Source organism: Miniopterus schreibersii, assembly GCF_964146895.1.
Source record: "Miniopterus schreibersii genome assembly, chromosome: 16".
Classification (NCBI taxonomy): domain Eukaryota; kingdom Metazoa; phylum Chordata; class Mammalia; order Chiroptera; family Miniopteridae; genus Miniopterus; species Miniopterus schreibersii.
This window is the reverse complement of record NC_138116.1, coordinates 35,194,380-35,332,620: the sequence shown is the minus strand read 5'-3', so window position 1 is coordinate 35,332,620 and position 138,241 is coordinate 35,194,380. Positions and strand designations below refer to the sequence as shown.

General features: G+C 47.3%; 11 protein-coding genes, 1 long non-coding RNA gene and 1 pseudogene across 24 annotated transcripts in view; 8 read left to right on the top strand and 5 right to left on the bottom strand.

Annotated features, from left to right (window-relative positions):
• Window positions 1–3,447: 3,447 nt before the first annotated feature.
• On the top strand, window positions 3,448–4,361 carry LOC308569081 (aminoacyl tRNA synthase complex-interacting multifunctional protein 1 pseudogene; annotated as a pseudogene). The gene has a single exon. The product of its transcript is annotated as an aminoacyl tRNA synthase complex-interacting multifunctional protein 1 pseudogene (transcript).
• Window positions 4,362–22,415: 18,054 nt separating this feature from the next.
• On the bottom strand, window positions 22,416–71,560 carry PELP1 (proline, glutamate and leucine rich protein 1). 2 transcript variants are annotated; one of them, XM_081115982.1, is made up of 17 exons: window positions 71,328–71,560; window positions 42,329–42,393; window positions 41,871–41,976; window positions 38,042–38,191; window positions 37,740–37,811; window positions 27,694–27,753; window positions 27,239–27,389; window positions 26,925–27,054; window positions 26,692–26,779; window positions 26,141–26,229; window positions 25,946–26,062; window positions 25,649–25,796; window positions 25,351–25,507; window positions 24,635–24,690; window positions 24,279–24,485; window positions 22,710–24,143; window positions 22,416–22,552 (listed from the first exon to the last, which is right to left on the bottom strand). In XM_081115982.1, the coding sequence occupies exons 3-17, from the start codon at window positions 41,922–41,924 to the stop codon at window positions 22,460–22,462; spliced, it is 3,006 nt and encodes a 1,001-aa protein (XP_080972108.1). In that variant the 5' UTR covers window positions 41,925–41,976; window positions 42,329–42,393; window positions 71,328–71,560; the 3' UTR covers window positions 22,416–22,459. The 2 variants fall into 2 exon arrangements, with proteins under 2 accessions (XP_080972108.1, XP_080972109.1); XM_081115983.1 differs by lacking the exon at window positions 71,328–71,560 and adding an exon at window positions 52,412–52,799.
• On the top strand, window positions 55,862–67,765 carry ARRB2 (arrestin beta 2). Of its 5 annotated transcripts, none has more exons than XM_081115984.1 (16): window positions 55,862–56,113; window positions 58,946–58,976; window positions 59,563–59,623; window positions 59,730–59,774; window positions 59,990–60,186; window positions 60,472–60,531; window positions 60,971–61,038; window positions 61,158–61,293; window positions 61,531–61,615; window positions 61,896–61,968; window positions 62,252–62,389; window positions 63,267–63,350; window positions 63,447–63,526; window positions 63,639–63,693; window positions 63,955–64,085; window positions 64,205–64,496. In XM_081115984.1, the coding sequence occupies exons 1-15, from the start codon at window positions 56,091–56,093 to the stop codon at window positions 64,046–64,048; spliced, it is 1,230 nt and encodes a 409-aa protein (XP_080972110.1). In that variant the 5' UTR covers window positions 55,862–56,090; the 3' UTR covers window positions 64,049–64,085; window positions 64,205–64,496. The 5 variants fall into 5 exon arrangements, with proteins under 5 accessions (XP_080972110.1, XP_080972112.1, XP_080972111.1 ...); XM_081115985.1 differs by lacking the exon at window positions 64,205–64,496 and adding an exon at window positions 65,006–67,765 and having other exon boundaries at window positions 55,870–56,113; XM_081115987.1 differs by having other exon boundaries at window positions 56,005–56,113; window positions 58,920–58,976.
• Window positions 71,561–71,729: 169 nt separating the features above from the next.
• On the top strand, window positions 71,730–75,749 carry MED11 (mediator complex subunit 11). The gene is made up of 3 exons (XM_081115810.1): window positions 71,730–71,872; window positions 72,050–72,180; window positions 72,848–75,749. The coding sequence occupies exons 1-3, from the start codon at window positions 71,788–71,790 to the stop codon at window positions 72,983–72,985; spliced, it is 354 nt and encodes a 117-aa protein (XP_080971936.1). The 5' UTR covers window positions 71,730–71,787; the 3' UTR covers window positions 72,986–75,749.
• Window positions 73,330–78,333, bottom strand: CXCL16 (C-X-C motif chemokine ligand 16; the record flags this gene model as incomplete). 3 transcript variants are annotated; one of them, XM_081115808.1, is made up of 6 exons in its annotated part: window positions 78,240–78,333; window positions 77,513–77,886; window positions 77,003–77,141; window positions 76,627–76,709; window positions 74,387–74,797; window positions 73,330–73,947 (listed from the first exon to the last, which is right to left on the bottom strand). In XM_081115808.1, exons 2-6 carry the CDS (start codon window positions 77,577–77,579, stop codon window positions 73,934–73,936), a joined length of 714 nt encoding a protein of 237 aa, XP_080971934.1. In that variant the 5' UTR covers window positions 77,580–77,886; window positions 78,240–78,333. The 3 variants fall into 3 exon arrangements, with proteins under 3 accessions (XP_080971934.1, XP_080971933.1, XP_080971932.1); XM_081115807.1 differs by lacking the exon at window positions 78,240–78,333 and adding an exon at window positions 78,003–78,206; XM_081115806.1 differs by lacking the exons at window positions 73,330–73,947; window positions 78,240–78,333 and adding an exon at window positions 78,003–78,182 and having other exon boundaries at window positions 74,370–74,797.
• A 391-nt stretch (window positions 78,334–78,724) lies between these two features.
• ZMYND15 (zinc finger MYND-type containing 15) lies at window positions 78,725–83,979 on the top strand (the record flags this gene model as incomplete). Its single annotated transcript, XM_081115805.1, has 13 exons — window positions 78,725–79,322; window positions 79,775–80,009; window positions 80,100–80,255; window positions 80,500–80,660; window positions 81,194–81,346; window positions 81,679–81,759; window positions 81,897–82,013; window positions 82,128–82,216; window positions 82,303–82,401; window positions 82,569–82,722; window positions 82,808–82,866; window positions 83,132–83,292; window positions 83,808–83,979. The coding sequence occupies exons 1-13, from the start codon at window positions 78,740–78,742 to the stop codon at window positions 83,977–83,979; spliced, it is 2,220 nt and encodes a 739-aa protein (XP_080971931.1). The 5' UTR covers window positions 78,725–78,739.
• A 21,942-nt stretch (window positions 83,980–105,921) lies between these two features.
• TM4SF5 (transmembrane 4 L six family member 5) lies at window positions 105,922–111,956 on the top strand (the record flags this gene model as incomplete). 2 transcript variants are annotated; one of them, XM_081162682.1, is made up of 5 exons in its annotated part: window positions 105,954–106,189; window positions 110,650–110,730; window positions 111,117–111,253; window positions 111,607–111,787; window positions 111,865–111,956. In XM_081162682.1, exons 1-5 carry the CDS (start codon window positions 106,019–106,021, stop codon window positions 111,877–111,879), a joined length of 585 nt encoding a protein of 194 aa, XP_081018808.1. In that variant the 5' UTR covers window positions 105,954–106,018. The 2 variants fall into 2 exon arrangements, with proteins under 2 accessions (XP_081018809.1, XP_081018808.1); XM_081162683.1 differs by lacking the exon at window positions 111,865–111,956 and having other exon boundaries at window positions 105,922–106,189; window positions 111,607–111,814.
• Window positions 111,957–113,245: 1,289 nt separating this feature from the next.
• On the bottom strand, window positions 113,246–114,719 carry VMO1 (vitelline membrane outer layer 1 homolog). The gene is made up of 3 exons (XM_081162681.1): window positions 114,524–114,719; window positions 113,848–113,963; window positions 113,246–113,615 (listed from the first exon to the last, which is right to left on the bottom strand). Exons 1-3 carry the CDS (start codon window positions 114,704–114,706, stop codon window positions 113,318–113,320), a joined length of 597 nt encoding a protein of 198 aa, XP_081018807.1. The 5' UTR covers window positions 114,707–114,719; the 3' UTR covers window positions 113,246–113,317.
• Window positions 114,720–115,341: 622 nt separating this feature from the next.
• LOC308569170 lies at window positions 115,342–117,876 on the bottom strand. Its single transcript, XR_014000569.1, has 2 exons — window positions 117,259–117,876; window positions 115,342–117,109 (listed from the first exon to the last, which is right to left on the bottom strand). It is a non-coding gene; the product is annotated as an uncharacterized lncRNA (long non-coding RNA).
• GLTPD2 (glycolipid transfer protein domain containing 2) lies at window positions 116,431–118,010 on the top strand (the record flags this gene model as incomplete). The annotated part of the gene is given in 4 exon segments (XM_081162680.1): window positions 116,431–116,560; window positions 116,563–116,708; window positions 116,969–117,135; window positions 117,229–118,010. Coding segments are annotated over 4 exon segments (969 nt in total). The 3' UTR covers window positions 117,755–118,010.
• A 4,049-nt stretch (window positions 118,011–122,059) lies between these two features.
• Window positions 122,060–124,075, top strand: PSMB6 (proteasome 20S subunit beta 6). Of its 2 annotated transcripts, none has more exons than XM_081162678.1 (6): window positions 122,060–122,224; window positions 122,626–122,693; window positions 123,018–123,149; window positions 123,265–123,394; window positions 123,586–123,730; window positions 123,858–124,075. In XM_081162678.1, exons 1-6 carry the CDS (start codon window positions 122,123–122,125, stop codon window positions 123,998–124,000), a joined length of 720 nt encoding a protein of 239 aa, XP_081018804.1. In that variant the 5' UTR covers window positions 122,060–122,122; the 3' UTR covers window positions 124,001–124,075. The 2 variants fall into 2 exon arrangements, with proteins under 2 accessions (XP_081018804.1, XP_081018805.1); XM_081162679.1 differs by having other exon boundaries at window positions 122,067–122,224; window positions 123,838–123,990.
• Window positions 124,076–126,481: 2,406 nt separating this feature from the next.
• LOC308568977 (uncharacterized protein C17orf114) lies at window positions 126,482–127,253 on the bottom strand (the record flags this gene model as incomplete). Its single annotated transcript, XM_081162313.1, has 2 exons — window positions 126,482–126,701; window positions 127,181–127,253. The coding sequence occupies 2 exons, from the start codon at window positions 127,251–127,253 to the stop codon at window positions 126,529–126,531; spliced, it is 246 nt and encodes an 81-aa protein (XP_081018439.1). The 3' UTR covers window positions 126,482–126,528.
• A 4,026-nt stretch (window positions 127,254–131,279) lies between these two features.
• The window catches only part of PLD2 (phospholipase D2), an 11,094-nt gene continuing 4,132 nt past the window's right edge, over window positions 131,280–138,241 (top strand). The window contains exons 1-14 of one of the 3 annotated variants that reach the window (XM_081162300.1): window positions 131,280–131,434; window positions 132,120–132,229; window positions 132,315–132,445; window positions 132,559–132,701; window positions 133,134–133,239; window positions 133,327–133,392; window positions 133,535–133,593; window positions 133,730–133,822; window positions 133,915–134,067; window positions 134,534–134,683; window positions 136,721–136,804; window positions 136,942–137,020; window positions 137,742–137,852; window positions 137,973–138,143. In XM_081162300.1, the coding sequence (XP_081018426.1) occupies window positions 132,121–132,229; window positions 132,315–132,445; window positions 132,559–132,701; window positions 133,134–133,239; window positions 133,327–133,392; window positions 133,535–133,593; window positions 133,730–133,822; window positions 133,915–134,067; window positions 134,534–134,683; window positions 136,721–136,804; window positions 136,942–137,020; window positions 137,742–137,852; window positions 137,973–138,143 (1,455 nt within the window). In that variant the 5' untranslated portion in view covers window positions 131,280–131,434; window position 132,120. The other 2 variants (XM_081162301.1, XM_081162299.1) reach the window with 2 other exon arrangements.

Genomic DNA, 138,241 nt, shown 5'->3' with positions numbered 1-138,241 from the left:
GAGGAAAGCCTGGGGCTCCCGCAGCCTCCGCGACCCTCAGCGACAGTCCCCGCTGGTTTCACAGCCTGGAGTTGTGGGAATTTCTCTTCCTGGCCCCGGAGCCCTGGGCTGGGGGCCTGCTGTGTGGCTGGGATCCCTGGCTCCTCCAGGAAACCCCCACCACCGAGATGCCCTCCCAGGTTTACCCCATGGCAGCGGGTGTGGGCCCTCCGCCGTGTCTCTGGGATTCAGCCCCAATCCGCCCGCGTCCCCGCCCCTCCTACCGGTCTCAGTGCTGCTTCAGTTCCCTGGTTGTAGGGCTTCTGTGCAGCCAGATTTCAGGAGACTCTGAGTGATGGTGGTTCTGTATTTTAGTTGTAATTTTGATGCGGGTGCAGCTGTTACCTACGCCACCATCTTGTTTCTCCTTCACTGCTGTGAATTTTTAAGTGCAATTCATCAGACACAAACTACTTGCAAACAGCTGTAATCAGCCTTAAACAATACACAGCGAAGCACCGAGCTTTAAATTGTTGCTTGAAGCCCGGCCGGGCGTGGCTCAGCGGTGGAGCGTTGACCTAGGATCCAGGCGATCAGGGTTCAATTCCCGGTCAGGGTACATGCCAGGCTTGCAGGCTGCAGCCGATCAATGACCCTCCCGTCATTGATGTTTCTACCTCTCTCTCTCCCCCTCCTTTCCTCTCTCTGAAATCAATAAAGATATATTTAAAAATAAATAAATAAATAAATTGTTGCTTGAAGATTGAGCACAGAAAATGTGGAGAAGGCCATTAACTATGCAACAACAAAATATAAGAAAATAAGCATTTACATTGAAAAAATAATCATTTCAAAAAAGAAATGAATAAAAAATTTTTAAAACAAAGTATGAATCCATAACTTTTTTATTGTAATTTTTTAAAAAATATATCTTTATTGATTTTAGAGAGAGGAAAGGAGAGGGGGAGAGAGAGAGATAGAAACATCAATGATGAGAGAGTCACTGATCAAGCCCTCAACCCGGGCATCCTGGGCATGTGCCCTGACCGGGAATCGAACCCCAGTCGCCGGGATCCTAGGTCGACGCTCAACCGCTGAGCCACACCCGGCTGGGCTATTGTAATTTTTTAACTTTTAATTTTTAAAAATTGTCCTGGCATGATTATGTAGACAAAATTCAATAAAAGAAAATTCTCACTGTCTCATTATTTTCTAGCCATGATTATTATAATTATTCTTTTTGATTCATGATTACTAAAATTAATTTAAGGGTGTTAAAAATTATCTGTTTTGAGTATCAAATAAGCCAAGTATGCAGCTGCCCTTTGGTTTTGATTGTAGCAAGGATGGCACCTGTGATTAAGACTTTCCCTTGGACATTGTGACACACTGTTTCAGACACTGACCCAGGACCCGTCTAAGACCATAGGTCTTCTACTTAACCCACAGTAAATTTCCACTACTCACCCCACCCAACTCTAAGTCTATTCTAGATATGGTCACACCCTACCCAAGGAATAGAACATGTACATCTGGACCCCACTGATGCCAGCTCCTCCCCAGAGCCCCCATCTTACCTAAGTTTATCATGCTACCAGACACAGCTGCTGGCTCCATCTCAGAGCCCCACCTTAACCTTTAAACAGCCTTAAAAACCTCAGTCCCTCACGGAGATAGGGCTTGCTCTCTATAGCTCTCAGCCCCTTTCCTCCCTTGGAAAGTGAATAAACCTTTTTGCTCAGTTACTCCTCTCTGTAAATTCTTTCACACCCTGCAGCTTAAATCAAGAAAGCCATCAGAGCCCACCTAACACTGTATTTTCCAAACATAGCTGCTTCATTGACTTTCCTCCCATTGAGAGATGCACTGTATGTTCAGTCTCCTCACTCTTAACTGGGCCCTTGTGACTGCCTCAACCAATAGAGTATAACAGAAATGACATCTGTGACTTGCAATGCTAGGTCATAAACATTTCATACACTCCCTTCCACCTGCTCTCTTGGAACTCAGCCACCATGCTGTGAGGAAGCCCAAGCCACAGGCGAGGCCACATGTAGGTGTTTCAGCTGATAACCATTGGATGTGTAAGGAAGCTTTCAAGATGACTCCAGTTCCAGTCACAACCTGAATATAATGAGAGATCCCAAGTGAGAAATCCCAAGTGAGAAACCACCTCGCCCAGGTAACTCCCAGAACCATTAGAGATAATAATAAAATATTGTCAATATTTTAAGCCTCCAAGTGCTGGTGATTTATTAGGTACCCAGAGAAGATTTTGGCACCAAGAGTGGGGTGCTGCTGAAACCAAAAGCATGTGGCATTGGCTTTAGGACCAGGTGTTGGGGAGAAGCCTAAAGGGCCTTAAGGAGAATGTTAGTAAAGGCCTCAAGTGCTTCTAGAAGGTTGTTGGTGAGGGCTTAAAGGAAAGTAAGAGAAGTGTTCTTGGAAACTGGAGGAAAAGAATTATGTGCCCAAGGGAAATTTTGTTATGTATCTAACATTGTTAGGTGATAGTGGAAACTTTGTCTCTTGCAGTAACATGAAAAGTAGGAAATGTAGCTAATAAACTCAGTAATCTAAGGAGATTTCTAGGCAAAATCTTAATAGTACCACTTGATTTCTCACTGCTTATGGTAAACTGCAAGAGGAAAGAGATTAGTTAAAGATGAAATGTTACACATGAATGATCTAGGACTTGCAGAGTTCAAAATAAAACTGTTTTTTTGCTCAGTCACTCCAAATGACTAACAATGCCAAAACTAAGAAATGGTTTCTGAGCAGAGGTCAAATCCAGGGCATTTTCAGGAAAACATGTTCTGAAAATCAAGCCAGAGGCATAACTATAAAACTGTTTTTTAAAACCTCAGGAAGATTTAAGGTGGTGCTTCAAACAGACAAAGGCCTTTTAAAGATCTCAAAGGTATATCTAACAAAATTTCTCTAGTAAAACAATAGGGCTTTTAAGAATCTTCAGGACAAGGAGTCCAAGCTAGAAAAGGGGTTATTGCAAAGAAATTTATATACAGATTTTTGTCTAATAGGTTGTATTATAACTAATACATACAACACCCACAAGGTTTCAAAATATATATATAAGCTTGGCCCTGGCTGGGTAGTTCAGTTGGTTAGAGCATCGTCCTGATATGCAAAGGTTGTGGGTTCAATTTCTGTTCAAAGTACATACAAGAATCAACCAATGAATGCATAACTAAATGGGAATGCAAATCAATGTTTCTCTCTCTCTCTCTCCCCCTTCCGTTCTCTCTAAAATCAGTTTTTAAAAATTTTTTAATATCTATATAAGCTTGAATTGAAAGGAACAGAAACAGTACAAATAGAAAAGAGAACTTTGCACCTGCAAACTTCTATGGGCAAGAATCAGCCTAGCTCACTGCTGCCGTGTGCGGGAGGCTGTGCCTACCTGCTCCCACCGGCTGAGGCTGCTCAGGTGCCCCGGGCTGCTGATTCATGACTTTCTGCCATTTCTTGGCAAAAATGCCAACCAATGATGCTGTTATGAAGAGACTGGAACAGAAAGGTGCAGAGGCAGACAAATCATTGACCATCTTAAGCAGCAAGTTGCTCTTCTTAAGGAAAAAAGCAATTTTGTAGGCCACTTTGAGAGAAGAGAAGAAACTTTGAGTTGAAAATGCTAAAGTGAAGAAAGAAATTGTAGAATTAAAGCAAGAGCTAATTCAGGCAGAAATTTTAAATGGAGTGAAACAAATACCGTTTCCAGCTGGTACTCCATTGAAGCTAATTCCAGTTCCTGAAACTGTGATACAGTCTATACCGCTCACAACCGTATCTTCCGGTGCCAAAGAACAGACGGGAGAAGAAAAGAAGGTGAAAGAGAGACTTGACACGGAAGGAGAGAAAAGAGAAAAAGCAGCCATCAGTAGCAGGAAGTGCTGACTCTGAGCCAGGGGATGCCCCCCGTCTGCGTCATGGAAGCGGTTGTCCCGTCAGTGACGCAGTCCCTGCCTGTAGCAGACGTGGGTGCTGGCGAAGTGGCCCAGGAGTAGCCTGGGGAGTAAGTTCCTCGAACCAGGTGCGAAATCAGACAGCGATTTTTCTTTGTAACCTAAAACCTGCGAAGATGGGGGGAGCGCTGTCTCTGGCAATGGTGGCCTGCGCCAGCTCACCACAGGAAGCCGAAGTCTTGGCACCTCCTCTGGGCCTGTTCTTGAGACAGAATCACTTTGATGCTTTTCCTGGAGACCCTGACCAGGAGTTGAATCCTAAGGAGAAGATTTGGGAGCAGCCCCAGCCTGGTCTTGACACTAATGATGAGCGTGTGGCTATTTACAAAGCAGCTCCCTATGAGGTGAAAGGGAAGAGTGTGCATGGCTCAAGCCATGACCAACAGTGAAATAAAATAAGGTTTAGCCCCAGCCGGTTTGGCTCAGTGGTTAAAGCATCGGCCTGGGGACTGAAGGGTCCCAGGCTTGATTCTGGCCCAGGGCATGTACCTCTGTTGCAGGCTTGATCACCAGCCCTGGTCTGGGCTCGCGCAGGAGGCGACCAATTGATGTGTCTCTGTCACATTTAGGTTTCTCTCTCTCTCTCTCTCCCCCCACCTTCCACTTTTTCTGAAAAGCAATGGAAAAAAATATCCTCAGGTGAGGATTTAAAAAAAATAAAAAGTTAAAAAAAAAAAAGAATCAGGCTAAGAAAACTAGTCACCTACAAACATAGGCTACTGTTTAAAAAAAAAAAAATGGTTTAGAAGAGTAAGAGTCTAGAGGATAAAACCAAGAGCCACAGTAACTTCACAGCAATAGACCTAAACTAAATCAGGTAGCTGCGCCTGAGAAACCACACCCAAGAAGCCTCATCCACATCTAGATGAGATCCTAGACTTTAAACTGATGCCATAGTGGAATTCAACTTGGAGAAGGGGTTGAATATACTTTGCATGTGGGAGGGATGTGACTTGTGATCAAAAGATGGACTGTGGCCCAGCTGGCATGGCTCAGTGGTTGAGTGTCTACTTATGTATGAACCAGGAGGTCGTGATTCGATTCCCAGTCAGGGCACATACCCAGTCCAGGTGCGTATGAGAGGCAACCAATCAGTGTTTCACTCTCCCATTGATGTTTCTCCCCCCTCTTTTCTCTCTCTCTCAAAAAAAAAAAAATCAATAAAAACATATTTTATGCCCGGCCAGTGTGGCTCAGTGGTTGAGTGCCAACCCATGAACCACAAGATCACGGTTCAATTCCTGGTCAGGGCACCTGCCTGGGTTGCGGGCTCAATCCCCAGTAGGGGGCGTGCAGGAGGCAGATCAATGACTCTCTCGTCATTGATGTTTCTATCTCTCTCTCCCTCTCCCTTACTCTCTCTGAAATCAATAAAAACATACATTTTTTTAAAAAAACATGAACTGTGACAGATTGTTTTCCAAATATTTCCACAATAATATATAACATCCCACATGCTCTTTTATAATACTGACACTCCTCTCATCGAATGGTGAATCTAGATTCCCCCTTCTTGTGTCTTGTCTGGACTTCTGTGACCACCTAAACCGATGGAATACAATGGAAGCGATGCAGTGGACTTCCAAACGAGGTTAAATGTTATGCTCTGCCTTGCACCTTGTTATCATGGGCTTGTGGCTCTGACAACCTAGCCACCATGCAGTGAGAAGCCCAGGCCACATGAAGAGGCTACATATAGATGTTCTGGCCAACAGCCCAAACTTGAGATAGCAGCCAACAGGCAATATTGACCACCATGCCTGTGAATGGCGAAGCCTTTGAGATGACTCCTGCCTCAGCCACGTCTGACTGCAGCTACAGGAGACCCCCTAAGTGAGAATAACCTCTGAGTCACCAGAACTGTGAAAGATAACAATAAATGATGGTTAATGTTAAGTCACTAAGATCATGTTTTAAGTCACTAAGTTAATGTTTTAGGACACTAGGTTCATGTTTAAGTCACTAATGTTTTAAGTCACTGCACTGATGTTTTAAGTCACTAAAATAATTATTAATGTTTTAAGTCACTAAGTTTTGAGATGATTCATTATCATAATTGATAAGCAGAGAAAACATGCAGAAGCCAAGGAGAGGAAGGAGAAGCCTGGAGAGAAGAGCCAACCCAGTCCCTGTAGCAAAAAGGGTTGACAGAGATAACAGGCCACTTGCCTTATGAGACAGAACTATATAGGCACAGGCATATGAGGGACAAACTGCATATGTCCAACCAATAGCATTCTACTTTGTGGATGTCAAGATACAGGTGGCACCCCTAAGCAAATCCAATATGGTAATAAAGAAAAAGAAAATTATTAGTTCTCTGTTCTCCGAGTCACCCTTCACTGAGTTTTCTTTCAGCCTCCATCCAACATGGACAAATATATACCATCAGAGATATATGTTGACAGGTAGTATAGATTTTGCAGAGGAGATATCATGGAGAAGAGTTGAAATTTTTTAACCCATTTCTAAACAACCACGAAGAACCAGGAAATAATACCTGAAAGTGGGCCTTAGGGAAGGGTTCTGTCCAACTCTTTGACAGGGAAGGGAAGTAGTGGACTGAGTTGGATGAGGTCCAGGGGTCATAAGTAAATACTGTGTTCTGTCTTCTCACCTACACTTCAGGGAAAGAATCTGTTTTTTTAATATATCTTTATTGATTTCAGAGAGAGGAAGGGAGAGGGAGAGAGAGAGAGAAACATCAATGACGAGAGTCATTGATTGGCTGCCTCCTGCATGCCCCTGACTGGGGGTAGAGCCTGCAACCCAGGCATGTGCCCTGACCGGGAATCAAACCCCGATCGCCTGGATCCTAGGTCGACACTCAACCGCTGAGCCACACCCAGCCAGGCCAGGGAAAGAATTTGTGTAGTAATCTTATAATGCTCAAAAATATTTTTTCAGGAGGAGATGTAACAGGGTAAAGGGATGAAGATTTTATTCTTTTCACAGCTGTATGAATTCCTCAGAGGGAATTACTTAAGATGATATATTCAGACTATAAGTCCATGGGTTTTTAAAGAAACTTTGAGGCCTGGCCGGGCGTGGCTCAGCAGTTGAGCATCTGCCTAGGATCCAGGAGATCTCAGTTCAATTCCCGGTCAGGGCACATGCCCAGGTTGCTCAATCCCCAGTCAGGGGTGTGCAGGAGGCAGCCAATCAATGACTCTCTCATCATTGATGTTTTTCTCCCTCTCTGAAATCAATAAAGATATAGATATATTTTTTAATTTTACAAAAAAAAAGAAAGAAGGAAATCTTGAGAACTTTGAACATATCCAAACCTTGGAATTTAGGGGGTGGTTCATGGAATTACAACCTAAAATAAAAGAGGCGAGGAGGTTTCAGCAGACTTCCAGGCTACATATAGACCACAAAATAAACAAATGAATAAACAGATGAATTAATAAATAATTACAGCACAGTTATTGACAACTTCCTTCTCTTTTTAAAAAGAAAAATTTTTAAATGTTTTTGATTTTAGAGAGAGAGGAAGGGAGAGAAAGAGACATTGATGAGAAACATTGATCAGCTGCCTCTCACACACCCCCTACTGGGAACTGAGCCATAACCCAGGCATGTGCCCTGACCAGCAATCGAACCAGTGACCTCTTGGTCAACTGAACCACACTGGCCAGGGCAACACCTTCCCACTCTTGATTTTTATGGTTAGAAAATACATTTATTGTTTGAAAGTCGGGCTATTTTTAGCTCAAAATCTTTCAAAATAAAAAGAAAGTTAACTATTCCACTATAGGGTGTTAAGCTGAGACTTAAAGCTGATACCTAATTATTGAGTCTCTTGACCAAAAAAGAAAAGTACAGAGATTGTGAAAAGAAAATGATTTGATCCTGTATTTTATTACAGAAGGCAGTCTAATTTTATTTTTTTATTTTTTTAATATATCTTTATTGATTTCAGAGAGAGGAGAGGGGGAGAGAGAGAGAAACATCAATGATGAGAGAGTCATTGATCGAGCCCGCAACCCGGGCATGTGCCCTGACCGGGAATTGAACCCTGATCGCCTGGATCCTAGGTCGACGCTCAACTGCTGAGCCACGCCCAGCCAGGCGGCAGTCTAATTTTAAAATCATCATACATTTAAAGAAAAATAATCAGATGCCAATCAAAGATGCATAGTTTTTTTTTAACTAATGGTAAAATTTCAAATTAACAACATTAAACTTTTAGAACTATGTGAGTATTGCTTGGCCAACTTTGAAACAAAATAAAATTATTCATTCAGAATCCAAAAATGTAGGAAACCTCAAACTAGAGCAGGAACCTGGCTTCCATAGTCTGATGTGTATAGAAATGTGCACAGCAGATTCAGAGAGCACTCCTCAGAGGGGCAGGAGTGACAATTTGACATTTGATCAACCCTTGAACCTCCTGCAGCTCTTCAATAGGCTTCCATGGTCAGCTGATTATGAAGAGCTTTTGGGGCTCACTAGGATCTACAGCTCCCCAAGGCTCTTGATTCTTTTTCAGTCAATATCACATCAGATTTTCAAGGAAACATTGGAAAGCCTGAGGCTCTGTGGGCTGCAGACAACCATGACTCCACCTGGGTGAAACTAGCTGGGTAGGGCTGAGGACGACGCTGTTGTCAATTTCAAAACTCCAGAATTCTTTTTAAATCCCAAGTATTTTATGTAAGAGTAAAGTCTAGGAAATGTTTATAAAAGAAAAATGCCTTGTAGAAAACTCTTGAATGATTCTAAATTAAAAGCAATAATAGGTGGATTAGGTAAATCCATAAGCATTGGTACCTTTATGTTTACAGAAGTAGATCGACTAAACTATTAAGTATCTCAAAGAAAGAATGCAACAAGTGGGGTAGATTTATTTTATTTTGGTTTTGTCTTCCTAATTTTGTCTTTAAATGGAATGGTTAAATATAGAGAATTCAATAAATTAGATTTCTGCCCTAGCCGGTTTTGTTCAGTGGTTAGAGCATCAGCTGGTCAACTGAAGGGTCCCGGGATCTATTCCGGTCAAGGGCATGTACCTTGGTTGCAGGTTTGATCCCTGCCCTGGTCAGGGCACATGTGCGAGGCAACCAATTGATGTGTCTCTCTCACATTGATGTTTCTCTTTCTCTCTCCCTTCTACTCTCTCTGAAAAGAAATGGAAAAAATTTCCTTGGGTGATGATTAAAAAAGAAAAAATTAAATAAATTTCTTTTCTTTCTGGCTCTATCTAATGGATAAAATCCATGTGTCTCTGTGTGTGAGAGAGATATAACTGAATAATTCTTCCTTCTAAGAGTTTGGATTATGCCTGAATATAATCCAAACTCTTAGGAGCAAGAATTATTTGTAATATTGGCTAAAATTGTGCATGTGCTGAGAATAAAGTTATTGGAATTTTGGTCATTTGGAAGTGACTATATAAGCTTAAACTTAGCTATAATGTATTATAAAAACAAAGTTTCTGAGAAACTTGAATTAGAGACTTAGAAAGGGACATATAGGTTTTTGGAAACTCCAGAACCTGAGAAAAGAGTTGGTAGCTAGAAAACTTCCTAATGAAATTCCAAGTGATATGGTGTCACTCAAATAATGATATTTAATCATGCAAACAGTTTACAAGGAAATAGTTTTCGGTTCAGTTCATTTAGTTTGGATTTAATACAGGGTGTGAATTTAAAAGTGAAGGATTGCCCATCCGGGTGTGGCTCAGCAGTTGAGCGTCGACCTAGGATCCAGGTGATCGGGGTTCAATTCCAGGTCAGGGCACATGCCTGGGTTATGGGCTCGATCAATGACTCTCTCATCATTGATGTTTCTCTCTCTCTCTCTCCCTCTCCTTTCCTCTCTCTGAAATCAATAAAGATATATTTTTAAAAAATAAAAATAAAAATAAATAAAAGTGAAGGATTAAGTAAGAAGCTTGTCCCATCTATGACATTATGAATCTGTGACTGGAATACTGGAAATACCTTGGGTTCTATATAATGTAACCTGAGCAAGAAAACTCTGAGACAAGATTAAGAAAAGCAAATGTAATGTAAATGTTATAAATGTTCTAACTGAAGACAGAGTATGTTAACAAGAAGAGGAGCCTGAAGAACCAGAGTATGTCAGGTCAAACATTCATCAGGATAACTGACAAATGTCATTATCTGAAATGCCTGTGAGGAGAGAGATGGGCAAAGGCCTTTGTGCCAGGAATATTTCTAACACATTCACAACTTTAGGATTTTCTATTGAGGGATTGGACAGAAAAAGCTTAATTGACTGGAATATCTCTGCCACTGATTTGTGATGTGCCTTTGGGTTTAATGCACAGAAGATCGCATCCCATCCCATAGGGTCTGGACTTCTACTGCAGAATGACTGCTTCTAAAGGGAGCTGCTTACCAAGCCCATTGCTAACCTGGAGGGAGGCTTCCAGTGGCCTGCCACAGAGCTCTCTCCTTTAATCCTGTCCTCGGTCTTGTAGACACCACACTTCAAATGATAAGGAAGTTTTACCTTGGTGCTAATAACAATCTTGTTTCCCAAGTCCCAGATAGTTCCCACTTTAGTTCTCACAAGACTCAGACTGAGCCAAAGCACACCCCAGTGTGATCTCTCTAATCTGTGGTCCATGAGCACAGAAGGGAAGGATCTCAAGAAGAATTGGAGCCTTCTTGACCAGTGGACCTCACTCCTCATAGTGAAGAGCGGAGCGTCGCTCAAGGACAGGAGGAGGAATAGCGCTGTATAGACGTCCCTACAGTCTGCCTCAAACACAGACCACACAATACACAAAATAAACACACAAAAGTTTGGCATCTGCCATTTTTACTCCCAAAATGATACATACATCCACTCTTTACTGTTCCTGAGAAAGCTGGCCTTTATAACCAGGATGAGGGCACTACTGCTCAGTCCAAGGAGATACTGCAGAGTCTTCAAAAAAATGGAGGATCAAGCACACCTTTATCTCCATCCCCTTCTAATGACACTATAACAGTAGTGGATTTTTTTAAACATATAAACCCAAAAGAATAAAGACAGCGGGAAACATGACAACTGCAGATGAGAGAGGTCAACAAATGTTGTCGCCTGGAAGCAATAAGGTGATAACAGCCTTAATAGATTAGACAAAGATGAAAAACTAGCCCTGGCCAGTGTGGCTCAGTTGGTTAGAGCATTGTCCCGTATACCAAAAGGTGGCGGGTTCCATCCCCAGTCAGGGCACATACCCAGGTTGCTGGTTCAATACCTGGTCCTGGTGTGTGCGGGAGGCAACCAACTAATGTTTTTCTCCCTCTCTCTCTCTCTCTCTCCCCCCCCCTTCCTCTCTCTAAAATCAATTAAAAAAAGAAAAAGATGAAAAAGTGGGTGCATGGAGCAGGGCAGAGCTGGAGTTATAAAACTCAACAAGCAAGCCAATCCCTGACACAGAATCCTGGAAAGGCTCAGAAAGTGAAGGCCCCAGTAGTTGCCTGGGAAGGCACAAGCACAGAGCAGGACTGGACACTGGAGAATTTGCTGATAATCCTTAAAGGCAGCAGATCTTTCCCCCCAGTCTGCACAGCCAGGCAACTACCTCTGCCGTAGTTCACTTCCTGGGAACACCAGGCAAGACTGAGCACCAGAGTGCAATTTTATGCTGAAAACAATATACTGGGCAGGGGAATTCCTACCCCCATCCATCCAAGCTTCAAATTTTCACCTTTCCAAGCTTCAAACAACAATATTTGTTGATATCTCATCTCCTGCTGTCTTTATTCTTGTGGGTTTATATGCAGGGTGGGGCAAAAGCAGATTTACAGTTTTCCGTATGGAAAATAATACAATTAATAAACAAGAATACAAGAATAAACTCTGTGTTTCACATACTCACAACTGTAAGCCCACTTTTGCCTCACCCCGTATGAAACACCAGCAGCCAGGCTGAAATAGACAAGAGATAAGAAGATTCCTGTTGAGGAAACTGAGCATGACCAAGTGAGATGATCTACAGACACTGGCATTTAAGGTCCTCCCAACGAAGCAGTCAGGTCCCCACCTGATCACCCTCAGCAAAGCCCGCCAGTAGAAGAGTCCCACTGATGCACACAAACTCCCCAGTGAGCATTTCCTAATGAAAGATAGTCAAGTATCACTAGATGTCTGAGGAAAGCTAATGTGAGATACAGAGACCAAACAGAAAAGGAACTTGTAGAGAAGACAAGTAAGAGGAAACTGAAGAAAATATCTTTTGAAATTACTGATAACATTAAAAAAGAGATAAGAGATGATATTGCAGCCAAGAAACAAAACAAGGAAACTTTTTAAAAAATGAATATTGAGAGATTAAGGATGAGGCCTTGATAATAAAAATGCGATAACAGAAATTAAAATTTCAAAAGAAAGGTTGGAGGAGTTAATGAAATCTCCCAGAAAAAGACAAAGAATAATAGGATTTCCTGAAGAGGAACAAAAAGGTAAGACAAACTTATAAAATAAATAAGAAAATTTTCTAGAACTGAGAGTATTCATTCCAGATTGATACAACCCACCAAGTGCCAACAAAATGAACATAAACACATAGACCAAGGCATCCCACTGTGAAACTTCAGAATGCTGGGACAAAGAAAAAACATCCTAAACACCTCCAGAGAGAATAAATAAGTAATAAAAGGTGACACACAGAACCCAAATGGCATCAAACTTCTCAATGGCGACACTGGAACCCAGAAGAAATGGGACAATGCCTACAAGAATTTGAGGGAAATTCTGACCCAAACACCTGGCCAAATTGTCAACTAAATGTGAGGACAAAGTTATTTTAAATGTGCAAGAAGTAAACCATCTTACCTCCTATATACCCTTTCTCAAGGAGCTGCCCGGGGATGTCCGCCCCTGTGCTAAGGAAATAGCGGAGAAAGAGGAAGGCATGGGATCCAGGGAACAGAGGAGAGGCGCAGAGGATTCCCAAGGGCGGTGGTGAGGGGAAGGCCCAGAACCCATCAGAGAGCAGGTGTACAGAACAAGCTAGAGTAAAGCAGAAAGTGCGGCCCGAAGGTGAGTGAGTGAATGACAAAGTTTACTTTGATTAAAATGCAAATTAGCCCTGGCCGGGTGGCTCAGCTGCCTGGTGTGTCACCCCTACACCAAAAGGCTGTGGATTTGATTCCAGGCCAGGGCACATACCTAGGCTGCGGATTTCATTCCCAGTTGGGGCGCACATGGGAGACAGCCGATTGATGTTTTTCTCTCACATCGATGATCCTCTCTCTCTAAAATCAATAAAAACATATCCTCAGGCAAGGATTTAAAAATATATACAAATTAGCCTGGCCAACGTGGCTCAGCGGTTGAGCATCAACCTAGGATCCAGGAGATCAGGGTTGGATTCCCGGTCGGGGCACATGCCCGGGTTGCGGGCTCGACCCCCAGTCGGGGACGTGCATGACTCTCTCATCATTGATGTTTCTATCTCTCTTTCTCTTTCTCCCTTCCTCTCTCTGAAATCAATATAGACATATTAAATATATATATATACATATATATATACAAATTAAAATTTTAAGATGTAGAAATATTTTTAAAGTTACTATAGAGATGTCACAAAGAAAGATAAGGGATAAGATGAATTTCCCCATCACAACCCTCTCTGCTCAGTATTAGTGTACCTGCTTTCTCCTACTCCCACTGCAACACAAATTAGTAAAGACATAGCTGTAACAAATCCCAGTTTCTTTTCCTGCTGCCTGCTGTCCAGTCAATGCCTGGCTTCCCCAACCATTTGTGTTTCATTCATTGCACAAAACTGAGTGCTGACTGTGTCGTTAAGAGCAACTGTATCACCTATTCAGCCTGACCGGTAAATTCAGAGGACTTTTAGGGCGGCAGCCTCAGTGTTCTGCGGAAACTGATCTGACACAAGCAGTAAGACTAGGTCAAGTGTGTGTGCGTGTGTGTGTGTCTGCATTCCAGTGGTCACGGGTTCCTCCCTTGATGACTATGTTCCCAGATGAGAGGGGAGGGAGATGCTTGGTGGGAGCCTGATAGTCTATCAATCATGCCACAACCTGGATCTTACGGCACTCATGTTTAACAGGCATCTTTTTAGTTGAAAGTTATAAATATCTGGTTAGTTGGGATTATTCATGCTTTTGACTGCAGAGAAAGGAAGAGGTAAATACGAAATCTAGAATCTCATGTTTTAACAACTAAGCAGGAGTTAGCAGAGGTGGCTCATGCCATAGAGATCAATCTGAGGACCATGAATGGACATCGGTGGGGTTTGGGAAAGAGATGAGGCTCAGGAATGGGACAAGGGACAGAGTTCAGATCAGAGATGGGACAAGGGTACCCAGAACTTGATGGCATTAAAAAGCTGAAACTCACAAATAGCTATCATGGGCATTAGTGAGACTATTGAGGAAATCCGAATATGGGCAACATATTAGTTAACTGTATTCTCTCAATTGTTAAATATCTTGATTGACAAAGCATACCATAATTGTGTAAGGGAATGTCATTAATCAAGAAATACTGTACAACTATTTAAGGGTGTGGAACTGTGTAAGGTAATACTGTATACTTAGGGGTGTAAGGGTATAGAAGTACGTAAGGGCAATGCTGTATAAGTATTTAGAGGTGTGGAAGTACGTAAGGGTAAAGTATGGTGATAATGCAACTGACTCAAATGGTTCAAGAAAAAAAATGGTTCATAGAAAACAAATGTGGCAAAATATCAACATTTAATTGATCTAAGTGAAAGGTATGTGGGTGTCTATTGTATTGCTACTCTATTAACTTCCCTACAGACTTGGTGGGGAGGGAATGTTTAAGTTACGAAGCTTAAAAACTTAAATACTTTGTTTGCCACAGCATGAGTGTCCAGATGTCCTACCTCTTGGTTCCAGTCACTTAGGATTGGTGGAGTTCCCTAACCTTCTTCTATCCAAAATGCCTGCCCCCCACCCCCCGACTGCCCAGACAACAGGCACTGCTCTCTCCAAAGCCCTTCTGATACCATTATGTTTCCCCACTATCCCCCCCTTCATGGACCCAGTAGTTCTCTTTGGGGGCTCCTATTGTATTCTACAATAACATAACAATTTCACTGCATTATATTCATCTACTTACCTTTCTCTTTCCCAGGAAACTGAGGTATCCATGGAGACAGTCACTGCTGTTTTCATTTTTGTTACCTCCAGCACCCAGCACAACGTGCGACCTCCAGGACCTCTGTATACACGCTGCAGAAGCAATGAGTGGGGGCCACCGAGTGGACAGGCAGATGGTAGGTGGAACTTGACAAATGAAAGCAAGTAAGCTCCAGGCTAGCTGACAAGGACTGAAATGATCAAAGTGTTCATGGGTTTAGATTCTTGCTGAGACCCAAAACTGTGGCTTAAGCACTGCGCCACCATATGGAAGCGGGAGAAACAAAGGATATGGGAGACTGGACAGAGTCAGAAAGGTGAAGAAATAGAGCAAAACTGACTTAAAGTCGTGGGAAACATTAGGACAGCATGAGAGCAGGAAGGCCAAGTGTAAAAGTAACTGAAAACAGGCAGCTTCCTCTCAACTCTGCATCACACACAGGAACATCTCATGTACTTACCATTTACTAACAACTCCTCTTGGCCAAGCATTTTTCTAGGAACCACAGTGAGAAAGAAATGCCTAACAATCTCTGTCCAGAGGGTGCTGCTGATGAGTAACTACTGAAGGAAACCCACCAGGCAGGTTGTAGGAAGGTCACTCATCCAGCTTTGAAACAGATTTCCACCGGGACCCAGGCAGGTTGAGACTAAATGGGAGTGAAGCAGACACACAGGCTGGAGATCATGTGACCCAGGACAGTGGCAGCCTGTGAGCTCCACAGGATCTGTGCTCTGAGAGGTGACCCTCAGACGGTCTCCTTGGCTTACAGGGAGTTCCAGGAGCACCTGACAGCCCCAGCCTATTTTGCTCTTTGCATTCGGTCTTTTAGGAGAAAGAGGCCTGGACCAGACACGCGTGAGATGAATGCTAGGTAACCCTTCAGATGGTTAAGGTAAAAACAGCTTGATGACTTCAGGCTGACAAGCTAAACTCCGTTGACCTCGGTTTCTCCTTCTCCTCCCGAGATATACTCCCTAGTAGGAGTAAGAGCCTCCCATCTCTTGCAGAGCTCATTGAGTTGTAAATAAGGTTTTTTATCTCCTACTTTTGGCTCCTCAAGGGACTGAGATGGGAACACAGTGGTCCATGTTTATGACCTCCCAGGGCCCAGCAGGGATTCCCCTTCAGTTATCTATTCAGCCAGTCATGTGTTCATTCATTCAATAGCAACTGAGTTCCCACTATCAACCAGGAATTTGGGACTGGAGATTCAGCAGTGGGCAACCCAAAAATAAAGTCTCCACTCTCATGGTGCTTACGTTCTTTTGGGAAGAGACAAACACTAAACAAACTCGTATCAAATAATATATACCAGGTGGTGATAAGTGCTAAAAGTTGGGGGGCAGAGTAAGGGCTTAATAATGGGAGATGGGGGGCAGGAGGAATGGTTTTCAACAGTATGGCCAAGCCAAGCCATCTGAAAACATCAAGGCTCTGCCTCCCTTAGGGATGGCCTGGGCCCAGAGCCTGACATCAGTTTAGGGAGCTCAGCCTCTCCCTAGAGGTTGTGACAGGCTGAGGAGAAGCTGAAGAGCGACCCCTACCTGACAGACAGAAACCATTCGGAGAACACACCAGGAACTGAGCAGGAAGGGCATGTGGGTGGCTGCAGTCAGCAGGGTGGTCACAGTCCCTGGGCAGAGGTGGCAGTGGTGCAGAGCCTGAGCCCGTGCCCTTCTCTCCTCTCTTCGCAGGCAGAATCCTTGACTCACCTCCCAATCCTCCCACTGGGTTGTGCCCCCTTTTGCCCCCCGCCCTTCTGAGACTGCTCTTCTTGAGGCCACTGATTGCTGACAAACCCAAGCCATTTCTCAACAGCACTGAGGTTCCCCCTCCTGCTAGAAGCTCTTCTCTCATTTTCTGGGACACCACCCTCTCCATGTTCTCTTCACGCTCCTTTAAAGGGACCTCTTGACCCTAAAATGTTGGTGTTACCTGGGTTCCATCCTCAGCCCACTTTTCATTCCAATCATATTCCCTGGGTGCCTCGCCCCCTCCCAAATTTCTCTGCAGCCCTGAATCCCCCTCCTGAGCACCAAGGCCCACATATCTAGTTGCTTATATGTTCTAAATCACTGCCAGGCTGTGAGTTCCTTTAGAGAAAGATCTTGATTAATGTATTATTCCCCCAATGCCTGGTACAGTGCTTGTACACCATAAACACGCAATAAACCCTAAAACTACTCCTGTCTGGGCTACAGACCCTGCCATTTGGGGGATTATCTACAGTTTCCAGCTATCTACTCTCCCAAGGGCCCATGTCTGGGAGAGTAGAAGCAATAAGGACACTGACACATCGTACTGAATGACAACAGAAGACTAAAGGCCTAGGCCAGGCAGCCAGCTCTTCCTGCAGAAAAGTAGGAAGACTTAGAGACTGATCCCAGCCAGCCTTTGACAAGGGTCCCCAAAACTAAAGCATTCAGGACTACGTGGCAGCCCTGCTCCAGACAGCAGACTAAGGGCCCCCCTAGGTGCCAGGCTGGCCAGACCTCCCATCCCCACCGCGGCTGCTGCCTAGACCAGTGCACATTGCCTCTCTGGTCTCTTGGACTCCAATTGTCCTCCACAGGTTTCCAAAGCTGATAGAAAACAGAACTAGTCGTTTCCCTCAAAGTTACACTTAAAAGGAATCCCTGCTACCTAGAGGACAAAGCCCAAACTCCTGAGCGCATCTTCCGAGGCTCCCATACCTCCTTTGATCGCCACCTGCCCCATCTCCAGCTCCAGCCCCAGCTCATGACTGAAGCGACCTGGAGGAGGCAGGCTCCACCCCACCTCTGTTCCCCTCGCTAAGACACGTTCTCTTCCTGCATCATGCAACCGTTTGCAGAGCCCAAGGCAAGAACCACATTCGACCCCTATGAAATTCCACCACGCAACTTTCCTAAATCCCTTGTCAAACAAATCGAAATATATGCTAGCATTCCAACTTTGTGTCCCATAAAAATTTAATAAACAGATCACCAAGTCAGAGTGACTGTGAGCTAGGTCTGGAGCACACCCCCAGAAATCTCCAGAATAACCCTGACCTATTAACCTTTGAGTATGGTTATTAACTGCTTGAAAAATTTATTCAGTATCCTAATATAGGACGGAGCAAAAGTAGGTTTAGTTATCCATATAGAAAATACAATAATAACAACACAAGAATAAACTCTGTGTTTGGAATACTCACAAGTGTAAACCTACTTTGCCCCACCCGTATTCAGCAACACTTTCATATTGTGAGTGTGGAGAGCTTGTGAAGGCAAGTGCTCTCCCATCTCCACGATTATCAACCCAAAAACCCAGAAGGGCTAGTCTGACAGGCCCTGTTCTGAACTGTGAACCCATTCTGGCTCCTACCAATTCTTTTTGCCCAAGGTCAAGCCAAAATTCCTACCAGACACTGGAATATACCATAAAGCCATAATAAGTAAGTACACACAGGCAGGTCAATGGATTAGAATAGAACACAAGGTCAAGAAATAGATCCAAATACATACAGGAATTTAGGATTTAACAAAGGTGGTATTTCAAAGGAAGAAATGATGGATTGCTTAATAAATGACATTTAGACAAAACAGTAGGGTCGGATCTGTACCTCATGCTTTACATTAGGGTAAGTTCCAAATGGATGGAAAATTTAAATGTAAAAACTAAAACCATAAAAGAATTAGTATTGTGAAAGTATGGCATCGTAAAAATACTAGAAAAAAATGTTAGCTCCTTGTAACAATCTCAGAATGGTGAAGACTTTTTAAAAATATTACTCTAGCCTGGCCTGCGTGGCTCAGTGGTTGAGCGTCGACCCACGAACCAGGACATCAGTTTGATTCCCGGTTAGGGCATATGCCCGGGTTGCGGGCTCGATCCCTAGTAGGGGACGTGCAGGAGGCAGCCGATCAATGATTCTCTCATCATTGATTTTTCTCTCTCTCCCCCCCTCTCTGAAATCAATAAAAACATATTTTAAAATAAATAAATAAAAATATTTCTCAAAACCTAGATGTTTTAAGACTGATAAATTCAATTAACAAAAATAAAAATTCTCATATGGCAAAAACTACTCTAAGAGTCAAAAGACAAAAGCAAACTGTGAAAAAGAATGTAACTCATATATAGACAAAGGGCAAATTTTCCTAATATCTAAAAAGCTATGAAACAAGGAAATAAATCAACTGAATAGGCAAAGCATATGGGTATTTCACAGAAAGGAAATTCAGAGAGATCTGTTTGTTTGTTCCTGTTGGTTTTTCATCCTGAGCCGAGGATGTTTTTTCCATTGCTTTTCAGAGAGTGGAAGAGAGAGAAACATCGATATGAGAGAGACACGACAATGGGTTGCCTCCTGAATGCGCCTGACCACAGCCAGGGATCGAGCCTGCAACCGACGTACGTGCCTTTGGCCAGAATCGAACCAGGGACCCTTCAGTCCAAGGGCTGACGTCCCAACCACAGAGTCAAACATGAAAATAGTTCGAACTCTCTTAAGAGAGAAATATAAATTAAAATACACTGATGTGCCATTTTCCATCTAACATATTGGCAAAGCTGACAAAGTTTATTAACATACATTGGTACTAGTTTGGGGAAATGCTCATATTCCTGGTGGGGCAAAAATTGGTACAATATCTAAGGAAGGACTCAGCAGTTCTACTTCCAGGGCTTATCCTACAGATAAATACTTATGTACAAAATGACATGTGCTCGTGTTGTTTGTAGACATGTTCACTTGTCTTTTGGCAGCAAAAGATAGGGAAATGATCTAAATTGGTCAGGGACTGCTCAAAAAAACTATGGTATAATACAAATCTAGGCGGCTATATACAAAAACAATGAGGAAGCCCTGTATGAACTGAAATGGAATGATCTTCAAGTTGTGTCATCTATCTTCAAAAATTATCTAGAAAAAATTTTTATCTAAAATCCAACCACTTCCCCACCACTTGGCCCAAAATATCATCCTTACTGGCTGACTTAGCCTAACTGGTGTCTCTGCTACCACCCTTACTCCCTTTCATCTAGTTCCCAAGAGCAGTCACGCCCTGTTAAGATATAAACCACATTATGCCAAGTCTGTGCTCAAAACCCTCCAGTGGTTTCCTACCTCACTCAGGGTAGAAGCCACAAGCCCTACATCACTGTCTCCCCCTCTTGTAACCTCTCTCTGACCTCTTCTCCTTTTTCAACCCCACTGGCCTCCCTACTTTCCTCTAACACCCAAGAATGTTCCTGCTTCAGAAGCATTCCTTTGCTGTGCCCTCTGCCTGGAAAACCCTTCCCCCAGGGGTCTGCACTGCTCTTCCTCAACTAATTCAGGTCTCTATTCACTGTCACCTCAGCCAGACCTTCCTTGACCATCCTACTTAAAATTGCAGACACAGGGCGCACACACACACAAATGTAGTAACATGGTGGATATATGGGTGTTCTCTGTATAATTCTTTCAACTTTCCTATTTGAAATTCTTCATAATAAAATGTTTTTTAAAAATACACCTACACAAACCAATTCCCCTTTCCTTGGTTTCCCACTGCACCAACATCTAACATCCACTGTACTTATTGTCTACCCCACACACAGCAGAGAATTTAAACCCCATTGGGGCAGAACAGGAATTTTTGTGTTTCAGTCACTGCTCTACGTCTTGTAAAACAAGTGCCTATCGCTGTACCAACATCAAATTCCTGGTTTTAACATTGTACTATAATCACGTAAGATGTAATCATTGGGGGAAACGGGAAAGGGTGCCTTGCCACTCTCTCCCTCTCTGTACTATCTTTGCAACCTTCTGTGGGCCAATCATTACTTAAAAGTACATATATTACAGAGAAAACAGTGCTGAGTACCTGACTGATACTCAGGATTTGTTCACTGGATAAATCCAACTTGGTGAAATTAAGTGATTTATATTAAGTGATAATATACTACCGTACTTGTGAAAAATAAAGGGAAGGATTTTTATACACAATTGCTTATGTATGCTACATTATCTCTGGGAGAAGAGATAAAAACTGATCATACTGCCTGCTCTAGGAGACAGAATAGGGTGAAACTTCAACAAACGTTTTGTACCTCTTGGTTTCTGAACTATGTGAATGTTATCTATTCGCAATACAATGTAAATTTTAAAACTTTCTGTTCTAGCCTCTTCCTCAGGGTCAATGTCAACTTTATCTACAGTTTCCAGAATTCAGATTCTTTACATTTTTTAAAAATCACTATTGCAGGCGTTTTCACACCTCTGCACCCATCCTTGCAATGATCCTTACACCTTAAATGGCCCTCTCCACCTAAGAAAAAACTCTTGAACTTAAATGGGGGGGGGGGGGGGGGGACGACAAAACAGCTACCAAAAATATTTTAGAGATAAATAGGAAACTTGAATGTCACAATTTAGTACATACAATATTACTTTGTTACTGTGACTTTCCTTAGATCTGAGAGTGGCACTCTGATTGTGAAGAATAATGTCCCTAACCCCAGGTGTTAATGTTGAAGAATTGAGGTGAAGGGCCATGAGGTCTGCAAGTTACTTTTTATGTGGTCCCAAAAAACACACAGCGTGTGCACCTATAAATGTGTATTGATTAGAAAGACTTAAGTACATGTATAAATACATGTCTGTATGCAGATACAGATATTATAGAGACAAAAGCTAACATGAGAAAATATTAACAACTGATTAACCTATGCAAAGGTATTATACTATTCTTCCAACTTTTCTGCAGGTTTAAAATTTTTGAAAATAAGTTGGGGGAAATTTTCAAACCCTTAAGTTTCCCAAAATTGGTTCAAATGTCACTCAGAGAGGCTCTTCAGGATACACGCAGCTGGGAAGTCACTCCCTTCTCTCCATTTCCAAGGTCCTTTACTCTTGTGTTCATCCTTGAGTGAGTGAAAGAATCTTGGGGCATCAACCTCAAGCCTATAAATTTCAATACCCTCAAGTACAAACCTCTGGGTTTATGCATCCCAGCAAGGCCTAGAATACACAGGACTGCTTAAAGGGAGACACTGGCTGGGAAATGTCTAAAACTCAAGAATGGGTAGGAAGGCCTGGGGTGAGCTTATCGAATTCCTGACAGGTAGGAGTGGGGGGACAGGGAGCTGGAATACTGTCACTAGAAGGACCAGCCCCAGAACAGAGCCCATCCCCCATCCCCAGTATGGATGCCCCCAAGGTTCAAATTTCATAGAATTCAATAACTAAACTCCCTTTATGTCAATGGCTCCTCCTCTGGACAACGGAAGAGCTATGGAGACACTTGAGGAATACTCTGGATACCTTGAAAAGCCCCCACACAAAGTGGGGCTTCTGGCTGGGGGCACAGCTGTGGCCAAAGGGAGAAGCAGCAGTCGATATCCAAGTACATAACTTTATTGGAAACGGGGTGTGTAGGAGAGGGCTAAGAATCGGGCTCTGTGACAGGTGGTTGCTTCTCGTCATCAGGGGGACAATCAATGAAGTCAGCCAGCATGGCAGCTGTGTCGTCCTGCTCCTTTTAGGGACAAAGACATAAGATTCAAACAGTCTCACATGCATACATGGAAGAGATGGATGGGACAAAGCTCCTCCCTAACACAAACAGCTGCGCCCCTCCTGCCTCCCGCCGCCAGCCTTGCCCCCACAGTGCCCTCCCTGCCGGGCCCACTCACCTTTTCCTGGGGAGCAGCGGTCTCAGGCTCAGGCTCCATTTCTGCTGCTGCAGATGCGTCTGGTGGGGGTGGGACCTCGTCACCCCCACCCTCAGTCCCCTCTTCCAGCAGGGCTGGGGGAGCACAGGGCTCCTCTTCAACAAGCTCCTGAGGGAGCCCTGCTGGGGGGCTCCCCCCTTCCTTCTCCAGCTCCTCCTGGGAGGGGAGCACCTCAGGGGCCAGTGTGGGTGCTGTCTCAGCCCCCGGCTCCTCCTCGGCCCCCGGCTCCTCCACTTCTAAGAGCAGCCCGGGCTCGGGCTCGGGCTCGGGCTCGGGCTCCGGCTCTGGCTCCGGCTGCCCCTTGGGGGACTCGGCGGCGGGCAGAGCTGGGGGCAGGCTGGTGGGCGGGGGCCCTCCTTCCACCTCCGCACCCGCTGAGCCGAACCCCAGCTCCTCCACCTCTTCCAGCTCCTCCTCCTCCTCGTCCTCCTCCTCCTCCTCCAACTCGCCTTCCTCCTCCTCAAACTCCTCCTCAAACTCCTCCTCCTCCTCCTCAAAATACTCCTCCTCTTCCTCCTCCTCCTCCTCAAAGTCCTCCTCCTCCTCCTCCTCCTCCTCTTCCTCCTCCTCCTCCTCCTCCTCCTCGTCACTGCTATTGATATTAATAACTGTCAGGTCTTCCTCCAGGCCTGGGGGTGCTCCCCCACCAGGAGCTCCTTCAGGGACCAGCTGGGGCGGCTGGAGAGTCACAGGGCCGGGGACAGGAGGGGGTGGGGGGGGAGGGAGAGGCCCTGGGACTGCAGGGAGCTCTTCAGGCTCCTCCTTGGCTGGGAGGGGAGGGGAGGCTGCGGGTGGCCCAGCTGGGGCAACAGGGGGTGGGGTGGTGCCTGAGGGGGGTGGGAGTGGCAGGGGCGGCAGCCCCTCGGGCACAATCACCACACTGTCATCAGAGTCGCTTTCCAAGGAGATCTCTACATCAGACGCCTCCTCCTTATCATAATGGACAAAGGCCGGCCTGGGCACTCTCCCCCCAAAAGTTTCATCTGGGGGTATAGCAGGTGGAGGAGTGCCACTAGGGGCAAGGATGGGGTCCTCATTTGAGCCTGCCCGGTGGTTCTCAGGACCAGGAAGGAGCCGGGGGGGTACAGACACCAGGCCTGGGACAGAGAGGCCTAAGTGGTTGGCTGTGGCTGGAGGTCCAGGGCGTGCTGGGGGCATTGGGCCAGCTGAGGGCATGGGTCCCACTGAGGGCACGGGGCTAGCTGAGGGCATGGTGCCTGCTGAGGGCATGGGACCCGGGGGGTGAAAGGGTGGAGCCCTGAATGGAGATGGGGCCTCAGGAGGAGGAACTGGAGCAGGTGTGGGGCAGGTGGGGCCCATGGACTGCAGAGGAGGAACCCGGGGGTGGGTCAAAGCAGCGCAGGTCACCAAAGCTTCTGAGCAGAAAGAAGAGACCTGAGGAAGGAAGCAGCAGCTAGTGTGAGCATCAGAAACACAGGGTTTCACGGCGCCAGAGAAGAGAGCCTGCTGCATCAGAAATAAGAGAACCCTGAATCCAAAGAGGTGGACTCGGCCCCAGTCAGCAGTTACCTCAAGGTTGTCTTCCCTCTGGCCAACGGAGAAGGCTTGCAGGGCACAGGCAAGAGGAGGTGGGCAGCGAGGAGAAGGTGCCAGCAGCAGAGCCAGCAGCAGGCGGTAGAGTTCACGGCGGCAGCGGGAGCTGGTATATGGGGAGCTGCCTAGGACCTCACCCTGCTGGACACCCATGACCAGAGGTAGGACCAGATCATGCAATCTCTGAAAAGGACACAGGGCACAACTAGAGACTACCCAATCCTTCTCCGGGGCCTCCTCCCAAGTTGGAATGGACACCCTCTGGAGCACAGCCCGCCACATGGACGGGCATAGCCCCGCCCCAATCTCCATGGGGACCAGGCTCCACTAACCCTGTGAGTCTCCTCCTTGATGAGAGGCCCGCACATGAGGATGGTCCGGCTGAGGCCTGGGAAGAACGGTGTTTAAGAGGTAGGTTACTAACAGGACTGAGAGCAAGGGCTTCTACAGCACACGGATCAAGGTGAGCACCCAGCTGCCCTAGCTCAGGCAAGTCACTTAACTTCCCTACGTTTGTTTTCTCCACTATGAAATGGGGATCACACTACATAGGGCTGATGATAATGTAGGTACATTATAAGTGTGCATTTATATATTTGAGGAGCACTGGCTCTCCTCTTCACATGGGTGGGGTAGCGGGCAGTGAAATATAGGGGACCCAAAGGAAAGTCACCCATTAACTGCACAGTGACTGACTATACTTCTGTTTCCAGATTAGCACTTGTGTGGGAAGCAGCCCGCCTGAAAAGAATGTAAACTCCACAGGGCAGAGATTTCCCCTTTGCTACAACTGTCGCTGGCAGTGCTGAGGATATGCCAACAAGACAAATCAGACTCTGGGGGCAGTATAAATGACCCAACCCCCATCTAACAGCAGGTCCAAGATTTCCCCACAGCCCTGGGAGCTGCATGGCTGCTTCTGGTCTCTCGTGCAGGTTTTTAGCTGGTTCTGCATTTTATCTGCACCCTCCACTTCAACAACGGGTTTTGGGCTACAGCCCCAGGCCATCCCAGCACTCTGAAGGTACAGGGCACAGGCCTCACCCACCTCTCAGCGCAGCTGCACACACATCGCTGTTGGCATTGCTATCCCCTTTTCGGTGGCTGGGAGGGGCCATGGCCTCCCCCATGTCCAGCTTTAGCTTCTTGGGGGCACTGGGCTTCCCCGTCTGCAAACCATCAGGGCTCCCCCGGGGACTGCGCAGCTGGTGGTGGAGGGAAACATAAATCACATTCATAGGAAGGCAGGTCAGAGTGAGGAGAGCTGTTGGACAAGGAGGTCCCTGTGGACCAGGTGTGCAGGATGAGTCTTGGCACGGGAGAGGGTGAGCAGAGGCCTCACTCACCTTCAGGGCATCAGCTGGGGGGGAGATGTCACTGAGCAAGTGGGTGAGCAGGGCCTCTCCTGAGGCTCCTCCCTGAAGCACTCCTGCCGAAGCACCACACACCTGCACCCACAGCTCTAGTACAGAGTACACCTTGGTCCGCATGGCGCTGTGGGGCAAGCAGGGCAGCTCATGAAAGAGGAGTCAACATGGCAAATTCTGCCTCTCCTCCCTCAGGACTCCCAGCCTCTGGGACCCCCAGCCCACGTGCACCCTGTCACCCACCCTCTCCTCTTTATCCCCATCCCTGATGGTCACCTGTAAGGCTTCTCCTGGCCTAGAGAGAGAGTATCCCTACCAATGCTCCAGGCATTGAGGACCTGGGGAAGCAGGCGGCTGATCAGGGCTCCAAAGCGCAAGAGCCGACCTCCACACCTGGGGGCGAAGACACAACAGTGACCTCCATTCCCAGCACGTCCCAGTCCCTTCATCACTCTGCCTAGTCCCACTCACGCAAGGATTAGCGCAGAGAGCAGGTCCAAGGCTTCAAGGTGGATAGAGGGCAGCAGCAGCAATCGCAGGGGACCATCTCCAAGCAAGCTCTGCAGAAGAAAATTGGCAAAAGGAGTGGGGGAAGTGAGACACAGAGAGAGAAATGGTGACAGAGCAGATATACGTGACTAAATAAATGTGTACACACATTTAAGGAACCCACCCAGAGCCCAGCTCTCCCAACAAGATCAAACCCCCATCCTATAAAACAGACCCTGGAAGGAGGATGAGGGGAGGGATGGCAGAACCTCTCCGCAATGACCTGTCTAGCCCCCAAGATTGCCCCCCTCTCAAAGCATGTGCCACAGGTGTCCCCGCACTGGGTGAGAGAATCCACTCTGACATGCATGTGTGTTGGGAGAAGCACAAGGAATAATGGCATTTGGATAGAAGGAGCTGTATAGGACAACCTCAGAGATGACATCAGTTGAGGAGCTACAGATCTCACACTACTTTCCTGGTTGCCCTGGGTCCTAAGGAAGGACTGTGAACAGAGGACAAACACCACTTACAATATTCTTGGCACTGATGCTGAGGGTCCTGCAGATGACATCCAGGATTTCCTGCACAGGAATGGACACAGGAGCTCCAAACTCAGAGCTAAAGAGAATCAGAGCAGAGAGACCCTCAGCACAGGCTCCCTGGCATGACTCACACCCACCCCAATCTCCTTCCCCTCGATGCAGAAGACACCCCTAGATCAACCCCTCTCCTTCCAGGCTCCGTCCAGCACTCACTCACACACCTGAGCATGAGCCCCAGGCAGCAGGCCAGCCCAGAAAACTTTTGCCGAAGCCGGAAAAGGTTATGGGCGTCACCATCTTCTGAGGGAGAAAACAGCATCTCCACTCCAGGGCCTTCATACTGCACAGGAGCTGGACATAAACACAGCACCTTCACACTCCAGGGCTTTTTCCACCCCCTCCTTTTTCATTTCTGGTAGATGACCCACCATTCTGCCTAGAAATCAACTGTCCCGCCTCTCTGGGCCGCCCTTCTGGTTCCCTCCTGCCATGTTCCCCAACCACTCTGCCACTGACTACCAGCCGTGGTCCCTACCCGGTTCTGCTCCCTCGTAGAGAACTCCTAGCAGACTGTGCAATGAGGCCAGCAGGCTGTGCAGCTCCTGCTCCCAGCTCTCGGTGTGCTTCAAGCCCTGGGAAAAGCCAGCCCCTAGCGAGGGCAGCCGGGAATAACACTCACACGCCAACTGCAGAAGAAGGTCAGCAACCTGGTCAGATGGGAATCCAGCCCAGCCAGAACCCCCAGTGCCACCAAGGCCAAGAAAAATGGAGATCATGGAGAGCTCTTAGGGAACACAGAAAAGGGACAATGGGGCAGGACACGGATGGAAACACGGAGGCAGAATTCATGTCGTGTGTCTCCTGAGTGTACTAACAGGGAGGGACATGGGAACATGGTCCAAACAGTAACAAGAGAGAAATGCTAAGAATGAGAGATAAGACAAGATCTGACTCATGCCCAGGTTTCTCATCTGCCTCCTGTTCCTTTACCTGCTGCAGCTGAGGGCTCAAGGCATCCACCCGAGAGAGGAAAAATGAGGCCAGCTTGCCCTGGGGTGTGTAAAAAGAGAGGAAAAAGCTGGTGAGTCAGCTCCAAGGGCCAAGGGCATACACCCTGTCCATTCCCAGCAGCACATCTAAGCCCTCGCCTTTTTCTTTCCTGCAGACACAGGAAGCAAAGCACCCTACCAGGCATCACGCCTGGGAGCAGACATGTTCTCGTGGTAGAAAGACATCCTGAATGTCAGCTCTCCTCCTTGGCCTCCCTGTTTGGAGGGGAAAGGGTCTGGCCTGTGCCCCGCAGACATGTGCTCCCTGCTGTCAATTTTCCCTCAAGCCAAAAGGACACAGAGTACTGAAAAGCAGCAACTCCCACACCCAACTCCCTACCAGCTTAGACAAGAAGTGAGGCTCCAAGCTGGGAGGTGAGGCACTAACCAGAGGTGTGAGGACAGGTCAAGGCCAAGAGAGAGGGAAGGCCTTTGGAAAACTGAGGCAGCACATCTCGGAGCAGTGACCTGTCAGTTAGCAAACATTTCCTCTGCCCGCTACGTGAAGTGCTGGCAGAGAAGTGTTCAACCTGGGCCACAATTTATTTGGGGGTAAATCAAAGGGGTCAGTGAAATGGATGGGAGGGGGATTACATCATTTTCGCTAACCTATAAGTAAAAGGTAGTGTTTATCTCCATCTTAAATGTAAACAAAAAGCCACAGTAGTATCAGCAGTATCTCTATTAGCTGTCACCAATAAAAATCACTCATTTTCATTTCACATTATAATTGTAACAGGTACCTTGGAACACCATGCACATGTATCACTAATTTGAAATTCAGTAGGTATCAGACCTGCTGCTAGATCTTGCTCTTTGACACATTAATGAAAAAGCACATACTGTTCTATCACAATATTTTAAAATATGTATTTCATTTCAACAATTAAGATAATTTTTAAAAAGAAAAAATAAATACATAAAATATATATTTCAACAGAAACGGTTTCTCTTAAAATTCTATGTATTTTATGTTATAAATTCAAAAACATTCTGAGAAGGGGTCTATGGCATAAAAAAAGGTAAGAACACTGAAGGAGATCTACAGAAAGAACTGAGGTGGGATTTCCACATTTAGTGGGATGTGAGTTGGTCAAGAAGACAGGTATATGGAAAACAACAACCTGGAACCAACAGTGGCACCAAGAGGGGGACAGAGGGAGGGTCCAGGGGGAATGACTAAGGAAGGCAGGACCTAGCTGAGCTTAAAAGAAGAATCCCCATGAGACCAGGGAAGGGAAACCCTGAGAGCTATAGACCCAGAAGATGCCATGGAGAAGCAGGCTGAGGCCTTAAATACCAGCCTAGAAAGGACGGACTTTGGGAGAAGGGAGGTTGGGGCGTCACACACATAAATCTGAAGACAAATCAGCAGTGACACCAGACACATGGCAGGGGAATTATGAGAGCAAAGTAGGAGCAGAAGCCTGTCAGTGTTCTGGTTCAGAAACCAACCCTCCAAGGACTTCCTCCCACCTTCCCTGTGGCAGGAACTATTTAGTTGCCCACATTACACTTCAGGATTCTCAGGGACCACGAGACAAGCACTGTTATAGCTGATGCCAGGATAAAAGACTAGCAACCATTCCCTTTGGGACCTGGACAGCACTTTCATGTCTGATGTGGTAGGACTCAGAACACTTCAACCCAAATACAATAACCATCCACAGGTCTCCTGATTCAGCAGCTTCTCCAAGGATAAGATCTCTTAGCTGCCAAACCCCAGCTATAGTGGCACTCAGCCCTTTTGGCCAACTTACTACTCACACTTTTCCTGAGATTCTGGCTCCAAAAGCTGAGCTGAGGCCAACAGAAGTCTGTTTATGTGACTGCAATAAAGCAGAGTACAGGGGCATGGCTCTGACCACAGGTCTGCCCCAGGTGACCCACAAAGCAAACTAAAGTAATGGCTCACTTGGAACATTTCACTTGAAATGCAAGCCCACTTAGGTGTCCAGGACATCTCTCAAGGGTGGGGCTAGCCTTTCCACTCATTCCAGGGAAATACTAATCAATTTGGTGAGGCGAGATAAAGCCTCTACAGAAGTGACTTCGTGAACTCAGAATGCTGAGATACATCATTTGGGAGGAGTAATCCTGAGCTTGGAGAGTGCAACTGCCCTGGGAGTGTTGGGGGCAGAGGTGTTGATCATGCTCTGTTGACCGTGACTGTGAAAGGGGGACAGGCACCTAATAGGAACAGGACCACAGCTGTTTAATAATTATTCACCTTACTAACTACAGATAAGGGGTTTTCTTACAGACCCTGGGAAACTGGAGGCTGTGCTGCAAGAAGAACAGAGCTGTAAAAAGGTAAGAGACACCCCAGGGCCAGGGTGGGTCCATTGCTCAGAAAAGAAAATGCATTGTGCCGGGCCGGGCATGGCTCAGCGGTTGAGCATCCACCTAGGATCCAGGAGATCGTGGTTTGATTCCCGGTCAGGCCACATGCCCGGGTTGTGGACTCGATCCCCAGTGGGGAGCATGCAGGAGGCCCCCCATCAGTGATTCTCTCATCATTGGTGTTTCTATCTCTCTCTCCCTCTCCCTTCCTCTCTCTCTGAAATCAATGAAGTTTTTTGTGTGTGTTTTTTAATGCATTGTGAGGACAAAGGATGTGCTTTGATTTGGTTGCTATGCCTGGAGCCTGACCCCCCTCCAGGAGGTTACCTCAGGAATGCTGACCATTCTCCAGTCCCAGGAACTGGAGGAGCTGGGTTTTAACACCATTGAAAATTAGCTACCTTGTTATGGGACTTCAAGATCCTGGAAGGAGACACATGGACCACAGACCCTGCAGCCACCCTTCCCCCTTCCCCTTTGCATGCAACCTTCCTTCCTTATCCCTATATAATCAGCCAGGTAGTAAGGGGAGGGAAGATTTTTCAGGATGACCTTACTGCTCTCCCATACTGACAGCATTATTGGAAGAAACAGTCATATATGATTCAACCTTGTCTCTGCTTAATTGAGTGAAGTGGTGACAGGCGGCCTGGACCCACTGGGGTAAGAACCGGGTATCCTGCTTGCTGCCTGGACTGGGGGTTCCTGGGGCTGAGGCCTTGACTTTTATTCACAGTGCTGCCAGGAACTTTCCTGTTTTGAGTCCCAGCCACAGCCTCAACAATCCCCATCATCTCACCTAAGACTTAAATTGAATCGAGCAGTTTTTTTGTAGGACATGAGGGGCATTTACTGCCTCTTGTCTGGCATGCGCCTGGTACACCTGATCAGGTGGCAAGAAACCTCCAGCGGTCCTTGTCTGGTCTCCGAGCCCTTAGTCTGATCCACTCTGGGACGACAGACAGTGCTGCTTCGGTGTGTGTGTTTTAACGAAGAGCATTCTACTCTGCCTGAATAGATAAGCATGATGTGACATTCTTGTCTGTGGGTTGGGTGCACCTGTAAATATTATACATAAAGAGTGTCTCTGTTGACTGTTGTTTTGTGTCTCTTTGTTGTTTGGTTTAATTTGTTTAAAATGGGAGCATATCCCACTTTGCTGGAGGCCCCCAACTGCTTGTGGGGGCCTGAAATGCTTAACTAGTGCGAGTTCTGTCTGTCCGCAACATGACTTTGGTTACAGAAGTTCTATGCTGCTGTCTTGTCTTTTTATGAACAGAGAATCCTGTCTGCTGTTTGGGCTTTGAGCCGCTCAGACCAAAGGTCATTTGCTGTGCTGGGTGTGAGAAAAGGTTATAAGGCTAATGTCCCACTCCCCCCTTAGGGAGTACTCATTTATTTACTTTAGGGATTGTTTTGTTTCTGTTTTGAAATAGGATAAGCTCTCTTCTCACATGCAATATTTCATGCTGTTACATTCTACTCAGAAATAAAAATATGGGAAATAAATCTTTTAAAACCCCCCAAGTTTTTCTCCCAGAAGGGCCGGAGCTGCAGAAATGCCCTCGGGCAGCATGCCCACTCTGTAAAGAAAAAAAAAGGAACTTTCACAGTAAGGCTGCCTGAGGCCCAGGACTTACAAGATTTGCTAAGAAAATGCCTTGAGAAATAGTAATTGGCTTTAAAATCTCATCAAGTTGTTAAGACATAATAAACAGACATAACTAAAATGAAGGGTTTTGGATAAGGCTTTTCAGTAATAATTGTATGTATAACTTAAGACTTTGGAATTTTGCTGGGTTAAATAGTATAAATTATTGAATATTTAGGTATTATGAAATAACAAAATACTGAAACATTAATCAGAGTTTGCCTACTTTTGGCTTATTACAGAAAATCTAGAGGATGGATGTGAATCTGTTAATAAATATGTATTGTATTTTATTTGAAATATACCTTAAAAATGTGAACACATATCGCTAATCTGAGGAATTACTTGTCATCAAAAAGGTCGTTTCTAAGAATTAAGAATTCTAATAAAATTGGAAAGAAATTATATTGTTTTGGTAATATAAAATTGAAAACAGGTGGTTCTAAAGTTGGTTATTTCTAAAGGAGTTAAATTAAAAAAGAAAACTGAAAGGGATTAGGAAAATTGCAGAGGGTGTGTGCAAGTTGAAAAAAATATATATGAAGTGAAATCTTAAAAGGAAATTATAGGTAATCTGAATAATAAATTTATTGGATAAATGAATCTAAAATAAACTAACACATAACTGATTTGGTCTTCTAGTATGTTAAAACGGAAAAAGATTTTCCTGTATTTGCCTACAAAGCACAAGTTTTATACATTACTGAAGTGGTTATATATTGTTATATTAATCAGGTACTTGATTACTCTAAAAAAAACCATCTTCTTAATCATGGGAACTATGTTTGTGTTTAACATCTTTTGTTGTCACTTTGAATGAATAAATAGTCTAATGCTGTTTTATAATGATAATGACATATGATTTTTGGTCAAATAAGTTTGACAACCTTCCCAGGGTTTGAATTTTAAGAAACTTTTTTTGACCTAGAATTGGCTTTCAGTCATCCCAATAGGTCCTGGAATGCTTCAAGGAAGGAAAAGTTTATACTTAAGGTACATGGGAAGCTTTGTTAAGTAAAGAAATAATAACTTTATAATAACTATTTATATATGCATATTATTGAAATAGATGTAAAAGTCTCCAGGAATCTATAAATTCTGATATGCTTTCATTTATAACTCTAATTGCTATTCTGGAATATTGTCTTTTGCAGAAAGGACAGGATTCCATGTCAACTGCATTGTAATCAAACCCATAACTGTGTCACTTTAAATTTCTTCTTGTCATATAGAGATAGTCACTGTTTTATTATAATGCATTTTCAAAAATGTTACATCTTCTGAGGGATCCACGGAAAAGACTCTAGATTATTTTAAATTACATATCTCTGAGAATAAATTTTCAGATCAACCCCTTCGAACAGGATGAAAATTATTAGAACTTTATAGAGTATCTGGATTTACAGAAGTACTGGCAAGAAAAATCGAAACAAAAAATTGGTTATGGGACTGAATGAACTGAAAAATAATTAAGTTTTTGTAACTTTTGTTGAAAGTATTGCTGATTTTTAATATTTTTGTTTCTCAAGATATAAGGAAACATTTCTACAGCAATTTAGTAAATCATATATTTTCCTCCCTACTGATCCCTCAGGAATTTGGGAATTCTTAACAAGTGACTCATGGCAATACGTTTCTTTGCATTAATTCAGCAAGACCAGTTTCCAATTGTGGTTTTATTAACCAAGACTTTGACTGGGATATCATGTCTAAGAGAGACAGGCCTTGCTCTGGATGTCACCAGAAAGCCTTAAGAAATGAAGATTGACTCTGAAGCCAATAAGAGCATCTTGGAGAAAGCCTGGTACTGTGCTTGATCATGTGGTTCATGGCAGGTTTTCCACATAAGGAACGAAGGTTGCTTTCCTGAGAGATGGCATGGAAGGAACCTCAGGCATCATTGGGGACCTTGAGAACCTGAGGAATTCACCCGTCTATAGGTATTGCAGGCAAGCCTAATGGTAACTAGGTGGCTCATATTCTTTGCCCTGAAGGGCTGATTAAAGTTCAATCATGAGATTCCAGCAAAGCAGATTTTTAAAAGCCTCTATGATCAACTGCTATTCTTACTGTGTTCATACAAGCAATCAGGCCAAAATGAAACTGAATAATACAGTAAATAGATTAGTTTTAATTTGGCTCTTTAAAAAAAAAAATGAGGGTGATTTCAGGGAGGAAAATTGTGTTTCAAAACGGAATTATTAGAACTGAAATGTTCTTTTTCCCTCCACCAAACCATTTGTCATAATTCTTGTTGTTCCAGCTTTTCCCCAATAATATTAAAATGTATTAACACAGTTTGTCTCCACCAAGTTACAAGCCCTACTCATACTCAGGGAAAACCAACTCTAGGACCATCACCACTGCCCTCTGTGCCTAGGCCTCATCGGTGCTCTGACAGACAGCAAAGATCTCTGAGCGCTGAAGAAAATCTTCATCCCTCTTCAGCATGAAGCAGCTACAGAAAAGACACTGCACCCCTTTTATCTGAAAGAGTTCAGAGCCAAGATCCTTGAGGAGTAGATGTAATAGGCAGTTAGACAGACATGTGCAGAGCAAGAATGGTGGGCCAGGTACAGAAGGTCACCAGGGTCAAAAAGCCCCAGGTGCCTAGCAAAGGACAATTATAGGGTAGGGTGAGACCTCACCCTCAGGGATTTTTTTCTGTCACAGGTCTGTTACATTCCTTCAAAACAGGAGACAGAATTCTACTCAAAACACAGAAAACCTGATTGCCAGAGATCAACTAGAGGAAAAATGGACAGGACCCACTGTCAGGGAAAGGACACAGGGCTGCTTTCTCTAAAGGTTGCTGCAGTAGCTTCCTGTGGCTAATGTCTGACTTTTACTGGGTGTTCTAGTTATTATCTTTCAGTATCTAATAACTACAATATGAATTGTTCTAATAATTTTACCCTCCCTTATAGTAATGGACATACGAAGCTGCAGCTGGTTTCTATGTGTTGGGGTGACTGTTTATTCATATATCCCTGCCAACAGCACTGGGGGCCTTGTTCCTCAGGAAAACTGTCTTTATGCCCCAGAAACATCACAGGGTCCAAAACAAGAGACCTTCTCACAACCATGACACCAGACTGCATTGACGATCTTCACCTGTGGAGCCCTGCTAAATATAGTGGTACCTCAGTTTTCGAACATCTCCGTTGACGAACACTTCAGTTTACCAACGCCATAAACCCAGAAGGAAATGCTTCGATTTTCGAACACACCTCGGAAGTCGAACATGTCCCGCGGCTTCCGCTGAGGGCAAGATCCTGAGGCCCAGCTGTCGGCCATTGATCCCTCGGTTTTCGAATGTCTCAGAACTCGAACAGTCTTCCAGAACGGATCACACTCAAAAACTGAGGTACCACTGTATTGCTTTAAACATCTTTGTTATGCCAGTAATGGTAGGGTCTCTTAATGTAGAAGTGACCTGGCAGGCTTGTAGCATGGTAAAAGCCCTGAATGCCAATTCCAGGGCTATACATGGGACAAATCAAGAGCTGAGCCAGGTCAGGGAGGCAGTTCTAGAGAATCAAGCAGCAGATTATTTGTTGCTGTGGCATAACCACGGCTGTGAGGAATTCAAAGGACTGTGCTGTTTTAATCTTTCTGACAATTCTCTTTTTAGATCCTGCATTTGCTGTATTCCATCCCCACAAACTGTTTTCAAGGCAAAAGCAAATGCGGTCCAGAAGAATGAGACTTTTCACCTAAAAACTAATCTCACAGATATGAGATGATAGAAACAGCAGTGGGGAATGTTGGGGACAGAGACGTTGATCATGCTCTGTTAACCATGATTGTGAAAGGGGGGAGGGCACCTAATAAGAATAGGACCATAGTTGTTTAATGATTTCAGGAGCTTCTGGGACAGAGAACAGATAAATAGTCTAAAATAGCAAGTATCGGTTTCCTAAGATTTTTTAAGTACAATCTGCCCCTAGGGCCTTTGCACAAAACAGATTCTTATCTGACATGTTGGCAACAAAGACAAAATTCTTAACAGCGAGAAGTTCTTCAGATGACACATCATTCTTAAAGGCATAAAGGCGTACATACCCTGTTGTTTTTTTTAATATCTTTATTGATTTCAGAGAGAGGAAAGGAGAGGGAGGGAGAGAGATAGAAACATCAATGATGAGAGAGTCACTGATGGGCTGCCTCCTGCACGCCCCCACTGGGGATCAGGCACGCAACCCGGGCATGTACCCTGACCAGGAATCAAACCCCGATCGCTTGGATCTTAGGTCGACGCTCAACCGCTGAGTCACACCCGGCCAGGGGGCATACATACCCTTTAACAACACATGAAAGTGTTGCTGGTTTGGAAAGGATACTCAAAATGCAGGCCAAAACTTCAAAAACTACACATCTGACAAAAGGTTGTAAATTATAGATGAATGCTCCTGACCACTCACAATGAAGATTAAGAGACACGAACAGAGGAAACACTTGATGTTCTTGTCTCCCTGACTATTCAAATCTTGACCCTTCAGGTTAACACTCAGTTCTCTCTCCACTTTCGTGGGGAACGCAGGGAGATACAGATAACCCCAAAATGAGCTAAATCAAAACACATATTCACAGTAACACCTCACAAACTTTGACCAGTGAGGGGTCAGGGACAAAGATCTATCTAGCCTGTATAATTTGATAATTTACAGAACATTTTAGAAGAAATGTTTATTAAATTTATTTAATGTTTTACTAAGTTTATTAAACTTAGTAAAACTTTAGTAAAAAACACCACCAAACTTTAAACTTCAGTAAAATCCATGAGTTACTCCAAATGCCTTCTTGACAAAAGTCTTGCCCTGCCTACCCAAAGATTCTATTACCTGTCGTTAGTGGCATTCACATGAAAATAAAGAATCAACAAGGACGTGACTCCATGTTCTCTGAGGAGTATCATCTACTCAAGGACTTTTCAGATACTGCAAGTAACCAGTTACTAAAGCCACTGCAGACACCACCACCAGATCACAGCATGTGTACCCAGAGCTCCGCATCTGGCTCACAATCCTTCTCAAGCCACTAACAATTAATCAGAGCTAGTGTTAGTATTGAATCTATGTGCCAATCCTCTCTATGTTCTTTAAAGCTTCTAGGGAGTTTGATTAAGTGGGGAAAAAACATAGGCTTTAAGGGCAAACAGATCTGGCTCAAACTGGTTTTACAACTACCAGATACCAACCTTGGGTTAAGTTAGACACCTGTGGGCCTGTTTCCTGGTTAGTTTGGTGACACCAACTCCACACAATTACTATAATGATAAAATGAGATGACACATCTCAGATACTCAACAGAGTGCCTGGCACACTGTACCCACAATGTGTACAATAGGTACCTAATAAATACCAGTTCCCTTACCCTTTCTTTGGCTTTCTTGATTTGGTCATAGGACTGTGATCATACTTTCAAGGTAATTTGAATGGCAAATTCCCCCGTAATTGAGAATACTGAGTTAAACACACCAGTTACACCGAAATAATTATTAATTTGATGCTAATTCCAGTTCTCTATATGGAAAGGGTGGGGAAGTGACAAAGGGAGTGGAATATAAGGAGACGTGTTAGAGAAGTTGTTACAGGGAAGTAATAAATCAGGAAGGCTTCTTGGAGGAAATTACACGAGCTTTAGGAACAAAGTAAGATCAAATGGTAGAAAAACAGGAGGAGCACTCTAGAAGTACAGAGGAGGAGGGCTGAAAGAGGAAGAAGCCCATGGTTAAGAACCTGGGCTTTGGCATCAGATAATTTTCCCACCTCTATTGATCTTAGGCGAGTTATTTAATTTCAATTTCTTCATTTGTGAGGATTAAATGAGGTGATGCATGTGAAACACTACAAGGTGGTATAATTACAGCTGTGGAGATAGAGGATAGAACAATCAGAAGATAGTGCTCAGAAGTCTCAGCAATGGACTATAAGGTAAGATAGCTAACAAGGCTTATGTTGGTGGGAAGAGGAATTTCCATGAATACTTACTTTGAGAGATCCACAAGCCCGAGGAAAATAGGTCATACATGCCTTCATTCCCTCCAGTGCTGAAAGCTCACACTGTAGGAAAAACAAAGTAAGGCACAGGTGAGAGCCCAATGCCCCCAAAGACCCTGTCACCACCCCGCACCACAAGGTCCCTCCTCCATAATTTTTCTGAGCCCTTCCTCCTTCTCACTTCTTTGATCCCGCTCCCCATCACTTTCCATCACATTCCTTAATCCAAGTGGTCTGAGTAAGGCAGGCACTAAAAGGGGCCAAAGGACGGAGGCACTGGGGGGGGGTCTCACCTCTGGTCTGAGGCCCAGCAGAGAGGTGAGAAGACCAGGGAGGTGGTTCATGGAGATGTCCCGGAAGAGTGTGGGAAGTTGGGCTGCATATCGGAGAAGGTCCCTCAGAATAGCCACAGCCAAATCCATTGTTGGGGGTGGGTCCTGGGACTAAAGAGCAACAATACCCCATGCTTTCAACCTCACCTTCATGGTCACCACAGGGAGGAAGTGAGAGCATGGCGCTTTTGAGAAACACCACAGTTAATGTCAATATTACCATCAGATCCACTAGGAATAGAGTGCATTAGAGATATGGAGTATTCAAAAGCAACATATTTGTCTACGGAAAGGATGTGTTTACATTTTCGTATTAGGGATATTGGAGGATCCTAGGAATTTGTTTGGGAGGAAAAAGCAACAAAGCCACAGTTTAAAGATCTAACTAGAAGAGCTAAAGAGCTTAATTCTTTCGTACTCCACTTCCCTACGTGGACTGGAAAAGAGCACTCTCAGCCTGGAAAAAAGTCTCAGTGACAACAAACCACTACACCTCGAACTCATAGAGAAAAAAGGGTTTGGGCCTGACCAGTGTTGCTCACTGATTAGAGCACCATCCCACGCACTGAAAGGTCAGGGCACATATACAGATTGTAGGTTCAATCCCCGGCCCAGGTGCGTGCAGGAGGCAACCAATCGATGTTTCTCTCTCTCCCTCTCCCTTCCTCTAAAAAAAACAAAATAAGTCAATAAACATACTTTAAGCCCAGCGGGTGTGGATCAGTGGTTGAGCGTCACCCCATGAACCAGGAGATCACAATTCAATTCCCAGCCAGGGCTGGGTTTTGGGCTTGATCCCCAGTTGGAGGCATGCAGGAGGCAGCCAATCGATGACTCTCTCTCGTCACTGATGTTTCTATCTCTCTTTCCCTCTCCCTTCCTCTCTCTGAAATCAATAAAAACATATTTAAAAAAACACAACATTTAAAAAAATATATTTATTAAGAAAGAATATCAAGGGGGGGGAAGGGGACAGACGTAATACTTTCAACAATAAAGATATTATAAAAAAAGGGGGGGGGAGTAAGAATAGGTGGGCCTACCTACTACAAATGGGCCCTCAACACTGTCCAGTAATTCCACTGAACTTCTCTCTGGTTAACTCTCTCTGCTACTCAAGCCTTTTCCCACCATTGTCATCTCTGTATAACCTAATTTGCAATTTCACAGAAAAACATGAAGCCCCAAAATGGGCACTCCCTCACCTTCTCACTATCAAACCTGAAAACTCCATCTTTATCTTCACCAACCTTCTCCTTCCCTCCTCTTGTCACATGAGAGGAAGCAGGTCCCCTCCTATTTAAGACAATCCCTCCACTGTGCTTCAGAGACTATGCCCTCCCTTCTTCTGAGAACCCTACACTATTAACTAGCCACTAGCCCCCTCTCTCCTGGGTTTCTAACCAGTCTCTCTTAAAGTGATTCTTCCCACTGACATTTGTACATGCTCAAGTTCCTCTCATCTTAAAATCCTTCCTTTAAGTCTGTACTTCACTCACCCAGTCTCAGCTATTTCTCTCCCTTTGAGCCAAATATTTTGAAAGGATTGCCTATACCCCTTATTTCCATTCCTTTCCCCACTCACTCCCCATCCCAGGCACTCTGGCTTCAGTGTATACTGCTCCACCAAAAACACTTTGACTACAGTCTTAAAACCAGAGTGGGTAAATCGGATAAACAATTTTTGGCCCTCGTCTTGTTCCACTTCAGAGGGGCATAAAAAGATCTTCCCCTGGATTCCATCCAACCCACAGTCCTGGTTGTCTCCTTTCTGCTGCTGTCTCGTTTTCCTTTGTAAGCTCTCTGTCCTCTACCTGACCATTGAATGTGAAGTGCCTTAAAATCCAATCGGTTACAGGACTCATTTTGATCACCTCGTCTTCATCCTCACCTCCAACTAAATGAGGACTCTTCCCTTTTGTAAAACATACTGACTGAAGCCCCCCCCCCCCACTGAACCCTCTAGGTTACACACTGAGACACCTGGCTGCTTCCACTCACATCAGATCAGGGGCATGCCTACTAAGGAGCCTTCTTCTGATTCCCAAGGCCATACTCATGGTATTTCCATCCCCCACCCATGAACTTGGCTGTCTTCCAACGTTCTGAAATCTTGGGAGTCCTCCTGGACATATCCTCTCCCTGATGCTACTCCATCATCAGGACCTGTCCACTTTGCCTCTAAATCTCTCTTGAACTCATCTACTTATTATTTCTACCAATACCACCCTGGTACAATCTACTGTGAATGTTCTCCTAGGTTATTTTAACAGCCTTCTACGTAGTCCTTCTGCTTCCATTCTGAGTTTTTGTTTTGTGTTTTGGTTGTTCTTGTTGTTAATCCTCACCTGAGGATATTTCTTCCATTGATTTTTAAAGAGAAGGGAAGGGAGGGGTAGATACAGAGAGAGAGAGAAACATGGATGTGAGAGAGACACATTGATTGGTTGCCTCCCACACACACCCCGACCAGGGTCAGGGATCGAGCCTGCAACTGAGGTACATGTCCTTGACCAGAACGGAACCTGTGACCTTTCAGTCCGCAGGCTGATGTTCTAACAACTGAGCCAAACCTGCTAGGGCCATTCTAGCTCCTTTCTAATCCTTTCTCCACAGAACAGCCGAGTGATATTTTCAAATGAAAATTTGATCATGTCATCACTACCAACCACCTCTTCTTCACCCCTATTTAAAACCTTCCATGAATTCCCACTGTTCCAAGAGTAAAAACCAAACTCTTAACATGCCTACACCACCATACGTGGCTTGGTCCTCACCTACTTACCTCCCCAGTCACATATCATCTGCCCCAGACACACCAGCTTGCTTACAATTCTTCCAGTGGACCAAACTCTTCTCTCAGAGCTTCTGAACTTTCTTAGTCCCATTTACGCCTAAGCACCAGTTCAGAAAAGGCCTCTCTGAGTCACTGACCTTGGTTACCCACACCACCTCAATCTGGGTCAGATTCTCTTGTTACATGTTCTCAGAGGACTACTTTCTTTACCTCCACAGCACCTACCTCAGTTTATCATTTCACACTCATCTGTACAATTACTCAATTAAAATCTCTTCCACAACAACAGGAATCAGCAAAGTATGGTCTGTGGGTGCCTGTTTTTGCATGGCCCACAAGCTAAGAATGATTCTTACATTTTTAAAGGGTTGGTAAACTAACAAAACAAAAAAAAACAACATGCAACAAAAACCATATGTGGTTCACAAAACCTAAAAGACTTACTATCTATAAACATTTACTTCATTGAACGTTTCCCAACCCCTGAGCAAGACTCTAAGCACTAAGAAAGCAGGGCCCAAGTCCATCTTACCACTGTCTCCCAGAGCTTAGCACACAGCCTGCCACATGTGCTCAGAATAACTGTCGAAGAAGTAAATGGAGATGATATCAAAGAATGTAAAAGCAGAAAAAAGAAATGTTAAAAGAAAAAGGAGGAGGCAAGAAAAAAAAAAAAAAAAATCAAAACACCTGGATAAAGAAGCTTTAGAGCTGTCACTCATTAGAAAAGCTAATGAGCAAGTGAAACAGTCAGAGGTTACAGTGTGTGAAAGGTCAGATGAATTAAAATAACTCAGTAGATGAAAATATATTTCAAAAAGTTTAAAAGGATTTCCATTTGGAGCTTATCTTGCCTGCTATCAGAGAACTGCTTCTAATTATTCTGTCCTCAGAACTAAATGTCCAAGCCACAAAGAATATACCACATCCAGAATGGAGACTAAGGAATGGCTGGGGGAGGGGGGGGAGTCAGGGCAGCAGCCAAATCCTTACCTGCAAGACCTGCTGAATGCTCCGAAGCCAAGAGACACAGTGCTGCTGGAACATCTCTGTAGAGCTCTCCCCCACCAGCAAAGACAGCAGACAGAGGCCCTCAAACCTTGTAAGAAAGAAGTGATAACAAGGTGGAGGCTAGACTTCAGAGAAAGCTATTAACTGCTCTTTTACTCTCACTGGACTATTGCAAGACTTCACCTCCAGGTCACTATGGTTTCTAACTCCTGAAATACATAGAAGACTTGAAGTGAGATGCAGGAAGCAAGGAAAGAAGGGAACAGAGATCATCATGATCCCAGGTGGGGCATAAGAAACTTGAGCTAGTATAGATGAAAAGAATGACACTCCCCAGCCTCTGGGGAACGAAGAAATCTCTTGAGTCTATGGGGGGTGACAATGTATAGCTCACTTCCTAAGGAAATATCCCCTTGGGGGAAAAAAGGTTAAAGACTTACCGAGTTTTGATAGAACCAAGACGTGCATTACTGAGACCCACCAACGCACCAACTGCTGAAAGGTTCTGTAACAAAGAAAACAGGTAAGTGAGTCAGGAAAAGGATGCTAAAGATGCAGAATCTCTCCAAGCCCTTCCCTGTGCCAGTATCTATGAATCCTTTTCTGAAGTCCTTTGAAGATAAAAGGAGGCCTTCAGCCTTTGTCCTATTTTCAGTAGGTGACACATACAGCAGCCTGCCCTGCAGGCTTCCTTCAAAGTCAAGTCTTGCTTGACCCCTTCTCCTACTGTCCACCCAACAAATTAGTGCTATACAGAGGACAGCCCAACTCATCCCAGCTACCAGGCCTCGAAGACAGGTCTGTTTCACCTGTGTATCCTTGAGCAGCACCTAGCGGAGGAGACAGTCATAAACGTTGCTGAATGGACACTGAACTCATCAGTTACCCTGCCTCCTTCACCTCCAAACAAATGCCCCTCATCCTGTCCCTGGCTTCCTTAGAGCAGTTAAGAATGCCAAGTTGGCTTCCGGCCAGGGTGGTGGAACAGGTGAATGCTGTACTCACCTCCTCCCACGAACACATCAAAATTACAACCATACTACAGAACCACCATCGAGAACAGCCTGAAATCTAGCTGAACAGAAATCCTATAACTGCCCGGTCGGTCTGGCTCAGTGGTTGAGCGTTGACCCATGCACCAAATGGTCGACAGTTCAATTCCTGGTCAAGGGGCATGTACCTGGGCTGCAGGTTTGATCCCCAGCCCCAATTGGGGCAAGTGCAGGAGGCAACCAATCGATGTGTCTCACATCAATGTTTCTCTCTCTCTCTCTCTCTCTCTCTCTCAATTTCCCTCCTTCCTCTCCCCTTCCCTTTAAAAAGAATAAAGTATAACATATACTTTAGTCACTATTATAGTCAATGTTATTGTATATAGTCATATATACAATAAACAATATATTGACTATATATTGAATATAGTCAATATTATTGTAATAACTATGTATGGTGTCAGATGTGTTCTGGCTTTATCGGGTGATCACTCCATAAGTTATATAAATGTCTAATCATTATGTTGTACACCTGAAGGTAATATCATATTGTACGTCAACTATAACTAAAAATCAAAAAATTTTAGTAGAAATAAACAAATACCAAGGTAGACCTAGTCAGCCAGAGCCTCCTTCCAACCCTCTCCTTCTCTCACACTCTGAGAGCCTCAAAAGTGGTTTCCTCCTCAGCCCCCTACAGGTAAGTTCTCCATCCCCTGAATGGTCAGACTCCTCATGGCCCCTACACCACCGTAACCACACTCAGCACTCATTTGTTCAACAAACATTTTATGCACTAAGTCAAGTGAAGCAATATAGAGCTGAATAAAATAAATAAGATCCCAGTTCCCATAAAAAGAAATGTTAATTTATTCAATAAATATTTAACATCTACTTCATGTGAGACATTGTTTTAGGTGCTATGGGGGGGTTACATTCTAGTTAGAAAAGACAGAAAATAAACAAATGACCAAATAATAATAGGTTGGATGGTGCTAAATGCCATAGGAAAGAATAAAGTAGACTAAGGAAGGGAAGATAAGGCTGGAATAGGGGAGATAACATTCTGTGTAGAGTGAGCACAAAAGCCCTCTCTAAAAAGGCCATTGAGCAGAGACCTAAAGAAGAGTGAAGGCAAGAAACACTGATACCCTCATATACTGCTGATAAGAATATAAAAAGATGCAGCCACTTTGGAAAACAGTCTAGCGGTCCTCAAGAGGTTATACATAGTTACCCATATGACCCAGCAATTCCACCCTAGGTATATGCCTAAGAGAAATGAAAATATATGCTTTTGCTAGAACCTGTGCACGAATGTTCATAGCAGCATTATTCATAATAGCCAAAATATGGAAACAACCCAAATGTCCATCAACTGATGAATACATAAACAAAAGGTAGGACATCAATACAATGGAATAGTATTTGGTCATAAAAAAGGAATGACGTTCTGGGACATGGATGAACCTTAAAACATTATGCTAAGAAAAAAAAGTGAGACCCAAAAGGCCATATATTGCTTGATTCATTAATATGAAATAGTAGGTAAATCTAGAGATAAAAAGTAGATTAGTGGTTGCCAAGGTCTGAAGGGCAGGGAGGCTGTGGGGGGAAACGGAGAGTTACTACCAATGGGTAGCATTTCCTTATGGAGTGATGAAATGTTCTAAAATTGATCATGGTGACTTGTGCACTTTAAATGGATGAATTGTATGGTATGTGAATTACATCTCATTAAAGCTGTTTTTTTATTTTTCATTTTCTTTTTAAGTTTTTATTATTATTATTATTATTATTATTTTTAAATATATCTTTACTGATTTCAGAGAGAGAAAAGGAGAGGGATAGAGAGATAGAAGCATCAATAATGAGAGAGTCATTGATCAGCTGCCTCCTGCACACTGGGGATCAAGCCCACAACCCAGGCATGTGCCCTGACCGGGAATCGAACCCCGAGAGTCTGGATCCTAGGTCAACGCTCAACTGCTGAGCCACGCCCGGCCGGCAAAGCTGTTTTTTTTTAAATGTTTTTATTGATTTTATATTGCTTTTAGAGAAAGAGAAAGAGAGAGGGAGAGAGAAAGAAAAACAGAAACATTGATGTGAAAGAAACATCGATCGGCTCCCTCCTGCACATCCCCCCTACTGGGGATTGAGCCCACAACCTGGACATGTGCCCTGACTGGGAATCAAACCAGCAAACTTTCAGTGCATGGGATGATGATCAGCCAGCTGAGCCACACCAGCCAGGACTTAAAGATGTTTTTTGTTTTACTTTATTTTTTTAATCCTCACCCAAAGATATATTTTCCATTGATTTTTTTGGGGGGGAAGGGGAGACACTGATGTGAGAGAGAGAGACCACATCGATTAGTTGCCTCCTGCACATGCCCCGACTGGACAGGGGATCGAGCCTGCAACCGAGATACGTGCTCTTGATCAGGAATTGAACCCATGACCCTTTGGTCTGTGGGCCGATGCTTAAGGCTGGGCTTAAGGCTGTTTTTAAAAAAAGGCATATGGATAACCCAAAAAAATACTGTTCCTGGCAGAGGAGAGAAAAAGAGCAAAGGTTTTGAGATGACAATGTGCAAAGCTGAGGACTCACAAGGAATTGTCACTGGAGAAAAGTGAGCGAGAGAGAGGGGAGTAATAAAAAATGAGGTCCCAGTAGAAGGGCCAGACCTCATAGAGTCGTATAGGCAACGGGTGAATTTACTCTAAGTAAAATAAAAGTCATGGGGAGAGGAGGGAATGGGGCAGAAGAGTGATATTGTCTGACTTGTAATTTATTTTTTAAAACTCATCGACAACACTTGAGTGGCTTGTTGAGAAGGTAGAAGCAGACAGAAGTAAGAAGCTATTATAATAACACAGGCGAGAGACAATGTAGCATAAAGAGCGTGGTAATAGTGGGGATACAAAGCATCACCTTCCGGGTATATTCTGAAGGTAGAGACAAGTTTTGGTAACAAACTGAATATGGGTGGGAGTAAAGATAGAAATAATTCCAAGGTTTTTCACTTGAGCAACTAGCCATTTACTAAGGAAAGGAATACTGCAGGAGGAGATTTGGGGGATGAGAATCAGTTCAGTTTCAGATATGTTAAATCTGGGATATCTATTTAACATCAAAATGGAGATGCCAAATAGATGTTGGGTAGGTGAGTCTGGAGTAGGATAAATCCTGGTGAGAGTATGAATTTGGGAGCTGTCAGTCACGAAACTGACTCAGCTGGCCAAGGGAATAAAAAAAGCAGTACAAGGACTGAGTTCTTGGGCGCGCAAACATTTACATGTCATAGAAGTGAGGAGGAACCAGTAAAGAAGACTAGTAAGGCGTAAGAGAATCAAGAGAGTGTCCCATCCCAGCCGGGTGTGGCTCAGCAGTTGAGCACCGACCTAGGATCCAGGAGATCACAGTTCAATTCCCGGTCAGGGCACATGCTCGGGGATGCGGGCTCGATCCCCAGTTGGGGGCATGCAGGAGGCAGCCAATCAATGACAATTCTCTCATCATTGATGTTTCTCTCTCTCTCTCTCTCCCTCTCCCTTCCTCTCTCTGAAATCAATAAAGATATATTTTTTAAAAAAAACAACAAAAAAAGAGGGAGTGGTATCCCAGAAGTGAAGTAGAGAAAATTTTGCAAAAAGAAAGTGATCAACTGTATCAAATGCTACAGAAGGGTGAAATAATATGAGGACCCAAATTTGACCTTTGAATTTAATATCTTGATGGTCACCTGTGACTTTCAAGAATTATCACACGACCCAACAAAGGGGTGTTTCAGTGAAGTGGTTAAGTTGCGAGGCTAAATGGGATGAGTTCTACAGGACAACCATCATATCATAGTAGGGATATACTATAAAATAACTATCCTGTAACTCTTGAAAATGTCAAGATCATAATACAAAGACTGAGGAACTACTTCCGATTAAAGAAAACTAAAAACCTCCTCAAACTATTCCAAAAAATTCAAGAGGCGGGAAGATTTCCAAGCTCCTTTTACAAGGATAGCATTATCCTAATTCTAAAACCAGATAAAGACACGACAAAGAAAGTAATTATAGGCCTATATCCCTGATGAACAAAGATGCTAAAATCCTCAACAAAATATTAGCAAATCGGATCCAGCAATATATTAAAAAGATTATTCACCATGACCAAGTGGGATTTATCCCAGGGATGCAAGGCTGATACAATATTTGCAAATCAATAATGTGATACATCACATAAACAAAATGAAAAATAAAAATCACATGATCATATCAATAGACACAGAAAAAGCATTTGGCAGAATCAAGCACCCATTTATGATAAAAACTCTCAGCAAAGTGGGAATAGAGGGATCATACTTAAACAAAATAAAGGCCATATATAAAAAACCCACAGCCAACATCATACTCAATGGACAAAACAAAAAGTGTTTTCCTTAAGATCAGGAGTAAGACAGGGATGTCCACTTTCACCACTCTTATTCAACACAGTACTGAAAGTCCTAGCCACAGCAATCAGACAAGAAAAAATAAAAGGCATTCAAATTAGAAAAGAGGAAGTAAAACTGTCATTATTCCCAGATGACATAATATTGTGCATAGAAAACCTTAAAGACTCCACCAAAAAACTGCTAGATATAATAAATAAATTTGGCAAAGTAGCAGGGTACAAAATTAATATCCAGAAATCAATGGCATTTTTATACACCAATAATGAACTCTCAGAAAGAGAAACTAAAAAAAAAAAAAAAAAATCCCATTTACCACTGCAACAACGAAAAAACACACCTAGGAATAAACTTAACCAAGGAGGTAAAAGATCTGCACTCTGAAAACTATAAAACACTGAGAGAAAAAGACTTTTCTTTTTCTTTGCTGTGGTCTTCCACAATTTATGAGAAGCACCTGGTAATTAAATTCCAAGATTTTTGGCTCCTCTGATTCAAACAGCCACTCTGTTCAAACTGCAGAGAAGATAAGCCACTCTCAAGGCTACATTCTTGCATCCCCCTCCTCCCTGCTGTTTCCACAACTCAGGGATAATTCACACCAAGAAGTCTCCAGTTAGCAGAAAGTTCCCTCCACCACCCCCCACTCCCCTTCAAACAATCCTCTTTTGAGCTTTTCCCAACTTTTGCTCTAAGCACGTTTTACAGGCTGGGGAAAATACTGGTAAGACACCTCCTTAGGACATCTGCTGGACTGTCTCCTGGAAAGCAAACAAAAGGTTACTTTTCAAGATAACCTCCCTGGTATATGCTCAACTTCAAGACAACCCAATCCCCCCCTTCCTTGTTGTCTAGCAACAGTACCTGCTCCAAAGAGCAGGCTGTCCCTTTGTTACTTTCCTTTGTATTGATTAGCAAGCATGGGCCCTTTCCCTTCTGGGGGAAAGTAACATAAACTCCTTTGCATCTATTCTCTCAGTTGTGAAATCTTTCACAGCCCTGCGTGTCACCGGCCAAAACCCTAACACTACCCAAAGCAATCTACAGATTCAATGCAATCCCTATTAAAATACCAACAGCATATTTCAAAGATCTAGAATAGCCCCAAAATGAATATGGAACCAAAAAAGACCCCAAAAAGCCGCAGCAATCTTGAGAAAGAACAAAGTTGGAGGGATCACAATACCAGATATCAAACTATACTATAAAGCCACTGTAATAAAAACACCCTGGTACTGGCACAAGAGCAGGCATGTAGACCAACAGAACAAAAAAGAGACCCCAGAAATCAACCCATGCCTTTATAGTCAATTAATATTTGACAAAGGAGGTAAGAGCACACAATGGAGTAAAGACAGTCTCTCCAATAAATGGTTCTGGGAAAATTGGAGAGATACATGCCAAAAAAAAAAAAAAAATGAAACTAGACCACCAACTTACCCCTTACACAAAAATAAACACAAAATGGATAAAAAACTTAAAGGTAAGTCATGAAACCATAAAAATCCTAGAAGAAAACATAGGCAGTAAAATCTCAGACATCTCACAAAGCAGTATTTTCATGAATACATCTCCTACCAAGGGCAAGAGAAACAAAGGAAAAAATAAACAAACGGGACTACATCAAACTAAAAAGCTTCTGCAGAGCAAAAGAAACCACTAAGAAAATGAAAAGAGAACCACTGTATGGCAGAACATATTCACCAGTGATACATCTGATAAGGGGCTAATTCCCAAACTATACGAAGAACACATACAATTCAACACCAGGAAGACGATTCAATTAAAAAATGGGCAAAGGACCGGAATACACACTTTTCCAGAGAAGACATACAGATGGTAAACAGACATGAAAAAATGCTCTGTCACTAATCATCAGAGAGATGGAAGTTAAAACAGAAATGAGATATCACCTCACACCTGTCAACAAATCAATAAATGACACGTGCTGGCGAGGATGTGGAGAAAAGGGAACCCTGATACACTGCTGGTGGGAATATAGACTGGTGCAGCCACTGTGGAAAACAGTACGGAGTTCCTTCAAAAATTAAAAATGGAACTGCCATTTGACTCAGTGATCCCACTTCTGGGAGTATATCCTAAGAATCCCGAAACACCAATCAGGAAGAACATATGTACCCCTATGTTTATAGCAGTGTTATTTACAATAGCTAAGATCTGGAAACAGCCCAAGTGCCCATTGGTAGATGAGTGGATAAGAAAGCTGTGGTACCTTTACACAATGAAATACTATGCAGCTGTAAAAAAGAAGGAAATCTTACCCTTTTCAATAGCATGGAGGGACCTGGAGAGTACCAAGCAAAATAAGCCACGTAGAGAAAGACAAACATCACATGATCTCACATGTGGAAGCTAATGAACAAAATAAAATAACGAACAAAATAGGTTGAGGCATGGATGCATGGAACAGACAGATCTTGGGGAGGGGCAGGGACAGAAAGAGACTAACCAAAGAATATATATGCATATATGCATAGCCCAAGGACACAGACAATAGTGTGTGGAAGGCCTGGGGTGGGGTGGGGGCTGGGCAGAGGGGGAGAAAGGGGGCTGAAATTGGGGACATCTGTAATACTGTCAACAATTAAAAAAAGAAAACTAAAGAGACATGACAAATAAATGCAATGTGTGATCCTACATTGAATCCTGGACTAGAAACTTTTCTTTTGCTATAAGACACCTTTAGGACAATTTACAAAACTTGAGTAAGATCTATAGATTAAATCATTTATTATATCAATGTCAATTTTCTGATTTTGATGACAGAATGTGGTTATATAAACATTTTTTAAAAGCAGCTTTGAGCTGTACAATGATAAAAATGACCCAAAAGAGAGAAAATCTAATGACGGAAAAGTGGGGGAGAACTGCTGAAGCAGTGTACTTGTGTAAGTGGAGAGAGAATATATCTGATGTATAAGCAGAGGGTTGGCTTAAGATAGGAACATGGACCAGTTCATCCCTAGTAATGGGAGGGAAGGCAGGCTATATGGGCATGGATACAATAAAGCTAGCAGATACAGTGGTGGGAGCCTATGGGAATTTCCATCTTACTGTTTCTACTTTCTCGGTGAAATGGGAATCAAGGTCATCAGCTAAAAGTAGAGAGAGAAGTAATCACAGGTTGTCTAGGAAGGTAGAAATGTAACAGGATTGCTAGGCAACACTAAGAGTCCATTTGGAATGATGATGGCCATGAACTTAAAGTGAGACCAATCAGCAAAGATACATGTTTTTCTCCAGCTATACTGAGCAGCGGAGGTGCAGGCAAGAATAAACAGAGTTGGATTTAACAAAGACAGGGTATTGCCAGGCAAGTTCGATGAAGGGAGAGGGACAGGAAGCGATTATAATAAAATTTAAACTGGATAAGAAGGGAAGAGAGAACATGACAGACAATAAATTAGTTCATTTCTTTCAAATAGTGATAAATGCTAGGAAAGAAATAAAACAGGAAATGTGAAAGAGAATGAATGGAACAGGAAATACTGCTTTATTTTAAGAAGGGGTGGTCTGAAATGGTAACACATAAGTTGAAACCAAAATGAGTCTAGTTTCCCACATCACCCTTAGCTTCTTTACTCAAAATTCTACTAGACTTTAGACACTTGGGGAAAATAAGCAAGACATTAAGTTCAAGTAGTTCACTTTGAGGGAGGAGGGGAAGACTTGAAAGAGATGAAAGAAATCACACATTTATAGGCAGAATAGAAATTTCAGAACTTAGGAACCACATGAATCAGAGGATTTAGAAAAGAAAATCTATAATCAGCTCCTGCTTCTGAAACTGGGCTGAGACAGCAAAGGCATGGTTCTGTAACCCTAAACAATGAGGAGTAACGTTAATACAATAAATGAGGTCATCCCTCACAAATGAGGTCATTGAACCACCTAGTAGGTTGTGACAACCCTCTTCTTGGAAGGAAGCATAGAGCTGGGAAGGTCCCAATAACAAAGGCTGGACAAGAAAGACCTCATGTACGTTGGTCTTGAAGCATGGGTAGAATTTTGGGGAGGGTTGGGGGAAAGGATGGAGGGTAAGAGGTTTTAAAGGAGCACCCACCACAGGCTAGACATGTTATATTTTCTTAGAATCAGTGGCTTCACCTGGGCAAGATGGGGGTTCAAGCTAAGATAGAGGCAATGACAAAAATAAGGAAAGGAGCGGGCAGATCTAAAAACTACTCAGAGGATAAAATCAACAGGACCTGATAAGAGTGCATATGGAGGTGTGTGAGCAAGAAGGAAAATGTTTAGGATGACACAGGTTTATAGCTTGCAGAACTCAATGGATATTAGATTCTACTCAGTATAATCCAAAGAACCCTTCTAAAAAGCTCTACATGATCTGTCCACTACCTACCCACCTCACCAGCCTCAGAGCGCCCACTCTCTTCCCCTCCACCTGAGCCCCAGGCACAATGCCTTTCTTTTCAGTTGCTTCCTACCACAGGGCCTCCCTACATGAGCTTTCCACTGACTGAACCACTCTTCCAATTTACTTTCCCTACCCAACCCCTACTCATCCTTGGGGGGGGTGTCTCAGCTTAAACTCCAGTACCTGTGTCCTAATTCTTCAGATTAGGTTAAAGGTCCCTGCTATACAATGCTCCTAGTGTTCTATAATATTTTCTTCATCGCCATCGCATCTACAACTTAAGCATCCAGAACTTGGCCCACAGTATGAGCTCAGTAAACAGTTATTTGTTGAACACACCCATTCACTCAGTAGGAAAAAATCCCAAAAACAGATACTGCTGGAGGAAAAAGCTAAAGATCATACATCTAGTGAGTGATGGGTCCCGGAATGGACTCCATTCGTGTGTGACTGTTAACAACCTAGCAACAGAGAAATGAGGCCCATATTCTCCCGGGTTTCTACTCGTGGCTGATAAAGGAGAAATACGTGAATATCGTCCAGACTGATACTCGGGTTCGCTTTCCGCCCTCAGCAAGCCTTCCCTCCACCTCCCTGCAGCAGCTGCAGTTCACCGCGAACCTGGCGCGCAGTTGCAGCGCCAACCTTGCAACAGGGCCGCCCGCTCGCCGGCCGCCGACTCACCTGGGCCCCGCCCACCGTCCCATGCAGCCGCAATAGGCACATGAGCCCGGGCAAATGTGGGGCCGAACGGACTGGGGGATGCACGGGAGGAACGGTGGACCCCGCTCGCGGCTGCAGCAGCCCGGACACGCTCTCCAGCAGCAGCATACGCAGACGCGGGCCCGACCCCACCGCCGAGAGACCCGCGGGCCCGCCCGGAACCCCAGCCGCGGAGCCCGCAGAGGGCCCGCTAAGAACGGCGGCGGCCATCTTCGCCGGGGCTCTAGTGGCGGCGTGGCTCGATGACGCAAACACACCGCGCGGACGGAGGCCTCGAGGGGAGGGAGAGTAAGACGGGGCTTGTGGTCCTGCGCTTGGGATGCCCGGGGATTGGACTGCGGGCTCTGGCGGGAGGGAGCATGCGCGGCGGGGAGGGCCGTGTGCGGGACACCAACGTTCAGTTCCTGGGCTGCTGTGGGGTGCGAAGGGCTGGTGGGTGGGCCGGGCCGGGGGCGGTCCAGTGACGCTTAACGAACACGTGGTCAGGACAAAAGGCGCCGGAGTGCTTAAGGGACCCGTTACGGTGAGAGAGTCCGGACACTTTCGCTCTGGGTAGCACCGATATCTAAGGAACTGCCTCTTCGTTTCAAATCATAGACATTTTTAACTACATTTACAACTACAGAACTGACACAACACACTCCTTGCAAACTTAAAAAGATAAATCTAGTAGTATTGGGATGATATATAAGGCATCGAACACTATTCTACATGGTTGGCAGGGAAGTAAATTGATGCAACCTTTCTAGATGGCATCTTGCTAGTTCCCAAGGCAGTCTCTTTCATCGACACTTATTCATTCAACAGATAGTTATTGAGCACCTTTTAAGGTGCCAGGCACTGTTCTAAGTGATGATGATGAAAGAGTGAAGAAGACAATAACCCTCTAGACAGAAGAGATAGTCAACAAATAAGAAAATAAATATATAAATTTTGGATAGTTCTATGAGTTATTACCAAAAAATGAGCATGATAATGTGCTAGATGATGACGTGGATTGGAGTGGGGACTTCTTAAAAAGAAAGCCCTCTCAGCCCGGCCAGCGTGGCTCAGTGGTTGAGCGTGGACCCATGAACCAGGAGATCAGTGCTGGATTCCAGGTCAGAGCACATGCCCGGGTTGTGGGCTTGATCCCCAGTAGGGGGCGTTCAGGAGGCAACCAATCAATGACTCCCTCTAATCATTGGTGTTTCTCTCTCTACCTCTCCCTTGCTCTCTCTGAAATAAATTTTTTAAAAACACATTTTTTTTAAAAAAGGAAGCCCTCTCTGAGGATGGCAAGATGATTTCATTCATACAGAATCAAAGGAAAGTTTCTCTAAGCAGAAGCAGCAGCATGTGCAAAGGCTCTGAGGTAGAAATGGGCTTGCTGGAGGATAGAAAGAAGGCTAGTTTGGCTCAAGGAGAGGGGAAAAGAGGAAGAGTAATTGATACATGTGGCATGTGTTAAGGTCGGAGAGGTGAGTATGGATCAGATCATGTGGATTCTAGTAGGCTGAGGTGAAAAGATCAGATTTCATTCATGCCATATTTGGAAGCCACTGAAGGGCTTTAAGCAGGGAGTGACAAGAACTCACCTTTGAAAAGACCCCTCTGATGGCTGTGTGGAGAAGGGACTTAGAGGGCCAAGAGTGAAGCAAGGAGAGCAACAAAGAAGCCATTGTGGCCCAGCAAGTGTGGCTCAATGGTTGAGCATTGACCCATGGAACAGGAGGTCACAGTTCAATTCCCGGTCAGGGCACATACCCAGGTTTTTCTCACCTAGAATAGAGTATATATCTCTTCCATATTTTTTGGCCTTTAGATCTTTCTAAAGTTGTCTTTCTATTAGTATGTTTTAATAAAGTAGTTTTCATCCCGTGCAGACCACTTTACCTTTCAGTTCCAAAAGCACTTTAGATATGTAGCAATAAAGATCTTATTACCTTCTGGTCAGGACCATTTGACAAAAGTAATTGATAAGTCTAAAAGAAGTGTTTAAATCTTGAAAGAGGTGAAGAGTGAGCTTAGAAGGTGGTGATAGAACTGAGGGGAAGGGAGGTGGCAGCTGGTGGGCAAGGCCTGTGTTTGAACATTAAAGATGATCTCAGAAACTGTCTTGTGTGTGTATTACTTTTTGTTGCATACAGAAGTGGAAGGGGGTGTGAAGTTGGTTCATTTGAGGAAAATAAGGGGAGTATGGAAAAATAGATGGAAGAATAAATACTGTAACTTCTTAAAACCAAAATGCCAGTCATCCATCACCCCCCCCCCCCCGCAAGTCCAGTCATTTTGCCCTCAAAATGACTCTTCAGCCTGACTCCTCTTCTTCCTTCCACTTTGTGGTTCATCATCTCCCCTTGACTAGTTTTAGTCTACAACAGCCTTCCCTCCACCCTCCACATTGCCCAGAATTATATTCGTAAAATGGAAATATCATGCTACTCCTTTACTTTAAAAACCACTGCTGGATCCATGTGCCCACCAGAGAAGCACGTCTCATTCCTTTTTACCTGCTATACAAAATCCTTCACTCTGCCCCAGTCTTCCTCCTCAGCCTTATCTCTCATGTTGTCTTACCCCCAGAAACACTCCATAACAGGATGTCCCTTGCCTTTGTCTATTTGAAATACCCATTCTCAACTTCTGCCCACCATTCAGAAAGATTGTGCCCTCAAATGTCCCCTCCTCTGGACAGCCTCCACTCCCTCCACCCCCACCCCAGCAAAATGCTTATAGTTGCTTTGTCTTCTGAGTTATAACTCCATTATAGCATTCCTGGGATCATACTTATTTATGTGTTTCTTCAAGTATACTAGGAAGGCAGGGGCCATGTTAATTCATGTCTGTGTCCCCATCGCCCTAACATAGTGACTGGCACAAAATAGGCATGGATGGATAGATGGAAGAATGTTAGCTGCAATGAGTGGATGGAGGAGATGAGTAGTCAGAGAAATTAGGCAGGGTAATCCTGCAAAGATCAAAGACGGACACCAGGGGGAGTTGGCACACCACAATAAGGCGGGAGGGCTGGCCAAGAAAGCTGCAAGCACTGGGGTGAGCGGTACGCACCAAAGCAAGCATCCCTCAACTGAAACCGCTCACCCACGAGTGCATCCCCCTACTCGCCAGGCTTGAGCTCGTTCTACAGTCCCCACCACCACCCCTTCCCGTCGCCTCCACCCCTACTGAGAAAGCAAACAAAGGGGAGGGGACCCCTGCAAGGTTCTGGATGCAGGGAGCCAATCAGAGGGCTCTAATCTCCCGGAAGGCGGGCGCCTTCTTTTAAGGGGGCCCAATCAGTTCCTTAGGAGGGGGTGAGGAGGGGCGGAGAGATGGGCGGGAAGAGCAAGGAGTGTGGAGGGATGCCCCCGGAGGGACAGGATGGGGAGGGGGCGGGGGCGGAGCCAATCACTGCGAGTGTCCGTGAGGGGAGGGCGGGCTGCGCGGCAGCGCGCGCGGTTGGGGCTGACGCATCTGGCCGCGGTTCCCCGGGATCCGTGGTGGGGCGGGGATAAAGGGGGCCTGGAGGGGAGGGGGAAGAGGAGAAAGAGCCTCGGGCGCGCGTGCGCAGCGGCGTGGGGAGGAGCAGGGACCAGGCAGCGGACTGGGCGGCTGCGAGCGAGCCGTGAACCCGGCGGGCGGCGGGCGCTCGCGCACCATGGGGGAGAAACCCGGGACTAGGTAAGGGAGGTGGCGCCACGCGGCGGGACGTGGGCGGCTGTTTCGGTCGGGTGCCGGGATGGTCTCCAGACAAGGACACCGGGGAGAGAATCGGGAGCCGGACGCCTGGGTCCCTGGGGGGCAGCCATCTGGGGCCGCACGCCTAGGTCCTCGAGAAGAATGAGAGGATGCATGCCAGGGTCCCTGCAGAAAGCGAGTGCTGAAGGGGATCAGGAAACCGGCGTCTGGGTTCATGCAGGGATGTGGGGGCCGGGCGACTGGGTTCTCCCGTGCAGGCTGCGATGCAGGGGCGGAGGAAGGAAGAACAGGTAGCCGGTCCCGAGGGGTCGGTTATGGGAAGGCTAGATGCCGGAAAGGGGATCCCCCATACACTCGTGCTTAGCCACTAGAAAGCCTCCTATTCAGTGCCCCACAGGCAGTGGGGCTGCCCCCACCTGTCCCAAGGGCCGAGTAGCTCCGCTTCCAAACTTATGTCTTCCCCGGGGTTGCTAGGAGCAACAACCTCATCTTAAGAGAGCAGAGTGCGGGGCAACTCTCCCGAGTCTGGGCCTTACCCCTCTTCCCGCGGGTGAGGGGAGGAGGTATCTGCCCTAAGCACGCCATCCACTCCCCGGATGTTTTATGTGCAATCGAGGCTCCTTCCTTACACTGGCACCCCGAGTTCTCTTTTTTGGTCTCTAGCACAATCCACTTCCTGTTGTGACCCAACACCCCCAAGGGGACAGTAGGTGAATGCCAGAGTCCCTGGGGAGCAGGAGCAAAAGAGGAAAAGGTTGGGGCTGTATGCCTCTCTCCAGAGGGGATCAGGAATGGGGGCCAGGTCCTGAACTGTCACTTGTTCTGCAAAACATTATCATATCAGCCCCACTACTCCCCACCCATAGAGTAGGAGAACCCAGGTTTCTGAGTATCAAGTCTACCAGCATTGGAGAGAAATGTCAGAGAAAGGATTGGTGTCCTGGATTTGGGGTTAAACGACCCAGAGAAAAGGGAAGCCACTGACTTGACGGAGGCCACCTTTTTCCGTTATGTGATTCAGGGAGGGGGAAGGATGGACCAAAGGGAGATTGCTGACTTGGCACAATTCCTCCCATCATATTCTGGGCCACAGGAAATGAAGAGAATAGCAGGAAGTGTAATGGGGCATCTGCTTCTGTGCCCCCCCCTCCCTGGTCACCCTCACACTCGGCCTCCTTGGCCAGCCTCAGTATACACATGCTGCTTCTCCCTAGTCTGGCAGGAGTTTGGCTGGGTTAGGATCCAGAGGGCAGGTGCCCTGCAGCTGCTCCAGGGCAATTACCACAAACTGACACTCCAGTTGGCCAACTGACTGGATTTCCCAGCCCTCTGCCAGGGATCCTAATAGGAAGAAACACTGGAATAAAGTGGAAAACCAGAAGCAAAGGGGAGGAAGAGCTGGATGATGCCATAGCTATCAGCCCCCAATTTGGGACAAGAGGAGGGGTGCTTATTCCAGCTGCCATCATATCAATGTTTACTCTCCTTTATTGGATGGGGATACCCAGGGACCTCCATAACCTTTGCCTTTGGCCTTCTGGGAAGAAGGGGCAAGTGAAGTTGTTATAGCAGAAACAGGGGGAAGGATGGACCAGTTGGCAGGATTTTGGGGGACCCTTCCCAGAGATCACTGCTGAGGCAGAGTGGATTGGAAGTGGATTGTAAGGTGGTGCGGCAAAGAACAAGCCCTCAAGTGGCCAGAGCACTGGAGTTGCCAATACTTCTCTACTATTCCAGTAGTGGGTAGAGTCCAGGCTTAGATTGTTTCAGCAATTAGGAAGTGAACCCCTTTCAATTCAACAAACTTAATGCCAATTACAGAGGGAGGGTAGTAGAATAGTTTAGTGACTAAGAGCATGGACTCAGAGCCAGACTGCCTGTTCATCTGCCATTTACACTGTGACCTTAGGCAGAATACTTGACTTAGCCCATGCCTCAGTTTCCTCACCTATAAAATAGGAATATTGGGACCTCCATCGTTGGGTTATTAAGAGTATTAAATGAGGTAACATGAAACACTTTAAACACTGTTGTACAGTATTCACCCAGTAAATGTTAGCATCGTTGTTGTCGTATGGCTGGCATTGTGCTGGGGATGCCTAAATGAATGAGACCTCTGATGCTCCCAGTCTATCTAGTGCAGTAGACAGTACACAGCCAACTGCCCTAGCATGGTGTCACACCACAAATAAAACAAGGAGTGACAGGAACCCCAAAAGAGTGGCCAGGGTGTGGGCTTGATCCGCTTTTTAAAGGAGGTGATATCTGAGCTGGACCTTGAAAGACAAACAGGCTTTTAAGCTGCCAAGATTAGAGATGGAGAAAGTTGGAGGGTTAATGGAGTAGGATCACACTGAGGTAGTGCCTATGGTAGAAACCATTTTAGAAGCAAAGGCCGAAGTCATTACTCTTTCAAGTACTCCAGCTTTGGAGCTGGAGACCAAGGAAGATAGAAAGAGGGTTAGGTCTTTTGCAGACAATACTGCAACCTGCCCATTCAGGTCCCCCTGGGAAGAGCCAGGGTGGTTCCTGTGGCAACCAGTGGCCATCGCTGTGGAGGAGGGGAACCAGTGAGGGTGGGGGGTTGCCATGACAACCAGCTTTGAGGTGCTGCCAAGATGGGAATATTAAGGACCTGTGGTTACCTTTCTTTCTGGGAAAAAGTGGGAGGGGGTAGAGCTGGACAAAGCCCCAAAGCCGCCAGGCAGTAATCCCCGGTGAGCTCTGCTTCTCAGGCTGGGGAGGAATAAAGGGAGGGGGGGGTCCCTGCTGAGTCTGAGGGAGGCAGTGGGGTTTCCCTTTCTGTTTTGTTAGGGTCTTCAAGAAGTCGAGCCCTAACTGCAAGGTGAGTCTCCCACAGTGCTTCTCTTCCTGACCCTCCCTGGGCCCTTACAAGGCCCAGCCTGCCCTTAGAGGATCCCCAACCCCTAGCTGCCCACTTCCTGTGACAGCTAAAAGCCAACTTCCTTCCCTCCAGAAGCCCCTTGCCACAAAGGCTGCTCCGCCTGAGCCAGCCACAGGGCTGGGTGGAGACAGGCCTGGGTCCCTAAGCAAGACCGAGGAGGAGGAGCCAGAAACCCAGGCCTATAGCCCTCAGGAACCAACCCAGGGTACCTGCGGCTGGGAACAGTTAACAGCTCCCAGGCCATGGCCCATTTACCCCACAACGCCTCTCTGGCTATGACCCACGGACACACATACAATTGGTGTGCAGAGGTGTGAAAAGATATTAGGGAGGAGCTAAAAAGCCTCAAAGTTGGGTGATCTGTGAAGCCCCACCACCTTCCCCTTCTAGCCCTACTGGGAGGAAACCAGGAGAAATTCCTGGATACCCCAGCCTGGGAAGACCAGAGGCAGGACATCCCATGTGATGTTCTGATGCCCTACCGCCCTCCTACCCAATCTTCCCTGTGCCCCCTCTCCATCCTCAGCTCACTGTGTACTTGGGCAAGCGTGACTTTGTAGATCACCTGGACAAAGTGGATCCTGTAGGTAAGTGTGCCCAGAAAGGGGGATCTTGTTCCCCAAGAGAAGTTCCTGGGCCCAGGAACAGAGGAGAGGTCCTGACAGGAAATCAGCTCACGTGTCCGTTTCCTAGATGGTGTGGTGCTTGTGGACCCTGACTACTTGAAGGACCGCAAAGGTACTTGCCCCCAACTCCAGTGGTTCAAGGGGAGGTAGGGAGATGGGAAAGGAAATGGGCTGGCATTGAGGGGGGACCCAGAGAGATGGGCTGAGGCAGAAGCCAGGTGTAGGATTCAGGCAAGTCTTATGCAGCTGAGAACCAGCGGCTGCTAGGTACTTAGGGGGACTGGAAAGCGGAGCTCCTGACCACCCCACCTTTCCCTCCCTTGCCAGTGTTTGTGACCCTCACCTGCGCCTTCCGCTATGGCCGTGAAGACCTGGATGTGCTGGGCTTGTCCTTCCGCAAAGACCTGTTCATCGCCACCTACCAGGCCTTCCCTCCAATGCCCAACCCACCCCGGCCCCTCACCCGCCTGCAGGACCGGCTGCTGAGGAAGCTGGGCCAACATGCCCACCCCTTTTTTTTCACAGTGAGGATGCCTCCCTCCCTCTGCCGAGCAAGGGGTCTGGGACTGTTTGGGGTGTGAAGCACCAGTTATGGGCAGATCTGGAAAAAACAGGAGGGACCCTAGACCCACCTCCTTTCAGGGCCACCCTGCATTCAAGAAGCCCTTGCCTCTCTGCCTCCTTCCTGGGGCCTCTTCCTTTCTCCTTCCCCGTTCCCAGGACTTCTTCTCCAGCCTCTTAAATTGAGATTGGGAGGAAGACTTGGGAGCTTCCAGAGGAGCTAAAGCGTCCCCTTTCCTCTGCTGCAGATACCCCAGAATCTGCCCTGCTCTGTCACTCTGCAGCCAGGCCCAGAGGACACAGGAAAGGTACTGGAGAAAGAGTTCTGAGGGCTCATGGGGCAGAGTAGGGTCCAGCAGGCACATGAGATGGGGTTGGGCTGTCAAGAAGCCAGGATGGAATGAAGGGTAGAGTAATGATCCCAGTGGATATGGGGTGTGTATGGGATGGTCACTGCTCACATGTGACCCTGCTTCTTGCTCTTGACCTGCATGTACCTGGGTAGAAGGGCTCACCTTGCATAGCCAGGATGAAGGCTCTGCCAGGTGCCAGGCCTTGAGCAGATAGTGGAGGGCCAGGCCCTATGTTCCTCAGAACAGGATGGGGCAAGAGTCCCTGCCCAAGACTGAGGGGAAAAGGAAGGAAGGGAGTGGTGGTGGTGGTGGTGATGGTGGTGGTGGTGGCGGTGGCGGCTGAGGCGGCGGCAGGGGCCTTGTGTAAGACCTGACCTTTTTTCCCCCTCCCAAGGCCTGTGGCGTAGACTTTGAAATTCGAGCCTTCTGTGCCAAATCACTGGAAGAGAAAAGCCACAAAAGGTGAGGGAAGCCACCTCCCCTGTGGTTTGCCCATTCCATCTCAGCTCCCAGAAGCTCCAGCCCCTATGGGAGGTGGGAGTGTGTGTTTGGGTGTCTAAGGAATGACCCCTCACCCCCAGGAACTCTGTGCGGCTGGTGATCCGAAAGGTGCAGTTTGCCCCAGAGAAACCCGGCCCCCAGCCTTCAGCTGAAACCACACGCCACTTCCTCATGTCTGACCGGTCCCTGCACCTTGAAGCTTCCCTGGACAAGGAGGTGGGGTGTGAGAGGGTGATGCAGGTGCTATAGTGCAGGCCAGACCCTAGGGGGGAGGGGGTGAAGCCACCTGTCAAGATCGTGTTTTTAAAGGAGGTTGCCTTAGCTAGCTGTGGAGAGTTGCTGTGGGCTTGGGTTTAGAGGGAAGAGGCCAAGCACTGTGTTTGTGTCAGGGCACATGGATCATGGGACCTGTGAAAACAGAACCAATTAACTTGACCTTCCTCCCCTCAAAAGCTGTACTACCACGGGGAGCCCCTCAATGTCAATGTCCACGTCACCAACAACTCCACCAAGACTATCAAGAAGATCAAAGTCTCTGGTAGGAGGTGGGGGTTGGAATGGGTCGTGGGAGAGGGAGTTGCTGCACATGTGGCTTCTGACATGATCTTAGCCCAAGGACATACCCCAGTGCAGGAGATCCACCGGGGCTCAGATAATTTAGGCTGTCCCAGAATGAGATGGGGACCAGGTGTTTACTGCTACAGGGAGGGCCAGGGGGTGGGAGTGGTGTGGGCCCCAGCTGGGCCTGGCCATGTGGTCTGGAGTGGGCGGTAGTCTTCCCTCCAAGCAGAGCTGCTTGACCCCACCCCGCCCCACAGTGAGACAGTATGCCGACATCTGCCTCTTCAGCACTGCCCAGTACAAGTGTCCCGTGGCTCAGATCGAACAAGAGTGAGTATCAGAACAGCCCTGTGTCCCAAACTCAAGGGAGAAGAGTAGGCCTGGGAGAATGTGAGGTGGGGGTAGAATTCTTCCCAAACCATCTCCACTTTCAAGGGCATTCCCTCCAGTGAGGAGGCTCTGAGCCATTCATTTTCTTGAGGAGCTTGAGCCAAAAACAACTCCCTTGTGACCTGTGCCCAAAGAGAGAAGAGGCTAGTGATGGTGGGAGGAGCTGCCCCTCACCCACCCTGGCCCCTCCATAGTTTTGTTCTCTTGTCCCCACCCCCTTCAGTGACCAGATATCTCCCAGTTCCACGTTCTGCAAGGTGTACACCGTAACCCCACTGCTCAGCAACAACCGGGAGAAGCGTGGTCTTGCCCTGGATGGGAAGCTCAAGCATGAGGACACCAATCTGGCTTCCAGCACCATGTGAGGCTGGGGCTGAACGTGGGGCAGGGAGTTCTCTTACAGCCCAGGAGACATTCATTCAGTGCCAGCTGTGTGCCAGGTTCTGTCCTAGGTGCCAGGGCTCTATCAGTGACAGAAAAGACAAAAAGCCTCTTACATTCTAGGGGAGGGAGGATAGACAAATCAGATATACAGCATGTTCAGTGACCAATGTTTAGGAGAAAAGGGAGGGCAGAGAAGGGAGAGTGTGGAGAGAGGGGTAGGGTGTGTTAACGTTAACTTTGAATAGGGTGGCTGGGGAAGACATAACCCAGAGGCGAATTATGAGTGAGGACCCAAAGGAAGTAGGCGATATGGTCATGCAGGGAGAGTGTTCCAGGCAGAGACATCTATAAACAGACCCAGAAGTGAACCAGGCCGATGTGTCTGAGGAAGTTTGAGGGGGCCGGCAGGGCCACTGCAGGCCTCTATGGTGCCACTGTGCCTTTGGGCAGGAGCAGCCCTGGAGTAAGGGCTTCCCAGCATAAGGGCTGAACTTCACCCCCACTGGGGCCTTTGTGCAGGGTACATGCTGCATGACCACCCAGAGCAGGCCTGGAGGCCAGCGTGGTGAGAATGAATTACAAGGACGAGAGGAGCAGGTGGGGTTGGAGGGCTAATGGAGAGCAAGACAGTACAAGGACTTCAGCTTTTATTGTGAGAGAGATGAGAAGCCACGGGCAGGTTCTGTGCAGAGGATTGGCAGGGGGTACTTTGCTATGACCGCATAGCCTGTGCTGCTGGAGCCCTGGGGACTGGTGTGAGTTTGTGATCCTGCTCAGGGTCCCGATGGGAGCCCTAAGGGTGGGCTAAGGTGCAGGACGATGGGCCATGATCCAGCTCCTCCCCCCAATTGCAGAGTGAAAGAGGGTGCCAACAAGGAGGTGCTGGGGATCCTGGTGTCGTACAGGGTCAAGGTGAAGCTGGTGGTGTCTCGCGGTGGGTGAGTGTGTTGGGGCAGCCTGGGGTGGGGCTTGAAGTGGTTTCCTCTAGCTCTGCCTTGTCATCATCTCTTTATGCTGCCCCTCTCCCTCTCCAGGGATGTGTCAGTGGAGCTGCCTTTTGTTCTTATGCACCCCAAGCCCCATGACCACATTAGCCTCCCCAGACCCCAGTCAGGTAAGCATGCCACCCACACCAAGCCCCCAAAGGGAGGGCCTGAAGCCAGGCCAGTGGAGAAAAGCTGGTCTTTCCAGCACCTACCCACCTATCCACTTTCCTCCTCCCTCAGCTGCTCCTGAAACAGATGCCCCTGTGGACACCAACCTCATTGAATTTGACACCAAGTAAGAGCCTCATCCCCTCCCTTCCAGCCTTTGGCTCTTAGACAAAGATTCCTGTAACGTTCAAATCTACCCTCTACCCCCATTTTTTTTCTCTTTTCGGGGAGGGATGGTTGAGTCATCAAATCAGCTGCCCCTTCTTTGTCCCTTCCTGCAAATATCTGCAGTCCCATTGCCGCTCTAACTCCTCGGTCTCTGGAGGGGAGTGGGAGGTTGAGAAGAGGGTCTGAAGCCCTCACCTCACCCCTCCTTTCCACCACCAAGCTATGCCACAGATGACGACATCGTATTTGAGGACTTTGCCCGGCTTCGGCTGAAGGGGATGAAGGACGAGGACTATGACGACCAGTTCTGCTAGGAAGCGGGCTGGAGAAGGGAGTGGATGATGCTGGGAGGTAGGGGCCAGCCCCAGACCCCCACTGTCCTGGGGTGGGTCCTAGCCTCTTTTCCCTTTCCCTCCATCCAGCAGCTTCCTCAGCCAACCCCTTCCCCCTCCCTCTCTCATCCCCACCAGATACGCACTGGACCCATCTCTTGTTGAAAACGGGCATTAATTTTTTGACTTCGGCTGTGCTTCCCCAACCCCCCAATGGGTGGCAAGCTGTGTTCATACCTAAATTTTTCAGAGGGGGACGCTGAAAAGAGGAGCGATAGTAGGAAAAGAGGGGAGAGAGAACTGCACATTCAACCTCACCCCAACATTTCCTCTTGTCACTATCTGCCTCCCATTCCTTCAAGCCGAGGCCCTTTGCAGGGGCAAAGCCACTTCTTTGTTTCTGAGCATAAAGAATAAACTTTTTAATAGGCATGAGTGTATGTGTTTTCTATGTAGCATTTGAGGACTGTGCTCATCCATGAGTCTGTTAGCTTGTGGGTGAGGACCTAATCTCTCCTCTGTTCCTATGTGGCACCTGGCCCACAGGCTGTCAACTAATGTTTATTGAATGACTGGGCTGTACCTGTGTTCCAAGGTAAACATCGAAACTTAATTGGGCCCGGCCGGGCGTGGCTCAGCGGTTGAGCATCGACCTAGGATCCAGGCGATCGGGGTTCGATTCCCGGTCAGGCACATGCCCGGGTTGCAGGCTTAAGGCAGCCGATCAATGACTCTCTCATCATTGATGTTTCTATCTCTCCCTCTCCTTTCCTCTCTCTGAAATCAATAAAGATATATTAAAAAAAAAAACTTAATTGGGCAGTCCAAATTCAGGGGCACAGTTTGGAAAAAGCCACAAAGTTTAGACTCTTCCTTGTTGCGGCCCACACACATGACCGCATGGTGACCTGTTCTGACCTAGTGTATTCGTTTCCACAGCTCCTATGGTTACTCAAGCAGTCCATTCCTGGGGCTCAGTGGGACCACAGCTGCAGCCTCACCAGACAGAAGTCACACGTCTCTGGAGCCTGGTACTCACATTTGAACACAGAAGCCAAGGCTTTAGGCTGCCAAAGAGAGTCATGCTGCCGTAAGCAAGTCCAAGTAGCTACATCCAACTATTGCCCTTCTAAGGTTCATCAGAGACTCCCTGAGGCTTGTCCAAAGCCCCAGGCTGAGCTAGAAGGAGTTAGTAACGCTCCACTGACATTCCTCACCTCCACCACCCACTCCCACTCCTATAGCCCAAATTTTCTCTCCTTTTCCTTTTTAAGGCTCATTCATTCCATGAAGAATCTTGATTTTAAGTCCCTTTTATGTGCCAGACATAGTATAGGGACATAGCAGTGACCAAACCAAACATTAAATCGTTCTCTTATTATTTAATTGCAATATCTGTGCTCCAAAGGAGAAGTACAGGAGCTATAAGAACACATGACAGGAAGTTCTGACCTAGGTTGGGGTTTAGGGAAGATTTTCCCGGAGGAAGTGACCTCTGAGCAGAGAACTGAAACATCAAAAGGAGTTCCAGCATTCCAGGCAATAACATCACCACATGTGAAGGCAGAAAGGGACAGCTCACTTCAGGGACTGAAAGGCCAGAGGGAATGTGACAAAGGCAGCCACAGGCAAAGAAGCTCCAGATGAAGCTGGTAAGGCAGATGGGACAGCCCATACAAGCCTATTACGGCTCATGACATCTAATTAAATCATTACCCACAGGCTTTAAGCGCTGCCAAAATGCCAATGACCTTGCTTACCCCTCCACAGTTGCAGCCTATCCTGCACTCCCTGGTCTTTGTCACATGGAAGAACAGCCAGCATCTTTCTGACTCCCATGAACCTGCTCCTTGACCTCTGAGCTCTTGGCCCATGGATCTCAAACTTTTTCAGGTGGATCAGAATCCTCTGAAATACAAGATAAAGACAAAGTTTCCCAGAATCTACCTCCCCAAATGAAATCTGGATTTTGAATTAGCACACACTTTGAAAAACAATGCCTTTTTTCGTTTAGCTTTTTGTTCTTAAGAAAGTAAAAACATACTTTTTTTTTTTAATTTAAACAGTAAACAGTGAAAAGAAGGCTCCCTCCTGCCTCTGGTTCCAGCCTGCAATTTCTCATTCCCAGAGGAAACCACTATCACTAGTTCTGTGATTATTCTCCCAAAGATATTATGCAAACTCAGTCTTCCACATATGGCTATATTTCCCCCTTATTTGAAATACAGATAGTAGCATACTATGAACATTCTTCTACACCTTACTTTTTCCTTTTAATACTGTAGCTAGGAGAGCATTCCTTTAACAATGCATATAGCTCTACCTCATTGTTTTAAAGAGCTGCATAGTTTTCCATTGCCTAGATGTCATTTATTTTTACCAGTTGCCTATCAACGGACATGAAGGATGTCCTTTCTTGCAAATTCAAACAGTATTACAATAATTATCCTTGAAGATATGTCCTTTTGCCCGTGTAAAGTATATCTGTAGAGCAAATTCTTAAAAGCAGAGTTGGTGGGTTAAAGACAGCATCTTTTTTATTGCTGCCAATCAAACAGGTGACATGTGACATCATCCTAGTTTCAATTTGCATTTGTTTAGGAGCGAGGATGAACGGATTTACTGAGTTGATGTTGTCAACCGATGGTCATTAGTGCCAGTTCAGTGCCAACAGGAATCCCCAATTTGGAATGCAGTAAAAAAGGAAATTTTATTCAGTGCAAAAGAGCTCAATTGTGATAGAACACACAGCTGTGAAAATGGCATGACTATGAGGTGGCCCTGGGCCAGGCGACCCTGGGGCTAGACAGCTTTGCTTTGCTCCTCACTGATCTGCTCCACTCTGCTCCAAGGAGACATCTTCAGTGTTTCAGCTCCAGCCAGGGAAACACAGTCTTCAGTGGAAAGGGAAAGTGTACTCTCAGAGGCAGCCAGAGGAGACAGAACTTACATAGACAGAAGTCCTGGCCAAGATCCCTGATTGGTCTGTCCTCATGCAGATGAGGACTCCAGATCCTCACAATTTGTCCAAAAACACTATTTGACAGAATGGAGCTGCTCTGATTGGTTGGTGAAGCTGTTTGGGGGAGGGGGGTAGCTGTACAGCTTCAATTGGATGGGGAATGCTTCAGTTCTATTGGCTGAAATACGATTCCAGGAACTCCTTTATAAGGACTGACTCAGACAGCCCAATACAGTACAGGCAGGCAGTTCAGTGCAGGCAACAGGTCAGTGCAGGATTCTCCCTGAAATGCAGTTTGCATGCAGGGTTCTGGTGTACAAACAGCTGCTAGGCTCTGGGGAGGTTTTTGTTTTTGTTTTAATTTGAGCCCAGTTAGCCATCAGGAGCCCTTCTTAGTAGGTATTTTCTTTCTCAGGATCCACAATGTTAGCTTCTTAATGTACTTACTCTAAGAGCTCTTTCTATAGTAAAGAAATTAGCCCTCTGTCGTAAATTTTGCAAATATTTTTCCTACTTTGTTGTCTTTTGAATTTGTTTCTAGTTCTTTTTTCTTTTCACTGAGGTCAAATTCATATAACATAGAGTTAGCCATTTTAAAGTGTACAATTCAATGGCATTTAGTATATTTACAATGTGGTGCAACCATTACTTCTAGTTTCAAAGTGTTTTATTTCTGGTATTTTTAATAATTTGCAAGTTTTTTATTTTAACGTAGTCTATTATAATCATGTTTTATATGGCTTCTTTTTTTGTTGTTTTTTGGTCACAAAGCTCTTGACCCTTCTGTTTCCTCCTAATTTCACACCTCCTTTTCTTTCCACTCCACACTAAGTTCAAGATCATCGTATCAGCCACGATCTCATCAGTACCCTCAAATCTTGCTCCTTTCACAATACTTGCTCTCAAACTCGCCATTGGCTCTGTTGACCATTACCCTGCCATTCTCCACTCCAACACTGGAGTGCTGAGCGCTGCCGGAGAAAAATCACACGATACTTACTCATTCATTAAGCAAATATTTTTAAACATGTCCTAGGTGCCAATACTGTGCTGGGTACGAATTTGGGGCCACAACAAACTTACAAAATCTGACCTCAGTTGGGCCCTCAATATCTGACAACCCTTTGTCTCATTCCATGTCCTTGGTCACCTCCCTCTCCTGGTCCCATCTTACTAATTTTCCAAACCTTCCTCATGTTCATAGTGACTTCTGTTTTTCACAGAGATTAAACTATAAGGGATGAACAATTTCAACTTCCTACCTACCAACAAACATTGACATCTATACCAATTCTCCTAGACAACCAAGGTTAAAATGCCTTCTCCAGTTCAAAGCTAATCCCTCCACCTGTACTCAGATCACTCCCCTCTCACTCCCCTCTATTCAACCTCTGCCTCTCTCTACTGGTTCTTCCTCCATGGTAATAAATTCATGCAAGTCTCTTCCACTAAAGAAAGGAAGGGAGAAAGGGAGGGAGGGGTGAAGGAAGGTAGGAGGGAGAAAGGAAGGAAACCAAAGAAACAACACTTCTCCACCCTTCTCGTTCATGTAAAATGTATCTCTATTTCCTCTCTCGCTTTTTATATTTATTGTTTTTATTTTCAAAGTTACATATGCACATACTTTAAGGCCTCAGATAGGACTACAAGGCCTATTACAATAAAGAGTAGACCCTTCCCTCTCCAATTTCCTTCTTGGGGCAACTACTTCCACCTCCTGTAGATGTTTCTTTTGGTATTTCCCTCCATATCTCTAAACAACATGTTCATTAATTTTTCTTTTTAAGCACCATACTGGGTTCCCTCCATGTAAGATGAAAACTGAGCTCCCTTTCTTCCCTCTGCCCCCTCCATGGATCACTTTCCATCCTGCCCCTGCATCCCACACTCCCAAGAGAATTATATCAGTTGGGGTTAGATCAATATTCATTATTTACATTAGTATGCTTATTCTGACTTTACTGTGCATACAGATCACCCAGGGATCTTCAAGCACAGATACTGATTCAGTAGGTCTGTGGTGGGGCCTGAGATACTGCATTTCTAACAAGATTCTAGGTGATGCTAGTTCTGCTGGCCTGCAAAGCACACTTTGCAGTATAAGACCCTAAAGGATCACAGAGCTCCACTGCTAGCCTTGGTCTCTATATGATTTGTGGAGCACACTGCACTGTTCTTTGAGGAAAAAATAAGTTCTGTTTTGTTGAATCACTGCATTTTTAGCCTTCACCCTAGCAGAGCGGGAATACAGAATTCCAGATTTGAAATCACTTTCCCCCAAAATGCTGAAGGCATGATCCACTGTCTTCTAGTCTGGAGTGTTACTACTGAAGCCCAGTGCCATTCTAATTGCCTATCCTTAGCAAGCAGTCTGTTTTCTCTCTGGAAGCTTTTGCAAGACCTTTATATATATATAAATATTGATTTCAGAGACAGGAAGGGAGAGGGGGAGAGAGAAATAGAAACATCAATGATGAGAGAGTCGTCATTGATTGGCTGCTTCCTGCATGTCCCCCACTGGGGATCGAGCCCACAACCCAGGCATGTGCCCAGACTGGGAATCGATCTGAGATCTCCTGGATCCTAGGTTGATGCTCAACCGCTGAGCCACGCCCAGCTGGGCTGCAAGACCTTTTTGCGTCTAGTGTTCTGATAGTTCATGATGTACCTTGATGCTGGGCACCTGATGGGCCCTTTTCATCTGGAAACACAAGTCCTTTTTTAATCTTCATTCTCTCTGATCTCTAAGCCCCCTGATCTGATTCTCTAATTTTCCTTTCCCCCGCCACCTATATGCCATCTACTTAGTTTTGCCTTACTTGCTGGGAGAGTTCCTCAATTTCTCTTTAAACCCTTTTGCTAGATTTTTCATTCCTTCCCTTGTGGTTTTACTTTTCAAGTCTGTTTTCTTAGATTCAATCCTTTATTATAGTATCTCTTATGTAAAAGTATCAATAGTTCTCTTTTTCCTTAAGTTTTCCTTTACATTGTCTAAAGTCTTATTTTATTATTTTTTCCTGTTTATTTTGGTCTCTGCCTTTCATGTTTGAAAGTTTCTTCAAGTATCTAGAAATTCTCTGTCTGCTCATATGTAAGGGTGAGATGCTAAGAAGTTGACTAGAAGATCTATGGACATAGTTGGGACTTGCCAACTGTGGGTTTCACCATGGGGTGATCTGGCTAACTGCTTTGTAGGAAGACCCCTGATGTTAATACTCTGAGGTCTTTTCTCTCACTTTTCTCTCACTTCCAGGCTCTGATCTGGTTGGCAGTGTTCAAAAAACCACCACTCAGTATATAAACTTTCACTTCTCTATTTTCAATACCACTGTCCCAGGTACCCTGCATGCTGAAGAATCTGTTTTCCATCTCCAACAAAGAAGCCTCCAGTAATATGATAGGTTGGGCGTGAACAGCTACCCAGATATAGGGGTAAAGGAGGAGATGGGAGGGGTCTAATTACTTCAAAGAATCCTCCTAACTTTAGTACCACCTACACCCCAGCTGTACATGCCGCCACTACTTCAAGGATACATCAAGTTGCTTCTAAACTTTCTTCACTGCCGGCTTACCTGCCACTTCATTGCTAAATTAGTTGCCACTTATCCTTCTGTTCTCCAGTTTCTATCTGAAGTTTTGCTATCAATTCCTCTTTCTTTTTGACCCCTTTATAAAATCCCTTATTGTTATTTTATTGGGCTCTACAAATGGAGAAGTTAACTGCTAGATCCCTCAAGGGTAACTGAAAGTCTCCATTCATTCACTAGCCCTATTGCAAACTGGCTTCATTCTCAATCTTCCATAAGCTGTCAACATCGATCTTTCCAAAAGGGTAAATCTGTCATAACACACTTCTCTAAAATCCTTCGAAGGTCCCAAATGCCTTCAGAATGAAGTCCAAATTACTTGGCTTGCAAACCTTTTCCTCATCTGTCTCCCCTCACTCCAGTCACATCTAACCGCCACCACACTCCATTCACTCCAAACTGAATCCCTCCCTTGCTGTCCTTCAAATGTGCTGGGCCCCTTCAAGCACCACGCGCCTGCCTATACCCGTTCCTTTTTCCTCCTCCACCTGGTACACCCCGGGCATCTCTCAAACAAAAAGCCTACCCCACGCTCGCGGGAGAGTCCACCTCATTCGTCTTTGTAGCCCAGAGCCCACCACGTAATAGAAAAACAGTAAGGGAAAGGGAGAAAGGCTGAAGTAAGCCAGCCTCTGAGAATCTATTGATAGTCGGTGTTTCAGTTGGGCTCCTGTTCAGGAGGAAGCGCTGGGGCCAATAACGTAACACTCACCAAGTCAAGCTTTTCTCAGGCCCCAAGAAATGGCGGAGCCGGGTGGGCACACAGACAGGCTCCATGGCTGTGTAGGCTGCAAGAATACCCCAGAACTCCCACCATCATCACCTAGCACCAGCAGACGGTCAATAAACTCTTACAGAAGAAATTAACTATAGACCACAAGACAGCGTCGCGAAGGCGGACGGCTCAAAACCGCCCCTGGGTACGAAGGTTGCGCTGCTGCGTCTGGTACTGGCTGCCCAGTGGCGGTGGCGCAGGCCTGGGCATGCGCAGAACTCCCTGGGCGTTGCTGTTCGGCGGGTGAACCGAGAAAGGCGAGGCTGCGCTGAGCATCCTGGGAGTCGTAGTGCCGGCTAGAGAGCGCTCTGCGCGCGGGCGCAGACCAACCGTCCCTTCCGGGTTCCGGCGTCGCGTTTCGCAAAAGGAGAAAATCCTGTGGGTTTCCAGAGTGACGATGGCTACCTACAGCCTGGCAAACGAGCGACTACGAGCTTTGGAAGACATCGAACGGGAAATTGGCGCCATCCTTCAGAATGCAGGTTAGGGATACGAGAGCGAGCCTGAGCCGCGTGCCCACGCGCCAGCCCGAGATCAGAAGCGGAGTCGGGGACGGAACCTGGGTGCTAGCGCTGCGCGTGCGGGGTTGAGGGGCTGGCCCTTGGGCGGGGCCGTACCCGCGGTCTCTGAGCAGCCCTCCCCTCCCTCTGCCCCGGCAGGTACTGTAATCCTGGAACTTTCCAAGGAAAAAACCAATGAGCGGCTGCTGGACCGGCAAGCGGCGGCTTTCACGGCGTCGGTGCAACACGTGGAGGCGGAGCTGTCGGCTCAGATCCGCTACCTAACCCAGGTGGGTGGGGGGTGGGAGGTGCAGTGTGCCCACCCAGCTCTCTGCCTTAGCCTTAACCTTAGCCTTAGCCTTCAGAGGGCCCAGGCAGAGCCTTGGCCTCGGGAACCAGGCAGGACCTGGCCGGCCAAGCCGGCACCAGGCCGGATGACGTTGGCAGCACCCCTCCATTCCAGGACCGGTTTCTTCCTCTCTAAAAAGACAATTAAAGGCGGCCATGCCTATTCACTGGGTTTCATCCCATGAGCCACTAGATGAGGAAGTCGTGGGAGAAGACCTGTAAACAATCCCAAAACCACGGGACTTTGCCCCTAGAAACTTCACCTGACCTCAGGGGCATGAAACCCCAGATAGCTACTTCCTGAGAAAAGGCACAGGATTGAGAGGGTTCTGAAGTCATTACAATAGCAGCCACTATTTACCAAATTTTTACAATGTGCCAGACACTGCATGATCTTATTTAACTGTACTACTCTAGGAATTAGTTATTTGCACCCCCATTTTCCAGATGAGGTTATCAGAAGTTAAGTGGTTTGCCCTAGGTCATCCAGCTATCCTGTGTCATAATGGATTCAAACTCAGGGAAGAAATGAGACAAGAGACCTGATGCCTTGTTGGGGAGATGGATAAGGGAGGAGTTGCCTTGTTTACCTATTGAAATGTCCTCTAGGTGGCCACAGGGCAGCCCCATGAGGGCTCCAGCTATTCTTCAAGGAAGGACTGTCAAATGGCACTAAAGCGAGTGGACTATGCTCGCCTCAAGATCAGTGATGTGGCCCGCACCTGTGAGCAGATGCTGGAAAACTAAGCCAGGTAGACGGAGAGACAGCTTGGAGGGAGATCACCACCTGCACCCAGGGACAGAACCTGGAGACCTGTAGGATGAGGAACACAGGCTGCCATGCGTGTCCTGCTGGTCAGAATACATGAGGACAAAGAGACAAAAGGTGGGAATGAAGAAACTTAAATACCAAGCCTGCCCACAATTCTAGGCCTGCTCGTCCAGCAGGGTGCTCCTGCTCTGCACTTCACAAAAGTACTGACAAACTCCAACAGGAGATGGAAAGTCAGACACCCAACCCACTTCCTCATATACTTCATGTCTTTGTCCAGGCTTCCACAGACTTGGACCAGTGAAGACACATTCTTTTTCATTTGAAAAGATGAAACAGGAACTAAGGGTTTTAATAATAAAAACAATAACTAAAAACAATGAACTCAGATGATCACTGGGGCAAGTGTCAGTCACACAAGGGAATTAGGAAGTAAAACCAGCCTGTATGGCGACTGCTGAGGGAAGGTGGGAAAGCCCAGGCCTTAAGTTGGGGTCAGGGAGGAAGCAGGAGAAGGCTGAATTTGGTGTAGTATGAAGAGAGACTTTGGGGAGGGGGGCACCATCAGCAGAGAAGCTGAAGCCAGGAGTCCTGGTAAAGGGGCAAGGGCATGAGGCCAATGTATACAGAAAGAAGAGTCAATAATTACAAAAATAATTTTTAGTAAAAAAACATACATTTAGGATTTGTCTGGAATTTTACCCAGTGTAAAGACGGGGGGCGGGGGGGGTGAAAGCAAAAGAAAGGTCTAAGGGCGGGGGCAGTGGCTGGTTAAACAACAAATACTTGCGAAGTGCCTCCATATGTCAGAGAGGCTGTTCTAGTGCGTTAGATGTATCTGGTGTGGAATAAATCACAGTTTCGACTCTCACAGGCTTCCATTCTTAGCCCAAGTGTTGGGAGTCTGGTGCCACAGGTATATATTAAAGCACCGAATCTGGAAAAGATAAATCAAGAGATGAGCTCTGAAATCAAGGGAAGTTGGGGTGGGGGAGTGATAGCGAGTCAGACTCCAAAATGTTCAACCATACCACCTGGTACATAGTAGGAACTTTAAATAAAGATTTGTGAATTAAATGGATGGCTCCCACCTTCCACCCCTTCATCTCCCACTAGCCTGCTCTAGCTGCCATCTTCTTGATGTTTCTCCAAGCACTGCCTGGCTTTGCAGGCCAAGCATTGGTCCCTGGGTCCTTGGTGGCTTCCCTCCCTCCCCATTCTGTAGTATGACTAACTCCTCTCGTGACTTATGGTCCATGGTGCAGATAGTCTTCATATTTGTCTGCCTGGGTGGGTCCAGCTATCCAGGCTACTGGGGTCAGGATCCCTACCAAGGAGACTGGTCCCTAATGGAGGGGTTCAGAGGTCCAGTTTACCTTGAGAGTACTGCAGTGACTGCTTACGTCTCCTCTTACACAGCACATAGAGGAGGACTCCAGTCAGGATGAAGACAATGACCAAGAGGGACAGCACTGGCACCACGACAGATGTAGGACCCACATTTTCTTCCAACTGCTTCTGGTTCTCCCCAGCCTCAGGCTCAGCCTCCAGACTGTGGCCCACAGAGGAAGTAGTGGTTTCATGTGCGTGGGTGAGCTTTTTGTCCAAGTTCAATGTTCCTACTGGAAGGGTAGGCTGCTGAGTAGACTGCAGGATGGGTGGCAGGTACGTCTGAGAAGGGATGCCTGTGACTGCAGGTGCCCTTTCTGTGGACTCAGGAACCTGGGTGCTGGGGGGAGGTAAATGCCCCTGGTGGGCCACTCTCCCAGAGTTATCAAATCCACATTCTGCAGAGGTGAGAAGTGAGAAATCAGGGTTATGAGGGGACAGGGTGAAGAAGTAGAGGGAAGGGTAGTGGGTCAAGGAGAACATCAAGGGAACAGCTGAAGACCAGGAGAAAAAGGCAGGGGGAGAGGTGAAAGGTGGAGGAGAACTGAGCCAACTACAACATGAAACCACTGGGACAAGCATGCATTCTGAACTGGGAAGTCATGAGACCTGGGTTGGGACCCTGGCTCTGCTACAGAGTAGCTGCTGGACATGCGCCTGTCTCTTAACCTCTTAGGGACTCATTTGTTTCAGCTGTAAAGTAGGGATAATTGTAGTACCAAAGGCCAGAGAAATGGGAGGGTTAAATGAATTAATGTAGGCCTATGGAGCTCAAAGGGCAGTAAGCTTACTACAACTTTAGGTGGGATGTGAAAAACACTTCGCATTTTAATGGTTGTGTATTTATTTTAGGAAAAAATACACCCAGAGCATTAAATTGTGACTTCACAGATATTATTGCTGGAGGGCAAGTTACTATTTAAGTTTTTCAAAAGTGCCTGGCCGGGCGTGGCTCAGCGATTGAGCATCGACCTAGGATCCAGGAGATCAGGGTTCAATTCCTGGTCAGGGCACATGCCCAGGTTGCCGGCTAGGCAGCCGATCAATGACGCTCTCATCATTGATGCTTCTGTCTCTCTCGCCCTCCTTTCCTCTCTCTGAAATCAATAAAAATATGTTTTAAAAAAATAAAAACAAAAGTGGCTAGTGGCCCAGCCGGTGTGGCCCAGTTGGTTGAGCTTCATCCCAGGCACCAAGAGGTTTCGAGTTTCTATTCCTGGTCAGGGCACATTCCCCAGTTTCGGCTCAGTCCCCACTAGGGGGTGTGCAGGAGGCAGCTGATCAGTGATGTTTCTATCTCTCCCTATCCCTTCTTCTCTCTGAAATCAATAAAAACTTATTTTAAAGTGACTTGTGTACACTTAAGATTTGTTAATTTCATTATGTGTAAATTCTACCTCAAAAGAAAAAGGAACAATAAAATATTGGATTCTACTTAATATATGCATGCTGAAATGTTTGGGGGTGAAGTATACTCATGCCTGCAACTTACTTGGAAATGAATCAAAAAATAAAGTGGATTGATGATAGAGGATGGATAGGCAGATGGATATGCAATAAAGCAAGTATAGTTAAAATGCTGCAAACATTGTAAAATATAAAATATACTTGTTTTTTATGTACATATATAGAATATGTAAAATATAAACATGAAAATCAAAAATTGTAGAATCTAGGTGGTGGGTGTATGGATGTTTACAATTCTTTCAACTTTCATGTACTGCATGTCTTTAAATTTCCATAAAATAGCCCTGGACGGTTTGGCCCGTGGACTGAAGGGTCCTGGGTTCAATTCCTGCCAAGGGCACATACCTTGGTTGCAGGCTCCATCCCCAGCCCCTATCGGCATGTGTGAGAGGCAACCAAACCATGTGTCTCTCCTCACGTTGATGTTTCTCTCTCTCTCCCTCCCACTCTCTCTGAAAAGCAATAGAAAAAATATCCTCAGGTGAGGATTACATTTCCATAAAATAATGGAAAACAAAAATAGTGTCCTGATGTCAAGGAAAATATTAAGTAATAGCACAGTGTGAACTAGCAAAAAATCATGGAAGTGGTGGTGCATGATGTTCGGTAAACAGGGACTTAAGTGAAAATACTTTCTTTGGCCAGCATCAGAATAGGAATGTGAGGTATCAGAGGGGAAAGGTCTGAGGCCAAGAAAATTGTAAGGTGGAGGCACTGAGCCCTGGAGACAGAGCCTGGAGGGGAGGGGGAAAGCTCTCACCTCTTCGTTCAAAGCAGCTGATCAAGTCAATCACCCATGGGTCTTTGCTGCCCCCACATACCGTCAGGTAAAGTAGGCGGAACCTTAGGAGGAACAACCTGGTCTTAGCTTCAACAGGGGGCCCTCCCTCCCTTTTCCCAGCTCTTTCCTCATTCCAAAGACATGAGGTCACCGCCACTAACAGCCACCCCTTTCTGCTGGAGCTGGGGATTTCCCAGGAAGGTGAACAGGAAGGTGAAGGTGTGGAGAATTGAGGCAAAGTAACCCAGAGAAGGGTTAGGGCCTCGGAGGAGGAGTTCAAGTTTGACCAGAGAGGGTCCTGGAAGCACCTGGCGAGGGGGGATTGCACTGCCTTCCCAGGGGTGGCTGAGATTACCTGACCAAGGGAGTACAGCGGTCAAAGGCTTTCAGTAGTTTTTGGAAACGTCCTATGGCTTGAACCGTTGGAGGGGAGTCAGAAAAAAATATTTTATCACAGCGACAACTTCCAGCGCTGCTGCCCTCGTTGCAATCGCCTGAGCGGGACAGAGGTGGTCAAGCCCAGGTTCCCAGTCCGAGGCGCTCTGCCCGCTGTTCCTTACTCCCCAGCCCACTGTCCCACTGCGGCCTCTCCCCTGGCCCGGGTCTGCTCGCCAGGCTCAACCCACACATCACACCCCCAGACACTCATCGTCTCTCCTGTACCCAGGTGTCGGCAGCCTGACCCCAGCTCCAGGCAGCCGGCCCTCCCCTGCCCGGGCTGCCTTGGGGATCCTGGCACGCCTGGCTTCCCACTTATTCAACTCAATTCCGAGGCCTTAGCGTATATCTCCTCCCCCACACACACACCCCGCCACCCGCTCCCCTGGATTGGGGGATCTGCGCCCCAGCCCGGCCCCTGACGAACCTGGCAGAATCAGCTGCGCTAGCAGGGGTAGGAGCGCGAGGAACTGGGGTCCCCAGCTGCACCTCATCTCGGGGCCGCCTGGCCCCGTCCGGCTCCCCGACAGGCTCCGGAGAGTGACGTTCAGCTGGTTTCTCTGAGGCTTTCGCGTCCTTGACCCGCTCCGCCCGAGATCCTGGGCGAGTCAGAGGCCGTGGGCGCCCAATCCCCGCGCGAGGCGGCAGTGCCCACCTTCCCTCCCGGCGCGCGGCGGCGCGAACCGACAGCGCGGTCAGTACCGTCGCCCCGCGCGGCCTCCAGCCGCCCGCGGGTGGGAAACCCCCGGAGCGCCCGCGCCCCGGCACTGGGGCCTTCGTCGTGGGGTTGGCCGGGAATGTCTGAAGAAAGAGAAAGAAAACCTGGGCTGTGAGCGCGGCGGGGCAGCGGGGCTGGCACCTGGCGGGGGCGCTCGGGGAGGCTCCTGGATGCCAGCTCCGCCCGGCCGCGCACCTACCCCAGGTCAGCCCTCGGGCACTGCGACTGGAGAGAGGCTTCACCCGCCGCCGCCTCCTCCAAAGCGCTTTCACTTCCCTGGAGGGGACCCTGCCCCGGCCGGATCCTGTGACGCAGCCGGGGTGATGCGCACAGGAAAGTCCGCGGGACTCGAGGAACACAAGCTGCCAACTCGTGAGGAGCGGCCCACGGGCTCCGCAGCCCTGACGTCACCACCGCCCGCACCCGAGGTATTTACCTTCGAAAAGTGGTGGCGGCTGCAGGTACCGGAGTAGAGGAACGGCCGGAGAGGCTAGGTCTACTGGGGCGCACCGCCAAACCGATCCAAGCCCAAGGGATGCTCCTGTTCCCTCCTCCCACACCCCACCGACGGATCCAAAATTCTTCCCTCCTTGCCAAACCCTCCCCAATAGGTTAAGCCCTCCCTTATCTCTATCCTAACTCAAACCTCGCTTTTGAGGGTTTGAGCCTCAAGTACCAACTTCCCCCTGAGTACATCTTTAACCCAATGGCCCACTTTCCCGTCTAGCCCCCATTCTCAACCCGGATCCCATCTTCAGCCTTGAAAACCTTATTCTCAGCTCCTAACACTTGCCTATAGATTCTACCCTAAGGGACCCTTGAACCCACCCTCCCCCATTTTGTGGCCCAACCCCAAATTCTCACCACCATCCTCTCCCTCACCATACAATCCTTTCCTATGCTTAGTCTGAGCCCAGGCCCTGTGCCCCTGAAGACATGGAGTTTGTGTCTGGATATCGTGATGAATTCCTTGATTTCACTGCCCTGCTCTTCGGCTGGTTCCGAAAGTTCGTGGCAGAGCGTGGGGCTGTGGAGACCAGCTTTGAGGGCCACTGGCGACAGTTGGAGGCTCAGATCAGAAGGCTGCCCCAGGACTCTGCCCTTTGGGTTCTCCATGTCTTGCCCAATCGTAGTGTGGGCATCAGCTTGGGGCAAGGGGCAGAGCCAGGCCCTGGGCCAGGCCTGGGGGCTGGCTGGCTGCTGGGAGATGAGCCCCCACTCCACCTGCGAGACCTAAGCCCCTACGTCAGCTTTGTCAGTTTGGAGGAAGGGGAGGAAGGGGGGGAGGAAGAAGAGGAAGAGGAGGAAGATGGAGAAGAGGAGGGTGCAGGCACAGAGAAGGGAGAACCAGAGGAGAATGGGGAGCCAGCCCGTATGAGCGGGGAGCCCCCCCAGGAAGCAAATCCCCCAGGGCAGCCAGAGGAGGCTGAGCAGAAGGAAGGCGGTGGCAAGAATGGCTGCCAAGAGGACAGGGCAGAAGACGAAACTGGGCCTAAGAGGAGGAAGGGACGGAGAAGTGGTAAGAACCCAGGGCCGGCCTGGCCCTGCCCCCCCGCTTAGATATGCTCCCCCTCTCTTCTGAAACCCTGCCTGCCACTCACAACCCAGCAAGGAGTTACAAACAAAAGGGTGGCTTCAGGCCAATCTGGCCCGAAAAGGTGTTTTTATTGTCCCACATTGTTCTTGTTTTTTCACTTAAGCCAACACTTAAACGTTGAAAGAAAAACTCCCAAAGTCTAGACCCATCTTAAGAAAAACTATAAGGTTCTGACAGCAGGCTCACGTTTCTGCGTGGCAGCCGGTGCCAGCGCTGTGTAGCAGCTGCGCCCTTTAGATGAGGCATACGCTCTCGGCCTACTTCCCTTTACTCACTTAGTTTCCTTGCCTCGCCCCCGTAGGCATTTGAATTTGGTACCCCTGACCCTTACCACCTTTGCCACCCCCACCTCTGACTTCTCCCTTCTTCTGCAGAGGCTGCCCCCCTGCACCTTTCCTGCCTCTTACTGGTGACTGATGAACATGGCACCATCTTGGGCATTGACCTGCTAATGGATGGAGCCCAGAGGAGAGCAGGCAGGGGCTCAGGGACAGAGAACATGGCTCCTCGGGCCTATGCTCTCCTCTGCCACAGCATGGCCTGCCCCATGGGCTCTGGCGACCCTCGAAAGCCCCGACAGCTTACTGTGGGAGATGCCCAGCTGCACCGGTACAGAAATTTGGTATCTGAGGGTGGGGAGGTCTAGGAGGCCTGGACTTCTGAACCCTGCAGCCTGATGCCCTGTCCACCCCTATCCAGAGAGCTGGAGAGTCTGGTCCCAAGGCTGGGAGTGAAGTTAGCCAAGACCCCAATGCGGACCTGGGGCCCCCAGCCAGGCTTCACCTTTGCCTCCCTCCGGGCTCGAACCTGTCATGTTTGTCACAAGCACAGCTTTGAAGTAAAGCTGACACCCTGGTGAGCAGCTGGCAAAGATGGAGTGAGAGGAAGGAAGACCCCAATAGAAAGGCAAACAGCAGGCGGGTGGGGGACCTTGCAGACAGACAGAGTGAGGGGCAGGGAAATGAGATGAAGAAAACAAGCTGTTACTGGCAGAGAATATGGACAAAGATGGAGTTTGGGCAGCTGCAGGGCAGACGGATGGCAGACAGAGGACTTACAGAGATTAACTCTGGGTGCCCACCACTCCCTGTGACCCCAGCCCCCAGTGTAGCGCTGTCTTGTACTGTGGAGAGGCCTGTCTCCGGGCCGACTGGCGGCGATGCCCAGATGATGTGAGCCACAGATTTTGGTGCCCGAGGCTTGCAGCCTTCATGGAGCGGACAGGGGAACTGGCAACTCTGCCTTTTACCTACACTGCAGGTACCATAAGGAGGTCAGGATGGGGAAGGGGAACTGGGACTGGCTCTTTGTGTCTGAGGCCTGGATGTCTGACGTCCGGAGGTGAAGTTCCTGGGACTGGAGTGTGGACCCCTGAAATAAGGGCTGGATGCTGGGTATTTGCGGCAGGGGACTAGACCCCTGAGGCTGGAGACAAGATCTCTGGAGCTAAGGACTCAGGGCCTGGGTCCCTGAGAGAGCTTAGGGGATTTGGAACTAGCAATTCAAACACTTGCTTCCCAGCTCCACCACTAACTGGTGACCTTAAACAATCACTTTATTTCTTAGCACGTGAGTTTCCTCATCTGTAAAATAGGGACACTAACAAGTGTTCCCAGGGAATTGTTATAGGGATTCTGTAGGCTGGATGCCTGCTACACTGTAGACATTCAGAAATGTTAGTTCTCTCCCTGACTAGCCCCATATTCAGACCCAGGGTCCTTGGGAGAGACTGAGGAGAGCTAAAGCCTGGGGTCCTAGCCACCAGGCCCTCAACCTTTCTCCTCCTTTTCCAGAGGTGACCAGTGAAACCTTCAACAAGGAGGCCTTCCTGGCCTCACGAGGCCTCACTCGTGGCTACTGGACCCAGATCAGCATGCTGATTCCAGGCGCTGGCACCCCCAGGCACCCCCGGGGCAGCACACCATCCCTCAGCCTTCTTCTCAATGGTGTGTGGGACCTCTCTTCAGACATGGGCCTCCCGGACTAGAAGAAAGGATGAGAGAGAATAAAGTTGTCTGGGTCCCAGATAACCCCTCCGTATATACACCAAATGCTACCACTACTACCAGGGCCTTTTCAGTCCTTTCCCCAACCCTCTAAGTCACTGCTGCCCTCCCCATCCAAAAACTCTATCCCTAGGCAACCCCCCCCCCCCCATTCCTCTTGCTCCAATTCCAGGTCCTCTCTCAGGTAATACAGCTCCTTTGGGAGGGAGAGAGACATGCCAGGTGGGGCTCTCCCTGACACCAGGCTCCTCCTCTTTCTTTCCCCCTCTCAGGAGACCCCTACCAGCTTCTCCAGGGGGACGGGCCTGCCCTGATGCCTCCTGTGCCCCCAGATCCACCCAGGGGCCTCTTTGGTGAGCTGGAGGGGCCCGGCAGGAACTAGGGGTAGGGACAGGGACTGGAGAGCCAGCAGTCTAGGTGGCCGAGATAAGACTGGAGGTGTTGGGGTCCAGATCTGGGGCCAAGTCTCCCAGTAACCCACTCTCCCCAGGCTCGTGGCAGGATTACTACATGTGGCGGGGCCTCAGCTTGGACTCTCCTATGGCTGTGCTTCTCACCTACCCTCTGACTGTGTACTACGTCATCACCCACCTGGTGCCCCAGTCCTGTAAGGAGAGGAGCACAGGGGGAGGAGTGCTTGAAGGGGGGCAGCAGGGAGCTGGTCGGGACAGGAGGGAAGAGGAGGGAGACCACATCCTTAAATGGCCAGCTTCTCACACAGTCCCTGAGCTCAACATCCAGAACAAACAGTCGCTGAAAATCCACGTGGTGGAGGCCGGGAAGGAGTTTGACCTTGTCATGGTGTTTTGGGTAAGTCCCTGCAGGCCCGAAGGCTGGGTATTTGGGTGTGAAGCGGCTGTAGGGTGGGACTCAGCACTGTTCTCTCGGTCTTTTAGGAGCTCTTGGTCTTGCTCCCCCACGTGGCCCTGGAACTACAGTTTGTGGGTGATGGCCTGCCCCCTGAGAGTGACCAGCAGCATTTTACCCTGCAGAGGGTGAGGCCTGAGGGGGGACCCTGCTCTTCAGCCCTGACCCCCCTCCCCGTCCTCCTTACTGGGCCCTGCCCTTCTGCTCCCACCTCCCCCCCCCCTCTGTCTTGCCTGATGCACCTTCCAGCACCCTAACTTCCAGTGGTTTCTCCGCCCCACTCACGGCTCCCCAGGATGGCCCTGAAGTCTCTGTCCGTCCTGGCTCCGGGGTATCAGCACGGCTCAGCTCTGGAACTAAGGAGAAGGGGGGCCGGAGGGACCTGCAGATCAAAGTGTCTGCACGGCCCTACCACCTGCTCCAGGGGCCCAAGCCTGACTTGGTTATTGGTAAGAACCTGGGGTGGGGCTGTGGGTAAGGAGGAAACAGAAAAACGTCGCAGCCAGCTTCTCCCTGCTCCCCCTCGGTCCGCAGGGTTTAACTCCGGCTTTGGCCTCAAGGACACTTGGCTGAGCTCGCTGCCCCGGTTACAGGTGGGCAAAGGGGCAGAAGGGGCTTCTCCCGCCTGTCCTTTCCCGAAGGCCGCTGCCTCTCCCGCACCTGCTGCACAGACCTGGCGGCTGCCCACGGGACCCCTTGCCCCCCCGCCCCCCACCCACCCCCCACCCCCCACCACCCACCCCGGGACTGCCTCGCACCCCTCCTCCATCCTCGGGTTTCAACTCCGTCTGACCCCTGCTGCTCGGGAGGCCCCACGAGGAGCGCACGCAGGGTGTCTGAGGGCCTGTCCCCCCGCAGTCCCTCCGGGTGCCCGCCTTCTTCACGGAGAGCAGCGAGTACGGCTGCGTGATGGACGAGCAGACCATGGCCGTGGCCACCGGCGGGGGCACCAGCCCGCCGCAGCCCAACCCCTTCCGCTCCCCGTTTCGCCTCAGAGCGGCCGACAACTGCATGCCCTGGTGAGGGCCCGCCACCTCCCCGCGTCCTCCTGACCCTGGACGTGACTCCCGCAGCGCCCCCTCCGGGATCCCTGCCCTGGCCTCCCGCTCCTGGCACCCTCCGGCCCGGCCTACCACCTGCCTTTTCTACCCCGTCTACTCAAGACAACCCCTCCCCCACACACACCTCTCTTTTTTTTTTTTTTTTAAGATATATCTTTATTGATTTCAGAGAGAGGAAGGGAGAGGGGGAGAGAGAGAAACATCGATGATGAGAGTCATGGATCGGCCGCCTCCCGCACGCCCCCTGCTGGGGACCGAGCCCGCAGCCGGGCATGTGCCCCGACCGGGAATCGAACCGCGATCTCCCGGATCCTAGGTCCGAGCTCAACCGCTGAGCCACGCCGGCCGGCCACACCCCCTCTTTAGATCCAGCTCACAAAATCTCCCCAACTCCTCCCTCCCCCACCCCCAAAAGACCCTGCTACCCGCGGGCCGGCGGGACTGGGTCGCTGACGGTGCCCCGCCGCCCCCAGGTACTGCAACGCCTTCGTCTTCCATCTGGTCTACAAGCCTTCGCCGGGCAGCGGGGCCCGCCCAGCGCCCGGGCCCGGGCCCCCAGCCCCGACTCCCGCCGCGCCTCCCGCCCCGGCCCGAAGGCGCCGCGGAGAAAAGAAACCCGGGCGGGGGCCCCGCCGCAGGCGGTGAGGGCTCCGGGGAAGCAGCCCGCGCCCCCCCCCCCCCCAGCAGGCCTCCAAAAGGGACAGAAAACACGCCAGGCCCAGGGGAAGGCCGGTAGGTGGGACGCGGAAAAGGTAAATTAAATTGCTTGTTTGAAACCACAGAGTCAGATGCTCATAATTGGGTCGCTAAGCGGGGAGGGGATGAAGGGTTTAGGGGCCACTTATTTTCCTCCAGCTTCTTTCAGTCCCTCAGTGGCTGTCCCCTCTCTTACTTGAGACTCTGTCCCTCCTTGTTAATCCCAAACTTCTAGTATATAGGTGGGTAAGTCATTTCTCCCTCAACCCCCAGTAACCCTCAGGGACCTGCCCCAAGGCAAGACCAAGGAGCAGAAAGTAGCTTCTCGCTGGGGGTCCAGGAAAACACACAGCCTCCTAGGGGCGCACACACCCCTTGGTTTATATTCAGGGAAAGGCCCCAGCCACCCAACTGTCCAAGATAGAAACCTGGAGGCCATCCTTGACTTCCCCTTCTCTCCTCACACGCAACCAGTCTAGAACCAGCACCTGCTGAGTCAGGCTGCTGAAGGCAGTCAGATCCACCAGTTTACGTCCAGACCCACCACAAACTCCACCAGGAGCTCATTTCCACATTTCCGCCATCACATTCCTTCTGGAACAGACACTAGAACGTATTATCCCTGCCCCCACAAGTCCCTTCAGTGGTTTCACTCTGCTTTTAAAGTCCCCTTGAGTGTTGGCTGGACTTATTGACTCTCATGAGTATAGAAAAGGAAAAATAGCGGAATGGCCTGGCAGACACCACTGAACAAATGCTTAAGGCTGAAGGAATGAGTCATGTTAACACCATCCTCTCCCTGACCTCATGCGATGAGAAGGCCACCCCACCACTGTGGTATTCTTTGCAAAAATCCATAACCTCAGCCCTGGCTGGTGCGGCTCAGTTGGTTGGGCATTGTCCTGTGCACTGAAAGGTTGCCAGCTTGATTCCCAGTCGGGCATGCCCAGGTTTTCAGGCTCGATCCCTGGAAGGGGGTGTTTCTCTCTCATATCGATGTTTCTCTCCTTTCCCTTCCTCTCTCTCTAAAAATCAATAAAAAATATATTTTTAAAAATCCATAACCTCAGTCTAATCATGAGAAAACATCAGAACAAATCCAAATGTAAGAGAGTCTACAAAATACAAAGTCATCAGAGGCAAGGAAAGGCCAAGAAACTGACAGATTGGAAGAGACTAAGGGGACATGACAAATAAATATGGAATATCCTGGATTGGATCCTGGAACCAAAAAGAAAACATTAGTGGGAAAACTGGAGACATCTGAATGAAGTCTGTAGTTTAGCTAATGGTATTGCATCAGTGTTAACTTCTTAGTTTTGATAAATACACCATGGTTATATAAGATGTAACATTAAAGGACAGCGGGCAGAGGGTATGTGGGAATGCTCCACTATCTTTGCAACGAGTCTACACATCTAAAATTATTTCAAAATAAAAAGTTAAAAACCAAGTTCAGACTCCTTACTATGGCTTATAAGGTCTGCTCTCTCTTTCTGTCATTCTCTTTTATTATAAACATTTTATTATCTAAGTTTTCAAATATTCACAAAAGCCCAGAGATTTAGTATAAGTCTCTATGTAGCCATCACTCAACTTCAACAATTATGAGCATTTTTCCCATTTTATTATTACCCCCTATGATACTATGATGTAGTAAGAAATACATATTTGATCTTTCCAGGGGTTCCTGGCAGAAAACCCTTGGAATTTCCAATGTGATAAGGGTGCTAGGAGTATCTTTTGTTATTCATAAATGCTTTTCAACTATAGTTGTGTTTATGGTGATGAGGTGACCCTAGATGAGCCCCTATTTAACTTCAGGATGCGGGCCAGTTGCTAGAGGAACCAACCATGTGATTAGAGGACTGGAACTTTCAGCTACACCCCTAAATCCCCAAGAAGATGTGAGGGGAGCTGGAGATTGAGTTAATCACTAATATTTAATCAATCATGCCTCCATAATGGAATATTCATAAAAACCCCTACCTGATAGGGTTCAGAGAGCTTCTGGGTAGGTGAACACACTGAGGTGCTGAGGATGGCACACCTAGAGAGAGCACGGAAGTTCCACACCACCCCTAAACCTTGCCCTATGAATCTCTTCCATTTGGATTTTCCTTTATAATAAATCCTTAACAGTAAACTGTTTTCCTGAGTTCTGTGAACCATTTTAGTAATTAATGAACCTGAAGGATATCATGGGAACCCCCAATTTATAGTCAGTCAGAAGCGAGGGAGGTCAGAACTTATGATTGGCATCTGAAGTGGGGTCAGTCTTGTGGGGTTAAGCTTACTCTGGGTATTTCGTGTCAGAACTGATTGAATTGTAGGACACCCAGTTGGTGTGTGAATAGTTGGAGAACTGGTTGGTGAGGGGCAAAAAATAACCCACAAATTTGTTGTAAGAAGTTCTGATAGTAAAAACAGGTAATAGTTGGTGTCTGAAGTGAGATTTCCTAGATTGGCCTTGGCTCACAGAAATATGTGGTGTTTTTTGTTTGTTTGGTTGGTTGTTTTTTAATTGATTTTAGAGAGGGAGGGAGGGAAGGAGGGAAAGCAGAAAGAAACACATCAATCAGTTGCCTCCTATACGAAACACGACCAGGGGTGGAACCTGCAACCTAGGTATGTGCTCTGACTGGGAATCAAACCTGCAACCCTCCGATGAATGGGACAATGCTCCAACCAACTGAGACACACCAGCTAGGGACAGAAATATGTGGTTTTGATGCCAGAGGGGCCAGTCCCTAGGGGAGACTCAATCCCCAAGCCAAGAGGGTTCTTGACTTCTTGCAGGAAATAATCCAAGATGTGAGCCAGACAAAAGGTTAAAGTGGAAAAGTAGGTTTAATTGAACAGAGAGGACAAGAAAGAAAAGCCATTCCATGGACGGAGTAGCAGACTCTCTTCACAAGAGAGGGAAGAGAGACCTCAACCACCTCCAGAAGTTGAACTTATACCTGTTTATAATTTTGTTCTTGGTGGGGTACCCTCCATATGGGAGTGGAATTCTTGCAATGTTTGAAGGAAAGGAATTTACTGAGACTCACACGGGAGGATGAATGATCTTTATTTCTGCGGAATTAAACCCCTGGGTTTCCAATGTCTCATTTCCCTTCTTCCCAACAAGAAAGAAGTTCAATCTGGTCTGCAGCAGGGCCAAAATAAAAACCAGTGTCCAGAGTTTCTGTTCCATTTTAAAGCGTGGTCCAGTCCAGCATCCTGTATGTGTCGTCTGCATGGCCTTGGGCCATGCAGCTGCTTAAGGCCACATGGGAGAGTGCGGTTATTGGACAAGAGAGTGCAACAGACAACAGGAAGCAAGAGAAAGAGAACTCTTTGGGGATTATAAGTAGGAGCTTAACCAATTAACCCTTTAGGATTTCGAATCCTTGCAGTGGCTTAATCCCCCTAGCCAATTATCTTTTCCTCAGGTTAGATTGACAGGCAAGTACCTTCCCTATGTCACCCCGACTTCACTGCGCATGTGTCCATCTCCCCGTTTGCTCAATCTCTTTCCTCAGTGATTTGCAGGGAATGGACCTGTGGTTCCCTGGGGAGCGTGAAGTTGTAGTTTCCTGGTAAAGCTGCCCAGGTGACCATGCTTATAATGCCTGGTCTTCCCTTCACTCTCTTCCTATTATTAATATTAATAACTAGCTAATTATGATGATAACAGTTTCTATGGAAAATTACTGATATGGGGAAATACAGAGTGGAAAAAAACGTTGGGATTAACTTTAACCTTTTCAAGGTATATTTCGTGGTCTGTTTTCCCTTTATGGTATGGGTAACAGTAAGGTATGGGTGAGTAGCTATTAATCAATCTTTGCAGGAATTTTGTCTGCAGGTTCTTTGAGGTCTGCTTACATCTCAGGTCAGCTGAGTTCTGTGTCAGGCAGCACAGAGCAGACCCCTGACTGAAGTTTGTTTGACTTCAGTTAGTTTATACAGTTCTCATGCCCCTCTCCTATATTAGTTTGGGAAAAGAAAGAGGAACCCGTGATTTCTGGGAGGCCACGTGGTCACCAATGGTATTGAGCAGCAGCTGTGCTGCAATCATTTACTAAAGGCAAAAGTTACAAATGGAATTTAGAATTTGCTCCAACTCCCAGGATTTGGGTCACTGGATGCACAAGGAAATGCAAACTAATCAAGAAAAAAGTGAAATATACAAACCCTCGTGAAAGGTTAAGGTCTGTGGTGCATGGGCAAACTAAATAGCCATCTCAGACAGTGGATAAAGAAAAGTTGAATTTATTTAAGGAAAAGGGGGTGGGAGTGGGGATATCCAAAGGAGAGGGCTACACAGCAGTGAGCCAAAGGGTTTTGGGTCCCTGATGGCAGCAAAAATATACTTGGGACAGTGAAACGAGGAAGGTGCATAAAAGAAGCAACAGCAGAGCCTAGGCTGGGCTGCTCTGGCTCCCTGGGAAGTCAGAGAGACAGGTTCAGGGGGTAAGTCTGAGATGAGCTGCCGCTGCTCATTGCTCCCCTGGTTGCAAGTCTCATGGGGTCCCCTCGGAGGGAAGAAGGGAGAAGGAGATGGTGCCTGTGTGCTCCCCTGGTGGGGAACTAGCACTGGGTCCTTTGTGCTGACCATATTTATCTCTCTCTTGCTGGTGGGAGTCTTAGGGGTGTTCTCAGGGGAGAATATTCATCAGCTTTCCAGGTGTGCTCTTTCAGGGTCGTGGTCTCCACTGATTGGTCGGCCCCAGGGCAGGGGGTCATTAGTCAATATAGCTGGCCCTGAGGCAGCCACTGCACCGCTTGTCTGGTTTTGCTGCTCTTCTGCACCTTAAGCTGAAATACAACTGAGGCCTAGATGTGATCTTTAGGGAGGAAATGCTCAGGAGGTCTAAACGTCAGGACTGGCAATTTGCTAGGGAAGGATAGGTTACCCTGGGGACAAGGTTCTTGTTTTCCCAGTTTTGCCCCTTGCTAGGCATCCGGGGCTTTCTGTCCTGGCGAGTTTCTGTGCCTGGCCCATTGTCTTTGCTCCGCTCATGTCTAACACCTTGGTTATTATCTGTAATAGCTAAAATAAAATTTTAAAAAGGAGTTCTGGTTTGGACTTCGATGCTAGACTAAGTTCAAATTTTGGTCAGTCTAAGTTTCAGCCACTAGCCTCAAAGCTGTCCACAAAGTGAAAAATTATGCTGGAACAACAGAAAACACCTCTAAGGCCTCTAGTCACCAAGAAGGCCGTCAATATTGGGGGAGGGCGAAACCAAGGGAGTCCTGGACCAGGGGCTAGAGTGGGAAGTTGCTGCTTCATTTTGTAGCTGGGGATCATCAGCTTCCTGAAGAACCTTTACTGCAATGGATCATGAGAGGGACTAATTTAGGAGCAATAGCGTTGGCATTAAGTGCTACAGGGTGGAAGAGCATGTTTGGGTTGATACAGGACCCACGGCTCCCTATTAAACCATCACAGGTGGCTGTACACAATTCAGACACACAGGAGGTTATTCGTGAGACGTAATCCTGAAGCTATCTAGCAGCCCATCAGGAGCCACCTCGTTAGCAAAAGGGGCTTATTATGAACAGTAAAAGACACTCCTCTTACCCCTATCACTCAGGAAATTCAAGGGTTTTACAAGTGCTAGTGCCAGGAACTTGGGACAAAGACCAAATATGTATTTATCATTATATCGCAATATCATACACCTTCAGTTTTTTCCCCAGTGTTTGAAAGCACACCCCAGACATCAGTAATCTCATTTATATGCATCTATAACAAATAAGGGCTTTTAAAAAATGTAACCGCCATGTCATTATCATACCCAATAAAATTAATAATTATCCTTTAATATATTTAATATCTAGTTCATATTCAAATGTCTTCATTTATCTCAGAGATGCCTTTTACAGTTAGTTTGTTCCGATCAAGAAATAAAAAAGATCCACACATGGCTTTTGGTTGTTATGTCTCTTAAGTCTCTTTTATTCTGTAACAAACCAACCTCCCTTTTCTTTTCAGTTTTTGTGTCGTTTTTTATTTAACCCTCACCCAAGGTTATTTTTTCCATTGCTTTTCAGAGAGTGAAAGGGAGAGAGAGAGAGAGAGAGAGAGAGAAACATCGATGTGAGACACATTGATTGGTTGCCTCCCGCATGCACCCTGACCGGGGCCGGAGATTGAGCCTGCAACTGAGGTCCATGCCCTTGGTCAGAATCGAACCCAGGGCCCTTCAGTCCGAGGGCCGACGCTCTAACCACTGAGCCAAACAGGCCAGGGCCAACCTCCCTTTTCTTTTTCTCTTTAATTTCTTTTTTCTCCCCCCTCCCAGTGGCAAAAATGTACTAAAAATTGAAATGGGGGACCTACAGTTTCTGATTCCACATGTAAGGAGCTTGGAAGTTGCCATTCTGTCCTAACCAACCTCCCTTTTCTTTCTTTTTAATTTTCACGCCACTGATCAGATGAGAAACTGAATCATTGGTCTTGGAGAAAGTTCCTCATTCTGGATCTGGCTGGTTACTTCCTCGGGTGTTTTTTCAGTATCTTCTTTAGTTCCTGTAAACTGGTAGTGACAAGGACCTTTTAACATGGTCACTGACAACCGCCTCGGGATGATCTCATGCCACTTCCCACCCACCCCCTCGCTTTTCTCCAGCCAGACACCTCATTGTGGAACTTCCCTGTTTTCTTGCTCAACTAATTCCTTCCCAACCTAAATCACTTCCTTAATCAGGGAGGACTTTCTTGACCCCCGGATGAGGGGAGAGTTTCCTGCTACAACCTCATGGAACCTTGTGTGTCCCCTCCAGCCAAAAAAGGGAAATTCCTGTCCCTGGTGGGCTGAGGGGAAACAGAACTTTCCACCACTCCCTTTGGCTAAATTGCTGCCACCCACTGCATAAAAGTATGAAATGGCATGATCCTCGCCGAGTGGCAGGATTACTAAGGACTTGTTTTTCATTTTGTTTAGCTGTACTGCTCATTTTTCTTTCATGAACACACAGTATGTTTGTAATAAAAACGTTTGATATACAAATTGCTCTCTTTGATAATTCACTCACTAAATATTGATTGAATGCACACGGGGCTTTGTGTGGGACCTTAGAGATGCAGTGGGGGGAAAAGACATGATGGCCCCTACCTCTATGACATTTACACCTGTGGCAGGGCCCCACAACCACTGCCTCGGGCCAAATCCAACCCCCTCCCCCCGTGCCTATTTTTGTATGGCCTGCAAGTTAAGAAATCAAAAGAAGACTATTTTATGATATGAACATTATATGAAAAGCCAATTGCAATGTCCATAAATTTATATTGAAATAAACCCGCAAATATTTCTTTATGTATTATCTGTAGCTACTTTCATGATGCGAACAGTAGGGTTTGAGTACTGTGCTTGTGACAGAAATCATATGGCCTGCAAAGCTGAAAATATTTACTAACAGGCCCTTCACAGAAAAAGGTTGATGACCCCTGGTCTAGGGCAAGATTTTCAAAAGGCACATTTATGAGATTTAGTGTGGGTCATAGAGCACTGTAGTGGGCCTTAAATAGCATTCTTTTTAATGAAATAGAATAGAATAAAATATTATTTGCAGCACATGTAGTGAGAGTGAATATTTTGTGAAATATTTGTCACTTATATATGCAATATATGTTTATATGTGTGTATCCATGCTGCATCACAATATAAAATATATTTTTTACTGTAGGTCATGGTCAAAACATCTAAAAATCACCAGGTTGGAGGGAGGCCTGGAAAAAAAAACAACAGAGAAGTAACAGAAAAATTACACTACAGTGTGTTTGGTATGATGATGAAAGAGTGACAGACTCTGACACACACAGAGGAGGCACTTAAGACAACCTCACCGAGTCAAGGAGGGCTTCCTGGAAGAAATGACATCTAAGCAATGAATGACCTGAAAGACAACTTAGCCAGGTAAAGAATAGAAAGAAGAGAGAAAACAATAATAGCATGTGCAAAGGCCCTGGGGCAAAAGTAAGACAGGCATTGTTGAAAAACTATAAGAAGTTTGGTGTGGTTGGAGTTTAGAATAAAACGAGGCTCCCTTACCCCGATCACTCTCTATCACATTATTTTCTTTGAGCTCTTAGTACAATTGTTTTACCTCATTCATTTATTTGTGTCTATTACCTCCTCTCTTCCAACACACTAAAAAGTAAACTCCATGAAAGGGGAGACCTTGTCTGCCTTATTTATAACTATGCCCTAGCACAGTGCCTATGATATAATAGCCGCTCAGCATTTACTAACAAATTTTAGAAAGATATTCCTGCTATACTGGGGGAAGATGGACTATGAGAGGTAAGACTTGAGGAGACAGATCAGCTAGGAGTTTTGGTAATACGGACAAGAGCTTATGGTGGAGAGAAATAGGCAAGAACCTTAATGTTGGAGAGAAACAGGTGGATCCCAGGGCTAAGATGTAGAAATAACAGGTGGTGGCCAATGAACAGATATTGGGGCAAGACGAGAGCAGGGAAGGAGCTGAAGGGATGAAGGATGACTTCCCGGTTTCTAGCTAAAGCAACTAGATAGAAGAAGTGTCATCTGCTCACAGTGGGGACGCAAGAAGAGGAGGTAGAGTAGTTGGGAGGAAGTGGGAGAGAAAGGTAATGAATTCAGGGGAGGACTTGTTAAGTTTGAGATGTTTGTGAGACCTCCTGGTGGTGGGCAGTTGCTATGTGAGATGGAACTTGCACAACTAGGAGAGCGGAGGAAAGCACCTAGAGAAAGTGCGAAGAGGCCTTGAAAAGCCAATCCTGGCGAATTTCAAAGTGTCAGGAGGGCCAGAGGAAGAGGAGCCCCCAGGAGAGGGAGAAGCCCTGAGGGTAGCAGGAAAACCCCAGGGAGCTCAGAAACAAAGGAAGGCCGGTCAGCTGTGTCAGATGCTGCTTAGGTCAGGCAAGATCAAGGTGAACAGGTGTCCCCTGCACTTCGCAACAAGGACACAAGAGGATTCAATAGAGTGGCGGTGGCAGACGTGAGAGAGATTAGTGGGGGAGGCAATAATGAGGCAATGTAGAAAATACCGAAAACACTAAAAAGAAAATTCAAATGACTCTCAATCCCAACACCCAGAGATAACCGTGATCACCATTTTGGTGTGTTTACAGTCTCTTTTGTAAGAAAGTACATATTTTTTACAGAACTTTAATCATACTGTACATAGTGCTGACTAGCTGTTTTTATAAATAAAATAGCATGTTATGAACAGCTTTTCATGTCATTAGACAGTCTCTTTTCATGGGTGGTATATATTAGTTTACTTTATGAATGTAATATAACATTTAGGCAGTTCCTAATTTTCTCCATTATAAATGAAGGAGGAAGTAAAAGGTGTCCCACTTGGAACCAAACAGGGACCTAAGATAGTCTGGGCCTGCGTGGTAGGTGGGAGTTGATTTGCCTCAGATGCTTTGCATGGAGTTTCTGGAAGGAGAAAGGCAGTTTGAGGGTAGTTGGGTAGAAGCATGGGAAGAGGAGAACGACATTGGTCTGTGTGGCGTGCTAGTCCCAACCTAGCCTTATGGACTCAGGTCTGAGGCCTGCAAGAGAGGAACCATAGGCAGAGGCCGAAGGAGCCACTGTAAAGCCACAGGACACAATGGGCTCAACACCTGGGTCCCAGGAAACAAAGTCACACACAGAAGGGGCTCCTCCCACTTCCTGTGAGAGGGAGGTAAATGGAGGCAATAATAGGGCACTTGGGGGGCACTGAGAACTCCAAAGAAGCCCAAACAATGGCCCTGGCACTTAGATGACTGGCAGGATTGGAAGCTGTCACTTTTGTATCGGGAGCGTTACCCAGGTGAGACAGGGGCCAGCTAGCTACAGGCTGTTACCATTAATGGCCCCAGTACCCACACGCTAGTGAGGCCATGGATTTTGTTTAGTTTCCAAGTATTTGGATATTTTCCTGTTAACTTTCTGTTATTGATTTCTAGTGTGAGTCCATCATGGTCAGAAACACATTCTGTATGATTTCAATTCTTTTAAATGTATTGATGTTTGTTTTGTAGCCCAGGATATGGTCTAGCTTGGTACCTGTTCCATGAGTGCTTAAAAAGAATATATATTGTGCTGTTGTTGGGTGGAGTGATCTGTAAGTATGGATTACATCCTGTTGGTTGATGGTGGTGCTGAGTTCTTGTGTATACTTGCATTTTCTGTCTAATTTTCAGGCAGTTGCAGAGAGGTAGGCCATGAGTTATGGATTAGACAAACCTGGTTTGAATGCAGGCTGATTCAGATCCAGAACCCTGGAGATGCTCTTCTGAGATTGGATCACTTGGCCTAGCATGGAAAGTACTAAGAGTAAATATGCTCTTTGAGTCAGACTGTGTCCTAAACTCTGTATATATGTCACTCTAATCCTCACAACAAACCTACAAGCCAGGTATTATCATTATTATTATCATTAATTATTTTATAGACGATGAAACTGAGGCACAGGGAAAGTAAATAACCTAACCAAGGTCAAGTAGAGTACCCTGGAAACAAACCCAGGCAATCTGGCTCCTGAATATGTGCTTTTAACCTCTACACTATACGGGGAAATGACACAATTTCCCAGGACTGATAAGAAAGACACTACGAAAGCCTTTTTTTCCTTGATAACTGGCCAGGCAAAGAATCAAAAACACTTCCATCAAGTTTTCTTTGAAATGAGGGGATTTAAGGGAGGCCCACAAAGATGAACTCATGAGTTCCTGGTAAGATCACTACTTCCCCATCCCAGCACTGTTCGCCTCACCACTACTGTGGGAGGTAGAATGGAACAGAATGAAAATCAGGGCTTATGAATGAATACAGTGTCACCCACCACTTGTGGCTGTTGAACACAAGAAATGCGGCGAGTCTGACTTGAGATGTGCTCAAGTGTAAAATGCAAACTGGATTTCAAAGACTTAGTATGAAGAAAAGAAGGTAAAATGTCTCACTAATAACTTTTTATATAGATTACGTGTAGAAATGATAACATTTTTGGATATATTAGATTAAATAAAATATACTCTTAAAATTAAAAAAGAAAAAAGAAAGACAAGGCTTAGGGGTCAGGCTGCCTGAGTTTAAATCACTTAGTAGCTTTGTGACCTGGGGAAAGTATCTGTTCCCCACCTATAAATGACATCAGGTTTTGTGAGGATGAAGGAAATGAACAAATGTAAATGCTTAGAAGGGTCCTCAGCATAGTTCAATAGATGTTAATATTATTATTGTTGTTGCAAACTGCCTGAGAGACCAATCCCAAAATAGAGACTACAATAAACACTAACTTCCAGCCTTTCACAAAAATAAGATGATGCCTCCCATTCCTGTGAATTGCAGGCATCCAGAAGTCTACTCTTGCCAGGGTATCCATTGTCACCTTGACTCATCCCCAAATGACTCTGTTTACCTGTTCTCAGGTTCAATGTCCTACCTCCTCCCACTCTGCCCCAAATCCTTTCACTGGACTCTCTGGAACTTATTGTCAGCAAAATCCTCAAATCATCAACCTCTTCTCTCAAGCTGGTGATTTGCCTTCTTGCTCTCACAAAAACGTGACTCTCCCTCGAAGCCACTGCTCCCTGGCAACCCTTTGAGGCGATATTTGTTTTTTTCTCCCACACTCCACACACTCTGAGGTGAGGCAGATGTCTTTCTTAATCCCTTTGTTGCTTCCAAAACCTTTCTCTTCCCTTCAAAATTCCAGACTCTATAAAGCATATGCCAACAGACTATATACCACTCATTACCAGGAGTCGAACCCACAACCTTGGCATATCAGGACAATGCTCTAACCAACTGAGCTACCCAGCCAGGGCTCCTTACCCATTCTCGTTGCAATCATCTTCCACCACCTACCTTCACTGAAGGCTTAAGCATTTGGCTTATGGGTACTTACCATGAATCACGATTTTATTAATGTAGACTAAGACATCCACCTAGACAACCCACCCAACATCCCAGCCTCTCAGTTCCTTGTCTGCTGCAACCTAGTATAATCTTCCCTCCACTCCACCTCAGCAACACACTCCAACGGCCAAACCCTAGAACTCTGTCATTATCAGTAAGGGTACCACTGCCAGTCTCCTGATTTCAAGCATGCATCTTTCCAGTCCCCTCTCTAGCACCCTCAGTTCAACAATCCTTCACCGCTTGGAGCTCTTTAGTCCGCTGACCAGTCCACATTTCACTGTCCATCCACCACCCTCTTCACGTCTTCACATCCCACCCCACTCAGTTTAGATCTGATTGTTCATTAATATAATCGTTCCTTTGCATACACTTCTAATTCTCTTGTTCTTCTCCCTCTGTCTTACTTGCAAGACTGCAAGTGTGATCAAACCAAACTCACCAACGAGACTTTCCCTGAGCTACTAAGCATGGCTGGAGATAAACCACCCTGCTGACAGATCTCACTTGGAATTTATCATGACAAGTCACAAGTAGGCTCTTAGTACTGCCCCAAAATCTTATGGTTTCCCTGCTCAATTCTCTCTCCTGCTCTCTGAGATGGCAACTTCATATCCCTTCTCTCTTCAAATGGTAATCCCCCATCCTCAGCTAGTGATCTTAATTTTTTTAAATTGATTTTTAAAGAGAGAGAGAGGAAGGGGAGAGAGAGAACTATTGATTTGTTGTTCCGTTTATTTACGCATTCATTGGTTGATTTTTTTTTTTTTAATCCTCACCCGAGGATATTTTTTCCATTGATTTTCAGAGAGAGTGGAAGGGAGGGAGGGAGAAAGAGAGAGAAAAAGAGAGAGAGAGAGAGAGAGAGAGAAAGGCGAGAGAGAGAGAGAAAGGGAGAGAGAGAGAAACATTGATGTGAAAGAGACACATTGATTGGTTGCCTCCTGCACAGGCCCTGACCAGGGCCCTGGATGGAACCTTGCAACCAACGTACATGCCCTTGACCGGGATGCTCTAACCACTGAGATAAACTGGCCAGGGCAGTTGATTCTTTTTTTATGTGCCCTGATTGGGGATCAAACCTGCAGCCTTGGTGTATCTGGACAATGCTGTAACCAACTGAGCTACTCGGCCAAGCTGTGATCTTAATTTTTATTTAATCAAGAAAAGGGAAGCAACTAGAAAAAAACTCACTCGCCTTATCACAAGTGCTTCTTATGATGCCTAGTCCCTGCAAATTCCTTCTATTTGTTTGTGGGTCTTTCATGTTGAATGTGTTCCTCAAATGTCTAGACATTCTTCCTTCCTTTTTACATCTCCACCACTCCAAGGAAAGCACCCTTGTTGAGATAATACCAAATCCATGGACAGCACTCACCCTCTCGGCAGCATTTAATGGAATTGTTACTTCCTCCTTGAAACTCTGTCTTGACCTGCAGGACACCACACTCTCCTGGTTTTCCTCCCACCGTGCCAGGGGATCCTTTTTCTAGTGCCACCTCCTCTTACAAATTTCTCTTCTGTACCCTCTGTCCTCTGGCTACACTCACTTTCCCACTGCTGCGCCACAGCCCTGCCTTTCCCTGTGCTTCCTCACGTTTATTAATAGCACCAGCCTTCCCATGCATGCAAACCCTCAGCAGGCCCCAATGGCTGTATCTTTAAACTATATCCCAAACCTGGTTACTTTCACCATCTCTACCATTACCACACTGGTCCAGGTCACCTCTATCCCCCACTTGGGCTGCTGCAATAACCTCCTTAACGGTCTCTCAACGTCCAGTCTTGCCCTTCTACAATCCATTCTCCTCGTAACAAACGGTAACGGTAGGATCTAAATCAGATCTTGTCAGCCACTGTTTCAAACTCTCCAGTGGCTTCCCCATGACGTCTATGGTAGCACTCAGACTCTTACCATGACCAACATGGGTCAGAGCCCTACATCATTTGTCCAGCTCTTTTCCTCTCACTCACCAAGCTCCACCACCCAGCCATTCTCTGTGTGCCTACAGTGGGCCAAGCTCATTCCCTCACAGTCTTCTCCCAGATCTTCCTTCCTTCCTGAATGTCACTGCCCCAGAGAGACCTTCCCTGACCTCCCTAACTAAGAGAGTCCTCAATACCCCTTAGTCTGGCTCCTTAACTTTTCTTTTTCGTCCTAACATTGATTACTACCTAAAGTTGTATATTTATTTGTTTACTTGTTTCTTGTCTCCTTCCCCAACTGAATCCCAGCATGTTGAACAACACCTGGTGTAGCTCAATAAATATTTTGTTGCATGAAAGAAAGAAAAGAAGGAGAGAGGGAAGAAAGAGAGAAATAACAAGCAGATATGCAAAAAGCCTTGGGAAATTGATTTTGTCTAAAGCTGGCTTAAGTCATTAGCTCTTCCCCTCTTCATATTTCATCAGTCGTGTTGAGCAACTGCACAGCATTTACAAGCACAAGAATTAGAATCTGACAAGTCCCAGCTGGACTAGTTTCAGCTGAGTGGTCTTAGGCAAGTTACTTAATCTCTCTGGGCGTCCTAAACTCATACAGCAGTTATTTACTGAGTGCCTGCTTTACAACTGGGGCGCTATGCTATGACTGTTGGGAGAATTATATAAGGTAAGGTAGGATAAGCCTCTAGCATCAAGCCTGGCTAATCATAAGTGCTTAATAATCTGGTGTTATTTGTGCCCATTCTTAAAGTTTTGCCAAGATACATTCTCATTGTCTGTTTACAAAAGTCTGTGTTCGAAATTTGGATGTTCTCGTTGATCAAAGAATTATTTAGGACTATTCTGGCTTTTTGTGTGTATGTGTGTGTGTTTTAAACATATCTCCATTGATTTCAGAGAGAGGAAGGGAGAGGGAGAGAGAGAGAGACATCAATGATGAGAGAGGGTCATTGATCGGCTGCCTCCTGCACACTCCCGACTGGGGATTGAGCCTGCAACCCGGGCATGTGACCTGACGGGGAATCGAACCCCGATCGCCTGGATCCTAGGCCAACGCTCAACCGCTGAGCCACACCCGGCCAGGCTCTGGGGGTTTTAAGAAGTTGCTTAAGCATTTGTAAAGTTCCGGTTTATTATATTGTGGTCAGAGAATGTGGCCAGTATAATTTCAGGTTTGGGGAATTTGAGTTAGTGCCTGAAGGTAATTTCTTTCAGAGACTAATAGATCAATATTTGTACATTTTTATTGGCACTGAAAAGGTGTGTTGTCCATCTAGAAGAAACAAAGTTCAATAAATATCATTTGAATGCAAGCTCTAGGATGGAGACTATCTATGTTCACTGCTGTACTCCTGCTATCCAGTAAAGGACCTAGCACACATCACAGACACTCAATAAATATTTGTTGAATGAGTGGCGAGTTAACCAATCAACCTTATTATTATTTAGATTCTTGATACCTTTGTATATTTTTTCTTACTGCATCTGCCAAAGACTAGTGAATTATATTACAATTTCCCACTACTATTATATTTCTGAAAGTTTCCCAGTGTGTTCTAACTATTTTGGCTTTATGTCTTTTAATGCACTATGAGTTAGTGGCTGAAGGTTTTATGGCTATTACATAACCATTGTAAAAATACCCCATATCAATATAAAGTGACCATTGAACAAAACGCTAACTATACAATATGATAAGTTTTACTTTTGTGTTGTTGTTAATCCTTGCCCAAGGATACTTTTTCCGTTGATTTTTAGAGAGACTGGAAGGGAGGGAGGGTAGGGGGAAGAGAGCCAGAGAGAAACATCAATATGAGAGAGACATATGGATTGGTTGCATCCTGCACATGCCCCGACCGGGACCTGGGATCGAACCTGCAACCCAGGTATGTGCCCTTGACCGGGAATCAAACCTGAGACCCTTTGGTGCGCAGGCCAATGCTCTAACCACTTAGCCACACAGGTCAGGGCTATATGGTTTACTTTTATTATGCATTTATTTCTTTTGGATAAGCAACACATAATAATAAAACTCGAAAGGTACAAAAATACTTTTCACAAAAGTGAAAAGTAATTTCCCTCCTCTCTTGTCTCCCATCACTACATTCCCCTCCTCTGAGGCAATCACTGTTAATAGAATTTTGCTGATTAGCTCGATTTGAAAACATTAACTTTTTCATAGAGAAGTTTAAAATATTTACATGAATTGTTTGAAGCCATATATTTGGTATAATCATCTTATTTTATACTTCCTTGATGCTTTATCTTCTGCTATGTGCATTAAATTTTCTTCCATTTTATCTTTTCTGGTGATTTGAAAGGCATAGAGCCTATTTTTTATTTCTCTTTTTTCCTTTAAGATTTTCAAAAGTATCCTTAACTTGTATTTCTTGACTTGGGGGTCAAGAGTGAAATAACATGCTATGGCTCTCCAATTAAATGAAGAAGTTAAGCATATCCTTTTCCTTCTTGCCTTAGATAAGGTTGATTAAATCAGGGGTTACAAATATAGATGATCACAGTTCTAATCTGCCCTATGATTGTAAGGGAGATCTAGCCTTTATCAGCTCATGCCGCTCCCCAAAATTCATATTTTGAAGTCCTAACTCCCAATGTGATTGTATTTAGAGATAGGTTTTTTAAATAAGTTAAAGTGAGTTCCTTGCAGTAGGCCCTCATTCAAAATGAACGATGTCCTTATAAAAAGAGGAAATCTGGACACAGACATGGAGGGAAGATCACATGAAGACACAGGAAGAAGAATGCTATCTACAAGCCAAAGTAACCAACCCTGCTGACATCCTGACTGACCTCAGGCCTCCAGAACTCTGAGAATCAATTTCTGTTGTTTAAGCCACCCAGCACATGGTGCTTTGTTACAACAGCTCTAGCAAACTAGTACATTTCCCAAAATAACTCAAAGAAAAAGGGACCCTGTGCAAGCCCCTCTCATTTTACAGTGTTTCTCATGACCCTCCAGAGAGGAACCAACAGAGAAGACAGAGCATCGTGTGTTTCGTGCTGGGCTGCCATCTGCTGGCGGCTCTTTCCTGCCACTCGGCGGTTCCTGATGAGGATATAGTGACTGACACCTCTTAGATGACATTTAGCAGAGAGTAAGTGATCTCCCCTGCTCAGGACTCCTCCTTTCTAAGACCTCTGAAATGAGTATACACTACATTAACAAGGAGTTAGGCAGTCTTTTTTTTTTTTTTAAGACTTTTTATTGATTTTTTTTAGAGAGGAAGGGAGAGGGGGAGAAAGAGAGAAGCATCGATGTGAGAGCAAAACATCAATTGGCTGCCTCCTGCATTACCCCTACCTGGGATTAAGCCCCAAACCCGGGCATGTTCCCTGACCAGGAATCAAACAGGCAACCCTTCAGTGCATGGGACAATGTCCAACCGAGTCACACAGGGTAGGGCAGGAGTTAAGGAGTCTTGACTGCAATGTTTAGATATCTCCTCCTGGGGGTAATGAGGAGAGAGACACTGGACATGGAGCTCCTACCCTAGCAACTTCGTTCCTTGCCCATACTCACAGATGGCTCCTCATTCCTAATACCCCGCCTCTTTCTACAATTCTCTCCTAATTTCCGCTGAGTTGGTACCCTTTGCTCAGGAAACACAATCCCTTCCTGCCTATGGAAAGAATCTATCCAATACTTTCTTGGGCCTTGCAAATATTGCAGTCAGATGCATTTCTCCCCCTGGTATCTCAGTGTCCAGTCACCACAAACATAGTGGAAGGTGAACTGACAGTGAGCTCCGGTCCTATGGTCTCCAGGTGTCTCAGAAGTGAGAGGGAAGAGGAGAGGGGCTGTATTCACAAGCTTTCTACTGAAAGATCTGAATTCAAACACTCTTCACCATCTGAGGATTATCTCCCTTCTAAAGACTCCATCTGGTCCTCCTTTGGACCTTACTTCTCAGGAGCTGATAACTCTGGCCTTACCATGCTAAGAGAGCATTCAACCTCCACCCCAGATTACACTATAAAACATCCTCAATTGGGTCCTCTGAAAAGCATCACTCTTATTCCCAGATCTCCCTTCATACCTTTCACTTCCGTGATTTTGACATCCCCAGTTAAGGAGACAAAACCACTATTCATTCGTTTGCCCCAACCAGAGGTTTAGAAACCATCTTCAGTTTCCTTCTTTCTTTCCATTACCTCCACACTCAATCCATCAGTAACCCACTGCCCTCCATACCCATCCCCGTGCTCCACACCTACATCATTTCTCACCTGTACCACTGTGATAGCCCCCAGCACCTGGTGTCCCTGCTTCCACCCTTCCCCTCTACAGTCCATTCCCTGGACACCACTAAAACAATCTTTTTTCTTTTCTTTTTTTAAAAATACATCTTTATTGATTTCAGAAAGAGGAAGGGAGAGAGAGGGAGAGAGAGAGAAACATCAATGATGAGAGTCATTGATCAGCTGCCTCCTGCACGTCCCCTGCTGGGAATCGAGCCCTCAATCCAGGCATGTGCGCTGACCGGGAATCGAACAGCGATCTCCTGGACCACAGGTCGATGCACAACTGCTGAGCTACGCCATCCAGGCCCAAAACAGTCTTTTAAAAGATAAATAAAATTATGTCACTCCTTTGCTTAAAACCCCCCAAAGTCTTCTAAACTCATGCCTACCCTTCTGTCCTCATCTTGGATCCCTCTCCCCCATCCTAATCATACTGACCTTCTCTTGGTCCCTTTTATTGTTTTTTGTTGTTGTTAATCCTCACCCAACGATATTTTTTCCATTGATTTTTTTTTTTTTAGAGAGAGTGGAAGGGAGCGAGGTGGAGAGAGAGAGAGAAACATCGATGTGAAAGAGACACATCAATTGGTTGCCTCCTGCACACGCCCTGACCGGGCCAGGGATCAAACCTGCAACCAAGGTATATGTCCTTGACCGGGAATCAAACCCACCACCGTTTGGTGAAAGGGCCGATGCTCTAACCACTGAGAACGCCAGCCAGGGCAGCCTTTTCTTTCTTAAAAGCACTCTGTTCCTGCTTGGCCAGCCTGGCTCAGTGGTTGAGCATCAACCCATAAACCAAAAGGTGGCTGGTTCAGTTCCTGGCCGGGGCCTGGGTTTTGGGCTTGATCCCCAATAAGGGAGGCTATTTCTCTATCCCTTCCTCTCTCTCTTGAATCAATAAAAACATTTTTTTTAAAAGTACTCTGCTCCTACTTCCAGGAGAGTTCTATGAAAACCTTCCTGAAAACTCCCTTCATAATCCTACAGTAAATATTTGTTGAGCTCGTTTCTTTCTTTCAGTCTTCAGGATGGTGTGTCCCTTCAGCTTGTTTTCAGAAGTTTTTTAGAATCCCTATTATGTTTATAACATTATTAACATTATTTCATGCATAGAGAACTGTAAAAAATGTAATATCATGAATCCCTGTGGCTCACCCCACACATACAACTTTTTTTTCTCCTTACTTATCTTGAAAAGCAGTACAGTCTCTCAGACTCAGGATCAATGGATTTGTGGACAAATGTATGGCTTGCTCTTGGCCCCACTCGGAACGATGTCTGAATCCCTTCTCCAGATTCAATGTTACTTCTGCTGACTCAGCAGAACCTGGTCATCCGCCTCACCCAGCATCCAAATTCTCCACTTGTACTCCTCAGCTCTTGTGCTTCTTCCTCCTGCACAGTTTCACTGCTCTCTACACAGTTCCCTTCCTTGTGCCTTCTGTTTATTCATGGTTTTAATTGCCTCTTGACTTTTGCCCACTCCTTGCTTTCATATTTCTATCAGGTTGTGGTCACTCTTCCCTTTGATGACTCTCTCAGGTTGTCTCACAGTCAAGTTTCCCAAGAATAAAGATCACATTTGTTGATCAGTCATCATTAAGTGGGGTAACTCTTAATGATGAGTTCTGGGCAGAGCTCTTGCCTCGAGCTACCTCATAGGTCTCTGGCTGTGGGTTAGCTACTGCTTCCTGGAACAACCAGCTGTAGCCTAGACAATGGGGTCTGTGTCAGTCAGCTATTGTGATGGAACAAAAACCCCCACAAAGTCTTAGTGACATACAAATATGAGCATTTATTTCACTCATACATATAGGGGTTGGTTGGAGGTCAGCTGACATAGGCTGGGATCTGATCTGGGCCTATTCCTTGTATCTTACACCTTCTACCAGTGGGTTAACTTGGGCATGTTCTTCCCGTGGCAGTGATGGGGCACAAGATGTCCAGTAGCAACACACAATGCCGCTTAAGGCCTAGGCTCAGAACTGGGATATTGTCACTTTGCCCACATTTCATCGTGTCCATATGGCAGGAGGTATAGTCTCTCTCTAGTGGGAGGGACAATCAAATGTCACAGCAAAAAGCATGGAGGATAGAAGAACTAGAGCAAATAGTTCAATTTCTACCACAGGATCACATATAGCCATAGCTATAAAGCTAACAAGCATGAAAAAACATCTGTATAGACCCACTCAAAGGAGGTTACAGGGACAAGAACAGTCTGAGGCTTCTCAGAGAGAGGCAGGGTAACAAGTTAAAGGATGCTTTGCAACACTTACAGGTAACCACCAGCAGAATTTAAAATATGCCGTCTAAAACACAAGAGTAAAAAATAAATAAGATAACTCATGATAAGAGGCAAAAAATTTAATGAAAAGAGACATCCGAAAGCAGCGTAGAAAAATTTTTAAACATTAAACAATACAACAAAAGTAAAACAAAATATCAGTTATCACAGTAACTGTCTATGAATCTGAGGCAGACAGTTGGGAGAGGTTCAAAGTATTTTCTTTTTTTAGATATCCTCTGATTCATAAATAGTAGCTCCTCTGTCTCATAAATAGTAAAAATTCCTCTAAGATTCTGGCATTCATTTTGAGAGGTGAGCTTTCCCCATTTTTTTATATCTTTTAAGCGGTTTGAGTGGGCGGCTGGGACAAGCTACAGCAGAGGCCACCGGCTGGATACCACTTTGCGCGTGACATTCTCCTCGCGTGCCTTCTGAAGTCCTGCAGCACTTCCTGCCGCCCTGGTCTCTTCCACGTCTCTACCACATCCTGCTTGGGCCTTCACTCTCCTTTTTTGCTCCCAAGGCCCATATCTGAATCTCATTCATACGACTCTGAATCCCTGCAGTCTCCAGAACAAGGCCCTGTCCACAGCAAGGGCTTAATGAATTCATCTCTGTATCAAAACAGACTCTACGTAGTTGACAGAAACACAGCTCCGAGTGGTGCACATAATCAGAGCTTTCCAAGGGATGACTGGGCTTCAGACATAGCTCAACCTGCACATTCAAATGACCTAGTGTCATCAAGACCTAATGTCTTCCCAGCCTCTGAAAGTCCTTTCATCTGGACTGACTTCATTCTCCAACAGGCAGTATACCACCAGCCACTTCAGCATCCCAACAAAAACAGAACTTCTTTGACCTCAGATCGCCAACAACAGAAAACAAAAAGTGATTCTCAGGGGACTGGCTTGAGTCACGTGGCCATGGCTAAGTCAAGCACTGAGGCTGGGGCTGAAATGCTCTAATACTCAGGCTTTAATGGGGAGCCCACGCCGAGAGACAGGGGGTGGCTTCAACAGGAGGGTTTCATAAACAAATATGGAGAAGAAATGAAAGAACAGCGAATGTCCACTACCATCTTCTTAGTTTCTTTCCAGAAGGAAATCTCCCTGAGGGGCTAATAGAAATGATGAGGCCACCATACAGCTGCTTGGTACGTTCTATTTTACAAAGTACTTCTCACGTTGTCTCATTTAACCCTTACAACCAGCCCACGAGCCGTGTCCCACTATACCCTTGATACAGAAAAGGCAACTGAGACTTAGAGAAATTAAGGGGCTTGACTAAGTCACAGCAGAGGGGCCCAGAAGAGGTGTGTACAGAAAAAAGAGGAAGAACGCGCTGACCCCAGGCCACTTCCTCTGCATCAAGCTTCCCCTTCACCTCAAAACAGCAGCCCCTCCACCTCCCCTCCACCTCCGCCTCCTCTTTGCCTCTGACTCCTGCTTCTCTCCCTTATCACGATCTTCCCTGTCTAGTTTCTGCCACACCTCTTCCTCGACCTTTGCTCCCTGCTCCAGGCTTGTTTTCCTGTCCACCGGGCCTCCGGGCTCACTTTCACTCACCGCCTGTCCTTTCCAACCACCTCGCCATGTGCACAGGAGAGTGTGCCCGCTTCGTGGGGCTCTGCCTCATCGCCCTCTCGCTGGTCTGCATCGTGGCCAACGCCCTCCTGCTGGTGCCTAATGGGGAAACCACTTGGACCGGGCAACTCAGCTTGCAAGTCTGGTTAATGGGCGGCTTCATCGGCGGGGGCCTGATGGTGAGGCGGCTATTGAGGGCGCACAGGACTGGGGGCTGGGGGCCACCCTAGGGGGCTCTGAACAGGAGGAAGAGGGAGAGAGGGAACAGGATGGCTGCCTGGGAAGGGATGGCATTGGTGTGGTGGAAACCTGGAGCACTCTGAATCTGCTCCCAAACACTGAGCACTGTGTGTAGAGGTGGTGGAGGGGCCCCAGGGTCCTGAGCTGAATGTCTGAGGGGAACAACAAGGAAAGGAGCCTCACTGCTCTAAGCAGCTCCCCTTCTGGGGAGGGAGTTTGTCCTACCTGCCCCTCCCCATCTCCACCGCTGAGCAGATGCTGGGAACACCTCACTACAAAGGTTGAGGCAAAAGGAGCAGCTGGTTGTGTGGGAGGTTATCAGGGCAAGATAATAGTGGGCATGGGGAGGGTGCTGCTTTCCCAGTGTCTGGAGCCAGGGTGCAATGTCACAGATCAGCATTCTACCTCTCAGCTTGCTGTCACCCTCCCCGACCTCCAAGTCTCTTCACTCTCAGCCCACATTTCTGGATGCCCCCTCTGTGCTCGGAGTTAAGGATAAACTCAAACCTAGGTCAGGGTGATGGAGAAGGTGCCCCCATGTCTTCCTGGAGACTAGAATCTGTCAGGAAAAGTAGGAGACTGGGAGACACAGATTCCCTGGACTTTCAAACTCTCATTCTCCAACTGCCTCTCCATTTAGAGGAACTTTGGAAGATCAAGCTAGCTGAACATCTTCATAGGATGCAGACAAAAGATCTACCCAGTACTGTTCCACACTTCTCAGGATAGTTGACTGATAAAATTCTCTGGGAGAGGTCTCCCCTTTATCCCTTTCATAGGTCTGTCTTGTCTCCTTTATCCAACAATCTCCTCTAAACCTCTGGGATCTTTTCTCCCACTCCCCCTCCCACATGGATTCATGGCTGTTGGACTCTACTCCATCCCTCTGACCTCAACTCTCCCTGAGGTGTCACACTCCTCCCAGACCTACACACTCACTCAGCTTAAACCACCCCAACCTCCCCACAACCTAACCAGCCTGCTTCAGGGGAGATCCCTGAGGACTCCCTCTCGACATGCTCATTCCCAGCTGTCTTACTCCCACCTCCATGCCCTGAGCCACTCTTGAGAAGGCTTTTTCAAATCTGTTTACCTGGTCTGTGCTGTGCCATGAGGACACAGGCAAGGTCCCTGCTCTCCCTGAAGCTGGTGTTCCCACTAGGGAGACACACAGTATCACAGAAGCAAGAATATAAGCCTCATCACATTAGGTATATTACATTACCCTGAGTTCTGTGTGCCAGGTGCCTAGGCCAGTGCTAGGCACTTAAGAGGCACTCGAACAAAGTAAATAAATGAGCAAGATGATTTCAGATAGGAGTAGGTATTATCAAGAAAACAAAGCAGGGTCCTGTCAATAGAGAGCTCCTAGGGCAAGATTGGAGGCCACTTCTTATAGTGTTTTCAAGGAAGGCATCAATGAGGTGATGTCTGAACTAAGTCCACCACCACCCCAAAAAGAAACAGGATTGCAGACAGGGTGACTGACCAGTACAAAGCCTGAGGCAGGAATGGGCTCACATATCTGAGGACTGGATAGGTGGCCAGTGCAGCTGAGGTTTAATGAGATGAGATCTTGGGTAGGCAGAGGTCAGAGCTTGTATGCTCTTGAAAGTCACAGGAAATATCTGAATTTTATTATAAGTACAACAGGGAACTTTTGAAGGACTTGTTACTTTTTTGAACTTTTTAAGCTTGTTTTTGAACTATTAAGTCATACAGACAAATGCCCAGATCCTTAGTGTAGAGCTCAGTGAATTTTTACAAAATGAACACACCCACATACTCTGCACTCAGATCAAAAAACAGGTCATTACCAAAATCCCAGGTGTGCCTCCCACCAGGCACTACCTGCCACTGACAAGAGTCCCAACTATCCTGGCTTCTACCCCATAGATTAGTTTTGCCTGTATGGCACTTTATATAAATGGACTCATACAGTATGGACATTTTTGTGTCTGGCTTCTTGAGCTCAACATTATGTTTGTGAGGTTCATCCATATTATTACATGTATTTGTAGTTTATTATTTCTTAAGTACTCCATTGTGTGAATATAGCACAATTTATTTAAACATTCTACTGTTGATGAACATTTGGATAGTTCCCACTTGGATTTATTACAAATAATGCTGCCATAAAGATACCTGCAAATGTCTTTAGGTAAATAAATGCTTGCATTTCTGTTAAATGTATACCTAGGAGTAAAACTGCTTGTTCTTAAGGTGTGCAAATATTCAATGCTACTAGATACTACCAAAGAGTTTTCTGAAGCTCTTAAACCAAATCCATTTCTATTAGCAAAGTATTAGAGTTCTGGTTGCTTGATACCCTATTGTACTTAAGAAGATCCTTGTGGCCCTGGCCGGTGTAGCTCAGTTGGTTGGGCGTCATCCAGTGCACCAGGAGGCTGCAGGTTCAATTTCCCATCAAGGGCACATGCCCAGGTTTCAGGCTCGATCCCCTGTAGAGGGCATGCAGGAGACAGCCAATTGGTGTTGCACTCTCACATTGATGTTTCTCTCCCTCTCTCTCTCTCTTCCTCCCTTTCCTTTCCTCTCTCAAAAAAAAAAAAAAAAATCAATAAATTATTCTTTAAAAAAAAAGGAAGATCCCTCTGGCAGCTAGGCAGAGAATGGATAGTAGGAGGTCAACAGTGGATGCAGAAAGACCAGATGAAAGAAACTGCAGTTGTCCAGGAGAGATGATAGTAGCTTGAAGTAGGCAGTGGCCACAGAGATGGAGAAAAGTAAGCAGATTTGAGCTGTAAACTCAGTGTTTCCTCCTACGTTTACAATTACCCATCACTTTTCATTAAGATGAGTAGACAGAGAGTGAGACAGAGAAGCTCAGATAACAAAAAGAAACACTCTGACTGAAAAAGTAAAAATCTCAGATAGGTAGGTTATTCAAAATTGGTAAATCAAAAAGGCAGTTCTAGATGTCTTTGGATCCAGGAGCTTCCCAGTAAGTGACTTAATCTGAGAGCTAAGCCAGAGGGTCAAAACTGGCCCTAGAGCCCTGGCCAGCATGGCTCAGTGGTTAGAGCGTCGGCCCTCACACCAAAGGGTAGCAGGCTCAATTCCTGGTCAAGGGCAAGTACCTGGGTTGCAGGTTCCATCCCCGCCCTGGTTGGACCGTGCAGGGAAGCAACCAATCGATGTGCGGGAGGCAATGAATTTTAATGTCTCTCTCACATTGATGTTTCTTTCTCTTTCTGTCTCTGGAAAAAATATCCTTGGGTGAAGATTAAAACAACAACAAAAGTCTAAAAAACTGGCCCTAGACCTGCCATGAAACATGGGGGAAGGGAGAGTGTCTGGTGAAAAGCCGGGTCAACTCTGCAGGTGTTTCTGTGAGTTTGCTGTGGGTGATATAACAGAATTAAAACTCTTAGCCCCTCCCCTAGGGAAGAACAAAATGCTGCTTTGTGTGATGTGGGCCAGATAAGTTTCACTGGTAAGCAAAGATCAAGGCAGCTGTGGAATTCCAGAGATGAGAGACGTGCAAAGAACTTGGCATGGTGTGACAAGATAAGGCCGGAGCCAAAGTGAGGAGTCTGGAATGCCTTGCCAGCATTGAGTTTTGATGGGCTACTCTTTGAGGAGACACTAAGGATGTGAGCATACAAAAGACTAGTGAAAATTAAGATTAATCTGGGTGGTGACATGTAGAAGGGAGTGTGGGGTGGCCTGGGGCAGGAGATACAGAAATCTATTAGGGAGGTTGAAAACCTCATCCTCATGGGAGGTGATGAGGATTGACTGTGAGGAAAATGAAGGGACAGATTCAAGAGCCACTGAAGGAAAAGTTGCGAGGACTTGAGGTCTGGCTGGGTGTAAAGCATTCAAGTTTCCAGCCTGGGTGACCTGGAGGATATCTCCACTGATGGAGACAAGAAGGTCTCCTGCTGTTGAGGGAATGTATAGTTATTGAGCATTTACTCTGAGCTAGTCTTGACATCAAGTTAACCTGTTATTTCATCAAATCATGAGATCAGCCCTGCGAGGTAGGTCCTGCAAACCCATTTTACAGAGGACAAAACTGAGATTCTGAGAGATGAATCAGTTCATGGGGTGCACAGTGCACAGGGGTTGGCATTAAACCCAGGCCTCCTGAGTCCCATTCGGTTGGGCACCGGACATGTGCCAACATTTATTGGGAATATGATATTAAGCCCTACCTTCCCGGAGGCTACAATCTGGACCGAGATAAGTAGGCACATAAATATTGATAAATTAAGATGGAGCCTGAAAGTGCTCCAGGAGAAGTACAGATAAGGTCTTCCTACAGTCCAAAGGGCTGAGGACCTCCCAGGCAGGTCCCGGGAGGAGGTAAGCGCTGATGCAAGGTCTTGAGGATCTGGAGGGACTCGCTGTGGCACTGACTCTTGTTCCCTAGGTACTGTGTCCCGGAATTGCAGCCGTTCGGGCAGGGGGCAAGGGCTGCTGCGGGGCAGGCTGCTGTGGGAATCGCTGCAGGGTAAGGTCCAAATTAAGACGTGATTCAGGGCCGGTCTTTGAGCAGGTCTAAGGAGAGCCCACCTAAAGCCACAGCCCCTCCTCCTAGCGACAGAAGCACCTCTGCGGAGTCCCAAGATCACCTCTACCCCCCCCCCCCCCCCCCCCCGCTCCACCAATCTTAGGCCTCAGTGGGCCTGACCAGAGGGGACTACAACCCCCATGAGCCCCCGCAGCCGCCGGCTCTTAGGGTTAGCCTAGCTCCAAGCAGCGGGTTCGACGGAAAGTGTATTTTTATCGTGACTCGGGAAGAGCGCGGTAAGGTAGGGGCGGGGGCGGAGCTAGGCGCGGCCGGCTCGCGACAGGGAAAGGGCGGCCCCGCCACCTCTCCTTCCACTCCGCGTGCAGATGCTGCGCTCGGTCTTCTCCTCGGCGTTAGGGGTCCTTGGTGCCCTCTACTGTCTCTCAGTATCGGGAGCCGGGCTCCGAATTGGACCCAAATGCCTCATGGACGGCTCGTGGGGCTACCACTTCCAAGAGACCTCGTAAGGCTTAGCCTGTTGGCGCCCCTCCCCATCCCATCCTGCGCCCCTCCCCACCCCAGCCCGCGCCCCTCCCCACCCCAGCCCGCGCCCCTCCCCACCCCAGCCCGCGCCCCTCCCCATCCCGTCCTGCGCCCCTCCCCATCCCATCCTGCGCCCCTCCCCACCCCAGCCTGCGCCCCTCTCCCCACGTGGACCCGGGAGCCTCGGGCAGGCCTCGCCTCCAGGAGAGCTGCCTCCACGTGGGCCAAACGAGCCCTTTGCGAATCCCCGTGGGCGTGCGCTCGGCACGGGGACCCGGAGCGGGGCTCTCCGCGGTGACCTCTGTCTCTCTCGTGACCTTGTCCGGCTCACAGAGGCTCTTACTTGCTCAACCACACCCTCTGGAGCTTGTGCGACAGCCCGCCTAAGGTGGTCTGCTGGAATGTGACGCTCTTCTCGCTGCTGGTGGCCGCCTCGTGCCTGGAGCTCCTGCTGTGTGGGGTGCAGGTGGTGAACGCCGCCTTTGGCGTCGTCTGCGGCGACTGCAGGAAGAAGGTGGGGCGGCGTGCCCGGGAGCTTTAGAGGGAACCTGCTCGCTCCCTGGCTGCGCTCTCACCTTCTGTTTTGCGCAGGGCGCCCCTCGCTGAAGCTCCGCTGCCTGCCTGCTCGCTGCTGGATGCCCACGCGCCCGCCCCGGCCCTGGAATAAACTGCTTTGAGCTCTCCTGCATGTCTCCTCAGATTGTGCCCCATGCCAGGGGTGTCCGAAGGCCTCCAGATACGCTGGGGCTTGGGGCTTTCCTGTGTGGAACCCCTGTACCCTGCTTATTTTTTGGCAAATAGTTATTTTTTTAAAGCATGAGCTTAATTTTATTTATCTTTTAAAAACTGATTGGAGAGAGAGAGAAAAAAAAAAAAGAAAAAAAAAGAAACATTGGCGAGAGAGAGACATTGACTAGTTGCCTCTCCCATGAGCCCCAACCAGGGATCCACCTGCAACCTGGATATGCACTCCAACCGGGAGTCAAATCGTCACCTTTTGGTGTACAGGACGATGCTCCAACCAACCGAGCCACACTGGCCAGGGCAGCAAATAGTTACTGAGCTCTTAGTGTGCCCTGGGAACACCTTAGTTAACAAGACAGGCAAGTTCTGTGCTCTCAGATAATTTAACATTCCAGGGGGGGTAGATGGGCAGTCTTTAAAAGAGATCAACTGGTGATACGCACTTTTTAAAAACATGTTGAGGCCCGGATGGTGTGGGTCGGTTGGTTGGCACACTTTCCTATGCACCATAAGGTCCCGGTTGGATTCTCAGTCAGAGCACCTACCTAGGTTTCCCGTTCGGTCCTCATTGGGGGCGAGTACCAGAGGCAGACAACCAACTGGTAGATCTCTCTCTCTCTCTCTCTCTCTCTTCCCCTCTCTCTAAAATCAGTAAAACATATCCTCAGGTGAAGATTAAAAAAAAAAACACACACACGTTGATAATGGGATATTGACTGATGGAGGGTCTTTTTGAAATAAGATGAAGTCTGAGGAAGTGAAATTGGAGCGGAAATCTGCTGATGGGCTATCCATCCGGATAGCATGGTGATTCTGGGAAGAGAGAACTTCAAGGACGAAGATCCTAAATGGGAATTAGTACATAGAAAGGAGTTTTGTAGTTGGGGGGGGGGGGCAACTATGGAAAAGCCACCTTAACCAATTATGCCCTAGAAAATGAAGCCTGAAGGTGTAACGTCACCTCCTAATTTGGTAGAAGTTTCTTAATCTGGTGGTAACTGGTGGTTCGAAAAGAAACAACCTGGGCTTTTAATGAGTCTGCAGACGCCCTCAGAAAGCCAGGGACTTCCTTAACGTGTATGTGAAATTGTGTTTGAATGCGTTTTTCTGGACTATGTTTGCGTCCCTAACTTTCAGGAGCCTCCCATGGACGCCTGAGACCAGTGCTACGTTAGGAGGAAGACTAGGAGACTCAGTTTCCTACCCTTAAAACGAGTGAGACCAAAGCCAAGGCGGGGAAGCTTTAATCGCGGGAGGTGGGCCAAGCCGGAGGCGGGACAGGGAGAGGGTCACAGAGGCTTCAACTGAGGCAGCAGAAGAAACGCACGTCGTTCACCGACGTGTCGTCGAGGAGGCCTCTAGGCGGCTCGATCTTGATCTGCAAGCCGCATATGCCTTTAGGACAGGGCTCACTCCAGTTTCCAAAGTCTCCCCAGGCCAGGCCGGGCCCCTCCAGCTCCGCGCCATCGGAGCAGCGGAAACGCACGTTGTTCGCAGCCGTGTTGTCCCCAAGGGCCGTGGGTGCCTCCACGCGAAGCGAGAAGGCCACGAGGAAGCCGCCACCGGGACACCACTGCGGCTCGCTCCACTCGCCCCACCTACGGGGGAAGGGGAGGCTCGCGGGCTCGAGGGCGCCCCCGCCCGCCTCCAGCCGGACCCAGCCCGGTGCGACCCGACCGCGGGGGGTCGGGTCTAACCACCGGCCTCCAGGGAGGTGCGGGGCGCAGGTCTACCACCTCCTCCCAGGCCTAACGGGCCGCCGGCTGGGGGGGTTGAACTGGGTGGGAGGCACACCCTCACCCTAGGGGATCACCCGCCCCTGCCCCTCACCTCCCAAACTGCGACTCCACCGCGACAGTGCTGCGCCCCGAACCCCCGCCTGAGCAGTGCAGCCGGATCCCGTTCAGGGCCGTGTCGTCTCCAGGGATGCCTTGCGGGGGCTCCACCTGGGTCGCGACAAGAGCACAGCCGAGTCAGCCTGCCATTCTCTATGTTATTATTAGTAGTATTTTTATAAATAAACGTTGGCTCTGGCCGGTTTGCCTCTGCGGTTAGAGCCTCGGCCCACGGATAGAGGGGTCGGGGGTTCAGTTCCTGGTCAGGGGCATGTACCCCGGTTGCAGGTTGATCCCCAGCAGGGGCTCCAGCGGGAGACACCCAATCGGTGTGTCTCTAACATCGCTCTCCCTGCCTCCCCTCCCTCCCCTCCTTCCTCCCACTCTCCCTAAAAAATCAATGGGAAAAATATCCTCAGGTGAGAATTTAAAAATAATAATACATTAAATAAACATGGAATGCATTCTTTTTCATTTTTATTACTGGAATTAGTTGGTGTCTTAAGAATTGGGAGGTTAAAGCCTCTAGCATGTAGAACTGTATATTTTTAATGAGCACATTTAAAAATATTAAATCATTCCTTTAAGAATGAAAAAGAAGCAGAGGACACATTCTTTTCCGGGGTCTCAAGCATCTCCGCCTTCTTGGAAACCTAGGTCTGAGCCCTCACCTTGATGGAGAACCCAGTGGTGAAAAATCCAACCGGACACATCTCGGACCAGGCCCAGTCGCCCCAGGGGCCCCCGTTGGTCACCTCGATGACTTTGGTGTAGCCGCTGAAACCAGCTGCTGGGGCATGTCGGCAGCACAGGGCCCACAGCAGCAGCAGCTTGGCTCCCGAGCTCCGCTCCATCCTGCAGCCTCTGCGGGTCGGGGCCCCTTGAGCAGGTTTATACAACCTCTGCCCCTATGTGGGCTCCGATTGCGGAAGCGCCACAAGGATTAAGTGACAGCAAAGACTAATTGGTTCCGGGAACCCCGCAGACCCGATTTTCTGCTCAGGGAGACCTATGCTCCCAGCACGAGAGGAAGAGGACATCAGGAGCTGACAAGTTGAAATCACCACCTACTGAACTTTTACTATAGGCCACAAATTGTGGTTAGCGATTTGCAGGTGTGTTCTATTTAATCCTCACAATTTTAGGGGGTAGGGATTAGCCTTCCTATGTGCAGATTAGGGAACTGCGGCTTAGAAATGGCAAACAATTTGCCTAAATTCTCAGTCAGCAAGGTGGGAAACATTCCAACACTGGGAAATGGGGAGCCCAAGTCCAGGAGTGGAGGCGAAGGCTCCAGAATCTCATGGGACAGGATTGGTCAGGAGCAAACTCGGACCTCCAAGATGTGAGGGAGCATCGGAGTGAGAGACAGGGCAAGAATCCATGAACTGTGAGAGCTAGGAAGGGTCTTCTTAGCGACTGGGGTCCTGACTCCTTGAGAATCTGGGATACTCTCCCTCACCCAAGAAAATGTACACAGAGACAGGAACAATTCTAAGAAGTTTATGAACCGGGAACTATGAACAAGAGGTATTGTTTCTTTGATTACATCCTGTATCCTTTCCCGGAATGCCCGCCCCCCTCCATGGCCACTAGGTGACCTCCAAACAGACAAAAAACTGGCTCAAATGTGTCATGGAGAGCACCACCCTTGATTTCCCTGCCCCTGATACACATTTCTTTATTTATTCAACATATACATATTTAGCAATAATGTATTTTGGCCTAGGCAATATTCTAAGTTCTGTAAATAGAGCTGCAACCAAGAAAAACAAGACCCCTGTCATCAGAGCTCACATTCCAGAGGGTGAAACAAATTATAAACTTTCCAGTGGACCTTCAGCTCTATGAAGGCACTTTTGTCTTCTTGAGGTCTAATCAGGGCCTGGCATGTGGAAGTAGTTAATAAAGGTTAGTCTGATAAATAATAGAGGAACCAACCTGGAGTTGGGACAAGGAGTAGGAGCTGGTGAGGGGGTTGTGGATAAAGCCTACAGTATATAATCAAGAAGTCATGCATCTAGACCAAGACAAGGTCCCATAGGGATAGGCTAGAGAATTTAGAAGTGGGTGTTCCTGGATCCCAGGTACCTCATGCTTGAACTTTATAGGTAAGATTTATGGAGCAATTGTGGTAAGCTTTTCCATTTGGAGTGTTTACACATACATTATCATTTAATCCTCGCAGAGTACTTACTATCCTCAATTTACAGTGGAAGGAGTTCAAGCCCAGAGTTAACTCAGGGCCAACAACATTGCTCAGTGGGGGAGCTGGTTCTGTCCCCAGCTTCCCTTCCCAATACCCAGGGCTGCCTTTCCTACAACCTGACCCTATAGGGAAGGGAAATACAGAGATGTGTCATTGTCGCCAAACTATCCAAATCCTCTTAATCTGGTTTCTCACCCCTGAGATGCTGCCCTCTGGGGCAAAGGGCAGGGGGTAAGGGGCCTTAGATTAATGATTAACCCTTACACCTCGGTGCACCGCGGGCTTCTCTTACTTCTTGGAGGCGGAGGCGAAGGTGGAGGGACGGGGACTGGGTAGGAGCTGGCGGGTGGGGGGGTCCCGGCAGCAGCCATGGGGGTCGCGCTGCTTCCACAGGTCTCCCGGCGCTGGTTCCGCCTCACGATTCTTCTCACCATCTTCGCGCTGCTACTTTTTTATCTCAGTACTCGGAGCCTAGGTGAGTGGCCTCCTCCCCCACCTCCTCGGGGGAAACCCGGGAATCCAGGTCCTTGGGACCTACGCCCCCTCCTGGAGCCCTCACCGCTCCGCCCGGCCTCTCCGCAGGCACCCTCTCGGGCTGCGCGCCTGGGGCGCAGCCCTGCATCACCGAGGCACCGCCGCCTTCGCAGGTAGGCTGGGGCGGGGCGGGGGCCGGGAGCTCCACGCAGGCCCCTGACCAGGGGGCGTGGAGTCCGGCTGGCTCTCTGTGGAAGGGCGGGTCCTCCTTCCTGTACCCCCTCTCCTGACAGAAGCGGAGAGTACAGCAGGAGGGACAGCAGCTAGACCTTAGGAATAATTTCAGAGCCCGACTGGGCTGCTTGGCGAAGGAGGCTCAACAGGCTCGGGGTTCCGCTCCCGCCTCCCCCCGCCCCCATATTTACACCCCCAGGTCCAGCGGCATTCGGGATCCCTGGAGGCCCCGGAGCGGGACGAGCCTCAGTGTCTGGGCCCCCGGGGGATGCTGGGCCGCTTGATGAGGCCGTTCCGCGCCTGTCTGAACCCCGAAGGGGACGTGGAGCTGTCGCAGTACCTGGCGGGATGGAGGGAGCTAATCAAGTGAGTGGTCTCCCTCCCCTAACCCTGCCCCGCCTCAGCGGCTCCGTCGCCCTCTCTCTAGCCGGCCCACTCTTCCCACCACCAAACACACAGGTTCCTAACTCCCTTCGGCTCCATCTTCACCTTCGCCACAAACGAGGCTTTCTCCAAAGTGACAGCCCTCGAGGCTCGGGTGCACGGCCCAGATGCCGCGCACTACAGATCGCTGGTGGCCATGGCGGCGTGGGAGCGGCGGGCGGGGCTGCTGGGGCGGCCCGGGATCGCCCCCGGAGACTCGGGCTCGCGAACCCTGCTCCTGCTGCACCGGGCGCTACGCTGGTCCCAGCTCTGCCTCCACCGGGTGGCGACCGGGAAGTTCGGAGGCCCGGACGCCGGCGAGCAGTGCGGCGACGCCTACCGCACGGTCCTGGCCCCGCACCACGTCTGGCTGGTCCGTCAGGCCGCCCGCCTCGCGTTCCTGTCCTTCCCGGGCCGTGGCCGCCTGCTGGAGCTGGCGTGTCCGGGAACCGGAGAGGCGGAGGCGCGGGCCGTGCTCGCCCGCGCCGCGGGCACGCTGGAGGAGGTCTACAACCGGACCCAGGGCTTGCTGGCCGAGCGCGACCTGCTCCAGCTGGCCTAAGGCCAGCAGCCGACGCTACCCGCGGGCAGAGCGCCCTGGGGCGGGGCCGGCGCCGCGCGAGGCTCAGGGTCCCGCCCTCCGCGGTCGCTTCCAGCTCCAGGGCGTGGGGCGCCCGATATCCCGCCTCTTTGGTGACGTCACTCCTTGGCAGGCATGCCCCGGTGGGGTGGGGCGTTTTAGCTCCTCCCTCTACCTTAAGTCCCCGGAAGAAGGGAGAAGCTGTAGGGAATAAAATGAATTCTTTGGTAGCTGTCGACTTAGGGCGTTTTTTGTGATATCAGCAGGTAAATAGGGAAATAGAAAACAACGGATGCGGGGAGATGTGTCATCTCTGTTCCCCGCAGCGGAGAGACTCAGGCTCCCCATGGCTAACCACTCCTAGGGCTCCCTTGCCAACTACATGCCAAGTCTCCACCCCAGACCTGTCCCCTGAGCTCCAGCCCCCATAAGCCAAATATTTCCTGGACACCTACACAGACACCGCAAATGCAACACGTCAACTAAGATCTGATCGCCTCCTCCCAGAACTGCACCTCTTCTTGTGTTCCTTGTCTCTGAATAAATGGCACCCTCTTCTGTCAACCACGCAAGCCTAAAACTTGTGCACCGTGCCTCACACCAAACAGAAGCTCAGCTCAATAATGCATCTTTATTAAATGATTTTTGGCTGCTCCCACAACGATAGTGAACATGAAAGAGCTTAGCCATTTCATACACTGATAAATCCCAATTATAACTCCAATCTACTTTGCCCTGGACTCCGGAATCCTATCTATACATCTCCTTATTCAGCGTCTCCAGTTGAATTTCAACTTGACATAGCAAACTTAAAATGCCCCAAACTAAGCTTCTAATACCCTCTCCTCCCAAAATACCCCCTTTATAGTCTTTGCTGTCTCAGAAAGTGACAATTCCACTCCTCCAGATCCTTAAGCCAAAAACCCTGTAGTCATCCTGACTCTTCGATTTCTCTATCATTGTACCCATATCCAATGTGTCAGAATCTGACCATTTCCCACTATCTCCACTGCTACCATACTTGTCAAGCCAACTTTGTCACCTATTATTGCAACAGCTTCCTAATTGTCTCTCTGTCCCATACTTCACCTCCCTATAGTGTATGTTCAATAGAGCAGCCGAAATGATTTTTAAAAATGTAGTTCATATCATGTCACTTCCCTGCTTAAAACCTTCCAATGGCTTCCTACTACACTCAGATGAAAAGAAATTTTAATCTAAGCAGGAAATTTTCTGGATCATGTTTCCAGTTGAGAATGATGAAAAATTTCATAAAGGTCCCACTTGGTCTGACTCTGCACAAGCTAAATTGGCCTCCACAACACTCACTGAACATGTCAGGTTTGGTCCTGCCTCAGAACCTTTGCACTTGCTCTCCCTGTTGTCCATAATGCTTTTCCCCTAGTAGACAAATGACTTCCCTCCTTCTTTCCTTCTGGTCTTTATCCAAATATCTCCTCAGTGAGACTCTTCCTGATTATTCTTTCTAAAATGTCAACACTGCCCAGCCAGGCATGGCTCAGGGGTTCAGCATCGACCTAGGACCCAGGAGATCGAGGTTCGATTCCCAGACAGGGCACATGCCCCGGTTGCAGGCTCAATCCCCGGGGGGGGGGGCGGCAGGAGGCAGCCGATCAGTGACTCTCTCATCATTGATGCTTCTGTCTGTCTCTCTCCCTCTCCCTTCCTCTCTCTGAAACCAATAAAAACATATTAAAAAGAAAGAAAGAAAGAAAAGCAGAGGGAAGGAATTAATAAGGAGCAGTGTAGAAATAAATGAAATAGAAAAACAATAGAGAGAATCAACTAATCTAAAAGTTGGCTCTTTGAGCCCTGGCAGGGTAGCTCAGTTGGTTAGAGCTTCATCCCAATTCATCAAGGTTGTGAATTCAGGACACGCACAAGAATCAACCAATAAATGTATAAATAAGTGGGACAACAAATCTGCACCCCATCCCCCACCTCTCTCAAATTAATACAAATTTTTTGAAAAAAAAAGTTGGCTCTTTGAAAAGATCAAGAAAATTGACAGACCTTTAGCTAGACTTACCAAGAAAAAAGGGAAAAGAAAAATTATTAAAATCAAGAATGAAAGGGGATATTATTATGAATATTACAGGATTATAAAGGAATACTATAAACAATTGTAAACTAGCAAATTAGATAACCTAAAAGAAATGGACAAAATCCTAGAAAGACATAAACTACCAAAACTGACTCAAGAATAAATAGAAAATCTGACTAGACCTACAACAAAGAGATCCAGTTAGTAATCAAAAAAACTACCCCAGGCCGGCGTGGCTCCATGGTTAGAGCTTCGGCTGCACACATGGGGGGCCGGGGTACACACCTGGGTTATACATCCAATCCGGCTCCCACCTCCCCACCTGGAGGCAACCAGTCCATGTGTGTGTCTCTCTCTCCCTCCCCTTCCCTTCCATACTCTCTAAAAAATCAATGGAAAAAAATATCCTCACTCCTTGGGTGAGGATTTAAAAACACAAAAACTTCAAAAAAATAAAATGAAAACACAAAAACTTCCCACAAAGAGAAGCCCAGGACCAGAAACAGATGAGGAGGTAATTCTTCTCCGCTTATTCTATGAGGCCTTTATTACCCTGATACCAAAGGTATAAAAAAATAGACCAATATGTTGATATCTTGTATGAATAAAGATGCAAAACATCTTCAGCAAAAATGCTAGCAAGCCATATATAAAAAGTATTATACACATGGTAAATTGATTTTCAACAAAGTTGTCAAGACCATTCAAAGGGGACAGAACAGCCTTTTCAACAAATGGTGCTGGAACAAATGAATATCCACATGCCAAAGAATGACTGTTAGGCCCCTACTTCACGCCATACACAAAATTAACTCAAAATGAATCATAGACCTAAAATATAAGAATTACAATTGTTATACTCTTCGGTGGAAATGTCGCTGTAAATCTTTGTAGCCTTGGGTTAGGCAACGGTTTCTGTTTTGTTAATTCTCACCTGAGGATATTTTTTCCATTGATCTTTTTTGAGAGAGAATGGAATGGAGGGGGAGAGACAGAGAGAAGCCTCCATGTGAGAGAGACACATTGATTGGTTGCCTCCTACAGGAGACCTAGGGCCGGGGATCGAGCCTGCAACCGATGTACGTGCCCTTGACCAGGAATCCAACCCGCGACCCTTCAGGCTGAGGTTCTAACCGGCCAGGGCAGGCAACAGTTTCTTCGACATCAAAAGCACAAGCAACCAAAGGAAAAACAAATTGGACTTCACCACAATTTAAAACCTTTCACTTCAAAGGACACCAATGAAGGTACAGCCAGTGTGGCTCACTGGTTGAGCCTCCACCCATGAGTCTGGAGGTCAGTCACAGTTCAATTCGCAGTCTGGGCAGATGTTTGGGTTTGGGGCTGGGTCCCCAGTAGGAGGCCTGCAAGAGGCAGTGGATCAGTGATTCTCTCTTATTGATGTTTCTCTCTCCCCGGATCCCTTCCTCTCTCTGAAATCAATAATAAAAAACATTTTAAAAAGGATACCAGTGAAGAAACTGAAAAGATAATCCATAGGACCAGGAGAAAATATTTGCAAATCATGTATCTGATAAAAGTCTAGAATATAAAAAAGAACTCTTACAAACAACAAAAGATAACCCAATTTTAAAATGAGCAAAGGACTTCAATAGACATTTCTCCAAAGACGATAAACAGACAATTAGCATATGAAAATAGTCTCAACATCACTAGTCATTAGGGAAATGCAAAAAAAAACAAACAAAAAAAAAACACAGAACAAAGACGAAAAAACCCACAAGATACCAATCCACACCCGTTAGGACGGCAAAAGTAAAAATACACAATAACAATTAGTGAGGATGTGGAGAAACTGGAGTCCTCACACATGGCTGGTGGGGATGTAAAATGAGGCAGCTGTTGTAGAAAACAGTTGTCGGTCCTCAGAATAGTAAAAGAGTTACTACCGGACCCAGCAATTCCCCTCCTGGTACTGTACGTACTGCTAGGTATATACCTAGAGGACTGAAAACAGTGTGCCGCTCTGTAAGTCAGAGGCTCACGTCTGTCCTGAAGACTTTGAGTTGCAGCTCCGATCAGATACATCAGCGCGCACAGTCCTACAGCAAGCACAGCCTTGCAGACAGACTGCTCCGGGCGTACTTTTATTTTCCTGCCACGCTGCCATCAAGCATTCACTGTCGCAAAAGAAACTTCCTTACGCTTTCCCTTCTGCCGTCAACCGTGGCCTAGCCTCGCCCCCAGAAGGCCTCAGAGCACGACTAAAGAGAGTGACCGAGCGCTTTACGACAGTTGCTTTGTGGCAGCATCGGAGGAGAAAGATGGCGGCCACCTTAGTAGCTGCGAGAGGAGCTGGGCCAACTCCGGCCTGGGGGCCGCAGGCCCTTACCCCCGACTGGGAAAACCGAGAAGTCTCCACTGGGGTGAGGAAGGACTCGGGGTTCAGGAGATGTGCGCGAGTCTTAATGCGATGTTAGGATAGGCCTGAGTGCGCTGGGAGAAGTAGGGAGCGGGGGCGGGAGGTGGTCTGTGATGTGCTGGAGGCCGGGGGAGAGGTATCTTGAGAATGCGGATGTGGAAGGTAGACAGAAGCGTGGAGTTCTGGAATCCTGCGGGACGCAGGCTTAAGGCTGGGATAGGCCTTTGAGGATTTGAGGATTGGAATTCTGGTATTTCGCGGGAGGATGAGGCCCCCTATGAGATTTGACAATGGGCCACTGCTGCATGACTTTAATACTCTAGGGTCTGGGTAGAGGGATCATTGAGGTTTATGTGACCTGGAGAATGAACAGGCCCAGACTCACCCCATTCTCCTTTTCCCCAGACCACTATCATGGCCGTGCAATTTGACGGGGGCGTGGTTCTGGGGGCTGATTCCAGAACAACCACTGGGTGAGCTGAAGACACATGTGAAAGGTCTTCCCATCTTCCTCTTCTTTGCTTGCCTGCCAGCCCATCCTTACCCCCAACAGAGCTGTGGGAGGGAGGTTTCTCTCCTCTCTGGAGATGAGGATTTGATCCAGCTTCTACAACTTCACTGTTCCCCTCACCCTTAGGTGAAATTCTTGCGGAAGTCTGTTCTCCAGCCTGTTTCAGTTTGGATGAGAATAGAAAATTGAGGAACTCCTATTCCTGAGCCCTGAGGGAGTGGATAGTAATGCGATGGAGGTGGGAGACAAGTGGGGTCCTTTCCCTCACTATGCTGCCATTCTGCAGGTCCTACATCGCCAATCGAGTGACTGACAAGCTGACCCCTATTCACGATCGTATCTTCTGCTGCCGCTCAGGCTCCGCAGCTGATACCCAGGCAGTAGCTGATGCTGTTACCTATCAGCTTGGTTTCCACAGGTGCTTGTGGGCTGGGGAGAAACAAGTATCTGAAGGGAGTTGGGACCTGAGAAGCTAAATGGTCTGACACCTAGGACCTGATGATGCCTTCCCTATGACTCCCCTCACCCTCTAGCATTGAGCTGAATGAGCCTCCGCTGGTACACACTGCAGCCAGCCTCTTTAAGGAGATGTGTTACCGATACCGGGAAGACCTGATGGCAGGAATCATCATTGCGGGCTGGGACTCTCAAGAAGGAGGGCAGGTCAGACACTACCCACCCCTGGAGCACTGGAGCCATGCCTTTGACCCTCTCCCCACCCCAGCCATTTTCTGTTTCCAGCCTCTTCCTCACTATTAACTCTTCCCAGATCAGTTCCACAGTGGACAGGTGATTGAATGTACATGTGTTGTGAGGAGGGTACAACTGATGACTCTTCTCCCTCCACCTGGCAGGTGTACTCAGTGCCCATGGGGGGTATGATGGTAAGACAGTCCTTTGCCATTGGAGGCTCTGGGAGCTCCTACATCTATGGCTATGTCGATGCTACGTACCGAGAAGGAATGACCAAGAAAGAGTGTCTGCAATTCACTGCTAATGGTGAGAACTTGAGCTGCTGGGCCTGTGAGCTTCAATCCCCATACTCTAGCCAGGCCAACTTTCATCATTCCTTGCAGTGATCCCAGCATCGGAATCTGACCCCCCAGCTTTCTTTTTTTATCCACAGCTCTCGCTTTGGCCATGGAGAGAGACGGCTCCAGTGGAGGGGTGATCCGCCTGGCATCCATATCAGAATCAGGGGTAGAACGGCAGGTACTTTTGGGAGACCAGATCCCCAAATTCACCGTTGCCACTTTGCCACCTCCCTGAATCCAAGGATTCTAAAATACATTTAGAGACATCCCATACTGACCCCAAGATTCAATAAACAGTTTGTCAAAGAGATTCTGTGTGCTGTGGGGTTCTTTTGGGGGTTTTCTGTTTGTTTTTTAAATATATTTTTATTTCTTTCAGAGAGAGGAAGGGAAAGGGAGAAAGAGAAACATCAATGATGAGAGGGTCATTGATTGGCTGCCTCCTGCACACCCCTTCCTGGGGATCAAGCCCCCAACCCCAGCATGTGCCCTGACTGGGAATTGAACCTGATCTCCTGGATCATAGGTCAATGCCCAACCACTGAGCCATTCTGGCTGGGCTCTGGGGTTCTGTTTTTTACTTCAAGCCCGAACTTGTCTGGCCCACTGCAGTTTGTATAGACCACTGCTCTGAGCTCTGAGGGCATTGGGGAAGAACGTTTACAAGGGTGGTTTTCAAACCTCTTACTTCAGGCATCCACATTTCCTCTCTACTATATTCAGGTCCCTGTGACACCAGAGTGTGGTTGATGTGGGAACTACCAACAAATGACTCTATCCCCACCCTTGTTCAAGGGCATAGGTAGAACTCAGAATTCTGACTGAGACTGAGGTCCCCCCTTTGCCTCCTGCCTGTCATCATGGGTGGCTACTGGCCCTAAGGCCAGAAGGACTCCAGATATCCTCTGACTCAGGCCCATGGTCCCGTCTCTCCACACTCACCTCTGTCATCTCATCTTGTCAGGAGCAGCAATGTGACTTCCTCGGCTTTTGGGAGAAAGGTGGACCTTGTTTACGACTGGAGCTTCAGATGGACATTGGGTGGAAGAGGGTAGCCACTGGGAGTGCTGTGAGCCAGCTCTGGAAGCCATCATTCCCATGGGGAGTGTAATGATAAGTCAGTCTTCAGCCACTTGGATGGGGGACAGAGAGTGGACTCTGGCCCCTCCAAGGTTGTCCCCACTCAAGCCAGGGACCTAAATGAACTCAGTGATGTTCATCGACAGTGACCAACATTCTCAATCTTGCCCCAATCTTCTTTTCTCCCCAATATGGGTCAGGGAACTGTATAAGCTACATTTGAAAACTTTGTTCAATCCTGCCCTGTAGGATTTCAGGGGTGGAGGGGTGGGATCCTGATTAAGTGAAGAAGAGCAGAGAAGGATCTCTGTCCCCAAACATGTGTACTTCAAACTTAAAATAATCAATAGAGAACTTCTGATTTTCCTGCAAAACCTGTTCTTGTCCTCCCTTTCTCAGGACATCTTTAATTCCTCTTTCCCTTGTACTCCACATTCAGTCTTAACAGTAAGTCCTAAAAACTCTCCAAAAGTACATCTAGAATCCATTACCTCTCACCATCTCCACAGCACTGTCTTGAGCCACACCGCCATCATCTCTTGCCTGGAAGTTGGCAACATATTCCACTACATGGCCTTACTGCCTCCATACTTGATCTTCTACAATCTGTCTGCATACAATAACCAAAGCGATCTTTCAATGTAAGTGAATTCATGTTGTTTCCCTGCTTAACATTCTTTAGTGTCTTAGCATTCCATCTAGAATAATATTTTAGTTCCTTACCATGGCCTAGAAGGCCCAACAGTTCCCCTCAATCTTGACACTGCAGTCACTAGCTTTTTTCCCTAGAACCTAAGAGGTTTTGTGCTTAATAGTTTCTGAGTTTTTGGCCTGCGACTGCTCTTTGCTGATTTAAAAAATTATTTTTTAGAGCAGTTTTAGGTCCACAACAAAATTGACCAGAAGATACAGAGATTTCCCATACACCTTCCTGCCCCGCACATACGCATAGCCTCTCCCACTATCAACATCCTGCACCAGAGGGGTACAGTTGTTACAATCGGTGAACCTACACTGACGTTTCATTCAGGTCTCAGCTCTGAATGGCACCTCATCAGAAAGACTTTCCCTAACCACCTGAAATTTAAGAAATACCTCCCTTCCATCCCTCTCTTATGTTACCCTGTTTAATTTTTTTCATAGCAGCAGTTTATCATGCTTACTTTTTTACTTGCTGTCTACCTCCTCTACTAGAAAGTAAGGTCATTGAGAAGAGAGAATTCTTTCTGCTTGGTTCACTGATATAATCCTCAGCGCCTGGTAGGAAGTGGACACCTGATAGTCACTGAATGAATATGACAGCCCTATCTGCTGTCCTGCCTAGCCCCCAACCTGTCCAAACTGCTCTCAGCACACTCAACTCTGAAGTTTGATTGCAGCAAACTTCCGGCTAGCCATAGCGGGGCTCTGCACTAGATAGCTGCATCATGTCAACTGTACTCCTATGTCCCCACTCCCACCCAGTGCGGCACTTACTACCTGAGCCCCATAACCAAGCCTAGTGCCTTGGCCCCATCTAGTCTCCCACCGCAACACACATGCACATACACAGAACCCTTGGCAACTCTGAATATATTTAATGAGAGGATCATGAGGGACTTGGGGGAGCCAGAAACTGGGATCACTGAGAGGGGGAAGGAAGGTTGGCAAGGCTTCCTGGAAGTTCAGCCCTGGTTGTCCCCTTCAAATGGTGGAGTCATTGGCTGATGCTATATCATGCAGCTGGTGGCGGAAGGAGAGTCGGGCTTTCCTGCTGAAGTAGGCACCAGACCCTAGGGAGGGTATCCCTCCCTCAGTCATGATGGGGGCTATAACTGGACTGGGATCTGGATCTGGAGGGGCAGCTGGATCCAGACCTAAAAGGGAGATTGGAAGAAGAAGGGAATTGTGAGTCTGGGTCCCCCTTCCCTCTCCCCAACACCTCCACCCCCAGTTAGGAGGAAGCAGGCCAGGGAAGACATCTGGGGTTCCTGCGTGAGTGTTGGTGGCAGCAGGGAGAGGGAGAGGGAATGTTGAGAGAGCAGGGCTGGCTTCACTGCCTGTGACCTGTGCAGTTGCAAAGGGCCCCACACTCAGGAGGGCCCCCATGCTGGGTGTACTGCTCTGCTGTAGTCGTCACCTTGAAATTCTTAATCATTTCTAAACACGGGTCCCACTTCATTTTGCATTGTGCCCTGCAAAGTATTTAGCAGCCCTGTAGGGAAGTGATAGACCCCCCTCTCATCCAGGGAGACAGACTTTGCCTTTCTCTTCACTGGTTTAAGAATTTCTCTTTCTCCCGTGCATTTTATCTGCCTGCCTGACAGCCTCCCTTTTTCCTCAGTCTCCCCCATACCTGCTCCTCTTTCAGTCCCCCGCTGTCTCCGGCACCCACACCATGGGAAACACCATGCCCCCTTGAGACCCATCTCAACAATGGAGGAGACCAGGGTGCTGGGAATGGCCAGGAGGGCCCCAGGAGAAGGGGTGTGGTTTCCAAGCCCCCCCACTTTGGGCAAAACTACCACTTAGCCTCAGACCGCCTAGTGATTATAGGCGCCAAGGGATAGAAGGGGGAGAAGAGGGGGGAGGGAAGGGGTGGAGAGATACCCCACTCAAACACCTATCCTTTTGTGCCCTCTTAATTTGGGGGCTCTCTTGAACCTTGTGGAGACGCAGAAAGACACTGAAGTGCGTGGCATGGCAGAGACAGACGCAGAGGTGCTGGAACATACAGGTGCAGTGAGAATTCATTACAGCAATGCTGGGCAACTTGATGCCAGCCTGTACACTGCTGGGGATTCATTTGTATTTTCAAATGAGAATTTAGAATTCCAAAGATGTGAAATTTTAAAGAATAGTCTGTTTTTTTTAGAACAGGAAACTTTACTAGTCAGGGAAATATTATGTTCTCATTAAATGACCTGCTAGCTCTTGTCCCATTTTATGAAGATAGCTAATTGTAATTGATTAATTATGCTGTGCCAGGTAGATTCTAGGGACTTGCACATGTTATCTCATCTCATTTTATCATGTCAATGATCCTTTGAGACAAGTGTTATTATTATCCGCATTCTACAGATGAGGGATCGGAGGCACTGAGAGACTAGGTAACTTGCCCAAGGTCACACAGGCAGTTATCAGCAGGGCAGGAACTCACCCCAATTCCCATCAGTCTGACCCCAGAGTCCACTTTGTTTGCCACCACACTGAGTTTCCCGAGCATGTTCCTGGCAGGCATTGATGCCCTCAGCTGGGCCTGAGGAGGTGCTCAGAGCCTGGGCTGGGAGCCTCAGGTCCAGAGCACCCTAGCCAAGGACTCTAAATGCCCTCTAGCAAAGCTGCACTAGCTTATTCCCTAAGGGTGCAATGATGCGGGTGAGAAAGGTTGAGAAGCACTGCTGACTATATTGCTTGACTTAGACAGAAATCTGGTTTTTGCTTTTAAATTAACTTTATTTAAGTAAAAATTTATATGTAATTTAATGCACACATCCTAGTTCTATGAGTTTTGACAAGTATATACACCCACATAATCACCACCCCAATCAAGATATAGGACAGCCCTAGCCAGTTTTGCTCAGTGGTTAGAGCATCGGCCTGCAGACTGAAGGGTCCTGGGTTCGATTGCGGGTAAGGGCACATACCTCTGTTGCAGGCTTGATCCCGGGCCCTGGTCAGGGCGCGTGCAGGAATCAACCAATCGATGTGTCTCTCTCATATAGATGTTTTTCTCTCTCTCCCTTCCACTCTCTCTAAAAAGCAAGGGAAAAAATATCCTCAGGTGAGGATTAAAAATAAAAAGATATAGAACATTTCCATCACCCAGTTCCCTTACATGCCTTTTCACAATCAATCTTTTCCCCATCTCCTGCCACAGGCAACTACTGATTTTTTATTTTCATCACTGTAGATTGTTTTGCCTGTTTCAGAACTTTATATAAATGGAATCATATAGAATTACTCTTTCGTTTCTGGCTTCTTTCTGCATAATGGTTTTAAAATTCATCCATGCTGCATGTATTAACAGTTTGTGTTTTTTGTTTTTTGTATTAACAGCTTTATTAGGAGATAATTCACACATAAAATTCACCCTTTTAACCTTTTGTCCAACATCTTAGCAAGGCTGCAGTGGTAGCAGCTGCTCTTTGAGCCTCCCTGTGCTGCCAAAGAGGGCAAGAAGAAAGATGCCGGAAAGTCAGCCAAGAAAGACAAAGACCCAGTGAACAAATCTGGGGGCAAGGCCAAAAAGAAGTGACCCAAAGACAAAATTTGGGACAAGTTCAATAACCTAAGCTTGTTTGACAAAACAACATATGACAAACTCTGCAAGGAAGTTCCCAACTATAAGCTTATACCCTTGGCTGTTGGCTCTGAGAGACTGAAGATCCGCGGCTCCTTGGCCAGGGCAGCCCTACAGGAGCTCCTCAGTAAAGAACTTATTAAATTAGTTTCAAAGCACAGAGCTCAGGTAATTTACACCAGAAACGCCAAGGGTGGGGATGCCCCAGCTTTCTGGTGAAGATGAATAAACAACAGGTCCCACCAGCTGTACATTTTGAAAAAAAAACACTTTATCGCATAAAACAATCTACTGTTTTAAAGTATACAATTCAGTGGTGGTTTGTTTGTTTTTTTAATATGTTTTTATTGATTTCAGAGAAAGGGGGAGAGAGAGAGAGAGAAAGAGAGAGAGAAACACAAATGGCTCTCTCTCATCATTGATGTTCCTGTCTCTCTACCTCTCCCATCCTCTCTCAGAAATCAATAAAGGCATATTAAAAAAAAAAAAAAGAAAGAAAGTCTGTACCCATTACAGTCACTCCTCTGTCCTTCTCCCCAGTTACTGGCAACCACTAATCTACTTTCTGTCTCTATGGATTTACTTATTCTGGATATTTCATATAAGTGGAATCATACAAATGTGGTCCTTTGTGTCTGGCTTCTTTCACTTAGCATGTTTTCAAAGGTCATCCATGTTGTAGTGTATCAGGACATTCTTTTTTATGGCTGAGCAATAAATATTCTATTGTAGAGATTAAACCACATTTTGTGTATCTATTGATTAGTTGATGGACATTTGGGTTGTTTCTACTTTTTGACTATTTGAGTACTACTACTAGGTACTCTCATGTACAAGTTTTTGTGTGCACATGTTTTCAATTCTCTTGGGTGTATACCTAGGAGTGGAATTGCTGCGCCATATGATAACTCTATGTTTAACATTTTGAGGAACTGTTTTCCAAGGTGACTGCACCCTTTCATACTTAATTTTTATTACTAAGTAATATAGCCTATATACTGCAAATTAATCAAAATAAAAACCTTCTGCTCCTCAAAAAGCACCATTATTCTTAAAAAAATTTTATTGATTTTTTTTTTTAGAGAGAGAGAGGAAGGGAGAGAAACATGGATTTGTTGTCCCACTTATTTATGCATTCATTGGTTGATTCTTGTATGTGCCCTGACTAGGGAATTGAACCCACAACCTTAAAAGGCACCATTATTTTAAAAGGACAAGCCACATTCTGGGAGAAAATATTTGCAATACATATATCTGTTAAAGGATTTGAATCCAAATACATATAAAGAACTCCTACAATTCCATAAGACAAATAACATGGTTTTTAAAAACTTAGCGAAGACTTGGACACTTTACAAAAGATCCACAAGTGGCCAATAAGCACAAGAAATATGGCCAACATCATAATAATCAGAGACATGCAGATAAAACTACAGTGATGTACAATCTTACTTATTAGAATAGCTAGTGCTATAAAGATTGACAGTACCAAATGCTGGTCATGTGTGGAGCAACTGAAAATGTAAGACGAAACAACTGTTTTGGAAAACAGTTTGGCAGTTTCTTACAAGGTTAAAGCACAGTTATTATGTGACCCAGCAGCTCCACTCCTAGCTATCTACCCAAGAGAAATGAAAACATAGATCCACACAGACTTATACGGGAATGTTAGAGGACCTTTACGAAAACTAGAAAGAACCCAAATGTCCATCCAAAGGAGAAATAAAGGAATCTGCTTTAAAATGTTTTGAAATATATTGTCCTTTAGAAGATGTTCCTGTTTCCCCCCCAGACTGTAAGTTCCAGGCCAGCAGGTTTCGAGACTGTCTTGTTCGCTACACTGCGCTTCACATCTGGCACCGAGCAAGTGCGCAAAAGAACGTGGAATGAATGAAAGAATGCAAGCTTGAGTACAGTCAGTTTACGGCCACCACTCCCGGGACCTTTTCATTCCTTCCATCTGAAACTAGGCGGGACAGACCCGGTGCCGCCCGGCAAGGGAACGGCCGCCGGTCCCCCGCCGAGGAGGCGCGTCTCCATCGGATCCGGAAAGAGTCCGGGAGCCGCGCCTGGGGGGCGGGGGGACGGTGCGCAGCGCGGAGCGCCCACAGGGTGGCAGCAGGGCACACCCGGACCGACGGCGCGGGACAGACGGACCGACCGGCGGACGGCGCCCGCCCGACGCGCGGAACCGGCCGCGCAGCATCGCGGCGCCGAAGGCGACCCCCGGGCCAAGCCCCGTGCGCCAGACCGCGGGGCGGGCCGAGGGCGGCGGGGCGGGGCCGACGGGACGAGAATCGCGCGGAGGTGAGGCGGGGGCTGCCCCGCCCCCGAGGGCAGGACCCGAGCGCCGCCCCGCCCGGCTCGCTGGGGTGTGGGCTCCCGCTCCGGCTCCGCGCTGCTCCCTCCGCACGCGACCCCGCGGCGGCGCTGGCTCCGGCTGCCGGGGTGAGGGGGCCGGGGAGGGGGTGGCGCGGACGACCGGGGCCCAGGAAGTCGGGCGGGGTCCGGAATGAGCCCGGGCTGCAGGGCCTCCTGACTCAGCCGCACACTCAGATTTTGGGGTTTCCCTCCCAGGCGAGGAGCGCGTAACTTCCTCTTTCCCGCAGGGATCCCCGCTGCCAGCTGGCCCGGCCTAGCTTGAGTCCCGGCGGCTCCCGGCCCCTGGCGACCCCGGGGCCCCGTTCCCAGGCTTCTGCTCTCCCCAGTTCAGAGATATCGGGGCCTGGCTGGGTGTTCCTGGCAGCGCTCCCTGGTTACGGGACGGGAGGCGGGATTCGGGGGTTCTGGATGAAGGACCGAGGTAGGGGATGGATGTTAGAGGGACTCTGCAGATGATGGGGCCATAATCAGAGAGAGATTGGGAGTTATCGGGAGCTGGGTGGGTGGGTAAGAAGACGGGGAACTGTGGGAAGTGGAGAACCTTGGGGTGGAATAGGGGGCAAAGTTCTGCAGGGCAGATCATTTCCCTGAGGTTTCCCCATATTCCTAGGATGACGGCCAGCCCAGAGAGCCTGTTCCCTTCCGGGGGCGACCTGGACTCCAACCAGTTACAGATGGAGCCCGATGAGGTGGACACTCTGAGGGAGGGAGAGGACCCAGGTACCCAGGGAGTATGACTCTCAGGGAGAGGAGGAGAGGCTGAGACCTCCTGGAGTCTACACTCTTCCACTTTCTTTCCTCCTAGCTGACCGGATGCACCCCTTTCTGGCCATCTATGACCTTCAGCCTCTGAAAATGCACCCCTTGGTATTTGCCCCTGGGGTTCCTGTCACGGCCCAGGTGGTGGGCACTGAAAGATATACCAGTGGATCCAAGGTAGCTGGGTTGGGACCAAAGGGGGTGGGGGAGGGAGGGTTAAAGGAGCACTGGCCAGAGTTGGGGGTTGCAACCCAACCAGGGAACATCCATTCAGTTCCTCACACCCCCAGGTGGGTACCTGCACTCTGTATTCTGTCCGCTTGACTCATGGCGACTTTACCTGGACAACCAAGAAGAAGTTCCGTCATTTCCAGGAGCTACATCGGGACCTCCTGAGACACAAAGTCTTGATGAGTCTGCTTCCTCTGGCTCGGTGAGGGCACCAGACTGCTTCCTGGGAAGGGCAGGTGCACCTCACCCTGTGGCAACATGAGCTGTCACTGCCCCAGCTCCCATCATTCCTTTCTGCCTGTCTCACCCCCAGGCCCCAACCTCTCCTTCCCCAAGGACTTGCCTCCCCTAACTCTGGCCACCAAGCTTGCTCCCCTGACCCTGGTTACCAGGAAACCTTCCCTGCTCAGCTCTCTCTGTCCATGGTTCTGTGCCAGTATCTTAGCCGGGCTGGATGCCCAAAATGTCCTTGGCAGCCTCCTCCATTTCTTATCTCCATTCTCAGCATAGGGGGCCTTCCTTCTGCCAGCCCCTAGGTGCCCTTCTTTCTCCAAGGCCCCATGTCCAGTGCTTCGGGATTCCAGGCACTAGGCCTCCCAGCTCTTACTTGACCTTCACCCCATTCCTTCCACAGCTTTGCTATTCCCTATCCTCCAGCCCGGGAGGCAGCCGACAGAGAGATACCGTCTCTACCCCGAGCAGGTCCTGAGGGCTCCACCAGACATGCATCCAGCAAACAGGTGCGACCACACACCAGGTCCTCTGGGAAGGCGTTGGTGTGCAAATGGCTCCGATTCCACCTGTCTCTTCTCCCATTTCTATTTCAGAAATACTTGGAGAATTACCTCAATCGCCTCCTGACCATGTCTTTCTACCGCAACTACCACGCCATGGTAAGGCTCAGGGTCTGGATGCCTGGTTCTTCTTAGGTGGAGCAGGATAATCAGACCACCCAAGGGGCAGAGGACAGCGGTCAGTAGGGTCTGAGGGGCTGAAAGCCAGAGTCTGTCCTCTGAGCCTTTGTTTCTTCTGCAGACAGAGTTCCTGGAAGTCAGTCAGCTGTCCTTTATCCCAGAGCTTGGATCTAAAGGACTGTAAGTGTCTGACATCCTTCATCCTGCCACTTGTAAAAGGTCTGAATCTCTCACTGCCTGAGAATGGGGAATGCAGTGAAGGGTGGGCTGGGGTCTGGATTCCCCACCCAGCATCTCTTCCTGTTTTCTCCCACAGGGAAGGGGTGATCCGGAAGCGCTCTGGGGGCCACCGTGTTCCTGGCCTTAACTGCTGTGGCCGAGACCAAGTTTGCTATCGCTGGTCCAAGAGGTGAGGCCTGGGGTGTGGCAGCTGGGCCTTGGGCGGGCATGAGGAAGGAGATCCCAAGGGCAGAGAGGAACAGACAGAGCCCTTCTTTCCAGGTGGCTGGTGGTGAAGGATTCCTTCCTGCTGTACATGTGCATCGAGACAGGCACCATCTCATTTGTTCAGCTCTTCGACCCTGGCTTTGGCGTGCAGGTGGGGAAGAGGAGCACAGAGACACGGTACGGGGTCCGGATCGACACCTCCCACAGGTAAGACCTCCCTGGTGTGGACACCTGATGAGTAAATAGCCAGCCAAAGGCCCTGAGGGGAGTTTTGTGGAAGAGCCCATGGAAGAAGGGAAGGCATTTCCATGCCTCTGGAGCCGGCCTTGATTTGGAACCAGGGAACTGTTCTAGCCAGATGGTTGGGACTGCTCTTAGAGTCTGGGCCCAGAGAAAGGGGGCTGAGTAGAAGCTTGGGGAAGGACTCTTGATGTAAAAGAAATGTACTCCATTCCTTCATTTATTCTTTTAAGAAACCTTAGTGCCTGCACAATATGGGTGCTAGGAACCCAACTGTGAATAAGGCAGATATATGCCCTGTCCCTATGGAGTTGTGATTTAGGGACTAAGGGAGGAAGTGGGAAAGAGATGATAGCTAAAGTGGGGAGGTTTCTGGGCCAGGCCAGAGGTACTGAGGGTGAGGACTGTGGCCCATCTCATTATTCCTGTCCAGGTCCCTGATTCTCAAGTGCAGCAGCTACCGGCAGGCACGGTGGTGGGGCCAGGAAATCACTGAGCTGGCCCAGGGCCTGGGCAGAGACTTCCTGCAGCTGCACCGGCATGACAGCTATGCTCCGCCCCGGCCTGGGACTTTGGCACGGTGGTAAGACACTAATGTCGCTTCTGAGCTTGTTTGTCGCCTTCTCGACCCCCTTTCTGTTCCCTGAGTCCTGGATCCTCTTTTATCTCCTCTGACCTCAATAATCTCCTCCTTTGACTTCTCGAATCTCCCTGTCCCCCTGGCCTCTTTAACCACACTGATCTCTCTGATTTTTCTCTGGTATTTCTCACCCTTAAACTTGGTAATCTGTTCTGACCCCTGAACAATCTGACCTCCTATGATCTTATAAACCCCTTTTTACCACACTGACCAGACTCTCTGTCCTCTGTGTTCTCTTCAAATCTCTCTGATTCATTCGTTTTATTTATAAACATTTCCTAAGCACTACTATATGCCGTGTCCAGTGACAGGAATAAGACAGTGCAGTAGGTGATTCAATCATGAGACAATGGGAGGAAGCTCACCGAGCTGGTAGATTCAGGGTACTAGCACAGAGGAGTAGTCTGCCCCAGTGTGGGAATGTCAGGACTGGGAGTCGGCAGCCCTTGACCTGTCGCTGCATACTAAGCTGAAGAGGTTGACCTTTATGATAGGCAGGGGGGAGACATGGAAGGTGGTGCTGAGATTTGTTTTCAACATAAGAATAATAATAATGCCCGGCCTGTGTGGCTCAGCGGTTGAGCATTGACCTATGATCCAGGAGATCATGGTTTGATTCCCTGTCAGGGCACATGCCCAGGTTGCGGGCTCGATCCCCAGTAGCAGGTGTACAGGAGGCAGCCGATCAATGACTCTCTCATCATGGATGTTTCTATCTCTCTCCCTCCCTCTCTCTGAAATCAATCAATAAAGACATATTTTTTAAAAAGTAATAATAATGGCTAATACTTATGTAGCACTTACTATGTACCAGGAACTCTTCTAAGTGTTTTATATGTGTTAGCTTATTGAATCTTCACAACAAGGCAAGTATAGTGGTCTCCATTTTACAGATGAGAAAACTGAGGCAAGGAGAAGTTAGGTAACTTGCCCAGGGTCACACACCTTGTAAGTAGTGGAACCAAGATTCAAACCCAGGCAGGCTGGGTTAAGACCCTGCTCTTAACCATCATACTAGAATGTTATTAAAAAGTCAAACACATTAAAAAATTAAAGTTCCCTCTCAATGCATAATCCTTTATTTCCTTTATCCCCCTGTCCTTACTTCTTCCCCACACTCCCTCCCAACAGTCCCTTTTCTCACCTCAGAAGTAACCCCGGCAATAATTTGAAATTTATCTTCCCAGATTTTCTCCTGCTTATTTTCATATTCTTATGCATATATGTCACCTTTTGTTTTAACATAAATGAGATCATGTACTGTCTTCTGTGACATTTTTTCACTTAATACATGTATTACAGATTTTGGTGTTTAGGTTTTTTCCCATTTTTTCCCCCCTGCCCCCATTTTTCACTCTTACAAATAACACTGCAATGAACATAATCTTTGCATAAGCATTTAATAGACTATATCTTAGAAATAGAATTACTATGTGCATTTAATGGTATTAAGGGGTATATACATTTAATATTCTGATAGATGCTGCCAAATTGCCATCTGAAAAGGTTATAACCAATGTACCCATAGTCTATGAGAATACTCACTTCCTCATATGCTAACATTGAATGTTACCAATGATTTTAACTTTTGCCAATCTAGTGAATTAAAAAATGTCATTTTATATCAGTTTTCTTGTTTACACGTGAAATTGAACATCTTTTCTTATGATTGACCATTTTAATTTCCTCTGTGAGCTGTCAGTTCTTATTCTTTGTTCACTTTGCAGTTGGCTTATATGATTGGTTGGAAGTCCTTTGTCTTTAAGTCATTTTCTTCAGTTTTTTGTCTTTTTAAATTTTATTTAGCTCATACTGGCAAATTATCCCACTTTGATATACCTGATACCATCTGACCTCTCTGATTACTCTTGATCTTTGACCCCACTCTCACCCCTGACCCATGGCTATCCTCTGGTCTTCACTCTCCAGAGCTTTCTGGCTTCTGACTCCCCTGACCTCCTTGGCTTGGCCTCCCCCCAGGTTTGTGAATGGGGCAGGTTACTTTGCTGCTGTGGCAGATGCCATCCTGCAAGCTCAAGAGGAGATTTTCATCACAGACTGGTGGTAAGTGGGGGAAAAGCCCAAGCAAGAAGGGGTGGGGTAGGGCCTATTTCATAGGTCACAGGAGGAAGCGGAAAAGGGGGAGTGGCTGGTTATCTGGGGCTTAGCTTACCCTCCTCAACCCCCGCCCTGAATCCCAGGTTGAGCCCTGAGATTTATCTGAAGCGTCCAGCCCATTCAGATGACTGGAGACTGGACATTATGCTCAAGAAGAAGGCGGTGAGGAGAGTTGTCAGGCTGGAGGGGAGGTGTGGTGGGGGTTGGTTAGAAAGGACAGAAACATGAAGGAACATAGGAATCTGAGGCTTCAAGGAGAGGAAATGTGCCCATCCTGGCTCAGTGTCTGGCAAATACCACCTGCTCCTCTTTCCTAAGGAGAACTGGCACCTCCCTCTTCATGCCCCTCCTCTACCTGGTAAGACTTCCCTCCCAGTGCCCATTGCACTTTATTGTGTTACCTGGGGGTGCGCGTGTCTATCTCTCACTGGACTGATTAATATCACTAGTTCCAGTACAAGGCACAGTGTCTGCCATGGTGGAGGCATCCATAGATGTTGATGGACAGGAGGAAAGATACGTGGATGATGGAGAGTGGGTGGGTGAATGGATGGGTAAATGATGGGAAGGGAGAAATATGGAAGGGTATGGGTTTGGAAAGGTGGATCAGTCGGCGGTTGGGTGAATGATAGACAGTAGATAAGGGGATGAGTAAATGGTTGGGAGGATGGATGGATAGATAATGGTTGGTAGGTGGGTAGATATGTTGGTGGATGAGTGAGTGGACTGCTCAGCCAAGCATCAAAGCAGGGTGTAAGCGGCAGAGCACCGAGGATCTCCAGGCTGGGCGGAGGCACATCCAGGGATCCTGAGCAAGGGGAAGAGTTTGGGAAGGGGCCATTCTGAGAGCGGCATTAGGATTGGATACCCTGTGCACCACCAGGAGGAGGGTGTCCGTGTGTCCGTACTACTGTTTAAGGAAGTGGAGTTGGCCTTGAGCATCAACAGTGGCTATAGCAAGAGGGCTCTGGTGCTGCTGCACCCCAACATAAAGGTGACTCACTCCTCTGGATCCTCCCTTTCCTTAAAAGTCTTATCCTTCTATCTTTCCATTTCTCTCTTGTCTTTCTCTCACCTAAGCCCACCCTCATGAACTTCTCCATACCTGCTACAGGTGATGCGCCACCCAGACCATGTGACATTGTGGGCCCATCATGAGAAGCTCCTGGTGGTGGACCAAGTCGTGGCCTTCTTGGGAGGTCTGGATCTCGCCTATGGCCGCTGGGATGACCTGCACTACCGACTGACTGACCTTGGGGATTCCTCTGAATCAGCTACCCCACAGGTAATCCCCCAAGGCCTTCCTGAACTCCCCTAAACTCAGCTAACCTAAATCTATACCCCTTCTCAGCTCCAGCCTTTCCCCTCCAGTCATTTCAAGTA

What these genes read in the sequence shown, in the direction of transcription:
- PELP1 (XM_081115983.1), bottom strand. Translation starts at nt 52,660, where the DNA reads ATGGCCGCCGCCGTTCTTAGCGGGCCCTCTGCGGGCTCCGCGGCTGGG. An exon ending in TGCTGGGCCTCAGACCAGAG is followed by an intron (nt 37,812 to 38,041) that starts GTGAGACCCCCC and finishes TTTTTCCTACAG; the next exon opens with TGTGAGCTTTCAGCACTGGA. An exon ending in CTACGAGGGAGCAGAACCGG is followed by an intron (nt 27,055 to 27,238) that starts GTAGGGACCACG and finishes GTTTATGTCCAG; the next exon opens with CTCCTGTGCAGTATGAAGGC.
- ARRB2 (XM_081115985.1), top strand. Translation starts at nt 56,091, where the DNA reads ATGGGGGAGAAACCCGGGACTAG. An exon ending in AATCTGGCTTCCAGCACCAT is followed by an intron (nt 62,390 to 63,266) that starts GTGAGGCTGGGG and finishes CCCCAATTGCAG; the next exon opens with AGTGAAAGAGGGTGCCAACA. An exon ending in CTGGTGGTGTCTCGCGGTGG is followed by an intron (nt 63,351 to 63,446) that starts GTGAGTGTGTTG and finishes CTCCCTCTCCAG; the next exon opens with GGATGTGTCAGTGGAGCTGC.
- MED11 (XM_081115810.1), top strand. Translation starts at nt 71,788, where the DNA reads ATGGCTACCTACAGCCTGGCAAACGAGCGACTACGAGCTTTGGAAGAC. An exon ending in CGCCATCCTTCAGAATGCAG is followed by an intron (nt 71,873 to 72,049) that starts GTTAGGGATACG and finishes CTGCCCCGGCAG; the next exon opens with GTACTGTAATCCTGGAACTT. An exon ending in AGATCCGCTACCTAACCCAG is followed by an intron (nt 72,181 to 72,847) that starts GTGGGTGGGGGG and finishes AATGTCCTCTAG; the next exon opens with GTGGCCACAGGGCAGCCCCA.
- VMO1 (XM_081162681.1), bottom strand. Translation starts at nt 114,706, where the DNA reads ATGGAGCGGAGCTCGGGAGCCAAGCTGCTGCTGCTGTGGGCCCTGTGC. An exon ending in CCACTGGGTTCTCCATCAAG is followed by an intron (nt 113,964 to 114,523) that starts GTGAGGGCTCAG and finishes GTCGCGACCCAG; the next exon opens with GTGGAGCCCCCGCAAGGCAT. An exon ending in GTGGAGTCGCAGTTTGGGAG is followed by an intron (nt 113,616 to 113,847) that starts GTGAGGGGCAGG and finishes CTTCCCCCGTAG; the next exon opens with GTGGGGCGAGTGGAGCGAGC.
- PSMB6 (XM_081162678.1), top strand. Translation starts at nt 122,123, where the DNA reads ATGGCGGCCACCTTAGTAGCTGCGAGAGGAGCTGGGCCAACTCCGGCC. An exon ending in ACCGAGAAGTCTCCACTGGG is followed by an intron (nt 122,225 to 122,625) that starts GTGAGGAAGGAC and finishes CCTTTTCCCCAG; the next exon opens with ACCACTATCATGGCCGTGCA. An exon ending in TATCAGCTTGGTTTCCACAG is followed by an intron (nt 123,150 to 123,264) that starts GTGCTTGTGGGC and finishes CTCACCCTCTAG; the next exon opens with CATTGAGCTGAATGAGCCTC.